A 110,752-nucleotide genomic window follows, 5' to 3' on the forward strand; every position below is an offset into this window, starting at 1 on the left:
CGACTTCGCTTCTGCGATGGAGATGAGCAACAGTGGTCGCAGGTGTGACGTTTTCGACGTAGATGCGAACCATTTTCCACATAAGCGGATTCCTTGGACTTAAGTGAAATCCGCACCTGTGAGGGTTTTTCCGCAGGTGCGGCATCGCAGAAGCAGCACAAAGGCGCGTAGATGCATGGATCGCTGGGCAGAAATATGAGATTCGATGATTTTGATTCAAAATTCATTTTGAGACTTAAAGAGCTCGTTTGAGGTGAAATTTCAGAGGGATTTTCAGAGATAAATTTAGGGTAAGGAATTCCAACTCGTTTTTGATTAATTCACATGAATCTATTGATAATTTATTCATTTAATTAATGCTTTGGAGTTGAAAATTAGGGGGAAATGGTATAAACCCCTTAGGCTAAATTTTCGAGTTTTGAAAGGCGAATTGAGGTCGGATTTGAGTAATTCTTCTACTGTTCGACTCGATATCGAATGAGTATTCGGATTTTGTAATTTTGGTCAGGTTACGAGATGCGGGCCCGAGTTGACTTTTAGGGTATTTTTTAGTTCTTTGCAAAGATCGTAATTTTATTATTTAAATTAGCTTCCTATAGTTATATTTATAGTATGTAATTGCTTTGCCTAGATTCGAGCTGTTCAGAGTTGGAAAATCGAGGGAAAGACCTTTTAGTTGATTGATTTAGCGTGGTTTGGGATAAGTGACTTGTCTAACCATAGGGGGAGGGGGGGAATTATCCCTTAGGATTTGGTAATGTTGTGATAATTGTGATATGTGAAAGCCGTGTACGCAAGGCAACGAGTATGTACACGGGTTAAATATTAAAACTTTCATTTTTTTAGCTATGTAGATTCCTTTCATGCTTTAATTGAGTTACTTTAACATATTATAGTTATCATATTTAGTCTAATTTCACACTCTACTTGTCCTATCTCTTACTTGCTAATTGCTCTACTTGTTTAGTTGAAATTATTGTTTCCTTATTCCGTATTCACTATTTAACTGTTGATTTCTTACTTGAAATTGCTACTCCTTGGAATATCTTATTGTTGAATTGGTATTGAGTTGCAAAGGTCGTGATTCCTGTTGAGGTAAAGTGTTAAGTTGTGAAATATCATTCTATTGAGTTATTCTTCCGATTTTTATTGTTGAAACTTTGTGTACATTGTGTTTGAGTCGTAGGGCTCCTTATTGTGAAATTCTGTTATTGTTTGGTTTCCTTGACAAATTGTGATATTGGGTGATTGAAGTGCAATTTGTGACACATTGTGATATTGATATGCATGCGATGGTATAAGGTCTGGATGTTGAAACGCATGCGGTGAGATAAGGTGGGTTTGATAGCATGGCTAGTAGGAGAACTACTAGAAGTCATGCAATGTGATAAGGTGGGCTAAAATGCGAGATGCTATGTCGGGAGAAATGATTTTCAAAACTAAATGTAAAGGCTCCCATGGTGATATAAGGAAAGAGTATAATTTATTTTTTTCATGATTTGAGACTACGAGGTGGTACCTCGGTATTGACTCTTGCTAACATTTCCGTGTTCTTTGTGCTTGTCTTTGATTGTTGTTTCCTTAGCATATTATTTTTTGTCTTTCTTCGTGCTGTATTATTTGCTTAGCTTTGTGTATTAAATCTTGTTAAGCTATTTGTCGTTTCAATTTCATTACTGTTTTTATCACACTGTCTACAATTGTTCAGTCTTTTATTTATTTTCAGTAGGGCCCTGACCTGACCTCGTCACTACTCTGTCTAGGTTAGTTTTGGCACTTACTGAGTACCGTTGTGGTGTACTAATGCTACTCTTCTGCACATCTTTTTGTGCAGATATAAGTACTTCTTACCAGCCCACGCATTAGTCGGGATTTTACTGTAGAGACTTCAAAGTATACCTGCCGGCTTAGGCAGGCCTCGGAGTCTCATTCTCTCTAGATCTCTTATTTCATTATCCTTTATATATATAGACGCGATGTATATGATTATCCAGTATTTATACTTAGAGCTTGTGACTTGTATTTTCACCGGGTCTTGGGATTTGTATATGATGAGTTGAAGCGTTGTTTTATATATAGTTATTGAGTTTGAGGATTTCATTTATTATTATTTCAATTATTCTACATATTGTCAGATTTACCTTGTGTTAGAAATTATGTGCCGTCACGACATCCTATAAAGCGAAATTGGAATCGTGACAACTATAATCATTACTATTGACTAAAATTAATTGGAAGATATACTCTAGAAATTTGTAATACTTGAGAAAACCAACGTCCTTAGTTCTCGTAGATTTTCCTCGGTGCTAAAGCGCCTTAACTTTTTCAAAGGTGCTGCCGTCAAATCCCTAAGGCTAAAACATGCTCTTTATATTTTTTTTTTTGTTTTCCTCTTGGCGAACCAAGTTTTTTTTTTTTTTTTTGCTTATTTATTCTAGTGCCCTAATGCTCTCCTAACGTGATCAGCAATTGGAATGGGGCCTAGTTTCTTATTTTTATTAGCTAAAGCACATAATTATCCATCTATCAGATGTAATGTGAATTGAGGTAAGTTCACGGTTAACCACTAATTAGAGATGTCTTTATTCTTTAGCTACTGTTTAAAATGTATTTATTTTTTAGTAAGTGCTTAATAATTTTTTACCCGTCCGAACGAAAATATCCCTGTGCTAGACATGGGTGGTGTATAAATATTAAGAACATGGTGTCTTTAACTTCATGAACGTTGTGTAAATATTAAGGACAAAGTGTCTCGTATTTGCACTTTTCATTGTTAAACTTTAGGACATCATGTCCTTAATTTCATATGTGCAGTGTAAATATTAAGGACATGACCTTCTTAACTTTATGTGTGCAGTGTAAATGTTAAGGACATAATGTCCTTAACTTGTATTTGCACCGTCTGTTGTTAAACTTTATGACCTCATGTCCTTAACTTCATATGTGCAGTGTAAATGTTAAGGACATTGTATCCTTTGCTTCATGTGTCCCGTGTAAATATCAAGGACATAGTGTCCTTAACTTTATGAGTGTTGTGTAAATATTAAGGACATGATGTCCTTAATTTCATGAATGCTCTGTAAATATTAAGGACATATTGTCCTGTATTTGCACCTTCAATTGTTAAACTTTAGGATATCGTGTCATTAACTTCATATGTGCAGTGTAAATGTTAAGGATATGTCGTCTTTAACTTCATGGGTGTAGTGTAAATGTTAAAAATATCATGCCCTTAATATTTACACAACACTCATGAAAAAAGAGTAAGAATATATTCTCTTATTAATTTTAATAGAGTAGTGACTATTTTTGCTCAGCATTAAAAATACTGAATAAAAATTAAATACCATATTAAAAAGTAGCTATCCCACGCCATTTCTACGTGAATTGGCCTACTAGCAAATTAACTATTATGCTATCTTATATTTATAATTAATCTCTTTTACTAGCTCAGTAATTAACCCAATATCTATAAACTAAATTAATTCTCCAATCCCGTACTTAATAAATGTATAAAATATTTTGGATTATTACACTCTTTTCATTTATGTTTGCAACTTACGACCGGTGGACCTTTTATACTATGATCTAAAGATTCTCTATGAGTAAACTAAAAATCTTATAAGAAATCGTTTGGCCACAGTCTAAAATATTGTAACGTTAGGCCACAATCTAATTTTTATAAGTTTATTGCAAATATTAGTCCACATACTAATATTTTGTGAGCAAACTGAAAATTATACGAGCAAATAGTAGACTCAATTTAATACCACTCCATTCACTTTTACTTATTTACTAACTAAAAATATATTTTCACTTTTACTTATTTATTTTTGCAAATCAAGAGAATTTATTTTTATTGATTACCATTATCATTAACTCATCATTTTCAAGACTTTTTGGAATGCTATTATTATGAGTATTATAATAATATAGATGATTCATTTATTATTTTTTAAGGAGTATAAAGTTTATTGTGAATAAGTAAAAGTGAAGGAAAAAATTATTATCCAAACGAAGTAATTTCTCAACGTATATATACATAACTATTTTATCCAATATAAATAATAGCCTAAAAAAGATATTCTTGCTTAAGTCATTGTCAGTCAGTCCACCTATAGAAGGTGCAAATAAAAAGTATTACACAATTATAGTACATTGGTTCAAATTGGATAAGTTACATATTTGATTGATCGGACAAAAATAATTATATATATTCGTTAAATATACCAAAAAATATAACATATGTATATATATATATATATATATATATATATATATATATATATATATATATATATATATATATATATATATATGTACTCCGGGGGAGGGCTATTATCCTTCAAATTTCAAACGAATGGTGGGCCATGGTAAATGATGCAACGCGATTAAGCAACCGTCGTGTCTAGACCGCCGTATTATAAGCGAAAATATCAACCTAACAGCAAGCCTTTAAATCCCGGTCAAAGTCCAAGATTCTTGACAAGGTCCCTTTTGACGAATCAAAACGGCAGAAACAGAGCGTCGGCATAGTCTTAACCACAGGTGATTACTATCTACATGGTAAAGGCTGAGAGTTTTAAGAAAATTCCGACGACGCGTTAGCTAGAAAAGGTTAGAAAAAGCTGAGAGAAGAAAATGAAAAAACAAAACCTGACATATTCACCGATTCTTTTCAATTCATAGATCTGACGTTTGAATTGAATTTGAACTAACATTAGGGTTCTACAAAGATAAGTTGATTGGTTCCTTCACGTAGAGCCCTAGGGTTTTGGTTCCTTTATTTTTTTGAGGATGGCGAGGGTTTACGATAATTGGGAGAGGCTGGTGCGAGCTACGCTGCGGAGGGAGCAGCTCCGGCAGACCGGTCCTGGACACGCGAGGAAACCCAGTGGCATCGCAGGTTCCGTTCCCGATTCTCTTCAGCGGACTACCAACATTAATGCGATTCTTCAAGCTGCTGATGAGATACAGGATGAAGATCCCAATGTGGCCAGAATTTGTAAGTTATACGTGCATTTCAGCGGATTTATTGTGTGTGTCCTATTATTTCCTAGCATGTCTGCTTATCTTAAGCTTTCCATTATTATTTTTCTCTTCCTTTGACTTGTTGTAGTTACTTATTTGTATTTTGAAAGTTCCTAATTTTCTCTTGACTCTAAAATTAGAGTACTTTGTTTCCTAGATGTCCGATGTCAATTACATAGTAGTCCTAAAAGGTACAGCAGGTTCTTTGTTTTGTATAAGTAATGATATTTTATAAAACACACTAAGAGCCCGTTTGGACATAAGAATTTTTTCAACTTTTTTCGAAAAAAAATCATTTTTTTTCAAAATCAGTGTTTGGCCTAAAAATTTCTAATTTTCCCTTGAGGATAGAATTTTGTAATTTTTCGAAAATTTGAAAAACTCTAAAAAATTATTTTTCAAAATTTTCACTATCACTCACGAAACTTCAAAAACAACCCAAATTATATTTATGTCCAAACACAACTCTAATTTTCAAATACCATTTTCGATGAAAATTTTTTTAAACTTTTTTTTGGAAAATTTACAATTCTTATGTCCAAACGCCCACTAAGACTATGCGTTAAAAATTGCAAAGTGTGTCATACTTGATCATATCTAACATGGAATCTACATCATCTACAAAGACCATGTTGCACCAAAAAGCTAGCAAAGAAATACATTTGTGTTTAAGGCTATGTAAGTTGCTAAGTTTGCCTTAAAAAATTCTATTGTTTATTTCATTCTGAATTGTCCACCAAATGACCATGGGAATAGTGTTCCAAAGCTTGTGTGTCTTCCTATTGAGACCATCTCATCTCCAGCTACGTAAGAAATCCAGAATGCAGTGAGACATTGTCCAGGATATGCCCAAAATAGCCAAAAAAAAAGCTCCAAATCTAATAAGTTATCTTCCAGTGTAGTATCTTACTTGATCATATCTAACATGGAATCTACATCATCTACAAAGGCCATGTTGCACCAAAAAGCTAGCAAAGAAATATATTTGTGTTTAAGGCTATGTAAGTTGCTAAGTTTGCCTTCAAAAATTCTGTTGTTTATTTCATTCTGAATTGTCCACCAAATGACCATGGGAATAGTGTTCCAAAGCTTGTGTGTCTTCCTATTGAGACCATCTCATCTCCAGCTTCGTAAGAAATCCAGAATGCAGTGAGGCATTGTCCAGGATATGCCCAAAATAGCAAAAACAAAAGCTCCAAATCTAATAAGTTATCTTCCAGTGTAGTAAAAGATGACGAGTATCTTCAGGGATCTCTTCACGGAGGGGACACCTGCTGCATAATGGCATTCCTCTTCTCTGAAGATTGGATTGAGTGAGGCATGCTTCCTTTGCCACAAGCCAAGAAAAACAAGAAACCTTTTATGGTGCTTTGTTGAGCCAAATCTTCCTCCAAGGCCAAAAATCAGTGTTGGAAGAGGTCAATGACATGTAACAAGATTTAACAGCGATGATTCCACCTGAATATTTCCTCCATATAATAGAATCCTCCTTGTGTTGAACCAGGACAACAGTACCAAAGGACTGTAATAGAGAAAAAAATCTTGCAATTTCTCAATCCTTTAAATTCCTTCTTAGAAACAGATTCCATCCTTGAGCTACAGAAAAATCAGCTATAGGGGCACTATGAAGTGAGGAAATGCTGTGATTGTCTTGAAAATATCTTTCAGAGGTGAATGTCCAATCCATGCATCTTCCCAGATCTAATCTTTCTACCACCCCCAACTGAGAAACCAACATTTGATTCAAACATGCTCCAGAATGATAGTTTGTGTTTCCAAACTCCAAAACCATGAGAAGCATTTGAGACCTCGATGTGCAGGGACAATCCATAGTGAGCTTATCATCTAAAAGTCTCCTCCAAAGAGAATTTACCTCCTTATTGATCCCCAATGCCATTTCATCGAAAGATTTTAATTATGACCTTTGAGGTTCTTTATGCCATGACCTCCGCATTGTTTTCCCCGTAATGACAGTTTTCCAATTAACAAGACAAAAGACTTTGATTGTGCGTTTCCCTGCCAAGACACAACGGGTTCTTTACTTTTTGGTTGCTAGTATTTTTTATTTCCGAACTAGGTGAAATGTCATCTCTTTCTAGTTTGATGCATATAGATGTAGTTATGCATCATTGGTAGTTTATGTTGTTTTTTATTACTTCCCCCGTCTTAATTTATATGGCACTCTTTCCTTTTTAGTCAGTCCCCAAAAAGAATGTCAATTTTCCTTATTAAGAAACAATTTATCTTTAGAATTGGTACTTTACCTCTAATGAATTGATTTACAGCCACACAAATATCTAATTTGTTTTAGATCACGAGTTTCAAAAGTCTGTCTTTCTTGATTGATTGATTGAACTCCGTGCCGAGTCAAACACCGCCTCATAAAGTGGGATGAGTGGGACGGATGGAGGAACTCTTAGGGATTGTTTGGTTGGTGAACAAGTTATACCGGAACAATTATAATACGAGGATTAAATATTGATGGAGTTACTCAGTGGATATACTTTTATTGGTAGTTCTTTGGTTCATTGGACTAAAAATGGGATATACAGGGTATAATATAAAACATGTAGTTGGTTAATTGGTTTTACACTAGGTAAGTTTGGATAAGTTCTTATTTTCATTTTTACCTCAAGACTTTTTAGGACTTTAGGGGAAGAGCCTTGGAGAAAGGCATCTTGGTAATTTTGGAGTTTTATCTGAGATTGGTGATCGTGAGATTATTATCCCGCAATGAAGAATGGTATTAAAATAATACCACAATTGTTGTATTATTAATCCCGGAATAATCCAACCAAATGCAGGATGAAATAATCCATTATTTTACCCCGAATTATCATCCCTTATCCCACAAACAAATTGTAGAAGATATAATCTCCTTATAAATGCCAACATTAGTGTATACAATGTTTGGATGGGATTAGAGAACTAATCTCCACATAAAATTCAAAATTAACTAATACAATTTTTTTTATGCTTTCTTCAAAGAATTTATGCATAAGTTATGCGAGAATCTATTTTATTTTATATGGAGTAGAATGTGAAAGAAAAATGCGTATATTAGTAATACATGGGTTAAAAGTGCTAAAATGACCAAACTAACACTCATAATGGCAAGGTTTGGGTTGAGAGACATGGAAGGTAGGGTGTATCCACAAGTATGCTAGAAGAAGAAGCTATAGGGTCAAAACTCAAAGGTCGTGAGAATAATAGGCTAAGGGCTGCTCTCCATTTCTTCCTTCGGTGAAATCTGAGTTACCGAGAGAGAAGAACAGGTCATGAAACCTTCACCACCACCATGAATCATGAATCCTAGGACATCACCACCACCATCCGAGAGCCAACCCTGTCGCGACACTACCCCAGAAAGAATCGCCGGAATCTGACACCCCACGCGCCGTCACGCGCGGCAGATCTCCGACCATCTCTAACATACGCGCCGGCGCGTGACGCCTTTCCAGGCCAGATCTCAACTTTTTTTCTTCAGACACCCTCTTCGCGAGGCTGTTCCGACCCTACCCATCCATCAACCTCCAACTTCCGACCACTTTTGCTATTTTCCGGCGACGGAGATGGCTTTTTCCGACCAGATTTCACTCCCTCTCACTTTCTCTTCTTCAGTCAGTCTTCTAGCGAGGCTTTTGGTTTAGCTATGATGGACTCTACAGAGAGAAGCTCCTACTTCTCCCTAGAATCTAGAAAATTGAAAAACATGTCTTTCAGCAAAGCTGCATCTTGGCCAGCCCTTGAACTTGTGGGAAGATGCCAGCGAAAGCTTGACGTAGGGCAGGAGCCGCACTTCTCGCTATCCGAGGAGCACACTCTCAGGCGTAAAGGTTTCTTGGATTCTTTTTTGATTGGGTCTTTCTTCAAATGGGTTGGTTCTCCAGAGGCTGTTAGGAACTGGGCAGCAGAGGCATGGAACGTCAAGGACGGGCTGAAAATATCGCAACTGGGGGACACGCAATATCTCTTTCGATTTGTCGACGAGTCTCAAGCTTCAGTAATTCTTGCCAGAGAAAACATGTGGTTCGATGGAAATTTCTTAAAGATAGACAGATGGGTGGAGCACGATGGGTGTCTCGACCCTTGTTTCACTGGCGAAACATTGGTGGTCAACATGGTGGGTCTCCCGGTGCATCTCTGGTGTCTTGACCTATTCAAGAAGGTTGGGGAAATCTGTGGGGGTTTCATTGATGTCACTTGCAGCTTACACGATCTCTCGCGAGTAAGGATTGTGGTGAGGAAACGGGGCAGAATTCCTGTCTCCACATTGGTGGAAGATGGCTACTTGAGTTACAGGGTTTGGTTGAGCCCTGAATTTCGCCCTATCTTTATGCCTGTGATATTGGCGGAAGAAAAGGAAAGGTCAAATAGAAGAGAGGGAAGGGGAAATCAGTCTCTGAGGGGAGGGGATGGCTCACCGGATCAGTGGACTAAGCTGGAATCAGATGGTCGATCGAGAAGTGACAGGAGGTTTGAATTTGGGAGAAGAAGACAAAATTTTAACAGGAGAAAAAGATGTGAATGGGTTAGTGATGCGGGCTGGAAAGGCAGAATGGGTCGGTCCTCTTTTAACTATCATAGGGTCGGGCAAGATTTCAGCAAGTATAGGCCTGGGCCTCCACACATGGGCCCAGCAACTTTTCCCAATTCTATTAGAATTGATCCAAAGGGGCCCAGATTATATCAAGCTGCGTCCGATAAGGCTCCTAAACATATGGGAGCAGTCACTCCTCCTCCTTCTGCCAATGATGCCTCACACAGTGGTATTTCTTCACCAAGCACTAGTAACCTGCGCCCCTCTTCGGCCACTGCTCCAGGGGCAGCACCAGCTAAAGCTGGCGGTGTTATTCCACGGGCCCCCGCCTCTGATGGATCCAACTCCATCGCCCCCTCATCTCCCCCAGTGCTTAGCTGTGCTGAGGTTACAATACGATCTCCTTCCAGAGAGGCATTAATTTCAGAGGTTGGTGCCTCTCAAAGAAATGGTGAAATCCTTCCGGCACCTAAAGTTCCTATTGCTAGCAATGCTATGGTTTTGTATTCTTCCGGTAGAAGCAAGAAAATGGTACATATAGAAGACGCATGTCCAATTTCGTCACGGATTGGAGAAGGGGATATGTCCTTTTGGATGGAGGATAAACTATTAAACTTTGGGAAGTTTTTAGGTATTTCTTTTGAAGGGAAGGAAGATATGGTGTTAGAACTGTTAGAACTGTTGAGGGAGATTGAGCAACACTCTTTTCATGATGATGTAGGGAGGGAGTTGAGTCAAGGTGATAAGCAAAATGATTTAGGGGATGTAGTGGTGTACCAGAGAAGGGGTTGGGTGTGTGACAGAGAGGAAGGGAGCTCGGCTGGGGGGTGGGGAAAAGGGGGATATTGTTATTATGGAAGTTAAGATCCTTTCATGGAATGTCAGGGGGATGAATGCCCCAAACAAAAGGGCCATCATCAAAGTGGGAGTTAGGGAGGGGTGCCAACCTAGTTTGTTTTCAGGAGACCAATATGGAAGTTTTGTCGGATGCGATCGTGAGAAGTGTTTGGGGAGATAGTTGGGTGAAATATGACTGGATCCCTGCAGCGGGAAGTGCCGGGGGCATTCTACTTATGTGGGATGATAGAAGCTTGGAGGTAAAGGAGATTAGGAAGGGAGTTTTTTCCTTAGCAGCTCTCGTCAAAGATAAAATGACCGGGGTGGAGTGGGGTTTTGGGGGAGTGTACGGGCGGGTAGGGGAAGGGTCCAAGGTGTCTTTCTGGGAGGAACTGGCCAATATTATGGGGGAATGGGACATTCCATGGGTTCTAGGGGGAGATTTTAACACTATTAGATTCCCGGAGGAGAGATTAGGGTGCAATTTGATTTCGAGGGCCATGGAGGAGTTTTCTGACTTCATCAATGATCACTTTCTCATTGATCTTCCTCTGTCAGGGGAAAGGTTTACTTGGGCCAGGGCGGAGGATTCCAACTCAAGGTCTAGACTCGATAGATTTCTGATATCGTCCTCCTGGGACGAGCTGGTGCCGAATGTGTTGCAGATCCCTTTACCTAGGCTGACTTCGGATCACTTGCCTATCTTGGTAGATGGATGCAGAGGGAGGGGGATGCGTGCTCCCTTCCGGTTCGAGAACATGTGGTTGAAAGTGCCAGGATTTTGTGACAAAGTGAAAGAATGGTGGACCAGCTACGGGGTATCAGGGTCACCCTCATTCCGTCTGTCTAAGAAACTCAAATTGCTCAAGGGAGATATTATTAGGTGGAATAAGGAGGTCTTCAGGAGGGTGGAGGTAAAAATGAGGGAGCTTATGTATGAATTGGCGGAATTAGAGAGAGGGGAAGGGGCGGGGGAGCTAGATGAATCTGAGAAAGTGAGATTGGGGGAGGTTAAGAGTGAAATAGTCGAGTTAACAATAGCTCAGGAGACTAGTTGGCGACAAAAATCAAGGGCGCTCTGGTTAAAGGAGGGGGATTCGAATACCAAGTTTTTCCACAGGGTTGCGGTTGCAAATCGAAGGAGAAACTTCATAGAGTCCTTAGTTGTAGATAGGGTGAGAATTGAGGGAGAGGAGGAGGTAAAAGGGGCGATAGTGGGGTTTTATGAGAACTTATACAAAGAGGAAGTTAGTTGAAGGCCTTCTTTGGGGGAATAAAGTTCAATCACATAGGGGAGGGAGACAGTGAGTGGCTAGAAAGAGCTTTCGAGGAGGAGGAGGTGCACGATGCTGTGTCGAGTTGTGCTGGTGATAAGGCCCCCGGGCCTGATGGTTTCTCCTTGGCCTTCTTCCAGCTCTGTTGGGACACCATTAAGGGGGAGTTGATGGAAGCCATCGAATATTTCCACGTGAATGGCGCTTTCGAGAGAAGCATCAATGCTTCTTTTATTACCATTGTGCCTAAGAAAGAAGGCGCATCTTGTATTAGAGACTATAAGCCTATCAGTCTAGTGGGGAGCATTTACAAGATTATTTCTAAAGTGCTCTCCAACAGATTCAAGAAGGTTCTTGACGTGTCTGTTTCGTCCTCCCAGAATGCGTTTGTGGAAGGTAGGCAGATCCTGGATGCTACTCTGGTGGCAAATGAACTTGTAGACTCTAGAAGGAAAAATAGAGAACCCGGCTTACTGTGCAAGTTGGACCTTGAGAAGGCTTTCGATCATGTCAATTGGGAGTTTCTGGACTTCATTATGAAGCGGATGGGATTTGGGGAAAGATGGAGGGGATGGATCAAGTTCTGCATTTTCTCAGTCAGATTCTCTGTCCTGGTTAATGGTAGCCCATGTGGTTTCTTTGGCAACTCCAGGGGGCTCAGGCAAGGTGATCCCCTATCCCCCATGCTATTCATTTTAATGATGGATGCTCTGAGTAAAATGATGGATCGTGCGGCGAGTGGAGGCTTCTTGAGAGGATTCTCAGATCAAATCGGGGTGCTTAGTGCCCGAAGGGTCTCTCATTTGCTTTTTGCGGATGACACCCTGGTTTTCTGTGATGCCGATATGGATCAGTTGACCTGCCTGAAGCAGGTACTACAGTGGTTTCAGATAGTATCAGGACTCAAAATCAACCTCGGCAAGTGTGAGATTTTCCCGGTGGGTGAGGTCGCTAACATTGATGCTTTATCTCATGTTCTCGGATGCAAGTTGGGCTCTCTTCCCACTACTTACCTGGGTCTACCATTGGGCGCTTTGCAAAAAGATACTACGGTTTGGAATCCAATCATTGAAAGGGTTGAAAAACGATTAGTAGGCTGGCAGAAACGGTATTTGTCAAAAGGCGGTAAGGAAGTGCTTATCAAAAGCACTTTGTCGAGTATCCCTACCTATTACTTATCCCTGTATCAAGCACCTGTGAGCATCACAGAAAAAGTGGAGCGGCTTCAAAGGAATTTTCTTTGGGATGCGGCAGATGGAACTAGAAAGCTTCATCTAGTGAATTGGCAGACAGTCACTTCCCCAAAGAAGTGGGGTGGACTTGGAGTAAAAGATCTCAGGGTATTCAACAGAGCTTTGCTGGGGAAGTGGCTGTGGAGATTCGGGGTAGAAGAGCATGCTCTATGGAGGGAGGTCATAGCAGAAAAGTACGATTCCACGGGAGGGGGTTGGAGGACCAAGGCTATCATAGCACCGTTCGGGTGTGGCAAGTGGAGGAACATCATGAAGAACTGGGAAGCTTTCTATGGCAACATCACTTACAAGGTGGGAGATGGAAGGAGAATCAGATTTTGGAATCACAGGTGGTGTGGAGAGGCTACTCTGAGGGTCTCTTTCCCCCACGTCTTCAGAGTTTCAGAAGGAATTGATGGTCCAACAAATTCGCAAGGAGCATGAATGGGGGATAGTATGAGACCTCTCTTTTAGAAGGAACATGCAAGATTGGGAGATTGCGGAGCTCCAAAATTTGTTGGCACTACTATACGGGCAAGACATGCCCCATCCATCTTATGATTCTTGGAGATGGGGGTTGCGTGGCGATGGCTTGTTCACCGTTAAGTCCTTTTATCAGAGTATGTTGGTGAGAGAGGAGGCTAGTTTCCCATACTCATCGATCTGGATTCCTAAGGCGCCCACGAAGGTGTGCTTCTTTGCATGGCTAGCAGCGAGGGGAGTGATCTTGACATCTGAAAATCTGCGAAAGAGAGTGAATTACACATGTTAGTTGGTGCTACATGTGCAAAAGCTCAGGGGAAGAAGTTGATCATCTTATGCTGCATTGCCCTGTGTCCTGGGGTTTGTGGAGGGCAATCCTGAATCTTTTTGGTGTTCAATGGGTGATGCCAAACACTGTAAAAGAAATGCTATATAGCTGGGCCGGTTTCCGTAGAAGAAGCAAGCAAAAGGCGTGGATGTTCGTCCCGTTAGCTCTCATGTGGTTAGTCTAGGGAGAGAGAAATAGGAGAGTTTTCGAGGGGATTGAGTCTCCGTTTTCACATCTTAAGAATAGTTTTTTTATCTTTGATCGCTTTTTGGTGCACACATATATCCCCTACTTGTGTAGAAGATTGGGCGTCATTTGTAGAGAATAATGTTCTGATGTAAATTCTCTACTTCTTTGTATACTTCTTGTATGCAGAAGTTTTTTTCTCCCTTTTGATTAATACAATTTACCTTATATAAAAAAACACTCATAATAGTAAGAAAAAATTATTTTCCTTAAAACAATAAACAAATACTTTATATTATACATTGTATACTAATTGATAACATATCAAACTAATCGTTTAACAAGAAATAATCTCTACATTCTTAATCTCCAGATTACAATCCCTTTGGTACTATCCCTACATAACTTGTATCAAAACCAAACCACCCAATAGGCTATTATTTTTCATGCTCTGATCATTGATGTCAAAGGCAAAAAGCATTAAAAAACGGTCCAAGTCTATTGGGGCTTTAAGCACAAAACACAATTAAACTGTGGGCTTTAGTTATAAAGATAATATGTAATCCAAGAAAAAATAACAATTTCATTCGTAATGATTTCCTCAACAAGTAATATATCTTTTTGCCGATCATATTTATTGTTTTGTACTGCTTTATTCAAGATGGAACTTATAGGCAATGAGGCGCACCTTAGTGCCTTGCCTACACTAAAGCGCAACCTAAGTGAAGGGAAGCCAATACCCTGAGCTATTTTGAGCTTCAAGGCTTAAGCGCACCTCAAATAAGCCTTTGACAACACTGACTCTGCTTGTTTAAATAACTTATCATTTGCTAGCATTTCTTGGTTTATGGCGTTCAAAAGTTTAGCCGGTCGGAGCAGTTGAAATTGTTGCTTGAGCTGTATGCTCCACCAAGTGAATAGAATGATGAGATATAGGCCTGTCGCAACCCAAACTAGGAATCATGATCAGCACCCAACGGGATATGCACCCACCGAGCTAACCCTTAACCTATGTTGTGTGAACTATCCAAAATTTTGCCGCATCCGTGTCTGATCTTCCAAAAATACACTACTTTTGGAGGATCCGGCGTGCACCCGATGATATTTTTGGAGATTCCGAGCAACGTAGCCCTTAACCATGGACATGTTTGGATGTATCAAACATTCTACTGAAGATTTGAGGAGTTTCGATAAATAAATATCCGATAGTGGAGGTTGGTTAGGTAATAAAGTTTTAGTAAAGTTCGGTTGTATTGTGAATTATAAAGTTAGGATTTTTTTTTTCAAAATAAAAAATGTCCACCGGTTAAAATTTCATAGAAATGTAGCCTTAAACCTATTACTTCAAAAATATACTATTTCTTGTAGAAGTTGAAATACCTAGCAAAAATGATGTCCAACCATTAGATTGATCTTAATTGAAAAATTTAGATACAAATGAATCATGTGGTAACCCAGGACCCCCGGTTGGATTCAGGCGTAGTCAACTGATTGATATATGAATTGGTATGGTGTGGAAATGTTTACAGGATCAAGTGTGATGTGTTTAACTTGAGGGACAATGCTAGAAAATCCCGAGATCCAGTCTTTATCTTCACTGTCTTTAGTTGTTTGTGTGTCCTTTTTGTGAGATGCTCTAACAGGTTTGATGTGCTTTCAACAGATACTAATGATAACGTAGAGAACTATCCCCAATTTCAAGATCTTAAATTTGTTCTTGAATAAACTTAAAAACATTTCAATATTTTGACTGTAGTCTAAATATTTTTCCCTATTACTGCAATTAGTATAACTTAGTAAAAGATTTCTAAGTTATCACAGTAAATGAGACAAAACCTCTTCCTTTTTTCCTTCTTTTTTGCACAAGGACCTATGTTCCTTCTTGTTCTGCTTTCTCAACACTTAACTTAAAGCATCTCTACAAATTAAAGATCCCATGCTGAGATCAACACGGGGAGTGATTTTTACAGTCACCAAGTTAAAATAGAAATTCTATGTTGAATTTGTAGTTTGATTCTTTAATATAAGTTATAACAGGATGATGCATGTGGTTTATGCATTCCTTGTTGCTGTTACACACTTCTGCACGAGATTTGTTATTTGGTTAGGTTAGCATAAGTCTTTGTGATAATTCATGTGAGCTTCTAATGGCAATTTTCATTTTTAAAGTTCTTTTGGTTCTGGATGTGATCTATGTCTGAGATTGGTTGTTTTGCTGAAGTATGTGAGCAGGCATATTCAATGGCGCAAAGTTTGGATCCCAACAGCGATGGTCGAGGCGTTCTTCAGTTTAAAACTGGATTAATGTCTGTTATTAAGGTATTTCTCAAGTTAAAACTGCTAGTTATGGACCATCTTAATCTTAAGGCGATTAGCTAAAATGCCGCAGAGTTGAAGAAAGTTATTCTGACATATTGATTTCTTGTTCATGGCGATAGATATATGCTCATTTGATCATTTGGGCGATGTGGTAGTGATTGTGTTAAAAATTTACTGTACAATTTAACAAAATCTAAGAAATGATAGACTGTATATGATTTTCAGATTCTCTTTTGGATAGATTCAGAAAAAAAGAACCTTTTGCAGATTTTCTACTTTTTGGTATACCTCTTTTACATGAGAGCTTTCCCATTATTATCAAAAAAATATTACAGTACTTTTTTTTTTTAGAAGGGAAAAAAAATATTACTTGATAAAAAAAGTGAGATCAAAGAAACTCTCAGGATTGATCACTAACTAGATACCAATACCAAATTCTAGTATCTCCTTTGAAAACATGGTTCTCACCACTGAGAATCACTCCTTTATTAGATCGGTCAATTAAGGTTCACCATGATTAACAGTAGTTCTCACATTTTAGACTGCCCGTTCTCCAAAGATTCACATGACTATCTAACAGTCTTTGGTTGAACGAATTTATTTTTCCCTCCGTCCTATTTTATGTGATGCACTTTTACTGGGCTCAAAGTTTAAGAAAGAAAGGACTTTTGAAACTTTTGGTCTAAAACAAGCAATAGATATTTGTGCACCTATAGAATATCTCATTATAGGGTAAAATAAGAAGTTTAAAGTTAAATTTTTCTAAAATGATATCATTCTTTTTGGGATAGACTAAAAAGGAAAGTGCATTACATAAATTGGGAAAGTGAGAGTAATTAAAAAGTTGGATGCAGACTCCCAAAGAGAGAAGCCCAACAAATGTCAGTTAGTTACTAGTTGGTATACCAATAAGGCTTGGGATCAAAGGGTTTGGATTTTTAAGTTGCTTGCTTTTACTTTTGGGTTCTAGTTGCAAGATAATGTGGTGAATTTATCACTTCACTTTGCCACCTGTATGTTGTCACTTGTTGGATTTATAAAACATGCGCTTGCTTCACTAGTAGAATATATGAATGCAAGATTATTCTCACAAAGATTTGATACCCAAATATCTAGCAAGTTCAAATGTTGGGTCAACCTAATTCTGTGAAAACAACGAATCGATAAACTTAGAAAAATCTGGATGCACACTTAAATGAAGCTAGGGTCACATGTTTCTTGATATATCATTTTGGAATATATTACCTTCCTATATGTTTAATGGCATGCGGGGTTGTAGAATTAACAATTACTTTTTTTGAAAAAGGAAATAACAATTATTCAAATGCTTATCCTATGCCAAATGAACCTAATTTAATAAACCAATACCCTTTATTCCCATGGATTGTAACTTATAAGTAAGATGCTCTAATAACCAACTCTGATTTGAATGCTTGTGGTTTGCAAGTATCCATTCTGCAAACAAATCAAATCAATCATCTCAAGCAAACAATATTCAAAATAAACTATTCAATTCAAGGCGTGAATCAACAACAACATACCCAGTAAAATCCCACTAGTGGGGTCTGGGGAGAGTAGAGTGTACGCAGACCTTATCCCTACCCCGAAAAGGGTAAAGAGGCTGTTTCCGGGAGACTCTCGGCTCAACAGAAGAGACAATAATATCAGAAGAGAAACAAAAGAAAAGGCCTGTAACAACAAAAGATGCGAGAAAGATAATAACAACAACGAATAAGTGAAAGGACAATAACACAAAACTATGCAAAACAACAATATGAACACAACATAGACCGCTAACAAACCTAAACAAAACTCTATCAGACTACCCGGTACAAAGAGGGAAGAACTCTCGACTACCTCCTAGCCTACCACCTTAATGCTCGATCTCCAGATGTTCCTATCAAGAGCCATGTCCTCGGAAATCTGAAGTCGCGCCATGTCCTACCTGATCACCTCGCCCCAATACTTCTTAGGCCGCCCTCTGCCTCTTCTCGTCCCTGCCAAAGCCAACCGCTCACACCTCCTAACCGGGGCATCTATGGTTCTCCTCCGCACGTGCCCGAACCACCTAAGCCTCGCTTCCCGCATCTTGTCGTCCACGGGGGCAATGCCCACCCTCTCTCGAATATCTTCATTCCTTATCTTATCCAGTTTAGTATGCCCGCACATCCATCTCAACATCCTCATTTCAGCTACTTTCATTTTATGTATATGTGAATTCTTCACTGGCCAATTTAGTGAAAGGCGTGAATCAAGAGCCTTTAAATTACCAATCAATATAATTGGTGGCCGAGCAATTAGAATTGTTAAAAAAACAAAATTGAACAAATAATCCAATATCCAGTGCATTAATACTAAGTGAGAAAAAGTATTTAAGAATCCAAATTACAGACCAACATGAAAAAGTAAGTACATCATCAATAAAGGATCTTTTTATTTTCAATGAACAAAGGAAATCATTACAAAGATTTTGAACTTGAAAATAATAAAGAAATAAGAAAATGGTGAAGGCAAAAAGAAAGAAGAAGTGAGTGGTGACGGATACATCTCCTACGGATAGCTACCCAAGCCCCTTTTCCTTTAAAACATGCTTGTCCATCGAATTTTCCTTAAAAACGACAGCCCTTAAGAGTTCTCCTTAGATTTAATTTAAAGATTCCGTTGACCGGGTACTGAGGTGTCAGAAGTTTGCTGCTCGGGGTTGGCAAGGGACTGATTGTTTAGGCGGAAGGACTCTCCACCTGCCACCTTGAGGCTGGGTTAGGTCACCAAGAAAGCAATCTGGGAAAAGGTCACTTATGAGCGGGCCCGGGGATTTTGGGGGGGGGGTGAGTTCTACCATATAAAAATAGTTGTTGCTCAGAGTCGCCTGCCCGTGCTTAGGCACCCAATACCAGAGCCTAGATGTTGAAATTTTTGAACCTTAGCTGGAATTTCTCTTCAGCTGGCTTCAGGTGCTTGAGTCACCATTTGATTAAGCTCAAAAGTCTCCACTAAACTCGAATAAATACAAGTGACATACAAAGAATTATAAATCCACACAAACTGTGAAATAATGTAAATTCTGAACAAACTAATGAAAATTCATCAATAATAAAAATGCAAGTTATCAAGTAAATCTATTTTTACAGATTTATGACATTGCCGTTTTTTGCTTGATATAAGCTCAAGTTATTGTACAATAGTCTTGGACTCTCAGTAGATGCAGCTGATTATAATCTTATGTCTAGCTACATTTGACTGCTGCATTATCCTTTCACTAAAAAATATTAAACCATGATGTATGTTAAGGTAGTGAGTAATGACCATGCCTGTGCTGAAAATCTAATTTCACTCTAAAATTCGGCCATCAATCTGATGAAGCATACAAGCGATGCGAGGGACATGTTTCTTTCCATACTCCTTTGTACTGCGAAACCTGTAAATACTTAAATCCCGTATTATTACGTGTTCTGATAATCCCCATTTTGCCATTATAATCCCACATAATCTTATATCTGTAGCGCTTGACTAGCATTTCTTGATTCCATACCCTTTGAGTGTGATGAAGTTTGATTGGGAGTTCAATATGTGCAGCAAAAACTTGCCAAGAAGGAAGGGGCTAGGATAGACCGTAATCGTGACATTGAACGCTTATGGGAATTTTATCAGCAATACAAAAGGCGGCACAAAGTTGATGATATTCAAAGAGAGGAGCAAAAATGGCGTGAATCAGGAGCAGTTAGTGCTAATTTAGGAGAGTATGTTTCTGTTACTTTTCTTGTTTCTTTGTGTTACTTAGCGCAATTCCTATTCTCCTTTGGTGTATCTTGCACTAAGGAGTGATAGCTTTATTGCATCTATTGCTCAAGGTTATGCTTGTCTGACAGATGGAACATATCTTCTTTTTAAAATTAAAATGGGCTGTGAGAATCTTGTCTAACTTTTCATGATAACGATGCTAATTTAAGGCTTGAAATGTTTGATATTGAAACTTTTGATTGCAGCATTACTCATCATAGGAGGGATTTTCTGTCAGCCATCAGGAATTTGTTGTTAATCATTATAGTATTCACTACTAAGTGATCCTGAGTGTAACAGTAAATATGTCATTAAATCTTCGTACCCGCTTAAATTGTCGTTTATAGCCTTGAAGATATTTATGCAATTTCGTGTGACATTCTGTAGCATTCAAGCTGAGATACTTGTCATTGTTTGCCTTTGTGTCTTTTCAGTGGGCTTGTTGGTTAATGTTGAGGGATCATAGTAAAAGTAGCTTGGTTTGCTTGACTTGATTAATATTTATTTTGTTTCTGTCATCTGTAGTGTGTAGATCTAAATTGTTCATTCACTTGAAATTCCTATTTTTTATATTTCGGGGTGTGGGGCTGATCTTCTTGACCTTTTAGCTTAAGCCTTGAGGTGTCTTTTCTGGCTATCTTCTATTTGCTGCAGTGCTTTTACTTTGATAGCATATTCACTTTTGGCGTATAAGCTGTTTCATGATGATGATGGCGATAGTATTGAATTTTTATTGTTGAATTGTAGTTTTATTATCTCAGAAGTTGAGGACTGATCTTACTCTTCTGTTGATCCTTGCTTGCTCTTTTTGTTAACGAAAAAGTTTCACCCATTAATTTTGTTCTTTTATTCTTTTCTCAGGTTGGGGCTTAGATTTTCAGAAATGAGAAAGGTATTCGCTACCTTGAGGGCTGTGGTTGAAGTGATGGAGTCTCTGAGCAAAGATGCCGCTCCTGATGGTGTGGGAAGGCTTATTATGGAGGAGGTAATATTTCCTTTCACTTCTTTGTATTTCTGTGTGAGTATAGTCTGAGACTAATTCCCCTACTTGTGACTTCTTCTCTCATTGTTTGTTCAGTTGAGAAGGATCAAGAAATCTGATGCAACTTTATCGGGGGAACTTGCACCATACAATATTGTTCCTCTAGAGGCACCATTGTTGACAAATGCTATTGGGTTTTTTCCAGAGGTAAGAATGTTGATTTTTCCTGTTATTTATGACAACTCTGCAGTAAGATTTCCCCCTTATGTGCTTTAATCATTATTACCACTTAGAAAGCGTCATCATTTTACTCCTTGCGTTCCAATTTGTTTGATTCTTTACCTTAGACAACAATATCTTACTGTCTTCCATCGTATTCAAAATGCAAAATAGTTTTACCTTGATGAGCCATCTACTCAACAAATTAACCACTTTTACTCACCTCAACTATAATATAAAGCATATATCTAGCTAACTCCTATATATTCATTTTGAACTTTCTTAGTTTCTATGAGTCGTCTGCTTTTTTACTTTTATCTTGAGGCAGGGGTCTATCGGAAACAACCTCTCTACCTTCACAAGGTAGGGGTAAGCCTCCCCCCCCCCCGACCCTACTTTGTGAGATTACACACCCTGACCCTACTTTGTGGGATTACATTGGTTTTTTTTGTTGTTGTTGTTGTTGTTGTTTAATTTCTACGAGTCAAATCAGAAAAGGGTTATTGTTATGTAGATATTACGTGCAAATTGCAGGCAGACTAGGATGTTGTAGTATGTATTTGTTTAGTTGTCAATAATATTTATTTGTCAAATTTATCAATCCTCTAATCATTCCCCTGTATCACTTCACTTTAGCTCTAAATTTATTGCCTGTTAATTATGGCCTTATTTGTTTTGCTTGTATGACCTTATTTTATTTCCTGTCTCTCTTGAGTGAAAATTCCTGACAAGAGTTTTGTGAATACCGGTGTTTTCTTCCGTTGCTTAAATCCTATTTAACGTAAGAAGAATTTGGGCTTGAGTGCCTGACACCATTGAAACTGCAAAGGAAAAATTGCATGTAATGCTTGTTGCCTGCCTGTACAGCCTGGATTCTGCTTAATTTAAACTAGTTTCTGAACTTGAGGATTGTGAGTGTTAGGTTTCCTTTTATTTTGGGGCCTACACTTCTTTGCTGCAGTGGAGGATCATCTGTTCTTCAATATTATATCTGCTTCACTGCATGTGAAGAATCATCTATTCTTTAATATTTCTACATATGCGTTATATATATTCATGCAATGTATCAGAGAGAAAATATTAGTGGGAAATATGTGCAGGTTCGGGGTGCCATATCAGCACTGAAGTACACTGAGCAGTTCCCTCAGCTACCCGCTGATTTTAAGATTCCTGGACAACGGGATATGGATATGTTTGATCTTCTAGAATACGTCTTTGGCTTTCAGGTTGGTGCTTAATAACATTTCGATATGCTGTTTGTATCAGTGGAACGATACACCTGAGCTTTGACCGTCGAGAGAACTTCCTTAGCTGTAAAAAATGTTCTTATAGGAAGAGTCAGTGATTTCTATTTCCATAGTGGCCAGGAATTCATGGTTTTATTGAGTTAGGATGTTGTTCCTGTGGGCACACCGTTCTTGCCAAAGCAATCTCACTGGAACTGCGTGGGATTGTATTCTGTCTACCTCTATATGAAGGTGGCAGATGGAAATGAACAACAATAGGATAGGGAAAATCATTAGTCATATGTAAATTTGACCTTTAGCTCTAGCGTTTCCTCATGTCCTATAATTCGTTCTAACCTGCTACTATGTTAAATTGTGTCACTATTCTTGCTGATCTAGGTTGCTCTTATGTGCAGAAAGACAATATAAGTAACCAGCGCGAAAATGTCATCCTCATTGTTGCAAATGCCCAGTCACGACTTGAGATACGTGTTGAGCCTGATCCAGTGAGTTATTAATTGATTATTAGAGTGCTCAGTTATCTGTTTGGTTTACTGGTGTCATTGCATAAATGACACTACCCTCCCCAGACCCCACTCGTGGCACTACATTGGGTATGTTGTTGTTGTTGTTGTTATTGCATAAATGAGTGCTTGAATTTTCAATAATTATTTTTGATAAATATGTCATTAATTAATTGAAGGGGTAAAAGCCTGTGTAGAATTTATGTACAAAATTGCCCATAGGACTATTGTCTAGTGGTAAGAGCACAACAGGTGATGTGTTGATTAGGCGGACGTTATAGGTTCGAACCCTGCTGCAAACAAAAGAATTTATTTACAAAATAAGAGTTACATCGAAAGGTTTTGGAGATGTGCTGGCTAGTCAGATGGTGAATTTGGTAATAGTGTGAAAGTGAGAATATTTAACGGTGCTGTCTCTCCAGGTCATGTAAAACCTTTGTGGTTCAAGGAAGTAGTTTTATATCAAGATTAGATATCCCATAGTTGACTGAGTTATAGCAAGAGGGCGAAGTGAGTTTTTTTATACAATATCACTTTTAAAAAACTTTTCCTCTTTTATCATATCCTATTATAGCTTGTTTGGCCAAGCTTCCAAAATATGCTTATTTTAAAAAGTGTTTTTTGTCAGAAGTGCTTCTTTACTTGAGAAGCAATTTTATTTAGCTAATCAATCTGAAATACATTTGCCAATATTAGAGGAGCAATTTGTGCTTGACCAAGGTTCTAAAAGTGCTTTGGGGGAAAAGCTACTCTTTTCAGCTTTCGAAAAACAACTTCTACTACTACTCAAAAGCTCTTTTATCTTCTAAAAGCTTGGCCAAACACCTTAACTCTCTAAAATAAGTACTTTTGGCTTCCCAGAAGCTTTGCCGAATATTGATAATTTCTTGTGTGTGTATGTATATATATTAATTTCAAGGCAGAATACATAGTTTACCCCCTGATTTGAGACCAAATCCCTGTGACACACCCCTCGAACACGGGCAACCTTTTACAGAACCAACCTTTTCAGAGTGTCTACACACCACTCTCGTGCTTGGCCACTTCTTGGAGATTGTAGGAAGAGATGCGGAGGAATTTAGGTTGGAAGGTTATTTCGTGGCTGATCAGTGGTGGTGATTTTAATCGAGAGAAAGGGGATGGATGATTTCTTGGTGGCTTCAGGTTACGTCCATGGCAGCATGAATCGAGAGAAGGGACAGCTGGTGATGGGTTTAGGTGTGAATCTAGTTTTTGCTGCTATGGTTTCATGATGGTTGGCTGGTGGTGGAAGGTGGTTTCATTGGTGGAGGTCCGGTGGTGCTTTTGAGGTATATATGTGTAGCTGTGTGTTAATGGAGAATATGGGTGCTTAGGTGGGGAAGATGAGGGAGAGTGTATTAATGGAGAATATGAGTGCTTAGGTGGGGAAGACGAGGGAGAGTGAATGGGACCAAATAAAAAAAAGAAAATTATAAATTTTGACATCTTGCAGTTAAATAAGGAATTGGCCATAATGTACAAGGTTAACACGCCATTCTTTTGGTTAAGCGCGCGCTCGCCGGGTAAGCAAACAGGTATCTTAGATCCACTTTGGAAAGGTTGGGTGTGTAAAAAGTTGCCCGTGTTCGACGGGTGTGTCACATGTATTTGGTGTCAAGGTCCGGGGTAACTTTAAAGCAGAATTTGTGACATCAACCCTCTAACTACAACTTTAAAGCCGCCTTAGGCTCTTTTTATTTTATCTTTGAATAAGCATTTGTGACATTATTCTAATGACGACTGAGATGTCACATGTAGCATTATCATATAAACTTTTAGTGGATGCATTTGGGCATATTTCCATTTCAAATGTAGCTAGCAGAATTGTTATGTCACAGACTTGAGATGAGTATCCATCGTCATTAACTCACTACTAGTTTCTCTTTTTTGTTGTATATGCATCAACCTTCATGATTACATTGATATCTCGTCTTACTTAAATATTTGAATAATTGTTGTGAGCTTTTTGGTTGAAAAAGTTCTGGAGAGGATCTGATAAAGGATTACTTGCGAGTCAAAGTTCATTCTGATGGTGGAGTGCACTATCTGTTATACAAGCCATGTTTTGCCTTGATGACTAAGTGGAATCTTAAGCTGATACTTTCAAATGGTCAATGTAGTTGAAAGTGGCATACAATTTATATAGCAATCATAGATGTGTTGCTTCATTTACAGGAAAAAAGTTAATGTTTCATATTATGGTTTTTTCTGTGGCAGAAAATAGATGAGAAGGTTATCACTGAGGTTTTTCTGAAGGTTTTGGATAATTACATCAAGTGGTGTAGATACTTGCGCATTCGGCTTGTGTGGAATAAGTTAGTTCTGCAACTTTTGTTGTATATAGTTGCTAATGTAATTCTCAACTGATTCTCATTTCAATCATTTCAACAGATTAGAAGCCATTAACAGGGACAGGAAGCTTTTTCTTGTTTCACTCTACTTTTGCATATGGGGTGAAGCTGCAAATGTCCGTTTTCTTCCTGAATGCATCTGCTATATATTCCATCATGTAAGTCAGTCTGTGTTTTCTATTTCTTTTGCTATTTGGTTAGCGGTTGAACTGGAGCTATTTGCTGTTTGATCTGCGGTTTTGCAGGAGGTAGTTTCCCTGTTTGGGAATTTGTGGCCCTCTCTTCTAGTGATGATTTGCTAAATAGATTATTGACATATTTAGTCCCAACATTAATGCGTTAAATCAAAGATAATAGATATATTTTCCAAAATTCAAGTATTACATTGTACACAAGCTGACTCAAATATCATAATACTCATTTGATTGCAACTCTCTGATATTCTATTACTATGTGTAATAGCTCAAAACTGTGGTTCCAAAACCTTGTAATTTTTTTTTTTGATGAAGCAAGTAGAAGCAAAAAGCAAAAAAACAACCTGTTAGCTTCACTACAGAGATGCTCCAAAACCTTGTATATCTTGTCTTAGTTGATTAACTATTTAAGTGAGCTGAACCTATGTTTTGTTTAGTTTTAGTTGTTGAACTGTTTAAGTGAGCTGAACCTATGATTTCTAACCCAGACTGTTTTAATGAACCTGAAGCATGCCACGCGTATGAGTCATTTCAAAATATAAGTAATGTTAATGCTGCCATTCATTGTAAGACACAGGATATGGGTTGACAGCTGGAGTGACTATACTATCTAGCCAGTTTGGAACTTAAATGTTATGTAGTAATCGTGGTCAAGGTTCTAAAGTTTTGTCCAGCGTTCTTTGGTTTATTTTTGATGAAGTAAGGCGTTCCTTGGTTTAGCTAGGATCTAAATTTCTTTTGGTATTCCTGACAGTAAAAAGATGATGCTGTGTGTCTTTTATTTTCCCACTTTCTATTCTGTACCACCCCTAGACACTTACTGGATGCACTTCTTCTAGCATGTAGGAAGCTACCTCTCGTTGTGCCGGGCTTGGTGAGCTAGACTGACGTTGTGAAATCTTTAGTCTGTCCAGTTTTTGTGTCCTAATGGACAGTTTTGGCGAACACGAGTGAAAATATGATGTTTAGTGTTCTTTTTTTTTGGGATCCTGTAACTCTGGTTTCTCTTAGCACAGTCGTTGCGCTAAGGACTACTTTTAATTGTTAATAAAATACCTATTATCTTGTTAAAAAAATATGATGTTGAGTGCATGATCATATTAGATTTGCAGTACCTACTGAGCTGAAATCACATTTAAGCAGAACATAATGGTGCTTAATTGTCCAAAGATAGTTTATGCAGGCTATGAAGTATTCCTTTTTGCTTTTTGTCATTGTGGGGGTCAGTTTGATATTATTTTAAGAAAAATGTTAGATGAGATCATTATAAGGATGTTATAGTAGTTTTTTCGTGAAGCATTGTCCAGCACTAGTTATTGCTCTGTCTGCATAATGTGTGGCCTCCAAATTGGGGCCACAGGAAAAATTTGTATGTTTGTCCTGATAGGTTCACATGTTATTTTGAATTATGCAGATGGCTAGAGAACTAGATGCAATTTTGGATCATGGAGAAGCCAGTCCTGCCCCGAGTTGTGTGGGCGAGAACCAGTCTGTGTCCTTTCTGGAACAAATTATTCGTCCTATATACAATACGATAGTAGATGTGAGCCCATTTATCACATTTTATCCCGTTATTCCATAAACTTTAATCCACTTCTGAACTTACAACTACTGCTTGAGTTATGAATAATACTTGATGAAGTAAACATTCAAAAAAATAACACTTGATGTTGATGGAGTAAGCACTGTGATTCTGCGCCATAAAGATGAAATGCATCTTGGTTTTCTTGCAAAATCAAATTTGGAGCGCTATAAACTAAATGAACTCAGTGAAGTTTGAATAGCCTGGTTATACTATGAAAAGTAGTAACCTACTAACCTGTGCTTAACTACTTATAAAAAAAATGTAACCTGTGCTTAACTGATTTGTTCCCCAGTCCGTGGTAGGAAAATGCTTGTGTGTTCCATTGTGAGGACTTGCCATATTTTGCTTCCATATCCCTTATAAAAAAATTTAAAATTATGCTTCCATATTGTGAAGGATCTTCAATGCAAATGAATGATGTTGGCTTCTTGTAAATTTCTGACTTCTTTATGGTATCCTTCAATATCTGCTCCTATGGGTCAACCGTCTATTCTTATCCAATATCAACCATATTAAGGATTATCTGACGCTCTTTGTGACTCTATTTTAACTTCAATGGTTTATCTTTTAGCATAGTCAAGCTTTATGGTTTGTGGATAGTGGCAAGTTTAGCTACATTCCCCAGTAATGGCTAAAATCTTTTTCAGAGGGTGGTGAATCCTTATTAGGCAGTGCATGATGTTTAGAAGCAGTGCTTTTTGTGTATGTGGTGTGCAGCTTATTGCGTCTTCTCAAATTATTTATTGTCATTGGAGGTCTTTCACAAATTAGTAGAGGAATGTGTTAGTTTGTTGTGTACTGGTGTCTACTCTTCATAAAATGTTTAGAATGTTTTTTCCTTCATCTAAAATATTGTTTACAAAGTTACCTTGAGATCTTGTAATATTTCGTTAATTTTTGTGTGTGTTCTGGGAGTTGTTTACTTTAACCTATTTATTAGTAATTATTTTTTTTCAAAACTGCAGGAAGCTGCGAGAAACAATAATGGGAAAGCTGCACACTCAAAGTGGCGGAATTATGATGACTTTAATGAATATTTCTGGTACATTCCTTTTTCTATTTGCAAAATGAATTTAGCCCCATGGAATTGGATATCATTCTCGGTCACTGATGCTTTTGCAGGTCACCTGCTTGCTTTGAGTTGGGTTGGCCTCTTAAGAAGGATTCCTCATTCTTGCGGAAGCCAGCTAAGAAAGGCAAAAGGGTTGGTTTTATTGGCTACTAAAGTTTCTTTTGAATTATGAGTTGGTTAATTAGATGCTGCATATGCAAAATCTGCAGTAGAAATATTTTTTTCACGTGTCCTGATGAAGCTTGACATAGTATTCTGGTTTCCGGTGTGTCTGTATGGGTATTTTTTAGTCTTCCCTTTTGTGTCTTGAATTGGTTTCTATTTGTGCAACGTAATGAAAATGGTTAGAATGTGAAGAGTAACGACATGTCATCAGATAATAAATGCATGATGGACTGTCTCACATGTTAGAATGTTGCTTTAGGTGGAGTTGATTTTTGATGACAAACTGAAATATGCTCTTTGATTCTCTAGATTGGATTCTCTAGATTCGTTATGTATCTAACAATTTCGATCTGGTTTTCTAATCTGCTCATGGTGAGGAAAGATGTTTCTTAAGGTTGTGTTAGGACCGTTTTTGGCTTGTGATTGAAGTTGGTGAAAGGATGAGTCCTGAAAGGGTCTTCTAGAGGCATGAATATTTGTCTTTCAGGAATCTGGTTTTGAGTTTTCGGTTAAACTCTGGTTTTGTTTGTCACATTTTCCGATAGAAGATAATCGTATTTTTATTTGAGGTGTATTAACTGTGATGGTTCTCATACCGTTCCTTTTCTTTTACTGTGCCGTTTGATCATTTTGACCTTCATCATGCTTTGTTTTACTGTTCCCCCTGGTATTTATCCCTATTTCCTCAATATTAACTGTACTATGGTGTTGTTAATTTTTTTTTTTATTTTAATCTTGTTCCTTTTTTTGCTTATTCTGAACTGGCAGACTGGAAAAAGCACATTTGTTGAGCATCGGACATTCCTTCACTTGTACCGGAGTTTTCATCGTTTGTGGATCTTTTTGGTTGTCATGTTTCAGGTTATATTCATTCTTTTCATGCTGCTCACCCACTATTTTTTTTTTTTTTTTAATAGTTTGGACTTATCCACTAAGTTTGCTTTATAGCATAAAAGGGTTTGTATCATCTTCTTCCTCTACTGTTCAGGCATTGACAATCATAGCCTTCAGCCATAATAAAATCAATCTGGACACTTTCAAGAAACTGCTTAGTGTTGCCCCGACATTTGCCGTTATGAATTTCATAGAGAGTGAGTTGACATCTGTGCTGCTCTGATTTATTTATTAGTCTTTTCTTTTCTTCTGCTTCCATCCCTGTTTACTGTGTCATCTTGCTTCTTCTCTAGGTTGCTTAGATGTGCTCCTTATGTTTGGGGCCTACAGTACCGCAAGAGGCATGGCTATATCAAGGATTGTTATCAGGTTTTTCTGGACTGGTGTGAGCTCGGCATTTGCGATATATGTCTATCTGTAAGTCTTTTTTCCTAGGAGTTATTTCCTCTTGTTTTATATTCTCATTAAAGATTGGTATCTGATGTAATCCTAATACAGGAAACTTTTAGAAGAAAGGAATACAAACAAAGACCCCTTTTATTTTCGCCTTTATATCCTGGTTCTGGGTGTTTATGCTGGCATACGAATTGTTTTTGCGCTCCTGACAAAGTTACCTGCCTGTCACACACTATCAGAAATGTCTGATCAATCTTTCTTCCAATTTTTTAAGTGGATCTATCAGGTATTCTTCTATACATTGTAAGACTCCTTTGCCACTAAGCGTCGCTCATATTTTTAACATATTGATTATATTTCCAGGAGAGATACTTTGTTGGCCGTGGTCTTGTTGAGAAAACAACTGACTATCTACGGTTTGTTCTTCGTTCTTTTAATGTTTTAGCTTTTGAATTGTGTAAGAGTAGTATTGATTCTCGTTTATCAAGAGTGAAATTATTTGTTAATGGGTGATTTGATCCATGGTTTTCAATTACTTCAGTCTCCCATGGTGCACAACAAGAAAATACAAGTATAAAAACACACTGGAGTTGACTATGGTTGTTGTTGTAGTATTTATCTCCATCTTTCATGTAATCCCTGTCTGGGGTTCCACAAATTACTTGATAACAATCTTGATTTAGTACTTTCCACGACTAACAATTTTTGTTTTTCTTGGTTCTTTTTTCTATGACATTATATTTCCTCTACTTTTTTGTGTATCGTAGTTAAGTTGTCTTATCCTATAAAGTGCAGCTCCACTGTAGTCAATTTATGCCAGTATACCTTATGGTGTTGTTGCTGTTTTCTTTCCAGGCCATATCTTCGTTCTAGTACTGTTGTTTGTAATTGAGAAAAGTTATTTTCGAGAAATAATGAGAGAAGTTATATGCTTTTTATTATTGAATATCTTGATTTTTAGCCATGGGTAGTTGCTTGTAATATGGATTTTTGTCACAAATTATTTGCGTTGTTTCTCATTTACTCATGGAGTACTAATTTTGGGTTTCTGTCAAATGTGCACAGATTTTAATATCTTCATGTGTGTTAAATGTTGCAGATATTTGCTCTATTGGTTGGTGATATTTGCTTGCAAGTTCACCTTTGCCTACTTTCTTCAGGCAAGCGATGGTGCTTAGATTTTGAATTATCATTCTTTTTTATCAATATTACCTTTTACAAGTTTTTACAGTACAATTTAGTTTCACTATGTTGAGACCATGTGTTGGCTATGATAACAATTGCAGATCAAACCGCTAGTTGGACCTACTCAGATCATACTCGATCTTCCTTCCCTGCAGTACTCCTGGCATGATTTTATATCAAAGAGTAAGTCAACATTTCTTATTGGTTTCCATGTGGTCCAAAATTAACTCCATTTAGGATTGTTATTTACCACCACAGTCTGCTTCAGTTCTGGTGATATTACTTTTAAAAAATATTCTGTCTTTGCAGTAAGTTAAAAACATCAGTTACGAATGATTACACCGTCTTCCAACTTAGTAAGGGAATGAATAATGGATGTGGAAGGGAACTTGAGATCTTCCTCTTTTTTTGATAAGGAAAATTGTATTAATCAAAAGGAAGAAAAAACTCCCGTATACAAGAAGTATACCAAAAAGTAGAGAAATTATATCAAAACATGATTCTCTACAAAAGACGCCCAATCTTCTAAACAAGTAGGGGCTATATGAGTGCACCAAAAAGCGATCAAAGATATAAGACTATTCTTAAGATGTGAAAAAATGAGACTCAATCCCATCAAAAGCTCTCCTATTTCTCTCCCGCCAAACTATCCACATGAGAGCTAACAAGGCGAACTTCCACGCCTTTTACTTTCTTCTTCTACGGGAACCGGCCCAGCTATATAACATTTCCTTTACAGTGCTTGGCATCACTCATTGAACACCAAAAAGATTCAGGATTGCCCTCCCCAAACCCGAGGACACAAGGCAATGCAACAAAAGATGATCAACTTCTTCCCCTGAGCTTTTACACATGTAGCACCAACTAAGAAGTGTAATTCCTCGCTTTCGCAGATTTTCAGCAGTCAAGATCACTTCCCTCGCCACTAACCATGCAAAAAAGCACACCTTCGTGGGCGCCTTAGGAATCCAGATCGAGGAGTATGGAAAAGTGGCCTCCTCTCTCACCAACATACTCTGGTAAAAGGACTTTACGGTGAACAAAACCATTGCCACGCAACCCCCATCTCTGAGAATCACAAGGAGGCCGGGGCCTGTCTTGCACATATAGCAGTGCCAACAAATCTTGGAGCTCCGCAATCACCCAATCTTGCATGTTCCTTCTAAATGAGAGGTCCCATACTACCCCCTTCATGCTCCTTGCGAATCTGTTGGACCATCAATTCCTTCTGGTTTGAAACTCTGAAGACGTGGGGAAAGAGACCCTCAGAGTATCCTCTCCACACCACATGCGATTCCAAAAGGTGATTCTCCTTCCATATCCCACCCTGTAAGTGATGTTGCCATTAAAGGCTTCCCAATTCTTCATGATGCTCCTCCACATGCCACATCCGAAAGGTGTTGTGATTGCCTTGGTCCTCCAACCCCCTTCCGTGGAATCGTACTTTTTTACTATGACCTCCCTCCATAAAGCATGCTCTTCTATCCCGAATCTCCATAGCCACTTCCCCAACAAAGCTCTGTTGAATATCCTAAGATCCTTTACTCCAAGTCCATCCCACTTCTTAGGGGAAGTGATTGTCTGCCAATTCACTAGATGAAACTTTCTAGTTCCATCCGCCGCATCCCAAAAGAAATTCCTTTGAAGCCGCTCCAGTTTTTCTGTGATGCTTACAGGAGCTTGCAACAGGGACAGGTAATAGGTGGGCATACTCGATAAAGTGCTTTTAATAAGCACTTCCTTGCCGCCTTTTGACAAGTACCGTTTCTGCCTGCCTACTAATCTTTTTTCAACCCTTTCGATCACTGGATTCCAAACCGTAGTATCTATATGCAGTGCCCAATGGGAGACCTAGGTAAGCTGTGGGAAGAGAGCCCATCTTACATCTGAGAACATAAGACAAAGCATCAATGTTAGTAACCTCACCCACCGGGAAAATCTCACACTTGCCGAGGTTGATTTTGAGCCCTGATACTATAGGTTGATTTTGAGCCCTGATACTATCTGAAACCACTGCAGGACCTGCTTCAAGTAGGTCAACTGATCCATATCGGCATCACAGAAAACTAGGTTGTCATCCGCAAATAGCAAATGAGAGACTCTTCGGGCAATGAGCACCCCGATTGGAGCTGCGAATCCTTTCAAGAAGCCTCCTCCCGCCGCACGATACATCATTTTACTCAGAGCATCTATCACTAGAATGAATAGCATGGGGGATAGGGGGTCAACTTGCCTGAGACACCTGGAGTTGCCAAAGACACCACACGTGCTACCATTAACCAGGACAGAGAATCTTACTGAGGAAATGCAGAACTTGATCCATCATCTCCATCTTACCCCAGACCCCATCCACATCATAATGAAATCCAGGAACTCTCAATTTACATGGTCGAAAGCCTTCTCAAGGTCCAACTTGCATAGTTAGCCGGGTTCTCTATTTTTCCTTCTGGAGTCTACCAGTTCATTTGCCACCAAAGCAGCGTCCAGGATTTGCCTACCTTCCACAAATGCATTATGGGAGGACGAAACAGACACGTCAAGAACCTTCTTGAGTCTATTGGAGAGCACTTTAGAAATGATCTTGTAAATGCTCCTCACGAGACTAATAGGCGTGTAGTCTCTGATACAAGATGCATCTTCTTTCTTAGTCACAATAGTAATAAAAGAAGCATTGATACTTCTCTCGAAAATACCATTCACGTGGAAGTATTCAATGGCTTCCATCAACTCTCCCTTAATGGTGTCCCAACAGAGCTGGAAGAAGGCCAAGGAGAAACCATCAGGCCCGGGGGCCTTATCACCAGCACATCTCGACACAGCCTCGTGCACCTCCTCCTCCTCGAAAGCCTTTCTAGCCACTCACTGTCTCCCTCCTCTATGTGGTTGAACTCTATTCCCTCCAAAGTAGGCCTCCAACTAGCTTCCTCTTTGTATAAGTTCTCATAAAACCCCACTATCGCCCCTTTTACCTCCTCTTCTCCCTCAATCCTCTAATTCCCCCAATTCATGCATAAGCTCCCTCATTTTAACCTCTACCCTGCCAAAAACCTCCTTATTCCACCTAATAATATCTCCCTTGAGCAATTTAAGTTTCTTCGAAAGACGGAATGAAGGTGTCCCTGATACCCCGTAGCTTGTCCACCATTCTTTCACTGTCACCAAATCTTGGCACTTTCAACCACATGTTCTCGAATCGGAAAGGAGCACACACCGCCTCCCTTGAGCAATTTAAGTTTCTTCGAAAGACGGAATGAAGGTGTCCCTGATACCCCGTAGCTTGTCCACCATTCTTTCACTGTCACCAAATCCTGGCACTTTCAACCACATGTTCTCGAATCGGAAAGGAGCACACACCGCCTCCCTCTGCATCTATCTAGCAAGATAGGCAAATGATCCGAAGTCAGCCTAGGTAAAGGAATCTGCAGCAAATTCGGCACCAGCTAATCCAAGGAGGACGATATCAGTAATCTATCAAGTCTAGACCTTGAGTTGGAATCCTCCGCCCTGGCCCAAGTAAACCTTTCCCCTGACAGAGGAAGATCAATGGGAAAGTGATCATTGATGAAGTCAGAAAACTCCATGGCCCTCGAAATCAGACTACACCCTAATCTCTCCTCCGGGAATCTAATAGTGTTAAAGTCTCCCCCTGGAACCCATGGAATGTCCCATTCCCCCATAACATTGGCCAGTTCCTCCCAGAAAGACACCTTGGACCCTTCTCCTACCGGTCCGTACACTCCCCCAAATCCCCACTCCACCCCACTCATTCTATCTTTGATAAGAGCTGCTAAAGAAAAAACTCCCTTCTTAATCTCTTTTACCTCCAAGGTTCTATCATCCCACATAAGAAGAATGCTCGCGACACTTCCTGCTGCAGGGACCCGGTCATATTTCACCCAACTACCCCCCAGACACTCCTCACAATCGCATCCGACAGAACTTCCATTTTGGTCTCCTGAAAACAAACTAGGTTGGCACCCCACTCTCTAACTCCCACTTTGATGATGGCCCTTTTGTTTGGATCATTCATCCCCTCACATTCCATGAAAGAATCTTAACTTCCATAATAACAATATCCCCCTTTTCCCCACCCCCCCTAGCCGAGCTCCCTTCCTCCCTGTCACACACCCAACCCCTTCTCTGGTACACCACTACATCCCCTAAATTATTTTGCTTATCACCTTGACTCAACAACCTCCCTGCATCATCATGAAAAGAGTGTTGCTCAATCTCCCTCAACAGTTCTAACACCCTATCTTCCTTCCCTTCAAAAGAAACACCTAAAAACTTCCCAAAGTTTAATAGTTTATCCTCCATCCAAAAGGACATATCCCCTTCTCCAATCCGTGACGAAATTGGACATGCGCCTTCTATATGTACCCTTTCCTTGCTCCTACCGGAAGAATACAGGACCATAACATTGCTAGCAATAGGAACTTTAGGTGCCGAAAGGATTTCACCATTTCCTTGTGAGGCACCAACCTCTGAAATTAACACCCCGCTGCTATAGGAATGGCCAGAAACGCCAGCAGGGTAACGGGGAGGAAGAGAACATGGAACCCTTGGCGGCATATTTACTGGAATTATTGTTCCGACACTAACATCAATTGAGGCAGGCGCAACAATCTCCCCAGAAGAAGAAGTAGCTTGAAGTGTAACCTCAGCACAGCTAAGCACAGGAGAAGATGAGGGGGCGATGGAGCTGGGTCCATCAGAGGCGGGAGGCCGAGGAATAACACCACCAGCTTTAGCCGGTGCTGCCCCTGAAGCACCGGCCGTCGAAGAGGGGCGCATGTCACTAGAGTTTGGTGAAGAAATACAACTATGTGAAGCACCATTGGTAGAAGAAGAAGGAGCGACTGTTCCCATATGCTTAGGAGCCTTATCAGACGCAACTTGAAATAATCTGGGCCCCTTAGGATCAATTCTAATAGAATTGGGAAAAGTTGTTGGGCCCATGTGTGGAGGCCCCGGCCTATACTTGCTGAAAACTTGGCCGGCCCTATGATAATTAAAAGAGGATCGGCCCATTCTGCCTTTCCAGCCCGCATCACTAATCCAGTGGCATTCATGTCTTTTCCTCCTGATAAAATTTTGTCTTCTTTTCCCAAATTCAAACCCCCCGTCTCTTCTCGATCTAACGTCTGATTCTGGCTTAGTCCACTGATCCGGTGAGTCCTCCCCTCCCTTCAGAGACTGATTTACCCTCCCCTTCCTTCTATTTGACCTTCCCTTTTCTTCCGCCACTACCACATGCTTAAAGATAGAGCGAAATTCAGGGTTCAACCAAACCCTATAACTCAAGTAGTCATCTTCCACCACAGTGGAGACATGGATTCTGCCCCCTTTCCTTACCACAATTCTCACTCGCGAGAGATCATGTAGGCTGCAAGTGACATCAATAAAACCCCCACAGATTTCCCCAATCTTCTTGAATAGGTCAAGACACCAAAGATGCACCGGGAGACCCACCATGTTGACCACCAATGTTTCGTCGGAGAAACGAGGGTCGAGACACCCATCGTGCTCCACCCATCTGTCTAGCTTTAAGAAGTTCCCATCGAACCACATGTTTCCTCTGACAAGAATTTCTGAAGCTTGAGACTCGTCGACAAATCGAAAGAGATATTGCGTGTCCCCCAGTTGCGATATTTTCAGCTCGTCCTTGACGTTACATACCTCTGCTGCCCAGTTCCTAACGGCCACGGGAGAACCAACTCATTTGGAGAAAGACCCAATCAGACAGGATTCCAAGAAACCCTTGCGCCTGAGAGTGTGCTCCTCAGACAATGAGAAATGCGACTCCTGCCCTACGTCGAGCTTTCGATGGCATCTTCCCCCAAAGTTCTAGGGCTGGCCAAGAGGCAGCTTTGGTGAAAGACATGTTTTCCAGCTTTCTAGATTCTAGAGAGAAGTAGGATCTCTCTCTAGAATCCATCATATCTAAATTCGGCTGTACCAAACTACTATCTATAGCTCTGGTGTTGCACGATGCCGGAAAAATCATTGAATGTCGTCGAAATCTGAAGATTTTCGCCGGAAAATAGAAAAACTCTTCTGATTTAGGAGGAACTGGGATGGGTAGGCTTGGAAAAGCCTCGCGAAGAGGCTGACTGAAGAAGTAGTGAGATCTGCTCGAAAAAAGCCTCACCCGTCGCCGGAAAATAGTGAAAGTCGTCGGATTTTGGAGATTCTTGGATGGGTAGGCTCGGAACAGCCTCGCGATGACGCTGTCTGAAGAAGAAAAAGTGAGATCTGGCCGGGATAAGCCTCACGCGCCGGCGCGTGGCTGAGAGGTCGCCGGAACTGGGCCGCGCGTGAGGGCGCGTGGGTGGTCGTACGCCGGAGATTTTAACTGTGTTTTGGTCGTGATAGGCTTGTCTCTTGGAGGGTGGTGATACAATCCTAGGATTCATAAAAGAGAAATGTCTCGGGGAAAGTGCCTGAGAGCATTTTTCCTTACCCAAGTCAGCATACTTGCACAAAGTTTGGGAATAACTTGAGATCTTCCTCTTTGCTGGGTGATTGTAGAATTTGATCTTTTTCCTCTTGCGTTTCCAATAGTTCATTCCTTTTCAGTTGAAGGAAGACCGTTTAGTATTACATGGTTGTAATGTCTGCCAAAGAGTTTACTAAATAAATTCTGCCATTCATTTATAAAATTGATTACTGTATCAAAAAATGTCTGTCAAAGAGTTTGTTGTGATAGTAAGATTTTGCTGTCTTGATATTGTATGTCTCACTTGCAAGTTCTTTTAGATTCGCTATATGTAATTTCTTCAGGATGTGTGCATGAGTGTAGACCTTTATATATAGGATAGCTGACCAACAACTTCACCTCAATCCCTAGTCATAAATGAACTATTTGCGTCCATAATATTTCAGAACTCCATAGTCCTATGTTGCTCGGATCCTTCAAATCCCTGGTGTACCCGTATCCGTCCGACAAGATTTGGTTGTGGGTTTGGGATTTAAATAGATTTGGTCCACCTAACTTGGGTGCTTTGAGTGCAGCTATGTCCGAGAAGTATAGGTTGATTGGGTGTTTGGTTTGATTTTGGGTTTGACACACACACACACACACATGTATATATATAGTAGTAACTTTACTATTATACAAGATAACTTATGAATAAGATATTAAGTATTTACAAAGAAAGCACCCAAGGGTGTGTCCTAGTGGTCAATGAATTTGGTTGAGAACCATGAGGTATTAGGTTCAAATCCCAGGGTGGCAAAAAAAGTTAGGTGGTTTCTTCCCATCTGACCAAGCCTTTGGTGGACAGAGTTACCCAATACTTATGCTTGTTGGAGGTAGCAATCATCCCGTGAAATTAGTCGAGGTGCATTCAAGCTGGCCCCTACCAGGAGCTATAGTATGACTTTACCGAAAAAAAAGATTTCAAAGTTTTTATCTACCAGTAATCTGCCATGCTGCCTGGAAAAGTGAGGTTATGTACTGCAGAATGATCCAAGGAATAACCAATTTTTCAAAATGACTTCACTTCCCAGCTGAAACTAACCTTTAAAATTATATTGTCTGCCTGTGTTTGGTGGTCTCTAATTTGGTTCAGTGTTTGTGAAAGTTTATTGTTCTGCTAGTCTAAGATGTTCATTTTTTGGGATGAATTCCTCCTCCTCGCTCCTGATCTGTAATTAATCCTGGAATGCATTTACTTTGTAGGTTTATAAGAGTTTAAGTTTTGTGCATTGATCTGGTCATAGAATGAGGAAACCCAAGTTTAAATGAACAACATGGCTTGTTCATGATTTGTTTTCTATTGCTGGGCATTAGTTAGATGGTCTTCTCCTACTCTTCATCCCTTCCCCACTTAAGAGATGAAAAGAAGCCCTCTGCTAACTTTGTTCAGATACATGTTTATGCATGCAATATTTTCCGTGCGCATGCTTTGGTTGCACATGCTTTTATATGCCTTTTCTGATCTTTTTCTGGATGAATCTTAAAATTACGTATTTGGCTTATAGATAGTTATTGAACGTCTAGTGTTCTTTTTCCAACGAGAGTGATAAGATTCTTTTGTCAAGATGGGAAATTTGATCTCTTATATCTGTTGTGTTTCTTTTGGCAGAGAACAATAATGTATTGACAATTGTTAGCTTGTGGGCTCCTGTTATAGCTGTAAGTATTCATTATTGATTTCACTAACATAGTTTAGGTTTTGGAGATGGCTTTCTGAAATGTTTTTAAGCTAATTCTGATAATGGAGCAACACTATGCTTCAGTTATTCTCCTTTTGCACCTTGTATTCTGACATGTTTATTTAACTCTGTGATCTGAGGAAGATTCTCTGCAGAATCTTGGTTCTCTCCTCCTTAATATATGTAAAAGCTTATATATGTAGTTAAAGCAGTTGACTCTTACCAGCTCAACTCCATTCAAGAAAATGTTACGTTCAAATCTAGCTAGCTTCATAAGAGATTTACTAAGTTTGCTGCCATTGTTATGATAAAGTGCAAAAAGGGTAGTGGAAAGGGAGGAAATAGTCATCAGATTTGCAACTATTAAACTATTTTAATCCACCCAGGGATTATTATAGCTAGGAACATTCTTGTTCGTATTTGAGTTTCATACTTTACAAACTCCAACTGCTGCTAGTAATAATGGTCATTCCCTTTTGAGATTGCTGGTAATATTCCCTTTACAAATTTTGTTATGGCTTTTTAGGTGATGGCCGTGTATCATAAACTAAAGTTCTTGTTGGCTTTTGTATTCCTTTGTCTATATTGGTTTGGTGTTGATTCCTCTCTTAAATACCCTTCATTTCCAGATTTATCTCATGGATATTCACATATGGTACACTTTATTATCTGCTATTGTTGGCGGTGTAATGGGAGCGCGGGCTCGCTTAGGGGAGGTATAGTTTCAAATTTTAATTCTCTTAATTTTCCTGGAGAAAAATGATGCTTGTGAAAAAAGAAAAAAAATGATGCTTCTTGTGCATCTTCTTGCCAATTTAGTTGCATGCTTTTCATCTTTTATAGGCAACTGTATCCTGAAGTTAGATTTTCTTCTAAAATATTGAATTTCTCAGATACGCTCAATCGAGATGGTGCATAAACGTTTTGAGAGCTTTCCTGAAGCCTTTGTCAAGAACCTTGTGTCACCTCAGACAAAAAGGTGATGGCCCTCAAGAAAGTCAATTGTGATGACCTATTTTGTTGCTTATAATTATAATTTTTTTTACATTTGGTCTGATTTATTTCTCTCTTATGTGATGGATAGTCAGCACAGCTGTGTTCTAACCAATTTATATAAACCGTGTACTTTTTGAAATCCTCTTCTGATACTGCATTCCTGTAACGTGTCTACTTTTATGCTTTTACAGGATACCTATTGACAGTCAATCATCACAGGTGAGTCTCATCTTGATTCTGTCTTCTTCGGAGTTGCTTTTCGTGTAGCTCGCTTAATTGAAATTATCAGGGCCAGGGAACTACTGTTTTTGTTCATTGCTAAGATAATCAATATTTTATTTTAAAATGTGATTAAATGTGGGTTGATCCATCATGATTTCATTTTTGTAGCTAGAGGTATCCTTTATGGCTGAAATCCTCACGATAAAATCCACTGAAGCTCCTTTTTATTACTTTTAGCTGTGTGAATATTGTGTATATCTATCACTCTTTTATTGGTTCTCATTGAGCTGTACCACATTGTTTGGGTGATATATGCAGAGCAGCATGGATCAATTTTGGTATCAAATGTTGACCTTCCATGGCTGAATAACTATTCTTGTGAAAATTTGAATAGCAACCAGAGATTAATATGAGGGTCTTTATCGTCCTTTTCTGGTATGGATGAAAGAGTACTTACCACTCCACCACAACCTTTGGTGGTAACCTGATCTTCTTATATTAATAGATAACCTTCAACATCCTTATCCAAATTTTTTAATAAATAACCTTAAATAGCTGTATGAAGCAATAGTGGCCATACCACTTTAAAACACATAGTTTCAAGAACCAAGTCTCCTCTTTGTTACTTTGGGAGTATATTTCAACTAGGCCACTTCTTGTGACTGTGAGTAGCTCCGATAGACAAGCAAATAGCATCTTAAGTTCTAAAATATCTTTTCGTGAGCTAGTGTCTTGATCAATTTTTTTCTTCTTCTTCATTTTGTTACCCCTGTACTTTTAGGGCTCGTTTTATATGTATTGTGAGGATGAGAATGGATGGTTAATTTATCCATTTCGTGCTTGGTATGTAATTGGATAGGGGAAGTTATCCAGAGAACCCTCACACTTTTGTCGTGGGGGGGAGGGGGGGGGGGGGTAGTTTTTTGGGGTATGAAATGCTTAAATAGTCTTCTAATATAATGAAAATTTTCCGAGTTTTTTCCCAATGAGGTTATGTAAGATTGAGTGACTGACTGAGGTCATATTTGAAAGGAAGAATTAATCTGGATGATTATACCATATGTAATGCTTCATATCAAACATGAGATAATTTTAATCTGCATTTTATTCTCCTCATACAGTTAAAGTCAAAGGGATTGGAATTCCTCCTATCAAGTCACTCATCCAAATGAACCCTTGACAAGGAAATGGATAGAAGTACTTTATTTGATGTATAACTGGACTTGTTGACATCCAGGGGTTTGGTCTAGTGCAAGAGCTCAGATGGTGATGTGTGGGTTAGGCACACGTCATGCGTTCGAACCTTGCCGTAGACAAAACCCTAGTTTTTAAATGGAGAAGGGTAGAGGGACTGACCCATTATCCATGGAGTTTCGAAGTGTGCCATTGGCCCCTGGCGATTCCTTGGATATAAACTATGTTGCTTGGACTCTCCGAAAATTTCGCCCGGTGCGTGTCGGATCCTCCAAAAGTAGTGTATTTTTGGAGGATCCGACAGGGGCGCGACAACATAGCTTATAAATGAAGGACTTTTTTACTTTGCATAAGTGAGAAATTTACGATTCAACTCTGGATAATGTGGGACAGCTTGGCGGTGAACTGCCTGCAGTGGATTGTGGTAGTTGAGATATTGTCAAGGGCTTCCAGTTGAGAAGTAGAATAACTTGATTTCAAGTAAGACATGCTGTAAAAGTGTTAGGATGGCAACATGGTGTGAATGTTTATGCTGTACTGTAAGCTTTATTCCGCAAATACTTTTGTTGTCAGTATATTTGGGAGTTAGTTAAATGACAAAAAAAGATATAGATAATTAAAGATGTCCGTGAAGTCTCTCTCTCACGACATGGTTTCTGTGTCCATTCAAACTTATAAGGTATGTGCTTGAATGTTCATTCTGATCCTTGAGGATTATCAATATACTAGTTTTGTTGTGGTTCCGTTTGTCCTTCGGTGCTTTTCCTTGATATGGCTATCATGACTGTTTCTTAGACCAACACTGCGAGGTAGTGTTTTCTGTATGTCTATAGTTAATATGTTCTTCCATTTTAAAAGTATATTCTTCCATTTTTACGTCTATGGTTAATATTGTTTTCAATTTTGCAGACTTCTCAAGATAACAACAAAACAGATGCAGCTCTCTTTTCACCATTTTGGAATGAGATTATCAAAAGTTTGCGTGAAGAGGATTACGTCAGTAACAGGTAATTGGGTGATTCTTATGACCCATTTTGGCACTGGTCCATTTCTGTATTCAAATCTTCTGCTTTTCATTCTCAAATCTTTACTTTAATTTTTCAATGCACTGATTTCCCCTAGGGAGATGGATTTACTTTCAATGCCGAGTAACACGGGAAGTCTACGACTTGTACAATGGCCTCTGTTTCTCCTCTGCAGTAAGGTGCTCCCGGCAGAATATTTGCCTATAAATTTTTACGGCAGAATATTTACCTATAAATTTTTATGTTGGAAAGCATACACATTGTTAGTAAATGGAACAACTTTTACAGATCTTGTTGGCTATTGATTTGGCTTTGGATTGCAAAGATACACAAGGAGATCTTTGGACCAGAATATGCAGGGATGAGTACATGGCCTATGCTGTCCAGGAGTGCTATTACAGTATTGAAAAGATCTTATACTCTCTGGTTGATGGAGAGGGAAGACTTTGGTATGCCTTTTTACCCCTGACAAACAAGAGTCTAGCTTGTTTTTCTTGTTCCATATAGTTTGTTTTGAGCATTCTTGCTCTGAAGTGGTCAATGTTCATGTTTCTCTTGATGTTAGGGTTGAAAGAATATATCGAGAGATCAACAATAGCATAATGGAGGGTTCACTAGTCATGACCTTATCACTGAAGAAACTTCCAGTTGTGCTATCAAGATTTACAGCATTGACTGGACTTTTGGTAACATTCTGCCGTATTCTATTTTTTTTTTTGATAAAGAAAAGAAATTATAGAGATGATAACAATGTAACCCAGAAAACTCTGCCTTGCTCTATCGTTAGTGTTGAGATTGTTAAGTAGTCCACTTGGTAACTCAACTACCTATGTGTATTACTACATCTGTTTACTGCAATAATTGAATCTTGTATTCATGAAGTGGATGGACGGTTTGAATCTTCCTGTTGTAGGGGTAGAGATCCTAATATTTTCTAGATCACTCTTATATTATTGAAAGTTAGAACAGACTTTTGTTCTGTGTTTGGGAATTAGCCAATGCCGGTTAAAGTAATGGTATGCATGTTTTGTTTCACAGTGATTTTTTCATACCAAATACAGTGCAATTTGAAACATCTAGTGCCTGTGGCTTGAATTAGGGGTGTTAATGAGCTGAGCCGTGGGAACTTTGCATGACTCAACTGATTTCTATCCAAGCTTGGCCTGATTAAACAAATTAACTTTCTTAGCCTGAGGTCAAGTCAATGTGACAAGCAAGAGGCTTGAGCTTGCTCTCGAAGTCAGTGGATATAGCAGCTACAAAATTTAACAATCACAGTAACTTAAGAATTATCTTTAGATTGATATACCTGTAAACTCGTTCACTTTTCCAATCTGTCATTCTGAAGCAATCTTGGTTCATATAATTATTCTCACCACTGGCATTTCTACAACATTATTTAAAAATGTGGTCCTGCATGTTTTTCAGCAAATAGTAAACAGCTCATGTTTTTATTTGCTCTCGTAGTAATTGTACCGAACCAAAAGTGGGCTACCAATTGGGTCAGAGGGAACATGTTTCAGGGAATATAGCATTCAATGAAATCCCATATCGGGATTATAAATGAGAGAAAGAGAAAATTAGCCTGGACAAGTCTGAAATGTTGAAATCAACTAAATCTTATGGAGCACATCTAGCGGGTTTCCAAGTCACAGGCTTCCCTTAAAGTTTGTTTCTAGTGTTTCACTGACTGCATCACACAGATGATCTATGTTTAACACCTGCTCTGTGTTTTTATCTCACTACAGTTTATTTACTAAGTTTGATTCTCTTGCTGGATCATGTTGTTTGTCTCTGAGATTGTTTTTAATAAATTATGTATTAGGCTGCCCACTAGTTATGGAACGGGAAGTGTGGCTGGATTCACAAGCCATCCCTAGGAGGGGGAGTTTTAAGTACCTTGGGTCTATTATACAAGGGATGGGGAGAATGGGGAGATTGATGAAGATGTCACACATTGTATTGGGGCGGCATGGATAAAATGGAGACTTGCTTCCGGTGTTTTGTGTGACAAGAAGGTACTACCAAAACTTAAAGGTATGTTTTATAGAGCGGTGGTCAGACCGGCTATGTTGTATGAGGGCTGACTGTTGGCCAATCAAGAGCTCTCACGTCCAAAAGATGAAGGTAGCAGAGATGAGGATGTTGAGATGGATGTGCGGGCACACCAGATTAGATAGGATTCAGAATGAAGTTATTCGGGACGAGGTGGGTGTGGCTCCTATTAAGGACAAGATGCGGGAAGCACTACTTAGATGGTTTGGACATGTGAGGAGGAGAAGCACAGACGCTCCGGTAAGGAGGTGTGAGAGGTTGACATTGGAGGGCCTTAGGAGAGGTAGAGGTAGACCGAAGAAGAGATGGGGCGAGGTGATTAGGCATGACATGGCGCAACTACAGTTGATCGAGAACATGGCCCGTGATTGGAAGGATTGGAGGTCTAAGATTAGGATAGTAGGTTAGGTAGTCTAGATTATTCATACCGGTAGTGTTAGTACGTACTCTCGCATTTGGTTGGTAGTAGGCTTATTTGAATACTTTTTTATTTTTTCCTCTGCTTCTACATGGTTTTTCGGTGTTGTCCCGTATTGTTTCTTGTTATTATTTTGGTACCTATGCTTGCCTAAGCCGAGGGTCTATTGGAAACAGCCTCTCTACCTCCACAAAGGTAGGGGTAAGGTCTGCGTACACACTGCCCTCTCCAAACCCCACTATGTGAGATTATACTGCGTATGTTGTTGTTGTTTGTTATTAGGCTGCCCGCTCTTAGGATTTCATGTTATTTGTCTTAGTACTTATTTTCAATACATCTTGTGCTTTTATGATATCGTGTCACTCATGTCTCTTGTATTTTGTACCATTGCAGATTCGCAATGAAACTCCTGAACTTTCAAGGGGTGCGGCAAAAGCTTTGTATGATCTGTATGAGGTTGTTACCCATGATCTGTTGTCATCTGATTTAAGGTGAATCCTTTGCATGATTATTTTGCTCAAACTTCAATTGGTTCTTTGCTTGGGTTGTTTTGAGAGTTAACAATGTTCTTTATCTGGGCAGGGAGCAGCTTGATACTTGGAATATATTGGCAAGGGCAAGGAATGAGGGGCGACTCTTTTCTAGGGTGGAGTGGCCTAGAGATCCTGAAATTGTACGAGTCCTGTACTTTTATATTGATTTTTTGCTGATCTGTCATGCTATTTTACAGAATCTTTCCTTACCCCTTATTTTTCTCTCTCTCGTCTCCTTTGTTGATATGCTAAACTGATAAATCTCTTGTGCTTCTTACAGAAGGAGCAGGTGAAAAGGCTGCATTTACTTCTTACTGTGAAGGATTCGGCTGCTAACATTCCTAAGAATCTCGAAGCAAGAAGAAGATTGGAGTTCTTTACAAATTCTTTGTTTATGGACATGCCACCAGCAAAGCCAGTTAGTGAGATGATGTCATTCTGGTATTTTGCTGCTGTCACCTAGTCTTTTAGTTGAATTTTTTGACATAAGAACAAAATCTGGATTTTTCCTAATATGCGTATATGTTGGCAACAGTGTCTTCACCCCTTACTATAGTGAGACAGTGCTATATAGTTCCTCTGATCTGCGAGTGGAAAATGAAGATGGCATATCTACACTGTTCTATCTTCAGAAAATATTTCCAGGCACTGCTATATGGGCAAGACAGGCCCCAACCATCTTGTGACTCTTGGAGATGGGGCTTGCGTGGCGATGGTTTGTTCACCGTAAAGTCCTTTTACCAGAGTATGTTGGTGAGAGAGGAGACCACTTTTCCATACTCCTCGATCTGGATTCCTAGGGCGCCCACGAAGGTGTGCTTTTTTGCATGGCTAGCGGCAAGGGGAGTGATCTTGACTGCTGAAAATCTCCGAAAGAGGGGAATTACACTTGTTAGTTGGTGCTACATGTGTAAAAGCTCTGGGGAAGAAGTTGATCACCTTATGTTGCATTGCCCTGTGTCCTCTGCATTGTGGAGGTCAATCCTGAATCTTTTTGGTGTTCAATGGGTGATGCCAAGCACTGTAAAGGAAATGTTATATAGCTGGGGCGGTTTTCGTAGAAGAAGAAAGCAAAAGGCGTGGAAATTCGCCCCGTTAGCTCTCATGTGGGTAGTATGGGGGGAGAGAAATAGGAGAGCTTTTGAGGAGATTGAGTCTCCTTTTTCACATCTCAAGAATAGTCTTTTATCTTTGATCGCTTTTTGGTGCACTCATTTAGCCCCTACTTGTATAGAAGATTGGGCGTCTTTTGTAGAGAATCATGTTCGGATGTAAATTCTCTACGTCTTGGGTATACTTCGTGTACACGGGAGTTCTCTCCCTTTTGATTAATACAATTTACCTTATCAAAAAAAAAAAAAGCAGTATAACAAAAAAAGAGAACCTACAAATAGACTAGCATTTTCAACTTCCTTTCAAGACGGAAAGATGGTGTACCTATGACATCGTACCTATTCCACCACTCATTTACTCTATATTCGAATTTTGTCGCCTTAAGCCACGTATTCTCGAATCTGAAAGGATCGCGCAAATTCCTCCTACCATCTAGCATAAAAGGCGAGTGTCCGAAGTCAATTTGTGCAATGGAACTTGCATCACATCTGGCACCAGCTCCTCCCAATTAGTAGACACCAAGAATCTATCCTGTTTAGATTTGGCATTAGAATCCTCAGCTCTATACCATGCGAACCTTGCTCTTGTCAGTGGAAAATCTATAAGACAGTGATCATTAATGAACTCTGAAAACTTTTTCATTGCCCTAGACACCACCCCCTCCTCCGGAATCTAATTGTGTTAAAATCCCCTCCTATCTCCGCCTGAAGCCGCATTCTTCACCACCCCAAAATTTTTTATCCATATTGCTATGATGAACTCTCCCTTACTTTACCTCCTGCACTCCCTAGTGCTGGTAACCATCATACTTCACCCACTGTCCTCACTGGATGAATGGCTTCCATCAACTCTCCCTTGATGAATGATGTATACCCACTGGCTTCCACCATTCTCACTTAGTGCTGGTAACCATCATACTTCCCATACATCATTCATCAAGGGAGAGTTGATGGAAGCCATTGAATACTTCCATGCGAATGGTGTTTTCGAGAGAAGTATCAATGCTTCCTTTATTACTATTGTGCTTAAGAAAGAAGGTGCATCTTGTATCAGAGACTACAGGCCTATTAGTCTCGTGGGGAGCATTTACATGATTATTTCTAAAGTGCTTTCCAACAGACTTAAGAAGGTTCTTGACATGACTGTTTCGTCCTCCCAGAATGCGTTTGTGGAAGATAGGCAGATCCTGGATGCTGCCTTGGTGGCAAATGAACTTGTAGACTCCAGAAGGAAAAATAGAGAACCCGGCTTACTATGCAAGTTAGATCTTGAGAAGGCTTTCGACCATGTCAATTGGGAGTTCCTGGACTTCATTATGATGCGGATGGGGTTTGGGGAAAGATGGAGGGGATGGATAAAGTTTTGCATTTCCTCAGTCAGATTCTCTGTCCTGGTTAATGGTAGCCCGTGTGGTTTCTTTGGCAGCTCCAGGGGTCTCAGGCAAGGTGACCCCTTATCCCCCATGTTATTCATTCTAGTGATGGATGCTCTGAGCAAAATGATGGATCGTGCGGCTGGCGGAGGCTTCTTGAGAGGATTCTCAGCTCCGATTGGGGTTCTCAGTGCCCGAAAAGTCTCACATTTGCTTTTTGCGGATGACACACTGGTTTTCTGTGATGCCGATATGGATCAGTTGACCTACCTGAAGCAGGTCCTGCAGTGGTTTCAGTTAGTATCAGGACTCAAAATCAACATCGGCAAGTGTGAGATTTTCCCGGTAGGTGAGGTTACTAATTTTGATGCCTTGTCTGGTGTTCTCAGATGCAAGGTGGGCTCCCTTCCCACTACTTACCTGGGCCTCCCTTTGGGCGCTTCATATAAGGATACTACGGTTTGGAATCCAGTGATCGAGTGGGTTGAAAAAAGATTAGCAGGGTGGAAGAAACGATATTTGTCAAAAGGAGGTAAGGAAGTGCTTATCAAAAGCACTTTATCGAGTATGCCAACCTATTACTTATCCCTGTTGCAAGCACCGGTGAGCATCACAGAAAAACTGGAGCGACTCCAAAGGAACTTTCTATGGGATGCGGCGGATGGAACTAGAAAGTTTCATCTAGTGAATTGGCAAACAGTCACTTCCCCAAAGAAGTGGGGTGGACTTGGAGTGAAAGATCTACGGGTATTTAACAGAGCTTTAATGGGAAAGTGGTTGTGGAGATTCGGGGTAGAAGAGCATGCTCTATGGAGGGAGGTCATAGTAGAAAAGTATGATTCAACGGGAGGGGTTGGAGGACCAAGGCGATCACAACACCTTTCGGGTGTGGCATGTGGAGGAGTATCATGAAGAATTGGGAAGCATTCAGTGGCAACATCACTTACAAGGTGGGGGATGGAAGGAGAATCAGCTTTTGGAATCATAGGTGGTGTGGAGAGGATCCTTTGAGGGTCTCCTTCCCCACGTCTTCAGAGTTTCAAACCAGAAGGAACTGATGGTCCAACAGATTCGCAAGGAGCATGAAGGAGGGGTAGTATGGGACCTCTCATTCAGGAGGAACATGCAAGATTGGGAGATTGCGGAGCTTCAAGTTTTGTTGGCACTGCTGTACGGGCAAGACATGCTCCAGCCATCCTGTGACTCTTGGAGATGGGGCTTGCGTGGCGATGGTTTGTTCACCGTAAAGTCATTTTACCAGAGTATGTTGGTGAGAGAGGAGACCACTTTTCCATACTCCTCGATCTGGATTCCTAGGGCGCCCACGAAGGTGTGCTTTTTTGCATGGCTAGCTGCAAGGGGAGTGATTTTGACTGCTGAAAATCTCCGAAAGAGGGGAATTACACTTGTTAGTTGGTGCTACATGTGTAAAAGCTCAGGAGAAGAAGTTGATCACCTTATGTTGCATTACCCTGTGTCCTCAGCTTTGTGGAGGGCAATCCTGAATCTCTTTGGTGTTCAGTGGGTGATGCCAAGCACTGTAAAGGAAATGTTATATAGCTGGGGCGGTTTCCGTAGAAGAAGAAAGCAAAAGGCGTGGAAATTCGCTCCGTTAGCTCTCATGTGGGTAGTATGGGGGGAGAGAAATAGGAGAGCTTTTGAGGAGATTGAGTCTCCTTTTTCACATCTTAAGAATAGCCTTTTATCTTTGATCGCTTTTTGGTGCACTCACTTAGCCCCTACTTGTATAGAAGATTGGGCGTCTTTTGTAGAGAATCATGTTCTGATGTAAATTCTCTACGTCTTTGGTATACTTTGTGTACACGGGAGTTCTCTCCCTTTTGATTAATACAATTTTACCTTATCAAAAAAAAAGAGAGAGAAGAAAGAGCTTCTCTCTGTGGGATCCATCATATTCTAAATGCGGCTGTCCCAAAAAAGAGGAAGTGAGATATGGCCGGAAAAAGCCTCAAAGGCTAGAATATCAGTAATCACAGTGGGTGAAAACAGTATATAGGAAGGCAGGAAAGTTTTCTGGTACTGAACAAAGGAAACAGTCGCCGGAATCTGGGGTTTAATGGCCGGAAAAAGAAAAAGTCGTCGGATTTTGGTGAAACTGAAACGGGAAGGATCGGAAAAGCCTTGAGAAGAGGTTGTCTGAAGAAAAATGTTTGAAAAGTCGCCGGAAAAAGCCACACGCGCCGGCGCGTGGCTGAGATCTCGCCGGAAAAGCAGGCGAGTTGACCGCGCGTGAGGGCTCGGTTCCCGGAGAACTTCACTGGGGTTTGGACGCGGGAAGCTTGGCTCTTGATGGGGTTGGTGGAGACTTAGGAAGAAGAAGAGAGAGAAGAGTGTCGGCCATGAAGAGATCAAAACAATTCTTAAATACACTGGTATTCGTTGAGGTATGTTTCCAAGGGCTCCTCCACTCCAGTTGTTACATGTTTGCAATGGTAAGTTAGCAAATAACACTTACCTTCCGAAACAGACAACATAAACAACGGATAATGGCAACAGGGTCACACTCTTAAAGCTCTTGTATTACTATTAAGTCTACCTCATTTGAAAAGGAAGTAAATGCTTAATGTATCAGTTATAAGAGAACTGTCGGCGGAGGTTTTTAAGGAACTGCGTCCTAATTAACCGAAATTCAATTAAGGAAATACAAAAAAAGGGGAGTGATGTGTATGTAACTTTGTATGACTTTTCTCTTCTATTTTATTGCATTTTCTCTCTTTCCTTTTCTATTTGTACTTAATAATCATTGCTTCCATTGAGTTCCGTGTTCTATAACGACAAAAGCTCTTATTTCATTAATTCGCAAAATCTAAAATTCAGGCATTTCCTTCAATTGGCTAATCTTGACTCTCAGCCTTCAGATTAACTATCTGCCATTTAATTTAATGTTTTAAATTCTGGTTGGTATATACGAAAATTTGTTATTTGTAACAAATATTTTTTTGTTTAGGTTCTCTAGTTCACTTCTAGAGTGGGCGTGATCGAGCAAATCAATAATATATTAAGTCATTAATCTTAAAATATATAATACTTTAAAATTTCATGTTGGAATCACATTTAAAGTATCCTCCAGTGTTTTAAAAGCGAAAAATGCAATAAACCCAGAAGGTCTATGGGGCTCGAAACAAAAAAAGCAACAATTGAAGCACATGCTTTTTTGAAGTGCGGCCCACTGTTTACCGAATTAAAAAATTACCTTACATAAATGTAGATTAGTACTTATGAGTATCAAATTTCAATTTAAATTACTAAATCAACATCCAATATACAATAATGATGATCCTAGTCGCTATTACTGTAAACTGGGCGTTCACATGATATTAATTGCGTATTAAGAAATGACAATGTGTCCTGCTGAAAAATTAATGATATTAAGCCAACTTCTCAGATAAACATCATTAGAGAACATCTCATCAAGGTCATTGAAATATGTGGTGGCTGTTGCCGAAAAACAGGGAAGACTTGAAGTGAGAGAACATCTCAACAAGGTCATTGAAATATGTGGTGGCTGTTACCGAAATACAGGGAAGACTTAAAGTGAGAGACCTTAGGATCTTCCACAAAACTCTACTTGAAAAATGGTTAAGGAGATTTGGAATGGAGGAGCAGTCATTATGGACGGGGTGATAACAGAAAAGTACAAGAAAAAGATGGGGAATGACGAGTAAAATCACACTTCTTTCGGGTTCGGTTTATGGAGAAACATCATGAAAGTCTGGGAGGGGATTTCAGCGGCCAAATAACTTTCAGAAAGGTGGTGGTAGCAGGATTTGTTTTGGGGGCCACCGATGGTGCTGAGAGCACATGCTGAGGCATAATTTCCCTAATATATATTGAATTTCTAGCCAGAAAGAGATGACAATGCAACAGATCTGAAAGGTACTAGAAGTGTAGTTCTATGAGATCTAAGATTTTTAAGTAACTTATAGCATAGGGAGATGGGGGAATTCCATAGTCTAGTGGAACTACTTTACAAGCAGAGCATGTCACACTTTTTGCAAGATTCACGGGGATGGGGCACAAGGAGAGACACAGGATGTTCTCGAGTAAAGCTTACTACCAAAAATTGTTGGTGAGAGAGGTGGTGACTTTTTTGCATTTTTTATGAAGATTCCTAGGGTGCCTAAGAAGTGTTTTTTATTTATTTATTTATTTATTTTTAATGTGAGGATTTTATTGATGTATGCCAGAAAAATGCTGGAGTAAGTACATCCTGAAGAGAGATATTTACAGGGCATGTCTTTTGGTGTGGCTAGTAGCTAGGAAGCCATCCTGATAGCCTGAGGAAGAATGTTTTGTGTACCAGATGTTCGGGAGAATATGTAAATCACCTCATGTTGCATTGTCATGAGGCAATTACTCTATGGTGGATGGTTTTGGATTTGCTCAAAGTATAGTGGGTGATGCCCAGTATAATAACGGGAGCAGCTGGGTTTTAGAAAAAGGAAGAGAAGTCTTGAGGGCATGGGATAATGCCCCTCTAGCCCTTATATGGGTTATTTGGAAAGAGATGAATATGAGAGCATTTGAAGCTGTTGAGATTGATATTGTAAACTTGAGGAACACTCTCATATTTTATGTTTCTTTTTGGTGCACCCCTGAGGTTCCTACTTGTATTATAGATTGATCAGGTGACTATCGTAGACGTAGAGAACCATATTTTAGTGTATTTTCTCTATTTCTAATATACTACTTGTACACAAGAGTTTGTTTTCTCACAACATCAACCTAATTATTTACTTTATCAAAATAACAACGGGGTCATTGAAAGATAATGCAGATCACAAATTTTACTTTACCATTTCCAATTAACTATTAAGAAGAATTAGATAGCAGCATTCAGTTTCTTCTTTGATTACATTGTCATTGACTTAGACAGTGGAAGGGATGAGAAAGGGAGAAGCATGAAACCAAAAGTAGTAAAAAAATATCTGAATACCAGATGAAACGGAAAGAGTCATTTGTTTGAAGGGGAAAAAAGGAAGAGGAGGAAGAAAATGTGAGTAGAAGACACCATCACTCATGTGGGTTCTTTTGGGAAAGAGGAATTACAGAGCTTATGAATAGGTGGAAAATTACTTTCTCTATTTTCCTAGTAGCCACCTGTTTTTGTTTAATTTTTTGTGCACACACAATGTGCCTGCTTGTATAGATGATTGTCTTTTGTAGTGATTTATATTTTTGTGTAGTTCTCTACTTTTTGGTTTGTTACCCTTTCTCAAAAAAAAAGTTCTCTACTTTTGGGTATACTGCTTATTTACGGGAGTATTATAAATTTTTATCTTGTTGTTCACCTCGTTGGATAAGATAATGCCTCTACTATCAATCACTGTCTTATGTATTGTCTTCCCTTACTGTTGTATGGTCTTAATCTTTGTCACTTTGTATGACCCATATTAGATGAGTGGGAGAATTTTTTGGAGCGAATTGGTCGAGGTGATAGTGGTGATAACGACATTCAGGAAGGCTCCAGTGACGCCTTGGAGCTTCGGTTTTGGGCATCTTACCGGGGCCAAACTCTAGCTAGGACAGGTTTGATTGTTCTCATGGTAATTAGGTTTCTATATTTGGCGGTCTAGTATCTTGTGTGTATTTAACAATGCTAGTTATATTTTAATGTGGTTTTGTATACAGTGCGTGGTATGATGTATTACAGAAGGGCATTAATGCTACAAAGTTATTTGGAAAGGAGATCGCTAGGAGGTTGGTAATTTTTTTTATTTGATCTTATGTCAAATGAAAAGCCTGAATGTCCTGATGTAGTTTTTTACTTTTGTTTTTTTATAAGGAGTGGATGGTCATTCTCAGACAAGCTCTCTCACAAGTCAAGGGTTTGAATTATCACGAGAAGCACGAGCTCAAGCTGATTTGAAGTTTACTTATGTGATTTCATGCCAAATTTATGGGCAGCAAAAACAGCGAAAGGCTCCAGAGGCTACTGATATTGGTCTTTTATTGCGAAGGTCTGAATTAATATGATCTTCTGAATCACCATTTCATCGATTCCATTTTTATCAGTCAGGATTTTTGTTCTTACATAATTCTGCAAAATATTTTCAACTAACTTGAGGCCTAGTAGTTTTTGTGGACTCTAGATAATCTTTTTTGGCAAATTGCAATGGAGTCCCCAATATTATTATTTCAAGTTTGAGTCTTCTGGTCCCTCCCCCTCCCCCTCTTGTTTCCTTGTCTTAAATTCTGACTTCGCTTGATTTCTCCTTGGCCTTCTTCCAACTCTGTTGGGACACCATTAAGGGAGATTTGATGGAAGCCATTGAATACTTCCACGTGAATGGTGTTTTCGAGAGAAGTATCAATGCTTCTTTTATTACTATTGTGACTAAGAAAGAAGGTGCATCTCGTATCAGAGACTACAGCCTATTAGTCTCGTGGGGAGCATTTACAAGATCATTTTTAAAGTGCTCTCCAATAGACTCAAGAAAGTTCTTGACGTGTCTGTTTCGTCCTCCCAAAATACGTTTGTGGAAGGTAGGCAAATCCTGGACGCTGCTTTGGTGGCAAATGAACTTGTAGACTCCAGAAGGAAAAATAGAGAACCCGGCTTACTATGCAAGTTGGACCTTGAGAAGGCTTTCGACCATGTAAATTGACAGTTCCTGAATTTCATTATGATGTGGATGGGGTCTGGGATAAGATGGAGGGGATGGATCCAGTTCTGCATTTCCTCAGTCAGATTCTCTGTCCTGGTTAATGGTAGCCCGTGTGGTTTCTTTGGCAGCTCCAGGTGTCTCAGGCAAGTTGACCCCCTATCCCCCTTGCTATTCATTCTAGTGATGGATGCTCTGAGTAAAATGATGTATCGTGCGGCGGGCGGAGGCTTCTTGAGAGGATTCGCAGCTTCGATCGGGGTGCTCATTGCCCGAAGAGTCTCATTTGCTATCTGCGGATGACACCCTAGTTTTCTGTGATGCCGATATGGATCAGTTGACCTACCTGAAGCAGGTCCTGCAGTGGTTTCAGATAGTATCAGGGCTCAAAATCAACCTCGGCAAGTGTGAGATTTTTCCGATGGGTGAGGTTGCTAACATTGATGCTTTGTCTTATGTTCTCAGATGTAAGACGGGTTCTCTTCCCACTACTTACCTGGATCTCCCAGTGGGCGCTTCGCATATAGATACTACGGTTTGGAATCCAGTGATCGAAAGGGTTGAAAAAAGATTAGCAGGCAGGCAGAAACGGTACTTGTCAAAAGACGGCAAGGAAGTGCTTATTAAAAGCACTTTATCGAGTATGCCCACCTATTACCTGTCCTTGTTGCAAGCTCCTGTGAACATCACAGAAAAACTGGAGCGGCTTCAAAGGAATTTCCTTTGGGATGCGGCGGATGGAACTAGAAAGTTTCATCTAGTAAATTGGCAGACAATCACTTCCCCTAAGAAGTAGGGTGGACTTGGAGTAAAGGATCTTAGGATATTCAGCAGAGCTTTGTTGGGGAAGTGGCTATGGAGATTCGGGATAGAAGAGCATGCTTTATGGAGGGAGGTCATAGTAGAAAAGTACGATTCCACGGGAGGGGGTTGGAGGACCAAGGCAATCACAACACCTTTCGGGTGTGGCATGTGGAGGAGCATCATGAAGAATTGGGAAGCCTTTAATGGCAACATCACTTACAGGGTGGGAGATGGAAGGAGAATCAGCTTTTGGAATCACATGTGGTGTGGAGAGGATACTCTGAGGGTCTCTTTCCCCACGTCTTCAGAGTTTCAAACCAGAAGGAATTGATGGTCAAACAGATTCGTAAGGAGCATGAAGGGGGTAGTATGGGACCTCTCATTTAGAAGGAACATGCAAGATTGGTAGATTACGGAGCTTCAAGATTTGTTGGCACTGCTATATGTGCAAGACATGCCCTAGCCATCTTGTGATTCTTGGAGATGGGAGTTGCGTGGCGATGGTTTGGTCACCGCAAAGTCCTTTTACCAGAGTATGTTGGTGAGAGAGGAGGCTACCTTTCCATACTCCTCGATCTGGATTCCTAAGGCGCCCACGAAGGTGTGCTTTTTTGCATGGCTAGCGGCGAGGGGAGTGATCTTGACTGCTGAGAATCTGCGAAAGAGAGAAATTACACTTGTTAGTTGGTGCTCCATTTTTAAAAGCTCAGGGGAAGAAGTTGATCATCTTTTGTTGCATTGCCCTGTGTTCTCGGGTTCGTGGAAGGTAATCTTGAATCTTTTTGGTGTTCAATGGGTGATGCCAAGCACCGTAAAGGAAATGTTACATAGTTGGGCCGGTTTCCGTAGAAGAAGAAAGCAAAAGGCGTGGAAGTTCGCCCCGTTAGCTCTCATGTGGATAGTTTGGGGGAGAGAAATAGGAGAGCTTTTGAGGGGATTGAGTCTCCTTTTTCACATCTTAAGAATAGTCTTTTATCTTTGATCGCTTTTTGGTGCACTCATATAGCCCCTACTTGTGTAGAAGATTGGGCGTCTTTTGTAGAGAATCATGTTTTGATGTAAAATCTCTACTTTTTGGTATACTTCTTGTATACGGGAGTTTTTTCTCCCTTTTGATTAATACAATTTACCTTATCAAAAAAAAGTAAGTAAACACCCTAAAATAGCAAGCATATGCGTGATAGTTGAGCAACAACTGAAAAATAATTCTGTTTCCATCTCTCGTTGCCTCTATGTGTTTTGTCGAAAGGATCTAATAAACAGTTGTTCATTGAATGGTGCACTACTTGAGTGTTTTTGTCCACATTTATCATTTGACGATGCCTTACTTCGTGTTTCTTATGTTTTATGCAAGGAATGAAGCACTTCGTGTTGCTTTCATACATGTTGAGGAAATTGCTGGGGACGATGGGAAAGTTTCAAAGGAATTTTATTCAAAGCTTGTCAAAGCTGATGCACATGGGAAAGATCAGGTATGGTATATTATCAATTAACTCTAAGCGTTAAGATTTTGTGAATGATTTTGATATGTTATGGTATCTTTGGAAGATTTCTGAAATTTTAAATCCTGATAAGCCTTATTGATTTGGGACACAAACACTCTCTCTGGATTTAGGACGTATTTTGGTAATAATTGTATTTGATGGAACCACTTAGATGGAATTGGCTTTCTGTCGTTTATTTTCTAAAGGATTGTTTTACATGCAGGAAATATATTCAGTCAAGCTTCCTGGAGATCCAAAACTTGGTGAAGGCAAACCAGAAAACCAAAACCATGCAATAATATTTACCCGTGGGGAAGCGGTTCAAACAATTGATATGAATCAGGTAATTAGTTTTCCCTCTTAATTCTTTTCTTATTAGGTAAACATTGTTTTTCTGTCCAGAGTTTAGTTTCTATATCCTGAGCGTGCAATTAGGAATTCTTTATTCTTTTCTCATAAAAATGCACACTGATTCATTGTATGCCTTCATATTAGGCATGTGAAAACAACAAAAAATCCAATGTAATCCCACAAAGTGGGGTCTGGAGAGGGTAGAGTGTACGCAGACCTTACCCCTATCTTGAGAAGGTAAAGAGGTTGTTTCCAATAGACTCTCAGCTCGTGGAAAAATGAAAAAGAAGCAGAAACAACAAGAAAAGGTGACCAAGTCATTGAATAATCGAAGAGAAGGAAACATCATATAGTAAAAGAAATTTGTGAATAAGAAGATACGAAAATACGAGACTAATATTATTGCTAACGGCATGTAAAGGAGACATGCCCGCCTATCTACTAACCTTTTACCCTAATTCCCAACCTCCACACCCTACTATCAAGGCTCATGTATTCGATAAGCTGAAGTTGCACCATGTCATGCGTAATCACCTCTCCCCAATACTTCTTAGGCTTACCTCTACCTCTCCTCGGCCCCTCCATGGACAACCTTTTACACCTCCTCACCGGGGCATCTATGCACCTCCTCTTCACAGTTCACATGCCCGTACCATCTCAGCGTTGCTTCCCGCATCTTGTCCTCCACGGAGGCCACTCCCACACATCTATCTACATTCCTAACCACCACTTTGTAGAACTTATCTATTCTAATCTTATCTATTCCGAATATGCCCACACATCTATATCAGCATCCTCATATCTGCTACTTTCATCTTCTGGACATGTGTGTTTTTGACATGCCAACACTCTGCCTCATACAACATAGTTGGTCTAACTACCACTCTGTAGAGCTTACATTTAAGTCTTGGTATCACACAAAACTCGGAAGCGAGCCTCTATTTAATCCATTCTGCTCCAATTTGATGTGTGACATCCTCGTCAATCTCACCATTACCTTGAATTATAGATCCGAGGTACTTGAAACTCCCTTTCTTGGGGATGACTTGTGAATCCAACCTCACTTCTACGTCTGTTTCATGAGTCACGTCGCTGAACTTGCATTCCAAGTACTCTATTTTATAGCCTGTTTGCCCAAGCTGCAAAAATCAGCTTATTTTGAGAAGTGCTTTTTTCAAAAGTACTTTTGGTGAGAAGCAGTTTGTGTTCGGCTAATTAATTGGAAAAGCACTTCTGAGCAGCAATTAATATTTGGCCAAGCTTTTAAAAAATGCTTCTAAGTGTATTATTCTCAAAAGTACTTTTGGAGAGAAGCTACTTTTTTTTGCTTCTGCTTCTCCTCAAAGCACCTTTTTTTCTTTTAAAAGTTTGGCCAAACACTTCAACTTTGAAAAAAAAAAAACATGTTTTTTGAAAAAAAAAAATAAAGTGCTTTTGACTTTGGAGAAGTTTGGCTAAACAGGCTATTAGTCCTGCTCAACTTGAAACCTTTTGATTTTAGGGTCTGTCTTCAAACCTCCAGCCTCGCGTTAACACCGTCTCACGTCTCGTCAATTAGTATTATGTCATCCGCAAATAATATGTACCATGGCACCTCCCCTTAAATGCGCCGCATCAGAACATCCATCGCCAAGGCAAATAAAAACGGACTAAGCGTGGATCCCTGATTCAATCCTATCATGACTGAAAAGTGTTCCGAGTCTCCCCTCACCGTCCTAACCCGGGTCTTAACGCCATCATACATATCCTGGATCACCCTTGTATATGCTATTGGCGCACCTCTAACCTCCAAGCATTTCCAAAGAACCTCCTTCGTGACTATCGTAAGCTTTCTCTAGGTCAATGAACACCATGTGCAAGTCCCGATTTATCTAGGTCAATGAATACCACGTGAAACAACAACATCAGTGTAATCCCACATGTGAGGTCTTGGACGGTAGGATGTACGCAGCCTTACCCCTGCCCTGGAAAGACAGAGAGATTGTTTCCGATAGATCCTCGGCTAAAGAAGATGGAAGAAGCACTGATTGACTGATAGCAAGTAATAGCAAGAGAATATATTTAGAAAACTAAATCGAAGATAGCAAAAGAGATTATGAAAGAAGTACTGATAGCAAACTAAGGAAGTATTGATGCAAGTACTAACAGAACAAGATATGCGATAATAGCAAACTAATAAAAGGGGTACCATACTAACACAATACTATCGAACTAGTGAAGACAAAGGGAAACGCACGACTACCTCCTAACCTTCTACCCTAATGAACACCACGTGAAACAACTCTTCTAATTATTGCTTTCAGAATATCTTTATGGTGTCAGTTTGTGGAAGTCAATTAGGAATTTGTGGCCAAAGATGATTAAGAAATCCAGATTCAAAGTAGGAAATGGTATGAAGATTTCCTTGTGGGATGACAATTGGCTAGGCCAAGGTCCGTTGAAGCTACTTTTTTCAGACATATATACTTTAAATCAACAACAAGAAGCAACGCTAGATAAGGCATGGACTAGTCAAGGTTGGAATCTTACCTTCAGAAGACTTCTAAATGATTGGGAGATTGACAGAGTAATAGAGTTTTACAATACTTTGGAGCTATTCGGTGGAATCAACTCTAATCAAGATCTCATCATATGGCAAGGGAATAGGCAGGGGGAGTTTTCTGTTAAGTCTACTTATAAGGAATTCAACCTGTCTAATAACCAGATTGGATGTTGGCCATGGAAGATGATATGGAAAGTAAAAATCCCTTACAAGGTTGCTTGCTTTACATGGTTACTAGCAAAAGAAGCGGTTCTAACACAAGATAATCTAATTAAGAGAGGTTTTCACTTGTTCTCTATATGTTACTTATGTGGAGAGGAGGCGGAGACAATCAGTCATCTCTTTTTGCATTGCAAATTCACTGTTCAAATATGGAAGATTTTTATCAGTTTAAGGGGAATTTTATGGGCAATGCCGGGAAGAATTCTTAATGCTCTAGCTTGCTGGAATAAAGAGGGCTGCCTTTCTAGTTATAAAGAGAGATGTATAATTGTCCCAGCGTGCATATGGTGGATAATTTGGGAAGAGAAAAATCAGAGATGTTTTGAAGACAAATCCAGAAACATCCAGAAGACGAAGTTGAAATGTCTAGCTCTCTTCTTTTTTTGGTGTAAAGGAAAGTTTTTGGAGGATTATGAATCCATTTTTGATGTGCTAGATTCCTTGTGAGAAGAACATGGATTATAAGTGTTTTAATTTCCTTTTTTGGGCACTCATTTTGTAATTATGGGTGACTTCACAAATTTAGTGAAGTCTATATATTAATATACAAATATGTTACCATCTCAAAAAAAAAAGAATATTTTTCTCCTCCAAAGATTTGCTTGTCTGTGTTTCCACATCATTAATATAATGCGATTTACAGTGGTCTTTATTTGGTGTAAAGTTCCTATATTTTTTAAGTCCTATTCTTGTCTTTTCATAGGATGATATAGTTTTTTTTTGATAAGGTAAGTTGTATTAAATTCTCTACTTTTTGGTATACTTCTTGTATACGGGAGTTGTTTTCTCCCTTTTGATTAATATAACTTACCTTATCAAAAAAAAACTATTCTGTATAACTTTTCCTTTCCGTTTCTCCTGGGATAGACACATTGTCATGTCATTTAACTCTGAAGTGTAAGTACAAACAAATGGAGGTTCTTTTCCAATTTCACCTTCTCCTGATCTTAAATTAATTTGTGTCTCTCTAATGCAGGATAACTACCTTGAGGAAGCAATGAAAGTCAGAAATCTTCTCGAGGAATTCCACGGTAAACATGGGCTCCGACCACCCACTATTCTTGGTGTTAGGGAGCATGTTTTTACTGGAAGGTGAGTTTCTGTTGAATCTGGGTCGAACTATCTTTCCTCCAATGTTGTTGCTAAGCTACTTTGTATTGTTTTTCAACTCTGCAGTGTCTCTTCGCTCGCTTGGTTTATGTCCAACCAGGAAACCAGTTTTGTCACCTTGGGCCAACGTGTTTTAGCAAAGCCTCTCAAGTTAGTATCTTTTGACCTAGATCGATCTTGTTGTGTAAAATGGTATTATTTTCTTAGAACTCATTATCAAACATGTTTATTACTGGTTGATTCATGCTTCGGTCATTTCTAGTTTCGTTTTTTCCTCGCATTTCAGTATCTAATATTAATTCAGCTGTTAGTAACATGCTGACATAGTACCATTCACAAATATAAATAGAAAGCTTTTGGAAATAGTGGGACCTGTTTCTGCTCTACTTTCTATTTATATGTGTCTGTCTTAGCACTCTTACATTCCTCAATCTTTTGGCTAAGATCGAGTATAGTATCTGTTCTTGTCATATTCGTCTACCGAGGCTGCAATTTTGGGTCCTAACAGATACCTTGAAACTTTTTTGTGTGTACCGGTTACAATGCAGCTAAGCTGACGTGGCTAATTTTAGAATCATAAACTTTTGTTTTTTGTCGGAAGCAGTTTTGGCAGTTTTGTGTCTTGGCTGCAGCCCCACTTTTATGTTTTTGATCTTTCTGTTTTTTTTCCTTCTTTCCCTAGTTAAGGTTAGTAGTATTTCGGTCTGTTTGGATATGTGGTGATAGAGAAGCTCCATTGTCTTTTGAAACTTACTTTGTCACGCTCTTTTCACTCTTTGGTTTTCACTTTTTCTTTATCAAAATCTGCAATGAAATAGTGACAGTTCCTTGGCTACGAACTCATGTATGTGAGTGGATGTGGTAGATACATGGGAATTCAAGGGATGTACTGGGTTTCTGTGAAGTCATTCTTTCGTATCTCCTCCTTATATACATATATACACTTTTGTTTTATCTCTTAATCAGATATAAAAAAAAAAAAATATCAGTGTGGCTTCCTTATTAAAAAAAAAAAAATATCAGTGTGGCTTCTGTGTGACTATTATTTTTTTTTTTAAAATCTATATATTTCTATCTGTTTGTATTTTGGTGGTTGTAGGATTGGCTGGGTTTACCCGTTGCTATGTTTCTCTTCAACTGCAAAGATGTGTTTAGGCATCTTAGATTCGGTTAAACAAGTTTAGCCTGTGCCCTTCCTGCATTCTTTTGCATCTGGCAGAGCTTTGTTTCCCTTCTTCCTCTTTTCCTCCTCCATTAAAAAAAATGAAACATGTATGTGAAATAAAATTGGAAAAAGACCAGAACTCTTGTACTATCTGTGCTGCTGTTGCAAGGTGTTACTCATGCACTGGTTTTACAATTAAACTGCCTAAATTCATTAAGAAGCATGTGGTATGAATCTCTGGTTTATTTCCATTTCCCGTGCACTTTTTTTTTTGACTGCTAATAAATTGTTGGAGTTAACATTTATCAAAATATATTGTTAAAGTAAATAACTGTGCCCTCCACGAGTAACCTTCTCTTGAATAAACTTGCTTCTTTGAAAACATCTGTTGGAAAAGTTTTTCATTTTCACAAGTGGCTTGCAGAGTTCGCATGCACTATGGACATCCTGATATCTTTGATCGAATCTTTCATATCACGCGGGGTGGCATTAGTAAAGCATCACGTGTTATCAACATTAGTGAAGACATCTATGCCGGTAAGTTTGAGAGACTTGATATACTCATAGTAATTCCTATTTTCCACCTTTCTCCTAATTGCTTCCTGGCTAGTTCCCATCGTTTGAGATATCTATAATCTGGATTGCAAGCACGTAGTGTTCGGTTGACATTTTTAGATCATGAAAACAAATAGAGCTACTTCACAATTTTCTCTTTTTTCCTATTGTTATTTGGTTAATTTGACTATTTCCAAGTTTGAAATTGTTATGTTCTTTCTTTTGTCTTTCCTTTTGTGAAAGCTAAAGTTAGTTACATTGCTAAGAAGGGGAAATCCCACAAGTAAAAAGTACACAAAGCACATGATACTGTACAGATGATGGCTTTCCATGAAGTTCAGCCAATAGTCTCATCGAATAGCAGTGTTTCTTTAAGCTGACAGTTCTATGCCTGTAAATGTTATGGTGTTTTTTCGTTTTTCTGAAGCATATGCTTGTCTAGCATTATATCTATGGTTTCTACCATTCTTTGCAGGTTTTAATTCCACTTTAAGGCAGGGAAATATTACCCACCATGAGTATATTCAGGTTGGTGTAGCGCTTGCTTGTGTGCTTTTGATTAGACTATTTCTTTTTATTGTCTCTAAGGCTGTGATGATGAATGTAGGTTGGAAAGGGAAGAGATGTTGGGTTAAATCAAATTGCTTTATTTGAAGGCAAGGTAGCTGGTGGAAATGGAGAGCAAGTTCTGAGCAGGGATGTGTACAGGCTTGGCCAACTTTTTGATTTCTTTAGGATGCTCTCGTTCTTCTTCACAACAGTTGGTTATTATGTTTGTACAATGGTATCAAATTTCTCTCTTTTATTCTATTATTCCTTGTTTCCCTAATTGCTTGATCCATCATACCTTCCAGGCTAGTTCATATAATTGGAGAGAAAAGTATGTATCTTTTTCCTGTTTATTGACTCTAGCTTTTTGTCATAATATTTTTTCTTTATTGCAGATGACAGTCCTTACTGTGTATATTTTCTTATACGGAAGAGCATATCTGGTAAAATGTCTCAAACTTGTTTCTTTTTCTGGTTTTCTCATAGTCTTAGTAGTTTGTCTTTGTGTATAAAACGAATTGTCTGGAGAGATGGTCAACACTGTTGTATGTTTGTGGAGTGATGTACATCGCTTTCTTGAGATGTTTAACACGATTAATCTTGCCTCTTGTTGCACTGTCCCTAGTTTTCTAACTTGATCTATTGGATCTATTTCAAGCACACATAAATCATGATAAGGCACATTTAGGGAAAAAGGATGAACTTGACAACTACTTATCACCAAGAGAGAGTTCTTTGTCTTTTCCTCTTTTTATTTTGATGGGATAAGAAACTTGCAAACAAGGTTTGGTTTGGGATGTTTGAGTTCAGGCTTCACTGTCTGATGCTGTTATATTGCTAGGAACACATAAATCTTACAAAAGATATCATTGAGAAAAAAGGATGAATAAAAGTATAAAACTGCTGTAACTTCTTGTCTTCTTCAACTTTATTCTCTTAGGAAGGTTGAGGAACTTAATACACATGTTTAGCATTTAAACCAAAACTGCAAACTGTTCAACATTATTTTATCCTTCAAATGGAATGGGTTGCCGACAGTTCTTGATTGGTCCTTCCTACCATTATGTAAGTCTCAGCAATTCTTTTATTTCAAGCAGGCTTTCTCTGGACTTGATGAAGGAATATCAAAGAGAGCTAAACTTTTGGGTAACACGGCACTAGATGCTGCTTTGAATGCTCAATTTTTTGTTCAAATAGGGATTTTCACTGCAGTTCCCATGATTATGGGTTTCATTCTTGAACTTGGGTTACTAAAGGTATGGATTCTATCTGGTGTTATCTTTATATATAATGTTGGATTTTGTCATTTTGTGTTGCTTAAATTGGTGTTTCTATTTTTTTGCTTTGCATTCACATGCACTAATTTTGCAGGCCGTCTTCAGCTTTATTACAATGCAGCTTCAGTTTTGTTCTGTCTTCTTTACCTTTTCGCTTGGGACTAGGACTCACTATTTTGGGCGCACCATCCTCCATGGTGGTGCAAAGGTATGTAGATCTTATGAACTTCACTCTGAAGGAAGTTATAATAGGCACCGGAAATAACCCATCATGTTACTTTTAAAACAGTACCGGGCGACTGGACGAGGTTTTGTTGTTCGTCACATCAAGTTTGCGGAAAACTATAGGCTTTACTCTAGAAGTCATTTTGTTAAAGCGTGAGTCCTACATCCCATTAATTTGATTTGTGGATTTTTGTCTGTTCCTAGAACTGTCATTTGATACTCTTTAATCCACAGGTTGGAAGTGGCTTTGCTTCTTATAGTATACTTGGCGTATGGTTACAGTAATGGAAGAACTACTTCATTCATCTTACTAACTCTCAGCAGTTGGTTCCTTGTTATTTCATGGCTATTTGCTCCTTACATCTTCAATCCCTCTGGATTTGAATGGCAAAAGTATGTTTGCTGTTTCTCGTATTTACTGTTCTTTATGGAGACTTCTTCTGTATGATTGCTCTCCACTGCATTCATTTTACACAACCACCATGTTAACTGTACCATGTAACTTTTCAATCTGCTTTCTGTCAAAAGAGCGGTGTTTTTGGCATCATAATAGTTATACTCCCTTCACCAACAAGGGTTGTGATGGAGTGGTAAGTACTCCTTCATCCTTAACCAGAGATCTCGGATTCGAGTCCCTGGGTATGGAGTCGCCTTTGTTAGGGAGCGTTTACTCCCAATGTGGGACTTTCCGGCGTAAATCCGGATTTAATCGGGCCCCAATGTGGGTACTGGACACCGGCTGGGAAACCTACAACAACATACCCATTATTATCCCACACCGTGGGGTAGTACTGATTAACCCATTTAGCTCTTTACATAATTTTGGTGAAGGTAGTCTGGAATGAATTATTAAATTTGAGTTGGTAAAGAGATGGTAAATTAAAATAAGATGAGTCACGTTATATTCAAAATAAGATTGTTTGTACTTTGATAATATTATCTAGTAATTTGATTTTTTGGGATTGTTTGTACTTTTCACTTTAGGAAAGAGTTTATTTCTAGGATTGACTATAATATCAAGTAAATTAAAGAGAACGGAATGAGGGAGTAGTGACCAATATGTAATTATGGCAGTAATTCATTGAAACATCATGGCTGTCGTCGTTGCTTTCTGAATTCTTTTGTTCACATGTCATCCTCAAAACACAATTTGCGATGGTGTTAGTTGCTAAAAATTCCATGCTTCCCTCAATACTTCATGATTTTACAGGACTGTTGAGGACTTTGATGATTGGACCAACTGGCTGCTGTACAAGGGCGGAGTAGGTGTCAAGGGAGACGACAGCTGGGAGTCCTGGTGGGATGAAGAACAGGTCTTTTTATATATCCTTTTAAACGTGGATTTGTAACTCAAGTTATAACTTCATGAGCTCTCTTTTCGTTGTAAATTGCATTCTGGCCAGTTAAACCGTATCACCTATTTACTTGTCTCATCTGTTGATGCAGACATTAGACATTTTTAAGTTTAGATATTCCTTTCCGTCTTCGCCTTTCTCTGTAGTCCCTCTGCCTAAAAATAAAATATGAGGAAGTTTTAGTTCACCTTATCATTTCCAAGGAAGTTAAATCATTCAATTAGGAGATGTAAATATAAATAAAAAAATCTTCTCTAGAGATTACACACACCCCCCCCCCCCCAAACCCAAAAAAAAATTCCAAAAGAAACTGAAAGGGAGTTCTGGAAAATGCTCTAACACTAAGATTTTTATATTGCAGATTCATATCCAGACTTTGAGAGGACGGATACTAGAAACAATATTGAGTCTCAGATTTTTTGTCTTCCAGTATGGCATTGTCTATAAACTCCATTTGACTGGAAAGGACACCTCTCTTGCGGTATGTTTTCTGCATTATTTGCATAGTGAGACGGACATTAGTATTCTTTTTGTGGAAAGAGCCAATTTCTTTGTAGCACAACAGTAGGTATTACTTAATGTTAACAGCAGAATGTTGCTTATAATTGGGCTTACTTTTGTTGTTTTTTATGTGAATAAATTCAGTGTATAGCCTTGGAAAATAAAGCACATAGTTCATGGTAAACGATCTTTCTTATGCAAAAGTAATTCTAGTATTGAACTTGTATATTGTCTCGGTGCGAAAAATCCAAAGGTTGTGTGCGCTTGGGCGTGCAATTGGCTTTGTCAAATTTGTTTGTTTCCTGGATCACTTCATTTTGTTTTTGTTTCCTTTGGGGCAAAGAATAAATACTTGTATTAGGTTATCTGACTATTGAAATAGTAGGTAATGGGAGCTACCATGCTTGGAATCGTTCTCTTAATTTTAACTTTCTCTTCATCTATTTTTTACATTTCATGAGTGATAGTGAAGAACAGAAGGTATTCTACTAATTCCTTGTTCAGTTTGTCAGATAGATGGGAAACGTATAAACGAGTTTTCTATAACGGTTTGATGAATAAGTGAAAGAACTTGATATCAGTGAAAGAAGATGTAAGAACTGACCTGAGAAACTGAATTTATATGCCAAAATATTTCAGCAGGAATACTGCTTTTGACTGATATATGATGCGAGAAAACAATACTATGATACAGGAGAATGTAGCATTCCGTCGAGTTTTACCAATTTTTGAATGTTTAATATTGTTCTCGGATTTAGTGATGCTATGGTGTTACTTTGTGTTTGGATGTTGAGTTCTACTGTATGTGTTGTGTTGATTTTGTTCTCTTCTAAAGACCACACTAATTGAAATCCTTTGTTCTACTAGATATATGGCTTTTCTTGGATTGTACTGGTGGGAATTGTTATGATTTTCAAGGTATGCATCTGTCTTTGATGTTATTGGCTTACTTATGGAGTCTAATGTAACTGCAATCCCCCTTAGTTTTTTAATAATCTTGGAGTTTGTCAAATTGCAGATCTTTACCTTCAGTCCTAAAAAGTCCACCAACATCCATCTCATGCTGCGATTTTTTCAAGGAGTTACAGCTTTGGGACTTGTTGCAGCTCTTTGCCTCGTTGTGGCTCTTACTGACCTTTCTGTTCCTGATTTGTTTGCTAGTGTGCTCGCCTTTGTTGCTACTGGTTGGGCCGTCCTTTGTGTAAGTTTGCTAGCTCATGGTTGCTTTTGAATTCTTTGTGCTGTTTGAAAAGCTTTTTGATTTTCTTGCGACTATTTGCACAATTTACTGCGGAGAGGATTCCTTCTTATCTTTATTTGTTTCTGTATGGTGTTAAAAAGTATCTTCTTTAGTTACTATTGGCAGGTCGGAATAGTTTGTGTCAAAATTGTTGTAGCATGCTTGAACTCATATCTGCAGTTGGGAATTCCCACTATCATACTTTTGGAATGTAAAACCATGTCTTTCGTTGCATCTGATGGCCCTTTTTAAGACTTTTCCTAGTGTATATTCGCATATGCATGTCATGGAGGTTGTAATTTCAGTTTTTGGCAGTTGCATCATACGTGAATTCATATTTCAGTCATTGCAATGCCTGGTTCCACCCCCTACCCGCCACTCTCCGTTTTTTTATCTCAAGTGTTGCCATCTTTCTATATGCTAAATTTCTTGTATACTGGCGAGGAAGTAAAACTAAACATATCCTTTGTGATTGTGACTATTTTGTAGGATAATACGCGAGTATGTTTTACATTTACAGATTCTCTTTTTGTTCCTAAAGTTGCAAATTGTAATTTTCCTTGCAGCTGGCAATCACATGGAGGAGGGTAGTGTGGAGTTTGGGTCTGTGGGAATCTGTAAAGGAATTTGCTAGAATGTATGATGCTGGGATGGGCATCATTATCTTTGCTCCAGTGGCAATATTATCGTGGTTCCCATTTGTCTCTACCTTCCAGTCTCGTATTCTCTTCAACCAAGCATTCAGTCGTGGTCTGGAGATCTCTCTCATTCTTGCTGGAAACAAGGCAAATGTTGAGCCCTCGGCGTTCTAGTTCTTATGAGAAGCTCTATAACCATGTAGAATTTGTATAGTTGAGCAGCAAATTTTAGATTGTATCATATGCCTTTTGTCTAATTCTTTCATAGTTAGGGTACTCTAAAATTGTCAGTACATTAACTAGTGTAGATATTACTTTGGCATCTGAAGGTTCCATCTGTAGTTTTGATGTGACATTTTGGCCGTTTAGCCTTGAAAATGTTATACCTGAAGATGGATCGTCATTTCCGCTGGTTTTAGTTGTTGGATTATGGAAGTCGATCTGGTTTTAGTCGTGGACTGGTAACTGAATTTATTTTGCACATGGTGAGGATGATGGCATTTTTGCTCCTTTTTTGGATTCTGACGGGGCATCCAGTAACGCCCTATCCTTCCTAGACTTCACCTGTGGGATTATACCGGGTATGTTGTTTTTAATAGTCAGCAGCTCACATTATTATAGAAAAGCTATACAGAAAGTTACTCAATGCTAATAATGTCCATACGTGTTTACTTAAACATGTCAATTTAGAAAAATAAAAGAATTGATTCTTTTTTCCAATTTTAGCTTTATTATAATAAGTGTGAAAAGAGATTAATGTAGTGAAAATAAATCGTAATAAATTAAGATCACAGAATAAATAAGTGTAATCTAATCAGATGGTAACATTTGTTATTTACTTGTTATTTTGTTGTGGAAAGTAATAAATAATTATCTACGAAATATATAAGTAGTTTGAAATATTCTCTACGCTGGTAAATATTACATGTCCCGTTTACTTTCAAACAATTTGAAATGAGCTTCAATTATATTTTAGCCCAGAATATCCTACTCTCAAAGTTCCTTAAATATTTTGAGGTAAATGAGAAAAGAAAGGAAACCTGTGGGCACGTAACTCCCAGGGAAAAGATATCTGAAAAAATCAACACGAAAATCTGCTCTATTCAAAGGGGAAAACATGCTAAATAACCCGATCATCCCCTTTGTTGAAATCGCAAACATCCTAGTAATAGCTATAATAGGCAGGCAGCATCAGTACCCAAATATCTTCATTTAATCTAAAACAAAACGCCCTATAAATAATTTACAGTATCCTATTTTGCTTGCGCTTGAAACATGAGAGATTATCGTGCTGTCCTTTAAGCAGATCAGAGAACTTATACTCATGTTGATGGAGTTTCAAGTCTCAAAAGATCAACCATTGACATATGGTTTGAATTCTAAACTCTAGATGAAACTGGATCCCAAAATTACTTATAAATACTGCTGTATCAGTGATCCACATCCAGTTCCCGTCCTTGCCATCCTAGAGATATCTGTGATTGCTGAGGCTGATCAAAGCCACACTCGGTAGATGAAGCAGATCCAACATAATTTTCTGGATGATCAAACTTACAAGCAGGGCCAAACTTGCATATCCCATAACGGCTGTAGAATGAGCAGACAGTTTGATCCTATAATTTTTTTTTAAAATAAAAAAGCATATGAGAAACCAAAGTATAAGCAGCATACAATGAGTAATGCACAATATACAAATAAGAGACAGCATACAGCTCAACTAGGAGGTAATTGAATCACTTATAGAGCAAGTTATTGACCTAAATGTCAAAAGCTAAAAATTCTAAGAAGAAACATTAAATAAGTTTAAGATCCAGACAGAAGAAAAACGTACAGGTCTTAGCGGCAGGCCCTTCTCATTAAGAATACTTGAGTTTGCTTTTGGTACTCGAGACTTTGGATGGTGAAATTTGCAGTTAAATTTGTATTTACAGTCTCCAGTTTTAATGAAGTAACTGCAATCAAGTTGACCGGGACGTTCAGGATATTCTTCAACCAGCAGTGGCTGTAGAGGCCGTGGATAATAATTGGTCTTGGTTGCTGGATTGTTCATAGCAAATGCTGGAGGAGTAGGTAGTCTCTTCTCTGCTGTCGGATAGACCGGGGCCTCAATCAGCAAAAACATAGAAACAAGTAAGTGCAGGCAGTAAAGGTGTCTTGCTACAAAGTCAGCAGTCAAAGCCATAGAGCTTAATAAACAATACGGAAGACCCCAAAAGTTAAGAATGTACTGTATACTTATCTATTTTATTTAGCATTTATCATACTGCCCAATAACCAGCAACTTCCTATGAGTGCCATGACATATAAACTTAAACAAGTATAGTTCTCACATGATAAGGCTAAAATATACCGGTAAATTTCCATCTCTATCTACATAAGTAGACATTAAAACCATATTATTACTAGCATGGATTGAAGTACCTGCTTCAGATGACTCCAAAAGGAGGTCAAAAGGACTAAGATGCACTAGCGACCTGATAACTCCAATTTTCAGAACACATCATTTTTTGACAAGGTAATAAAATTTTATTAAAGGCCAACAAGCACCCGCATACCAATAGTATACCAAAAAGCAGAAAACCTTACAAAACAGAGCACGCATCATAAATAACATACAACAGATATTAAGCTTCGTTATGGACTACCTGATACCCATTCCATTCGGTATTTGGAGAAGGAATGCCTTGGGTTGGCGGGTACATCATTGGTACGTAAGGAGCTGTGTCATTCAATGCTCTTGGCGAAGACCAAGAAGATGCAGCTGGATGGGAGGAAGCTTGTACGGGAACAGCTCCACCGTTGTTATATCCAGAAGAACGATCAGCTCCAGCCACAGTGGTAGGATCAGGATGATGAAACCTACAGTTGGACCCATACTTGCAAGAGCCAGTACGCATATAGTAAGGGCACTCCTTCTCCCCCTGAAATGTAGATTAGCATATATGATCCCTCAAGAGAAAAATTCTCAGATTCACAAACTTCTAAAACAGTGGAAAGAAGTAATACTGGTCGAATAGGCAGGCCAAGAAAGTTGAACTCCGCAATAGGTGAGATGGAACCCTTTTCCCTACTATGATTGAATTTACAAGCTTTTCCATACTTGCAACCCCCTGATGTCAGGTAATACTGCACAGAACAAAAAATGGAATGCAAGACATAGGTAATTAAAAGATCGAAGTTATTCGGGTATTGTACACAAACATTAATTACTTACTACACAACTAAAAATCGACAAAAAGAAATGAAGACAATTATTTAAAGCAACATTACCAACGCTTAAAAGTCATAACTAAAGCAGTATATCATTCAGAAAATAACAAAGAAAAAGAATAATTATACCAACAACTTAATACTTTAACAGCCAGTGTTCTCATCATTGTTTCTGATAAAGCTGTTCTCATCATTGTTCTTGATAAAGTTCTTCTCGTTATTGTTAACCAATGAATCATCAATTAAAAGTCAATTTCAATCACATCATGAGGCAAAGGCTTCATATGTAGACACATCTAGATAGTCAAGGTTTTACTGGTAGCTTCTACATGACATATGGTCACATTTCCTTATACAAAAAAAAGATATACAGTCATGTTTCACTCCCATCTCAAGATATAGCCAAGACGAAATTTAAGAACAGTGCATAGAACGAAATATTAAGTTCCTGCACTTAAAAAAATTGCAGCAAAGAGAAGAATTGAGCAATATTTTTTGATTTTACGTGTATCAATTATTGCTCAGCAAAAGTACTACAATCTGAATGTTGGAATTTAAATGTTCCTCATAAAAGAAGCATTCACTCCACCATATAGTACCTTTGATTGGATATTCCTAAATATTACCTACTTAAGCAATCACTACTCTGGCAAACTTAAATAAGAATTTTTTTCCCTGTATTGAGCAAAAGCAAAAGAAACTTCATAATCGGCTCACTGCCCTGGCCATATCTACTAGCAGTGAGAAATAGGCGAGGTTAAAAATACAAAGAATATCAACAAATTCCCCTAACAAAAGAAAAGGGAATAACAAACCTCTCCAACTAAGGACAAAGGCAGGAATCTTCCTCTTAGCGTTCCAACTAAAAGACGCAGTTACAGATGGCAAAAAGTAGAAATCAACATGTTGCTTTTTAAATTTATGCTAAAGTAGATTTTGTTACTAGTTATTGATATCATGTAGCCTCTCTACCCCTCCGGAGTAGGGGTAAGGTTTGCGTACACTCTACCCTCTCCAGACCCCACTAGTGGGATTCTACTGGGTTGTTATTATTGTTATCATGTAATCCACTAACTCACTAGCAATTCTGACATCCCACAATTCTCGACGAGTTGTTGGCCAAGAAAATCATTGACCTAACAAAGTCAACGCGACCTAATGAAGCCAACAACAACAACAACAAAAAATCAAGTAATTTCCCACAACTGGGGTCTGGGGAAGGTAAGATGTACGCAGCCTTACCCCTTCCGGCAGAGAGGTTTCTGATAGACCCTCGGTTGGAGAACGAATGAAAAAAGTAATGATAACAAGCAGGAATAACAAGATAAAAATAAGATCGAAGCCAAGAAAGGAGTTAAACTCTAGATAGTAATAGCAATCTATAAAAAGATATCATACTAACACTAATGCAAGCGAACTGAGTAAGACAGAGAAACGTTCTCGACCACCTACTAGTCTTCTACCCTAATTTTCGGCCTTCACACCCTCCTATCTAGGGTCATGTCCTCAGTCAGCTCCATCCACTCCATATCCCGCCTAATCACCTCTGCCAAGACTTCTTAGGCCTGCCTCTATGCCTCCTGATACCCGCTTAGGCTAACCTCTCGCACCTTCTAACTGGGGCTTCTGTGCTTCTCCTCTAACATGCCCGAACCATCTCAACCTCGCCTCCCGCATCTTATCCTCCACAAGGCCACTCCCATCTTATCCCGAATAGCTTTATTCCTAATCTTATCTAACCTGGTATGCTCACACATCCACCTTAACATCCTCATCTCAGCTATTTTTATCTTCTGGACATGAAAGTTCTTGACGGGCCAACACTCTGCTTCATACATCATAGTCCGTCTAACTACTACCTTGTAGAACTAACCTTTAAGTCTCAGCGGCACATTCTTATCACACAAGGCACCGAAAGCGAGCCTCCACTTCATCCATCCTACTCCGATACGGTGCGTGACATCCTCATCAATCTCCCGGTTAACTTGTATTACATATCCAAGGCACTTAAAACTTTTTCTCCTTGGGATGACCTGTGTATCAAGCCTTACACCCATGTCCGCTTCCTGGGTAACTTCACTAACTTGCACTCCAAGTACTCCGTCTTGGTCCTGCTCAGCTTGAAACCTTTAGACTCAAGAGTCTGTCTCCAAACCTCCGGTCTGTCGTCAACACCGCCTCGAGTCTCGTCAATTATAACTATATCATCCGCAAATAACATACACCACAACACCTCCCCTTGAAGCCAACAAAGTCAATTATCCCAAGTGCTAATAATCACATCGTCAGTCACCCTATAGCATGACACTAAGTAGAAGATCATGACATTACTAAGTTATGAAAAGATCATGTTGATGCTAATGACACAACGGAAGCGGGAAGTGAACCACACTAGTACTAAAATCAATCACAAGGGAAAGGCATTTTCAGATGAGATATCTTGGCCTCTAGTACTTCCTCAAGTTTAAAGGAAGTGCCTTCTTTGAAAAAGCTTATAGTCTTCCATTGGACTTTCTTTCTGGATATTTACCAGAATAGAGGACTACACACATTTAATAGTCTTCCATCGGACTCATAGGTCTAGAACCCTTGACAATCGGTCTTCTTCAATTGATCACGATAATGGACTCATTGAGACTCCTCTCGAGTTTGTAGATAGGATATAATTTAGTTTAGCTCATTGACAATGTTCCCATTCATTCTGTTATAAAATACATAAAAGAATGTTGTTGTGAAGCCATCCCCACATGAGGCTTTGTCTCCCACACAACTTATGACTGCCTGACAGTCTCCCATAATCTTCGACCAAAACTTCGTCCCCAACCACATCTCTTCCTACGTCACTAAAATCAATCCCATGTAATCTTTCCCTCCAAACCACATCATCCTTCCCTTAATAGCCCCTCCTACCTCCCCTTGAACTCTTATCCTTCCCCCGCCCCCCAAAAACCCCTCTCCCCCATTGTATTCACAAATTTACCATCCAGTCAACAATAGCAAACTGGTGAAAGAATTCTGTTATTATCTTCTTTTTCAACAGTAACACCCTTGATTCTTGTCTGCAACTGATCACTTGAGTAATCATCATATTAGCAAGTTCTCCTTGCCCCTCTACTTCTCTCCTTACAAACTCTTCCTTTTCTTTTTAACTCTCCAATTCTGTTCATCAACTCCCGCAACTTCACTTTTAACTCTTTCAAACACCTCTCTAGACCAAATTCTTAAATAGTTCTCAAGTAGCTTAAAGGAGGAAGGAATCTCTTGGACATGGCATTCTGTTCTCCAATTCCAGCTAGCTCCCTGAAGTTGTTTGCAACTCCATGTTTTAATCTCATTACTCTGCTAGAACCTATCAAGTATCAATATAGAATTCCACAAGAAGTGGAACTTGGATAACACAAAGGAACATTTTTCCAAACAATTGAATATCAGAAATGTGTCAACTTTCAATGTTAATCTTCACTCACCAAATATTCACTGAGTGAACATTGGTCTCAGATTCCTTTGTTTTCCAATTAATTGAATTAAGGATAAAATGGCAAGTATTCAACCTTTATGATTAACGGCATTGTGCCCCTTGATTGTTTTTGCATAACAATGTTGTTTGGACCAAATCAACTGGACCTCGACTAATCCTTTGGGAAACCCATTAAAACCCACAAACATCCATGTAGTGTAAGCATACCCACCAAAACTAGAATAGAATGATTCACAAGAGTGTAGTAGTTGGGATTCGAGGTTCGGATCCCATGTTATTACTCCTATGCCTCAACCATTACATACAACCATCCATACATCTTGCACTATATTATCTCCCTCTTTTTGTTAAGTTAAATTATCCCCCTCTTATGTGTTGCTACATCATTTTCGCCACAAAAAAAGTTCTTGAATACTTTAACCAAGTTTCAAAACAATGGAAAGGAAACCACAAAGAAGGAGAAGCTATGAATCAATTCTAATAAACAAACAGAGAGAACTTCACTAGAGTCATTCTCCATTTGATACCATAATGCTAATTAATTAAATATTTCGTGCTGTAATATACATTGTTATCTAAAGCAATTGCATTGCACTTATACAATTTAACTAGATTTGGCATCATTAAAGTGAGGCTTTGAATTTATATATGTTAACCCTAATCATGGGGTATGCACTATAGCTGATCTAAGCCAAAATATTTTACTAACTCAACTATGGACAGGACAGGTCATATAAGTCATGCTGCCAAATATCAAAAGTAACAGCAGGACCATGCCGACTACCCAGGTCTAGTGTTTAAATTTATGGTATGTGCCCTCAATCAAATCAAATTATTCATAAAAGAGCAAGCACAGTATAACCAAAGATTTGCCTTTTCTGGCCTGATTGCTAGCAAAGATAAATTCCACAACCTTGCATTCAATCTGCCCTGGCCTTTCCTGGCTTTCTTCCCTTTGCTTTCCCTTCTCCTTTGTCCCCTGCTGAAGAATTGACAAAAGAGGCTAACATAGTAAACATCAGCAAAATTTTACTTTAGAACCAAATATACAAACAACAAATGCAATAAAGACCACACCAGGATTCAAGCAACCTCCTTAAAACCGATGAATTACAATCCTAATCATTCATTAGCAAAAATGTCAACATAAAAGCATTACTTTGATCAGCAAGTGTCAGTAATATAGTAAAACCTAGCAATCAGTTAACTCCTACCTCCAAAACAACAAAGATATATTATACCATTATGCACGGGCACTAAGATTCATCCACACCATACCCCTTACAATTGCAAACAATCAATAAATTCACTCGATCAACCAAAAAATGAATGAGCGTAGCAAATTACTTGTAAATATTTTTTTTAAAAAAGTAGTATCAACTCCGAATCCATCAAAAAATTTACCTGGTATTTTCTTCTGGAAGGGTGATTAAACTTGCAATTGGATCCAAATTTACACACGCCTGTTTTCATAAAATAAGGACAAACCTGAGCATCAGGTCTTAAAGGGTAACTACACTTCCTCTTAATCCTATTATTTGCATTAAACCCTCCTCCTTCCTTAGAATCCCCTTCATAGCCATTCTCTTTTTCCCCATCATTCTCATTGTCATTCCCATTAACACTTCCGCTCCTATTTTCGTCATCATAATGATAATCACCATATTCGCCAACATCTCCCCATCCCTCATCATTCCCTTCAACATTTTCAACCTCGTTTTCATTGATTTTTCCATTTTCTTCAGGATCAAGGTGGTGAAGATCTTCTTTTTCTCTCTCTTTATCTAAGGCCTGGTTCAAAACCAGATCACGAAGCTCTTCGCATATGATTTGCATCGCCATCTCATCCTCATCGTCATTTTCGTTTGGTTGATTTTCATTAGGGTTTTCGATATTGAGATCGGAAGGTAACAACGACGTTTGGGGAGTTTGGGACTCAAACCCTAACTCCTCTTGAGTGTGTTTTGGGGATTGATTTTGATTTTGAAATTGTTGTTGTTCAATTGCTTCTTCCATTGTAGTTTCCTCTACATCTCAATCAGTAAAAACCCTAATTTGAGCAAATTCAGTAAAGTGATGTGTGCTGAAGGGGACAATGAGTCAAAATAAATAGCGATTGGGACCACTGCCATTAGTACTTCACGCATTTATACTCTTTTCGTTTTCTTTTTTCAGTTTTTTATACCTTTTTTCCTTTTCTTTCTTCTTCTTTTTCCCTTTTACATTTCCTTTTTGCATGGTTGGAATAGAAATGTTAAAAGAAAATATTTTATGCCTGAATCATATAGTTTTTTTTGTTACGATGATGGTGTTCGAGACAGTTTATTGCATGTTGATTATTATACTAAGTAACTGTTAATTTCCGATTGTTAGGTATTAACTAACTCTAATTACAAAAATTTTGGCGACGAATATTCGAATTATATACTTATTATACCGAGTACCTATTAACTTTAATATATATTTCTCATTGGAATTTATCGGTTAAAATCCACCGTCTATTTTCTTACATAAATAAATGCTACTATACTAGTATTAAAAGTTCTTTTTAAGAAGAAAAGAAAAAAGGAACATAGGCTTTTCTTATTTTTTGATAAAGAAAAGAGTTTGGCTTTTTAATTTAAAAAAACTATTTTTCAGTGTCTTAAAGCTCTTCTAATTTTTGTTCACTTGTAATAATAGCAATTTGTTCTTTCACTTCTAATCTTTCCTCCACTTTATTAGAGTTTAAATTTTAAAATACAGGCTGATATGGATTTTAAGTTACGAATTCAACAGAACCAAGCAACATTGCTAATACATTTTATATATATATATATATATATATATATATATATATATTAAAAATTTATTAAATATATATAAAAATTAAATTCACAATTCAATTGTATATATAAAAACTTATATTATATATATATATATATATATATATATATTAAAAATTCACTAAATATATATATAAAAATTAAATTCACGATTCAATTGCTAATATTCAAACTTATATAGGTCAAATCTCGAATCCTTTAAATATTTGTGACGGTATTAGTTAAATAAAGATATAGGTAACAATATGAGAAGATGTAATTGTAAAGTGTTTGTTTAATGAGCACTTTACCAATCCCTTATTGAAGAACTTTAACGCATTTATTGTGTGTACAGAAGTTTGTCAAAAGAAATTGAGCGTTCATTCATTGCACTTATACTGTTCTTTTCGTTGGGTTAAAAAGTTTGAGCCTTTTTTACATTCTAAGATTCAATGAGACGGCTCAACTTATTTTGCACTCACGTGAATTTTGTACAAATGTATGTTAAAATAATTTCGGATATATATATTGCACTTATCCATATTTTTGTTAGGAGGAAAAAATACAAGACTTTTTTTAGTGAACTTTTTTTATATATATTTTGTAAAATTCAATGAAACGTCTAATACTTGGACTTATTTGACGTGTCAAATTTTCATTTGCTAGCGACCAATTTCTTCTGTCGAAAATTTTACTCAATTGACATCCAGAGTTTTTTATTCTATGTTTGCTTATTCCATGTTTACTGTAGCTCAGAAATGTTGTCCTCATTCTGCATACTAAAGAAACTATTTATATTGCTGGAAAAAAAATGTAATTATTCGTGTTCATTGGTATATTAAAGACCAAAGTACACCTACCATTTGGGACCATTTGGATTTTTTCTCGCGTATAAAAAGTCAAAGATACTTTTTCATCTATTATAAGTAGTTAAGAACATTTTTTAGAATTTCCTCATCTTAAATGATACCAAATGATTGAAAGAAATTTCTCTTTGAGAAGGTTTACTCCGACTATTCAGGGAAATTTCAATTTCACCATGTCCATGTCGAAGATAACGTTGCAATCGTTACACACATTTATGTATATCGGTACTTAAGATATCATTTTTAATGCTCGACACCGATCTTTATATTAGAGTAATATGAAATTTTACATGAAAATCAATAAGTTTTAAGTTTCTCAAATAAGTGATAATTTTTCTTTTGAGAAACAGGATTCTTATAGTAATACTAACTTGGTTCCAAAATATTACACACCATTGAAATGTTCCGTAGGACATTTTAATTTCCATTAGTACCAACTTTTTCTTGTTGTTGTTATTGTATAGTAGCTAGCATATTACAAACACTAAAAGAAAGATACTTAACAAAGTGATAGCTTAAGTTGTCTAAATCTCTTCCTTATCTGCTGCTTTGTAAAATCTTACCACACCTCTCTCTCTCTCTCTCTCTCTCTCTCTCTCTCTATATATATATATATATATATATATATATATATATATATATATATATATATATATATATATATATATATATATATTAAAGGAATAAAGTTACCATATATATTTGGCATTGTGGTTAAGCCAAGTGGCAAGCTAATAAATGCTAATAGTATATGGTAACTTTATTCTATATTTGACTATGTTAGTCAAATAGAAATACAAGATTGCGTGTGTGTGTATATATATAAAATGAATTTGAATTAAAGGATAATTTTGAATTTATAGATAAAGTTTTTAAATTTGAATTAAAATAAAAAAAAATTATCTTTTGTTGTCATGTTATTATACTTAATTCGGTTAATGATCATATACAATCATGTTAGGAACTTTTGTTATCTTTTTTAATTATTTAAATACTATTTCGCCTCTGGCAAAATAGAAAAAAAAACTACTCCATATAACTAGTAAAACTCTTTCACATTTAAAACCTTATACTTATAGTTCTTTAAAATACTATAGCTAGATTTGAATAAAGCGAATTTCTTTTAAAATAAATGTAATATATAAGGTACGCGTCTATGTTTATCCACATAACAAAAAAATGGTTTAAAAATCGAATTAAAGTTTATTTACATATATAATGAAGTAAACTTACATGGTGGAGAAAGAAACAACACAAAAATCAGTAAATATTCAAAAAAAAGTTTTTTTTTTCTTTTTGAAGAATGTCTGTTTGAAGAGTCAATTTATATAAATGAACATCAAACAAATAACAAAACTTTGGCTATACAATTGCTATCATTAATTTTAATTTAGCACCTTTTAGGAATTGAAAGGTTTAAGCTGAAACGGCCTCTTCATTTAACTGCAGTCAAGCTAACATTGCAAGGGTATAATATTTTTTTCGTTGAAGAATATTAGTTTTGAATCATTAGATTATGTGAAAGTTTTTTTTCTCAAGGTCAACAAGAGGGATATTGGTTTATAATTGATAGTTTCTATAGCGATTTTCAAGTGTAATAAAAAGTATAGTTTAAAAAAAATTGGCATGACATGATATTTTTTTTAAAAATGCAAACAAATTATTTTGAAATGGGATTATTTTTTAGAATATAATGTAATTTTAAAAATAAAAAGATAAGATATTTTTGAATTTTAGTAGAGAGTTTTTAAAATTATTATAATAGAAGTCATATCATGGATAAAATCAAGAAACCGAAATCTTATGGAATATTTACATAAATATCCGGCCAGATTTATTGTTTACTTTTTATAGCTAATATACATAGATGATATACCGACAACACGCGATTATACTTATATTATATATAAAATTACACATCCTTTATTTTTTTTTAATTTAAGTGGTTGTATGAGCACTTATTTAGGTTGATTAGATAAGGCCAAATGAAAAATATGAAAGAATTTCAACCAAAGACTAAGAATATAAATAAAGTTCTTATGTAGACAATTTCAATCAAAACTCATCCTTTTATAGCGAAATAAATTAACTTTTTGCAAACAAAGAAAGAAAGACATAAAAAATAAGATAAAAGAAAATAAATATAGAAAACAAATGTATGAAAAATTTAGAAACCAGAAATAAGAGATGACAGCGAATTTCTTCTTCTATTTCACCTTTGTTGAGCATACAAAATTTGGAAGCTGATCTCATTGATTTTAAATATTTTTTTCAACTCAAATACATAGATTATAAGATAAGGATATCTTAGAATATTTTTTTTAATTTACATGATGTGTCATTATTAAAAAATCACTATTACTAACAAACTGATATGATATTCGAATCTGAATTTAAATGCAATTTGAGTAGTTTGCATTGAGGTTAAGCTAAGTATGGTGTCGAAAAAAAAATACTTGGCATTTTTAAAATAATATATGCAATGTTATATAATAACAATCAACTAATTTAACATTTAATGATTCAAAGAACAAAAAATCTGTATATATAGGGTATTCAAAATTTAATATCTGTGGCTAGAGATATCGATAAACTCAAAATGGAGTCATACTGAAATAAAGTTTCACTGACTAAAGAATCATTTAAATTTTTAGATAACTGTTTAAAGTAAATTTTAAATTAAGGATAATACTTTACTTGCATCATTATAAAGATAATCATTATTGAAATATATATAAAGTTTTAGAAAGTGGAATTTCAAAATATAAATATTTTTTAAAAGATAACAACATACCAAATAAGAGTTTAAGTCATAGTAAAAGTACCAAAGAATCATTCATATTGTGTCAACCTTTGTGCTTTGCCATAAATAGGAGTTATTATTTCGCTTTGTGGCAATTTTTAGGTTCCAATGACACTAATGAGAATGACGCAAAAATAAAATTGTTACTACGAGATTTGAAAAAATATTTGTCTTTTTTCATATAATGTTTCTTAATTAATATCTAAGGGTTATCTATAATTATCTAGAAAGTTTAAATTTTAAGGTTATTTATATATAATTCAAATAACTCAGATATTTAACATGGTTAATATCAAATATCAAAATGGAGTCATACTGAAAAAAAAATGCACTGGCTAAAGAATTTTTAAAATTTTTAGATAGCCGACTAAAATGAGTTTTGAATTAAGGATAATATTTTCACTTATATTATTATAAAAAGAATTATTATTGAAAAATAAAATTTTAGAAATTAAAATTTTAAAATAGAAATATTTTTTGAAAGATATCAACACACCAAATAAGAGTTCAAGTGGTAGTAAAAGTGTCAAGTCATATCCAATGAGTCCTTCATAGTCTCAACCTTTGATTGTTTTGCCATAAATATAAGTTATTATTTTGCTTCTTGACTATTTTTAGGATCCAATGACACCGACGAGAATTGTACCAAAAAAAAAATAGAATTATAACTAGGAGATTTGAGAAATGATTAATCTTTTTAATGTAGTGTTGCTTAATTAATATCCAATGATTATCTATATTTATCGAAAAAATTTAAATTTTAAGATTATTTACATATAATCCAAATAATTCAAATATTTGACATGGTTAGTGTCCGCGCATCCACGCGGGTACTAATACAAGTTAAACTAAAAAGCGATAGCGAATCTAAAATAAATTTTAGGAGTTTCCTAGATAGAAAGTTCGAAGCTCTAGCAAAAAAAAACTATTTTTTCGGAAGTAACATAATATTACATTAAGACATAATACAATAATGGATTTTATTTTCAATAATAATATAATCTACAAAAAGTTTTACAATGCTATCCATCCCCTAGGCCTAGGTGCATCAGTGACCGCATTCCACCATTCGAAGCAAGACGAATAGAAATATGAGAAGAGATTTGATAGTAGCACAAAGTGCAAAAAGTTGTTTTGTGGCACTCTTCACATGATATGAAATTTCCTCGAAGAAAAAAAAATTCTTCAACAACTTTATGGGGTCGTTTGGATCTTAAAAAAAAAAAGTTTTGTTGGGATTAGTTATGCTGGAAATAAATTATATTAGAATTAATTATGCTGAGATTAGCTATCCGGATATTATTTCTTATTGACTGTTTGATATACTGTATTAATCGGAGATTGTCAATTTTACTGCTTTATCCTGGGATTACTATTCCATGATCTAGCGGGTATAAGTTATCCCAATATTATTTTTATAGCATGTTTGGCCAAACTTCTAAAATCAGTTTATTTTGAGATGTGTTTTTTCTCAAAAGTGATTTTCTTAAAAATACTTTTGGTGAAAAGCAGTTTGTGTTTGACTAATTAATTTGAAAAGCACTTCTAAGCAAAAATTCCTATTTGGCCAAGTTTTTAAAAAGTATTTTTAAGTATACTTTTCTCAAAAATACTTTTCAAAAAAGTACTTCCGAGAAGAAGTTATTTTTTCTTGCTTCGTACTCAAAAACACTTTTTTCTTCTAAAAGCTTGGCCAACACTTCAACTTTGAAAAGAAAAAAAAGCTTGCAGAAGCTTAGCCAAAACTTATCCCGGGATTAGTAACCAAACAAGGATAAGGCGGTACTAAATTTTTATCTCACGAGTATTTTTGCTTATCCGTCATACCAAAAGAAAAACTACTTTTAGAGAGGTAACCCGCAAGAAAAGCATTCTTGCACATATTGCACCGCTTATTTTTTTTTTTTTTTAAGTGTTATATATATGAGTATACATATACATACGATATACTTACACATACCTTAAACACATAACATATACATAAACATATACATATACATACTGTGTTGTGACCCAAACAGTCCTCTATTTGTAACACCACAGAGTAAACTCACATACAATAAGAACATAACAAGAGTCCAATGCTGCAGCAACTGAACAAGTAAAAATGGGAAAAAATAAGAATCCACTTCCGGATTTCAATTTCAAATGTTAAATTCCTTGATTTTGGAGATAATTCTTACAAGATTGAAGCAATTGAACTACTTCAAATCAATGAATGGAACCAATGAAGTACCCCTGATTGAGGAGAATTATCTGGTTCCAAGAGAGAATTACAAAAGGAGACTTTGATTCTAGACCTACTCCTATGTCTGTTAATTGAACAACAGTTCCATCAGTCATGTCAAATTACAATTTCCGTTTTTGGTCAACCTCTTCCCTTCTTCGAAATGTGACCTGTCTTCCGCTTGTGACGACTGAAATCTGACACAAAACGAAATGTCTGACCACAGCCGGTCTCAGTACAAACATAAGGACGTGCACCTGTATGAACTCTTATGTGTTCCGTTCGAGCCCATGCCCACTTAAACGTCATCTTGCAGCCTTTCCAAGGGCATTTCAGAGGACGGTCGTCCATATGAACACGTCGATGCTGTACCAAATACTTGTGTGAGAAGAACTTCTTTTTGCACCCTTCGACTGGACATACGTTCTTTTTATGCAATGAAAGCTCCTGCTTTGTGCTAAAACTCATACTGCACCCTTCCAAGTCACAATGATATTCTCCTTCCTTATCCTTCATCTTTTTACTAGTATTAGCCTTCATTACTGGATCTTTCTTCGAATTGCTATTAGAGGAAGGGATTTTGACCTTAGAACCTTTCTCTGCTTTCTTGCTTTCATTCTGCTGCTTTATTGGAGCTGGTTTGGGCTTAACCAATGACTCTTTGCTCGGTTTTGGCATCCTTTTCCTCAGACGGGTGCTAGGCCCACCATCCGGATCATCATTAATGGGTGAGCCAAATCTCTTCTTCTTATCAACATCCTCCTCTTTAGGTTCAGGAGTCTCATATTTAATCCTCTTACTCCTAAGATTAGTTTTTCGTTGCTGCTGAGGGACATTACTAACTGAAGAATCATCTGCTATTAGTAATTTAGAATTCCTTTTATTTTCTACTCTACTCTTCCTCTTTTTACCAGTTCTGGCGACAATTTTAACAGTCGGAGTCATTTCACATGGCCTCTCAGACTTCACCTCAGGCTTAACCCGGGCAGAGATGCTATTGTTGTTCTGTTGTTGTTCTTCATCAGTATCCCTCCTCTCAGCAAGCAGAGGATGAACCTGACTAGACATCCAAACTTTCCCACACCATTTCCCAGCAACAACTGCTCTCCTCTGCTTCCCTGACCCCCTGCCAGTCCCAGTATACTCTGATTTTTCATCTGGAGAACTACGTCCAAATGCATTGTAGATAATGAAGTTACAAGGCATCTGTTTACTGTAGAGTGGAGAGCGGCTTAGGTTGGCACTGTAGAAGAGGTTGATGTCTAATTTCACAGTCCAGTCTCCATTGCCATGTATGGCCTCTTCAACTTCCAAAGCTGATTGTATCATTTCCTCATCTTCTTTAGTTGCCTCGCGGAATGAAATCTCTCTCCAGAAATGATCTCTCCCCAACTCTTCAGCCACTTTTTTAGCTTGAGCTTCTAGCTTGGGATAGTCTGCTAATATTTCAACATGTGTCAAGGGTATGCAAAAGAACCATAAGTGACTGAACCACAAGATCAGAATAACTGGGTGACGCCAACACTATAGCTACATGAGTACATAAAGAACTGTTTTAACTTCCAATCTTACCTTTTATCGTGCCAGTGTACAATGATATACCACTTAAAAAACATCAATAAAATCACATATTCTCTTATGTTTCTTAAATACCCAAAATAAAGTTTATCTGTAACCTTTTCTTTCCTAGAGAATAGTAGCAGTTTCACTTCATCTTTGACATCTTGACGGAAAAAGCTAATGCAAATCAGTTATCTGATATAACAGATTACTATTAATAAGTAAACACTCAGGTGCAACTTCCAATGGAGATTAAATTAAAATGAAGAAACTAGGATCAAAGCTTTTCTCCTAAATGAACTATGATAGCCTTGCTTTAGATCAACACCCTTATCAAAAAAAGTTTGAAAGAGATAAAGCAATTGAAAGAGGGCTTTAAATAATAGTGAAGAGAAGACATGTAAGAGCTTGTCGCGGCAAGAGTACCAAAAAAAAAAAAGAAAAAAAAAAATTTAGAGCTCACCTGGATGACAAAGAAGAGAAATATGTACTCCACCAACTTGTCGGAGCTGTTCTTCTACTTGTACAGCATGCTGGAGGCAGAATACATGTATTCTGAAAGAGTCTTCATCAGATGTTGAAGTAAATTGCATAGGCCCATTATCAAATGGAGCAACACCATCGCTATTTGCTATTTCCCCTCTATGGGCAAACGGGATACAATTTGCACCAACTTGATGGGATCTTAGCTGATGCCTCGACCTATCTGGCAAAGTATTTGACTCCCCCGACGGGAGATTTCCACTCTCCAAGTGAACGGAATTATCAAGACTTTGACAGTTTCTACCACCAGATACAGCTCTTCTTTGTCTGTGGTTTGCATAAGGATCAATAACTCGTAGAGAAACCTCATCCTCAAAATCCATTTGTCTGCTTTCACAAGCTTCAACAGGAATATTTGCTTCAACCTCATCTTCATCAGAGTCTGAAGAATTAGCATAATTTAAAGCCAACAGGCCGAGGGAAGAAGTTTCTTTGCGTGCTTTGGTACTTGAAAGCACTCCTACGCTTTCATTATTCAATTTCCGAATTCGATCAGATGACTCTATCGGGACATTAATCAAGCCACCTGGAGCCCTTTTAACTAACCATCCTGCAATCAACATATAAAGTTCAACTATAACTTGCCCCGCAAACCAAATATGCGAGTAAAAAGAAAAAGACAGAATTTAAAACATTACATATTGCACAGATCATTTCATGAAGAGGATACCTGAACTGGAATCTGATTCTGCAGCATTTGCGTCCCTACTGTTAGCAGTTACGCCACCTACATTTCCTGTCCAGTCATTGAAGTTGCGATAATCAGATGACATCAAGTGATGGGCAGCTGCTTCTGTTGGTTGAATTATGGCCACACACGTATAACATAGGATCCCACAAGTTACACAAGAAAAAAGTCCATGCTCTGACAGCGTATCACATCTGTAAGTCATTCCTCTTTCAGGGTCCAGATTCTCCCTTTCGGTCTCTGGAGAGGATTCAGCCTCATCTCTGCCAGATTCTGGAAGTCTGTTACCAGTATGCCAAGACGAGTGCTTTCCCTTCTCCAAAGAGACACTTGCCAATTGTTTCATCCGCTGTTTCCTGCCTAGCATTAGAGCATCAGATGCGGAATCTGTTTTACTCTTCACCTCATGATCTGGACTGGATAAGCTGGGGAACCTGGAGTTTACCTTTAACTGGGACCCAGCTACTGAATTGGAGCCAATAGAAATCCCTGAATAGTGTCGAGGGAGAAGTACAACAGGTGATCCTTCTCCAAGAATATGAAGAAGATAATTGTTACAGTTCAAATCCTCAACAAACAGTTCTTTGACCAACATATCTCCTTCACTCTTCTTCTTGTCCTTTAGGCGAGAACTCCTTGGTTCTATTCTAATGTTCTTTGGTACTCTGCAGTAGAAGATTAAAGAAGCTAAAGAAACCAACAGAGAGACCATTACCTAACATAGAGGATGCTCTAAATAGATTGTTAACCATATTCAATAGTTTTAAACCCACCATACAAGCATGCAAAGAAGCAGTTCAATCAAAGATATATAATCAGTCTGTGTGACTCTCTTCAGTTACAGGGATGCAAAATTTACTATCTATCCACTTCAATCTAAGACTGTATATACAAAGATGAATTATCAGGAAGGATGCAGTCTATTCATGGTTCCCTCCTCCAAGCTATAGGAGATTATACAACAGAAAGAACTAGCAGCAATCACAAGAAATGTAATCCACTAAGAGTGGGAGAACACGCTTAAATCTGGTAACTTCAGAAAGAATCTGAATGTAAGAATTAAGATGCAGTCACTTCTGCACAAAACCTGAAACTATCACTGTGTTGGCTATTCAAGATCTTAACCACTGTCATTTGCTAAAACAGAAAACAAGGATCAGTGAATGATCAAAGCTGTATTTGTCAGCTTCGCTACATGGGTCCAATTTCCTTGCCGATGTTAGGAACAATTAATATATGGTCTCATAGAATAAACATGGCGATACAATGTCACAGTTAAAACTAAGGAAATAAAAGGTCAAAACCATAAAATATTGCAATCAATTCCTAATCTTTCATGATGGTCTAACAAGCATTAAAAGGTCAAACACATTTTAACAAGAATAGTCAAGACACATCCATAGTGAAACTACTACAATTGAAATTTTGAGTTCGTACAGAATTCAGGAGGAAACATCCTTCTTCGCAAACAGATCATGGAGAGAGGAAACAGAAGGGATGATAAAGCAGGCTTCAGGTAGCTAGAACCCACGTGCTTAAGCAAACAATCTCCAGCAAAGACTTGATGCATGAATGAATGGAACTATATTGATAAAAGAAATGCTCGTTTATCAGACACTACACATCCTATGAGTTTACAGGAATAATACTTCCCTGCATCTTGAAGTGTAGATCGTATTGTATATACTGATACATCTTATACAGCAGATGCAATAAGGAAAATTCAGCTCCACGACTTCTCAAATATGGCGATAGAGTAGTTCAAAAGGCTTGATAAATGGGATGTCTTTATACTAGTAATCTGTTTTTCTCTTTGCGTTTTCAATAGGCAGTCTAATACAATTTACCCTAAGATTTCAATAATCTAGGAATGGTAAAAAAAAAAAAAAATTTACCTATAGCAAGAGAACAAACCTTGAACAGAGTGAAAGTGCTAGATCATAAAGCAACTGGAAATGTGACACCATTGGAGGACAATTAATTGATGCTCTACGGATTGCAGCGTCTTTTGCAACTATCAACCACCCAGGAGTAGCAATATTAGAAGCCTCCCCGCAATTAAATCCTAAATTTTAAAATTGTAGAAAGCCCAAGAATTGTCATTCTTCTTCCTTCAACAATTACTGAGCAACAAATAGATCCAAAGACATAATTACATCTAACCAAAAAACTGCTTACCGTGACTAAACCCTGAGTGATAGGCTCGTGGAAAGGTAATAACAAAATCTCCGGCATTTTGCACCAACCTGAATTCAAATAGGATAGTCAGGACTAGAAATGGTGAGTTGCCACCAGAGGTATATTATCATGCATTAACCACAGAAACGATGTGTCTCTAGGTTCATCTAATAACATTTACTGTGAAAACAATCAGAAGGCTTTAAAGCAATCCTTAATATGTCAATCTAACACAGCTATAGCCCCTCCATGGTTGAAATACTATCGATCAATTTCCCCCAATACCAGGTCAATTAATGGTTCACTGATAGATGTCTTTTTTTTTATAAGATTTTCTATTATAAGGGTTCACAGATAGATGTCTTCTCCAGCAGAAAAGACAACAATTGCCTTCCTCTTATTCCACTTTAGTTCTCTGCATGATCCACTTCAGCCTAAAAGCTTACAAAATATATCCTCCAAGTATAAAAACAAGAAGCGATTAAAACTCCAGAGGTCATGCAAGCAAGTTTAATTTGTAGACCCACCAATAACACAAACAGAGAATGCAAACATCAGTATTTCACCTGCAGCATGGAATACCAGCACTAAGCAGTACTTCAGGTGACATGACTGTGGTCTTCTCCCCAAGTGTAGCAAAGGTAACTGAAAGAAAATGCAAAATTATGGAGTTCAAGCTCACTGAGTATACTGGTTAAAAATGTGTTTGTGCTCAAAACAAAGCCTGTAATCAAATTCAAGTGTCAAAGAAAATAATCTCAATCTTCCCTATGCAGCCAATTAAAGTGAGAGAAAGCAATGGTTTCAGATATTAAGACCAGAGTTTCAACACGAATAAAAAAAGAGAAGCGATATGACCAAAGTTTGGTGGCCACTAGCACATATTATCTTGGAAAACAACAGAATACAGAGTATATTCTCTTCTTTTTTTTAAATAATTACGGGTAAAGAAAACAGTCATATATACAGCAGAATATCTTCATGATGTGTTGTAATTCATTGTAAAGCTTATGCGTATAGTCTAAAAATGTCATATCTCTGTAAGCTTGCAGCAACAAGGATGAATTGATGCCAGAAGGGATAAAAAGACAGAAAGTGGATCTTATTACTTGTTGTCAGCTTTAACATAACACACAGAAGCCCAATCTTGCCAAAAGCTCTCAAGAACTTTAGCCACAGTAATTGAGGGCATGGACACAAATAACATAAAGTATTTTTTTTTCTTTAACAACAACAATAACAACCCAGTAAAATCCCACTAATGGGGTCTGGAGAGGGTAGTGTGTACGCAGACCTTACCCCTACCCCGAAGGAGTAGAGAGGCTGTTTCCGAAAGACCCTCGGCTCAAAAAAAACAAAAAGACAAAAGGACAAAAAGGGAGACAATATTAGTATCACAACAACACTCATAGGATAAATAGGAACACCATGAAATCCAGAAGAAAGATGCAAAGCAAAGGGAGACAATATTAGTAAATATTAGTATCGCCACAACAATCATAAGAAAAATAGGAACACCGTGAAATCTAGAGGAAAGATGCAAAACAAAAGCGATAGCTAGTAAATAGGACATGCACTAAAAAGCGAAATAGTAAGCCACAACATTGCCACTAGCTATCTTAGACAAAAACCCTAAATTGCTAGTCCCACAATGGTACGAAGTAAGACACGACTCAACTACCTCCTAACCTACAACCCTAATACTCGACCTCCACATCTTCCTATCAAGTGTCATGTCCTCAGAAATCTGAAGCCTCGCCATATCCTGCCTGATCACCTCTCCCCAATACTTCTTAGGCCGCCCTCTACTTCTTCTCGTGCCCTCCGCAACCAGCTGCTCACACCTCCGTACCGGAGCATTTGGGCTTCTCCTCTGAACATGTCCGAACCATCTAAACCTCGCTTCCCGCATCTTGTCATCAATGGGAGCCACATGCACCTTCTCCCGAATATCATCATTCCTAATCTTATCTATCCTAGTGTGCCCGCACATCCACCGCAACATCCTCATTTCTCCTACTTTCATCTTCTGGATATGTGAGTTCTTAACGGGCCAACACTCAACCCCATACATCATGGCCGGTCTAACCACCGCTTTATAAAGCTTACCTTTGATTATCGGTGGCACTCTCTTGTCACACAAGACTCCAGATGCTAACCTCCACTTCATCCATCCTACCCCAATACAGTGTGTGACATCCTCGTCGATCTCCCCTTCCCCTTATCCTTGATAACCGAACCAAGGTACTTGAAGCTGCCTCTACTCGGGATGACCTGCGAATCAAGCCTCACACCCACGCCCACTTCCCCTGGCTCAGCGCTGAACTTACACTACAGGTATTCCGTCTTCGTCCTGCTCGGCTTGAAACCCTTAGACTCAAGTGCCTGTCTCCAAACCTCCAGCCTCTCGTTAACACCGACTCGCGACTCATCAATCAGAACTATGTCATCGGCGAATAGCATGCACCATGGCACATCCCCTTGAATATGGTTTGTTAACGCGTCCATCACCAGGGCGAATAAGAACGGACTGAGCGCAGAACCTTGGTGTAACCCCATTACAACCGGAAAATGCTCAGGGTCACCTCCTACTGTCCTAACCCGAGTCTTAGCCCCATCATACATGTCCTTAATCGCCATAATGTAGGGAACCGACACATCTTTTGCCTCCAGGCATCTCCAAAGAATTTCTCTAGGAACCTTGTCATACGCTTTCTCTAGGTCAATAAACACCATGTGCAGATCCGTCTTCCTCTCTCTGTATAGTTCCACCAACCTTCTAACAAGGTGTATAGCTTCTGTAGTCGAACGACCCGGCATGAACCCGAACTGGTTGTCGGATACAGACACTGTCATCCTCACCATCTCCCACACTTTCATGGTATGACTCAGTAATTTGATACTCCTATAATTGTTACAACTTTGGATATCACCTTTGTTCTTATACAATGGAACCACCGTACTCCACCTCCACTCATCCGGCATCCTCTTCCCCTTAAAAATAATATTAAACAACCTAGTCAACCACTCCAAACCTGCTCTCCCCACACACTTCCAAATTCCACCGGAATCTCGTCTGGACCGGTCGCTCTGGCCCTACTCATCTTACGCATAGCTCCCACGACCTCCTCAACCTCGATACGCCTGCAATACCCAAAGTCACGGTGACTCTCGGAATGCTCCAATTCGCCTAGCACAATATCCCGATCCCCTTCTTCATTCAGAAGTTTATGAAAGTAAGTCTGTCATCTCCTCTTAATCTGGGCATCTTCCATCAATACTCTACCATCTTCGTCCTTGATGCATCTCACTTGGTCCAAATCCCGAGCCTTCCTCTCTCTCAACTTGGCCAGCCGGAATAACTTCTTCTCTCCACCTTTTTTCCCCAATTCCTCGTACATTTTTTTTTCTTTAAGGTGTTCTAAAAAGACAAGAAATATGTTTTCAAAAAAACAGGGATGGTAGAAAAAATGTGCTTCCGCCTCTGCAGTGTATATAGCTTAGAGATTAAAAGTGCCTTGTCTGCCTCTCGGTTGTTTCGCTCAAAGGTCAGAGGTAGCATACTCCCTTCTCAAACTTCATGCAATTCATTTCCTACTTTGCAACTTTTTAGAATTGCATTGACACTTTGTGCAGTAACTAAACTATGAAGTTCTATGACTTAAAAGTCAAATCAAGAATTAGATGGGATGAGGAAAAATATAGAGGAAAGAAGGCAGGTTAACTTCTACCAAACAAGGAAGAAGTATCATTAAAGAGACATAATCCTCTAAGCACCTTAACTTCCTGCCCTGAAGTAGTTATCTTTAGTAGGTACTGTTACCTAATTCATGTAACTGTGAGACTCTTTACAGTTTAACCATTTTCCATGTGACTCAGTTCCATATATGCCAACAAAGCCAAAATATCAAGAACATCAAGCTAAAGAGACACAGCAGAAGATTTGGCGGGATAAATGTCCAGAATATGAAAGAGTCCAACATATTTCCACAGTCTGAAGCAGAGATACATCTAAGACAGCTCTACTTTACATGCAACATCACAATAACAACCACATTATTACACATGTTAATGACAAAATCAGTGAGACCCAACTACATTAATGCAGACAACCAAGAAGCTCCAAGTGGCAAGAATTTCCTCTCAAAATGATTACAGTAATTTCCCTTAGAAAGCATAGCACTGTCTCAAAACTGTACACCATCAGCATTTGTGGGGTGATTCACTAGGAGTTACGTACAGGTTAATACCAGCTGCCGCCAACTCTCTAAGTTCCAATTTTCACTCAAGTTAGGCTTCTCATATTTTTATATATTCCTCAATTTTAGAACCATGAGCCACTTCTGAAATCACAAAGAAAAAGGGCAGCCTGGTGGACAAAGTATCCTGCGTTCACGCAGGATACATGGAAGGATGCACCTAAAGGAGGCATGATATAGGCAGCCTACCCTGATGCAAGCATCAATGGCTGATTCTACGGCTCGAACCTGTGACCTATAAGTCACACGGAGACAACTTTACCATTGCTCCAAGGCTGCCCTTCATTTTCAAAATCACAAGGAGATCAATATATAACTAGAGTCTAGAATTAATCTAACATCAACAGAGGTCCTTCATTAAAAAAAGAAACAAAGTGATCAAACCTATTGCAGAATACTACACTTGGGTAAAGGCAAATTATATATATCAACACCTGTGATTATCCAACAACATACAAACACATACTTGTACAATATCCCTGAACAGTGTAACACAGAGCTTTAAATTTTTTTGGGACGGAGTTGAGCATATCTGTTTGCTTCATAGAATAATAGAGGGGCCCATATTTAGTTCAATGTTGCACAATTCACTGCTTGCAAACAACTAAACAAAATAAGGGTAATGACTTATGCTGGTTTCCCATAATTTAAGCAGGAAACAGGACAAAACCACTTGAGCAATATCAATAGTAAGACTCACCAAGAGGATTAGTTTCTCCAGCATAACCATGGACCCTGATCACCTCCTCAAAAGCCACAGCTGCATCCCTGGGCACACCGTACCACGTCTTCCCGGCACCCATATGCAGGTAATTCAAGCTATGCAAGTCATGATCCTCCACATGCCAAGCAAACCAACTAAACATCATGGCTAAATACACCATAGGTGAAGTTACCCCTGGGATCTCCTCTTTCATGAACTTGAGTAATGACCCTTTTGCCCTTGACACCCCTCTCATATTCCACTCTGTGTCAGCCAAGGTAGTAACTACATTTCCCACCTTCTTAGGGGCAAATGCAGAACCCGGCATGTCATTTGCATACTCAACCGAGAAGGGTTTATCCACAGTGGCTTTCCAAAAAAGGGTTTCAATTTCAAGGGGTGAGGTTAAAGCCTTCTTGAAATTCTTTTTCAAGTAATTCTTCTCAAAGGCTTTAGCTTTAGCCTGAAATTCCTGAACAGTATAGTTTTCTCCGCTCTGCCAAACGGGTTTCTTAACGGGTCGGTGCTTCCTTGGGCAAAACCCGATCTGCTGCTGCCTAGTGGTGAATGTTGGACCCCCATTTGAACCGGACCGAGCTGAAAGTGACCGGTTTAGATAAGCAAGAGCGGTCTTTTTGGGAGGTGCAGGTACTGGGGGTACAATTTTGCAAATTCCATACTTTGAAGCTTCCTTTTCGATTTTGAAAATGTAAGCAATGGGATCTTGAAATTCCTCTAGGGTTGGGTGATACTCTGGTGCTACTGGTAGGGTTTTTAGCCATGGAAATACCTCTATGTTACCACTTGCCTCTGCCATTAATCAAATTTTTCTTTTTCTTTTTTTGCTATATTCAAAGCACATATATAAGATCTATAGAAACATTGTGGTAAGAGAGATAAAAGAGAGAGGAGAGAGAAACAGCTGTTGAGATTCTCTATTCTCTAATTTTTTCTCTCTTTGGTATTTATAGCAGAAGAGGAAGTAATTTTTACAGTAGCAGTTAGCTGTGTGTTAGTAGTGAGTATTTTAGTTTATGTCCTCTGTTCTTTGTGCCGAAAAAGAAAAACAGAGGATAGAAAATGGGCAGAGCAGGGGAGTTGTAAAACATGTGTGGGGTTTTACCCGGGTTTGGAGCTCACTCTTGAAAATGACACCCTGTTTTTACTGTATTCACTCTTTTGCCGATCATAATTTCTGTAATTTTTTTTAAGAGATCACTAATTTTATATCCAAATAACACCCTAATTTTACTAATCCAAATTAGGTTCATTTATTCCTTAAATAGCTTCTTATCAGTATTTTTTTTATTTTCAAAATGGAATCGAGTCTTCTAATTAAGTCGATTAGAGTGTAATTTTTAAAAATGCTACTATGGCACAAACTAACCACAATATGGTAAGTGAGGCAAACTGGCATACTGCCTTTTACAGAAGCTTGTTTTACTATACATTTTTGGGGGGAAAAGACAGGAGAGGTTCCACTAGGATTTTTTCACTGAATTTTGTTGTATTATAACTACATAATAATACATTTTGTTGGCAAACAGTATAAATAAACTTCCGTCATGGAACTTTTAAAAGGTCAAACTTTAGGAATTGAACACGACCTTTTGAGTTGGCAGGGTGAAACATTTTTAAACTCAATCTGAATATATATATATATATATATATATATATATATTTTTCGTAAGTCTACTTATATTATCTTGTTTACATATCATAAAAATTTAAATAAACTATAATTCTTTCATGACAAAGATGCCCTGGTTTCAGTTGAAATGGCAACATCTCTACCACTTAATGCAGTCAACTCACTTGCTCAAACAAATAGATAACCAATTTAAATTCTATACACCAATAACAATGTAATGAATTTTTTACATTATTTATATAATTTAACATATTATAGTAAGTTGTTTATCATCTATTCTAGTTAATTAATATTACTGGTATTGAATAAAGTTATTTGCAATTACCTAAGTTATTTGATTATGTAAATATTTTTACTTCGTTAGTACAAATAACTTAAACTAATTGGAGAAGTGGGCCTCAGCTTATATGCTTATTTTGGTGGCCAGCAGAGCAAATTAATCGGTTCTTTGAATCAATGTATATATTCTCCTCCAGAGGAAATTTTCGCCAAAAACGTCTAGTTTGTCCAATTAAATACTAAATGAGATTTGAAGTACGAATTAATGTCTAAACATTTCAGGCATGTCAAAAGCAGTAAATCACCTGAAAATTGTGATAACAATCTATCAAATTTCCACTTCTGTTATTCACTTGATTTCTTTTGGATATTCAAGTTGGAGTTGCCTGAACTTTTGCCAATCTTAACCAATTACTTTAAGTGCACATCCAAAATAATCAAAAAAGAAACGAAACTTTGGGTAAATTGTTTTCTTGATTTTTTTGGGCTTTTTTCACTTGTAGCACACCATAGCAACTATTTATATTTGGTAGCCGAAAAAGTATATACAATTTATATAATTTTTGTATATAACATACAAAAAATATATATATATATATATATATATATATATATATATATATATATATATATATATATATATATATATATATAAAATACATTCTTCGGCTATTATTTTGAGAACAACTATACAATATCAATTTTTCTTCTTTTTTTCACTGTCCATACAAATACGGTAATGAATGAAAGCTTTAAAACAACGGTAAAGTTGTCTCCATATAACCTATAGGTCACAGGTTCGAGCTATTGAATCAACCGTTGATACTTGCAGCTAGGGGTGTGCAAATGAAACCGACAAACCGCACTAACCGGATAATAACCGAAAAAAATAACCCGACTATAATTTGGTTTGATTGGTTTGGTGTTGGAAAAAAAATCCCTAACGATATTTGGTTTGGTTTGGTTTTAACTAAAAAAAGTCAAACCGAAACCAAACCAACCCGACATTATATGTATAGAAAATTTAAATATATTTAATACATGAAAATATTTATTGTAGTGTAGTTTATAAATATTTCTTAAGTTTTTTCATAATTTTATTTTTTAACGTATTATTTCAAGCTTGGATTTATAATTTTTGGATGTTCCAGTAAGTTTTATAATCCATAAATGTTAGTAACTCAAATAAATGCTAAACCAAAATCAAATCAATACTAATGAGAATAAAAGACATTCAATTCAATTGTACTATGAATGAAAATAGTGTTGGATTTCTATTTTTTAGTTTTTTCATGGTTTAGATAAAATGCATAACTTATTTTTCTTTTAATGTTTAGTCATTATGGCTTATTAATAATATTTATTTTATGCGATTTTCTTATCTTTATTGTTGAATATTTTAGTACAATGCCATGAATCATCTCACATTTATGTTATTTTATTAAAAAAATATCTTATATAGTTCTGCCTTACTAGGACTAAAGAAATATTTGGAGCACAAATTCTATGTTGTGTGCTATGAAGACTTTATGAAAAAAAAATCGAAACAACCCGAAAACCCGAGATTTAAAAAACCCGAATTTTATTGGTTTGGTCTTTAGATTTAATAACTCGATATAATTGATTTGGTTTGGTAATTAAAAAATTCGAACAAATCCGACCTATGTACATCCCTACTTGCAGCAGAGTAGGCTGCCTACATGTGTTAATTTCACTGATGGTCATTGAACTATCTTTCAATTTCACTAAAGTCGTATAACTATTTTTTGTCACTTAAAAGTAACTAAACTTTATCATTGTCACTTAAAAGTCATTTTGCCTCAAACCCCTACCATAAATATGACATGGCATTAAATTTTGTGATAAAAATCCAAAAATAAATGCCACATAAGCTAATATGGGTCATACCCATTTTAGATCCATTTATCCTTTAATGTGATTTGATCCATAATCCAAATGAGTTTCGATAAAAGAAATATTAATTCCACATTAGTTTAAAATGATTATGCTATATTACAAAGTTTTGCCTTTTTTTGTCACAGCACATTCATATTTATTCTATACTAAAACAATCTATGCTAGAAAATTCTTATTTTATTTGTACGCTCCATCAGAGTCATTCATAATTATTCTATACTAAAATAATCTATGCTAGAAAATTCTTATTTTGTTTGTATGCCCCATATAAGTGTATTCAAATTCATTACATTGAGTTATAAAATGACTCAGATGGGGCATACAAACAAGATAAGAATTTTCTAGCATAGATTATTTTAGTATAGAATAATTATGAATGTGTTGTGACAGAAAAGACAAAACTTTGTAGTATAGGATAATCATTTTAAACTAATGTAGAATTAATATATTTTTTTTTTTATCAAAACTCATTTGAATTATGGATCAAATCACATTAAAGGATAAATAGATCTAAAATGGGTATGACCCATATTAGCTTATGTGGCATTTATTTTTGGATTTTTATCATAAAATTTAATGTCATGTCATATTTATGGTAGGGGTTTGAGGCAAAATGACTTTTAAGTGACAATGATAAAGTTTAATTATTTTTAAGTGACAAAAAATAGTTATATGACTTTAGTGAAATTGAAAAATAGTCCAATGACCATTAGTGAAATTAACCCTTGCCTACATCATACCCCTTGGGGTGCGGCCTTCCTCGGACCCTATATGAATACGGAATACTTTGAGTATCGAACTGCCCTTGATACAAGTACTTTAATACAAGTACGATAATCTTGAATGATTGTTCAAGTTAAGGCATATGGAATTTATCATAGTACGATAATTTACTAGCAGTTGACCCCTTTTGATCTGATTTGTTTCCCTTTTCTCCTACGCGACCCAAAACACTGTAAACTAGTTACAAGGTTACCCTCAAAATCACTTGTTAAATATGTCTATGTTAGAAAGCTAGAAAAGACAATAATGAGGTTGTCTAGTCATCAAAATTTGGTTAACATATTGTCTCCAATCATCAGTGGTGTCTTACACTTGATTAATTTATCATAACTAGGACCTCCACTGGAATAAAATAAAAATAATGAATAAATTAACTAAACTAGGATACGACTCAGAAAAGAAAAGAAAAGAAAAGAAAAGAACTGAGAATAAAAACTAGGAATTTTGTGTTACCAAAAGAAAAGAAAAGAGAAAAAAAGACACACACAGGAAAAGAGAAATGGAAAAGAAACAAGAGGAAACTAATGCTCTCTATTTCATTTTAAATGATATTATAAATAAAAACTTAAACGTTTTCTCCCTACCGTTTTTCAGACATTTTCTAAAAATATCTTTAATTATAAAAGTTGCAATTTAAGAATAACTTTTGTAAAGTTTTTAATCTGTGTAAATTTGGAAGAAAAAAGAAAACTAAGAAATTTTCACACTAAAATTAAAGGAGACCATTCACCAATAGTGCTCCGAAGCTCGTCATTCGTTCATAAACCAAGAAGTGAGCAATTGGTCTGAAACAATTAGCCTAATAGCCCTAATGTAAGGCACACAATTTAGCCTAATTAGATCAGCAAGTACTGTAAAGCATGAAATAGTACTGAGCACTTGATCTTAAAACATAAACATTTCAAACTCGTTTGGTATCTGCATCCTCAGAAAGTTCAAGGGATACCGGGCAATGGTCACTCCCATAGAAACCTATCATTGGAACAAGATATTAACCTTTAGATACTCAGGATAAAGCGCGGCAAAATAACATGCATGAAGAAGAAAAAACACAGTTTATGACAATAAAGCGAGCTGCACGTAAGATTTTAATACATGTTTCTGATACATTAAAGACGCTGATGTTATTGAGTCTTAAATTCCATTCCTACCAGATCATAGGTATGTATCGCACAAGTTAAACTCCAAACAAAAGCTACTGGTTTAGAGCAGGAAGGATGAGATCCTACTATTCATTTCAGTTTCTGGATTAGACCTAAACATGAAGAAGTAAAATCTACTTAAATGATATACTTATGACGATCATAGGATATTAAATGTTTTGAGGTCACAAATTAACTTCTTTTTGGCAATTTCTTGGTAGCCATTAGGTTCATGTATTGTTCATTTTGAGATTAACTTACCATCCAATTCGATCCCTCGTCCATGCATCTCGCATGAAACGATCCTATCTTTCAATTTCTCAGAGACAATAAAGTAATCTATTCTCATCCTTTTCCCACGATACCTGCAAGTAACAATAACATTATCATCAGGACCATCAGTCTCAACAACGGACAAAAAGCAAGAACAAATAACAGGAAGTGGTAGAACAAACTAATCCTTTTACTTGAGCATGTTTCCACGGAAATCACTTACAAGTACAGTACTCTAAAATAACTTACTTCCCAACAGGATTTCCCGACCACGAGAAGCCACATTCCATGTCCTTGTCCTTGTGAAGAAATCTATATGCATCCACTAGCTTTCCTCTGAGAAATAGGAATATCAGATAACAGTACACAACCAGTCAATGGAATGACAATACACTACAGTTTTTATCCAACGGAAGATTAACTTGAAAGAAATAGATTCATGAGACTAAATATCTGCATCTTACGAGTTCAAATTCCATATAATCTACTTCAGCGTATTTCTCACTATCAAGTGGTTTTGTCTTCTGCAACAAGTTTAAGTTTTTCCCAAGTGATCACTTCTTCTGAATTAATCTTGCATCAGCTTCATCACATAGTGACACAAGATATTGAACAACGTTATGCAATCATGAGAGCTTCAGACATGCTTCTATCACTAACCATCATTTAAATTTGATTCAGATCAGCGGTTAGATTATAAATTCGTAAACAACACATCTAAAAGTTCAATATCTGCAATAGACAGAGGAAGGTGAGCCACAAAGAACACCAACAAGGAAAACAAAGGGTGACCAGAGAGCTAATGCAGACTTCCTTATCTAAGACAGGGTACTTAATTCGCTTGCTTCTAAATATAAAAGCTGAACAAATTGAGATTTTAGACCATATAGCCAGATCTACTTCCTTGCCAAGGAAAAAGTACTCAATTTGCTTGCATATTCTTTCAATTACAAAAACTCAAAGCTCCACCAATTTCTGAACTCATTCTCACCATGTTGCTTAACGTAATAAAATTACTCTTTCCAGCAAGTTATTTATTGCAAGGCATCCAATAGGCTCCTAATTTGTTATCAAAACCATTCTTTGTTTAACATCTTCCTGGTAGAACCTCAAAAAGTATATTAAGTGGTTCGCAGATCCCTATTGCAACTTTTTCTACAAACTTCAACGAAAAATGAACCGGAGATAGGCGTACAGAGAGTGTACAGCACATGGTTCACAAATTCCTATTGCGAGGGTATTATAAAATTTGCACAAAAAAATGAAAGTAAGAGAAAGGGGCAGGTGAAAATGATTCCAATAAATAGCAGCTTCCGACAAATTGGAAAATGTGGCGCAATGGAGTTCTGTATTCTGTCCAACTGGGTCCAACGGAAACCTCAAAGGCATTAGTTTGTTTCTTTCCTGTAATGTTCTTTTCTTATTGTCTTTTTCCTAATAGACTTCCACCAAATTCATCAGTCTCCCCCCCCCCCACCCCAATCCTGAATTGTATAGTTTTGAAATGTGAACAATCTAAAGGTATCTGATGCCCTTGACCTTAATTTCAGCTAAGATGAAAAATTTCAAAATATTTCTTAATGGAATGGTGACATTTGTTACACGGGTAATACTAAAAGAAGCATTAGTGATGTATAGCATTAGCAAAGAGCGAAGAGGAGAAAAAAAATAGCAGATATAGTATTGCAGTGTTACAAATATACCAACATAAAGTGAATATATAATCCCTAAAGAGTGATAACCGCTTTCCATTATCGAATAAGTGGATTGATTGTATCACAACAATCATAACTGACAACAAATCATTAACTCATGTGGCACAATCATATCTGACTTCTTTAAGCAATTCAGGAGTATGAATTGAATTACGTACTCTTTTAATATGGCACCAAACCTCCTCCTCTCAGACAGGGTAAATCCAGGTTGACCACAATCCTGTATGATAAGTTAAAGTCAGAATGTTAGACATAAGCACAAGATGACTGATGAATGCAACTTAAATTTTCTAAGTCCTGCTTCAATCTCATCCAGGAGTTACTGGATTCTGTTTCCAACATACCCTGTAAAATTTAGCATAACAGGAGGAACAGCAAAGTAGGAAAGCAAATTCAACAACATAAGTACATGTTGCCAAGCACCATCAGATTGCTTTTCTTCTTATAGAAAAACCCTTTTGGAGGGTCTGTTGTTTTTTCAGTAAGACATCTATCTCGCAAACATGCTATCCATCCAAAATCATGGGCTATTCATACCGAAGATTACAGCTTATATTTCTAGTTGTAATATTTTTTATACAGACAACTGAAAAGTATCAAATACTAGACAAACAAGAAATTATATTTTAGTGGAACTTCTATTGATTATATTTCCGAGAAGAGCAAATGGTTTTTAACTAGTCATTTTTCTTGAGTGTAAATGTTTTTACAGAAAATGTTTTGCCTGCCAGAGATTACTACAGGTCCGGCTTGATTCAACAACTGGATTATTGGTATAATCGGGTTTATTAGTGAGAGCACCCCTACTCCCGAAGTTACGGGATCATTTTGCCGAGTTCCTTTGACCTGATTCTCTCAAGCGCCTAGCTTAACAATTCAGGAGCAAGGATTTACAACCAAACGGTGGGAAAGAAAAAGAATTCTAGTCAGTCTTCGCGAGGAAAGGGGATATAGAAGCAAATGATGAAGTCATTGTAGTATTCATTAATTAATATATACATTGTTGATTGACAATAGGAAAATATTGACGTCACGATAGCATTTACCTCTTTATTTGGTGGAATATAACCATTGAGCTTGGCCGCACTGAAAAATTCTGGATGACTTACATCAATATCTTCATGACTGCAGGGGAGACATTAAAGAAAAAGGATGAGTATCAGAGAAATTTGCTGAACAAATTATGGAAGTATGATTTAGTGTCATTTTTACAGTAAAAAGTAAAAAAGTAATGAAACTGCAAGTGATCAGAAGCATTATAACTTGACAGCTTTGTGGATATATAACATCAAGAAACAACTCATCCTTTTGACTAAGACTATAAGAATATTGATGAAATTTGTTAGCAAATCCAACAATCCTCACTTCTTCAAAGATAAAATAAAGGGAAAAAAGAATGGGAAAAGAAAAAAATAAGGTAAAAGAAAAAGAATTATGTAATCAAGTACGACAAGTACATAAATAACACATACTAAATTAAAAATATATAAATTCTAAACAGAATTGTACCTTACATTAAGATCACCACACCAAATAAGGGGTTTATCTGAAGTTGCGAGAACAAATTCGAGCATTCTTTTATCCCATTTTCTTCTCCTCTGAAATGAAGATTCCTCTTCTTTCCACCCATTGTTTGGCACATATGTGTTTAATATTCGGAATGTCTCAAATTCAGCCAAAATAACTCGACCATCTGGTTCATGCTTAGAACCTAAGAATACAAACACTTGTCAAGCTTATTATTGGCTTTAGCCAGTTGGATCAAGCACATTATATCGCAAATAGGGAAGAGAAGGGGCAAGGGGGGAGACAGAGAGAGAAGCACTACAAGTCAAATTGCTGTAAGTGTCTCACTATGTTTAGAAATAACTGAAAGATTTAGCTTATAGCTGCATGATTCCTGTTGGCCACACATTTTCAAGACTGGAGCTTATTATAAGTTAAGATGTCAGATTTGTAACACGCAAAAAGTGATCGAAATCTTCTTTACTTTTAAGTACTATTTCCAGACATAAACATGATAATAATCCTATATAGAAAGCCTACTAGTAAAATGTTACTTGTGTCTCCTGAATTATTGTAATTACAACAACAACGATACCTCAGTCACTAACCTGCAATATTGTAATTATTTATTTGATTCTTTTTTTTTTTCCGTGTGTGTGTGTGTGTTGGGGGGGGCAATGAAAAAGAAAGTTATTATCACAAATACAGTATTGCAAGAAGTTGGCAAAGACGTCCTCGAAGCACATGAATATTATGCCTAATTACATAATGCCTTTCATTTCTTTGAAGATCCACTTAAGCTACCAAGTTCACCATGTGCGCGGCGACTAGGAACAGGCTTCTAAAGCAAATTCCAATGAGACCTACACTGGATAAGCATACATCTTTTTATTAGCTATATGGGTAAAATCATATCAAGCAGCTGCACAATACAGTGCCATCAACCTTTAGCAGAAGGCAACCAAAGACATTTCAATCTCTATAATTTTCAGCTCGTTTAGAAAAAAGGAAAACTGAATAAAGTAAAAGGGTAATCCTCATCGCACCAATTTAGCAAGGAAAAGAGGTGGACTTGAAATTGCCTGGTTGAAAGTACTGTCCAACTAGAGAAACAAATTGCTAGTGCTTCCAAGTTTCTTTTCTTTTTCCTCTAAACCAGATGAACATCATAGACCGAAGGACTTCCGCAGAATATGATAGAATATCCCATTGTCAATTCGATGCGATAGAGGACTGGATGGGTTATCCAATTCGTCACTCTCCAATAGTGCACCGAAACGGGGCCGGAGAGACCTCTTTAACCAACAGTTAGCAAGCCGATCTCATTTAAGCAGCAATTGATTGATATAAATTATTTTACTCCTCCACTGGTAATTTCCACTCAATTGTCAGGACTATAAAGGGTTCTTTTCATAAAGAAAAAAAGCTTCACCATTGTGTGAATCTCCTGGGGAACCAAGAGCTGTTTCATTGTATTTAATGTAAAAATTAAAAATGCTTTGTAATCTTCATCATGATTTTCCATTTTAAAAAGTAATCATTTCAAAAAATAATTATCTACTAATGGGCACCTGTTGCATCAAGTGAAAAGGAAACCTTCTTTGGTTGAAAACACTTTTTGATGAATAATGCAGTTCCAGCATATTTTGAGTCCGAAAGCGACCACCAAACATTATAATTTTTAAACGGTGGACTTGATAAGGCTCGTGTGACCACCTGCATGATGGGAAAATAAAACCCAGTGAAGAAGTACCATTACCTTGTTATCACACAAGAAGAAGTGAACGACAAATAGTTTTCTCAATATCGACTAATGGTATCCTGTCTTCCACCTAAGTCACAGTAAACAAGTTGAAATGAAATTTTTAAGGAAACCAAAAAATAAGCATCGAATTTAGGACCATTTGAGATAGTGTAAGAGATATGTGTGCTGCATCCAATTTACTTTACTAAAATGAACACCAACAGTTACCAGTTTTTCTTCACGTGAAGAGCTGGTATCATCTTTTAACTCTCTTGGGTTTTTAGGTGCGCCTTTGGAACCAGCTGCTGGCATTCTTACTTCCTACCACCAACAAGCGGTTAGATTGGCATTCCTACCAATTATAAATAATACAAAATAACTTCCTACAAGAATCAAATACCGAATTCAGAACAAAGGTTCAAATGTATATCTCAATAAATAAAAGAGAAGAAGCAATAAACAAAGAGAGTGAAAACAAAAGAAGCTACCTGGTCAGCAGCTAACCTTAACCACAAATATGTATTGTAACATGAAACAAGGATGCAATAATCAAAATAAGAGCACAACTACTAACTTCATTTAATCTGTCAAAAGAAGATACCCACAGTTTGAGATCATATAAGTTTTTTTTCTTTGGTCATCAAGCTCTTGTTTCCAGTTTGCAACACTTACTCTAATATCTTTCCTATCGTTTTTTCACTGTTGGACTGCTTTTTGGTAAAGGAATTATTCCGTTTTATTGCAAATTAGGCATTGAAATAACTCATTAACTAACAGAATTTTCTTTCATCATATGCATAATCTTACATTTTTGAGTTATAATCGACCTTATTCACTATTACCATGTTATTATGTATATTAGCACCCTCTTTACCCAGCTTGATGACAAAAAATATCCTAAATTTCTCGGCTTCCTTGGTGTATCAACAATAAATTGTCCAAAAATAAAATACCTTTTTTTCTAAATGAAGATTCATGGACAAGCGCAACATAGATAATCACAATGGCAAAGCAATTAGACATTAATAAACACTTAGCAGCACAAAAATAAAGGCAAAATTGTAGAACCTGTATGGCAATGACATCAGGATCAAGACTCTCAATGAACTTGGTGAACTCGGTCCAGTTATTCTTGATACGAAGAAGAAAGCTATTGGCATTCCAAGTCAAGAATTTTGTTGGCTCTTTCTTGTTCTCAGCAGCAGCACTCTCAGAAATCGTTTCTGTTGTTTGTTCGCTGACAGAAGAAAGAGTGGGCTTTTTGAAAGACCCGTCTTTTTCAATTGGTTGGAAAAATCTTTTCATCTTTTGTTGTGCTCTTCTTGAGAGACACTGAGCAGTGAACTCTGATTCTTGTTGTCCCGTTTCTTAGAAGAGGAACGAGTGCTTATAAAGGAGAGCTCGCAATGACAGTTCTGCCCTTCGGGCTAAAAACGTTCGCGGGGAGCTACAAATCAATTAAATTTAGAAATTCAATAAGCGTCTTGCCACTTTTTTATTTGAACATTTAAACTCGTTTTCTGTTAATTAATAATCATATTTGACCATTGATCATGTCCACGTGGCGTCATTTGGTCCTAATCAGCCTGTTCCCAACGCCCAATAGTGCAAAATGAATTATATTTAAGTGGGTTCTTAGTCATTCCTTGTAAAATATATTATTCCTCCATTATATGAAGCTCCATTCCTTCATTTTCTAAAATTCGAAGCTCCATTTATATTTTTTTTGTTTTCCAGACTGTAAAAATGATGAAAAGTCCTATATTTTGTCATTGTGGAGTTGAAGTTAAGTTTTGCATCACTTGGAGGCCAACAAATCCAGGAAGAAGGTTTTATGGGTGCTCAAATTATGGTCGAAACAATTCTTGCAATTTTTTAGGTGGTTTGACCCACCTCTTCCAGATCACTACAAACAAGTGATTTCAGGGCGGTTATCAATAATTAGAGAGAGAGATCGACTGCAATGTGGGAAGAGGGTGAAGATCATTGTAACTTCACTTGTTGTATTAGCACTAATCATTATGATTTCCTTCTTAATCTAGTTAGTTATTAATGTATATTGTATGTTTCTTCATAACCCTATCTACAATGAAAATGACAAAATGTATGTTAAAATTTTGTGGAATTAAAAGTAATATTTGACATAAACAAACAGACATATATAAACAACCAAGTTCGATCAGCCATCTTGATTGACAAAATTAGCTACTGAAAGTTGTCTAGTAGCAGACACAGTTTAAATATTGTGCTAAAATAAAAGCCATACTTAAACATCCATAGATACCCTACAAATTAAGTTCTACAACTAACAGACTTAAGTTATCACAAAAATAAAATATTAAGCAGATCATTCGGGTTGAGAGTGGTTGATGTTTTGTTGAGATTGGTTCAAGTTGGGACATGGAGACTAGTTTGGTTGAGCTGAGGAATGGACTTAACATTGGCTAAGGCTTGCTTAAGTTCGTCGTCTCCTCAACTGTTGTTGAAGTTGTCTTTGTGCTATTGCATTTCTTCCTTGCCACCTTAGTCCAGGTGCACTGTATTCAAAATTAATATTGGTCTTCCCAGCATCCATTGTTTTTGTAAGAGCAGAAAGTACCCTATCTCTTGATCCACACTGCATAGAAAGTCAAATTAGCACCCAAACTACTAATCTCTAAATAAAACTCCAAATTCAAATCACTAAACAAGATACCAAATCCAGCAGTTCTTGGTCTTCCTCGAAGTCCAGTAACTTTTGGCCTTCCTCTAACACTAGATAGAATATCCTTAGAAGTCCTTGATCTCATATTCTCAGTATCCTGATATAGGATAAAGTACTATCTAATAATGTAAAAAATGATGGGTGAGTTACAACTTAACTAAAAAAAAAAATGAATACTTACATATGCACTTGCAACAACTAATGGGTGAGTATTTCTGGTACCAACAGTTCTAGATCCACTTGCAATAGCTGATGGTTGAGTTGGTCCTTGAGCAGCCTGAGATGGTTGAGTATTTCTGGTATCAGCAGTTCTAGATCCACTTGCAGCAGTTGATGGTTGAGTTGTTCCTTGAGCAGCATGTACCACCAGTTCCAGATCCACTTGCAGCAGTTGATGGTTAGTTGTTCCTTGAGTAGCATTAGCATTTCTGGTACCAGCAGTTCCAGATCCTTGTCCTTTCTGAAATTTCCAAAAAAAAATATGAGTTAAACAAATAAACAAAATACAAGTCACAATCACAAAACATATGAATGCAATATCTGATCATTTACCAGGATAGGATACCCCTTCTTGTTATGGCCTACTGTCTTACAATGAGAGTATGTCATTATTGTCCCTTTCCTTGATCTCTAACCAAAGTTCTTTTTAGGTTAATCTTGAGCTTTTCTTCTATTTTTCTTAGGTCTACCAGGCATCTTGGTAATTACAGAAGGCTTAACAGTGGGATTCTGAGTTGATGTCTACATCTCCATGTTGGTTAATGGCTGTTTGTAACAACCGAAAGCCTTCAGGTATGTTTCTTTTCTGTACCAATGAACAACATAGTCAACATGCTCAAATCTCCTAAAAACATTGCACATATTGCATGGGAGCACGATATTCCTTTGAGCTGCCATGATCTACATGTGCATTGTCTTTGACAAAGTCACCAATATGTTTATATATCTCATGTTGTATCTCATACCCAATGTCCCCATTCCATTTAAATTCAAGTCTAACTGCATATTGAGATTGTTCTTCTATGTACCACATTGCCATATGAGATACATAAAAAATTCACCTTGTTGCAAATTCTCTCATGGTAGTCATCTTCTCCATAACCATCACTCTAATCTCTTCTAACATGGTTATGATAGACTTGTGCCTAGCCGACAAGATCCAACTGTTGAAAGTCTCACACATGTTGTTCTCCACAGAATCACATTTACTCCAATATTTAAATAATGCTCTACACAAATATTGTTTGGGGTATCTCAGTAAATCCTCATTTATCTTATTGTCACTTGTGATGACCCAAAAATGTCATCTTTAATTTAAACGTTCATTTTTGTGTTCTATGAAGATGTTGAGAGCTTACGTGCTATGAGTTATGTATCACCTGAATAGTTGATGTTAATGACGTTCTTTTTCTAGTAATATATTGCTTATAGTGCCACTATTAGTATTGCTTTCATGTTGTGTTACACTGATTGGATTATGTATGTGTTGTTAGGATTGGTTTATGGGATTCTCTGGCAGGTGGATAGGCCCAGTTACAAAGGAAACTCTGGCGAAATTTCTGAAAAAATTTGGGAGTTAGTCAAATTTGGGAGTCTGAGATATGTGAGAGAAGAGATGTGTTATGTTAGGTGTTTGGGGCATACTCTAATTATCATTCAAGGACGAATGATCCTAAGCGGGGGAGAATGTAATGCCCCGTAAACTTTGGCCAACAAATTTAAGGTCTCGTGGTGCCAAGATAGGCTAATGTATTGTATTTTCGGACGTATTGGGTTGAATAGTGCGTTAAGGAGTTGAATCATTTCGACCTCGCGAAGCCAGGTCTGTAGCGCGCTAGACTGTGCTATATCCCTCACGAAGCCAGGTCTGTAGCGTGCTAGACCGTGCTATATCCCTCGCGAAGCCTGGTATTTAGCTCGCTACAGAGCTCGCGAAGCCTGGTCTGTAGCTCGCTATAGAGCGTGCCTAGCCTAGTCTGTAGCCCGGTCTGAAATTTGAAGAGTTTTTATAACCCGACCCCCATTTCATTTAACTCGTTTAGGGGTTCATATTTTGGGTATTTTCCGGTGTTTTAGAGAGAGGGGAGAGCGATTCTAGAGAGAGGAAATGAAGGACTAAGGATTTCACTACTCTACCTTGAATCAAACCTTGAAATCGCATCAAAGGGTTGCTAGAGCTACCTTGTTCGGATTTTGTGAATTTTTTTGGGATTCGAGATGTAGGTCCCACTATCGATTTTTTAGATGAATTTCAGATTTTAATCCGAAAAATTAATAAATCCATATGGAATTAATTTCTACAATTTGTATTGAGTATATTGAATTATTTATGACTAGATTTGAGGATTTCGGACACGAATTCGCGAGGCAAAGGTTTATTGAAATCTTGAATTTGGTTGCAAAGCGAGGTAAATGTCGTGGTTAACCTTGACTTGAGGGAATAGAACCCTTGAATTATTTGCTACGTGAATTTCATGTGTAACGATGTATAGGTAAGGTGACGAGTACATATACTTTGTCAAATTAATTATTTGCATAATTATTTAAAAATCAAAAATTATTTTAAGACACGAATAAATTGTTATAATAATTATTTCTCTCATATTCCTTATCAATTATTAATTCTTGAATTCATGCAATAACTGTTACATGCTTATTTGATTTATGTGTCTTAATTGGTACTTGACATTTATCATATTAAATATGAAATTGCCTACTTTCTCCCTGATTTTCCATAATTAATTGCTACTTGTCATTACTTGTTTCCTGAATAAATTGTAATCATTGTATGCTTTGTTGCCTAATAATTTTTTATTGAATATGGTATTTATTGGAGTATTTTTATTACAATCAAGAGTTATTAATTTTATATTGTTGGAGCGGGTTGCACGCCGTAACGGAAATAAAAATGAATATATATTGGGGGGATCGGATTGCACGCCGCAACGGATTTTATTTTAAGTTTATATTGTTGGAGCGGATTGCACGCCGCGACAAAAATTTATTGAAGAATTATATTATTGGAGCGGTTTGCACGCCGCAACGGAAATTGATTGAAATAATAATTGGTTTTGACTGCCGAGTTGGTTTCAACGGTTGAAATGAGTTACATATTTTATTTCTATTACTTTTGTTATTACTATTATTGCCTACAAGTTAATAT

General features: G+C 37.6%; 4 protein-coding genes across 8 annotated transcripts; 1 reads left to right on the plus strand and 3 right to left on the minus strand.

Annotated features, from left to right (window-relative positions):
* The first annotated feature begins 4,532 nt into the window (after nucleotides 1–4,532).
* On the plus strand, nucleotides 4,533–68,966 carry LOC107763099 (callose synthase 10-like). 2 transcript variants are annotated; one of them, XM_075251746.1, is made up of 51 exons: nucleotides 4,533–5,005; nucleotides 16,133–16,230; nucleotides 19,807–19,970; nucleotides 20,872–20,995; nucleotides 21,089–21,199; nucleotides 22,312–22,437; nucleotides 22,854–22,943; nucleotides 25,200–25,297; nucleotides 25,374–25,491; nucleotides 26,942–27,070; nucleotides 28,078–28,154; nucleotides 28,235–28,316; nucleotides 29,118–29,210; nucleotides 29,338–29,440; nucleotides 29,537–29,660; nucleotides 29,742–29,925; nucleotides 30,003–30,055; nucleotides 30,739–30,799; nucleotides 30,926–31,007; nucleotides 38,915–38,964; nucleotides 39,614–39,700; nucleotides 39,878–39,963; nucleotides 40,172–40,199; nucleotides 42,306–42,403; nucleotides 42,519–42,600; nucleotides 42,710–42,870; nucleotides 42,987–43,107; nucleotides 45,288–45,385; nucleotides 45,477–45,567; nucleotides 45,708–45,868; nucleotides 45,963–46,072; nucleotides 53,331–53,462; nucleotides 53,565–53,633; nucleotides 53,719–53,893; nucleotides 56,697–56,814; nucleotides 57,050–57,169; nucleotides 60,918–61,033; nucleotides 61,118–61,201; nucleotides 62,641–62,753; nucleotides 63,247–63,299; nucleotides 63,379–63,555; nucleotides 63,716–63,763; nucleotides 64,418–64,576; nucleotides 64,692–64,805; nucleotides 64,887–64,975; nucleotides 65,057–65,215; nucleotides 66,033–66,135; nucleotides 66,539–66,658; nucleotides 67,546–67,596; nucleotides 67,697–67,879; nucleotides 68,485–68,966. In XM_075251746.1, exons 1-51 carry the CDS (start codon nucleotides 4,798–4,800, stop codon nucleotides 68,728–68,730), a joined length of 5,727 nt encoding a protein of 1,908 aa, XP_075107847.1. In that variant the 5' UTR covers nucleotides 4,533–4,797; the 3' UTR covers nucleotides 68,731–68,966. The 2 variants fall into 2 exon arrangements, 1 of the variants encoding a protein (XP_075107847.1); XR_012708645.1 differs by lacking the exon at nucleotides 67,546–67,596 and having other exon boundaries at nucleotides 66,539–66,683; nucleotides 67,663–67,879.
* A 663-nt stretch (nucleotides 68,967–69,629) lies between these two features.
* On the minus strand, nucleotides 69,630–77,360 carry LOC107826232 (zinc finger CCCH domain-containing protein 67-like). 3 transcript variants are annotated; one of them, XM_016653207.2, is made up of 6 exons: nucleotides 76,649–77,360; nucleotides 76,158–76,223; nucleotides 71,563–71,682; nucleotides 71,202–71,477; nucleotides 70,388–70,660; nucleotides 69,630–70,169 (listed from the first exon to the last, which is right to left on the minus strand). In XM_016653207.2, exons 1-6 carry the CDS (start codon nucleotides 77,258–77,260, stop codon nucleotides 69,987–69,989), a joined length of 1,530 nt encoding a protein of 509 aa, XP_016508693.1. In that variant the 5' UTR covers nucleotides 77,261–77,360; the 3' UTR covers nucleotides 69,630–69,986. The 3 variants fall into 3 exon arrangements, with proteins under 3 accessions (XP_016508693.1, XP_016508679.2, XP_016508686.1); XM_016653193.2 differs by having other exon boundaries at nucleotides 76,158–76,247; XM_016653200.2 differs by having other exon boundaries at nucleotides 76,158–76,226; nucleotides 76,649–77,359.
* A 6,465-nt stretch (nucleotides 77,361–83,825) lies between these two features.
* On the minus strand, nucleotides 83,826–94,925 carry LOC107761881 (lysine-specific demethylase JMJ705). Of its 2 annotated transcripts, none has more exons than XM_016580171.2 (7): nucleotides 93,873–94,925; nucleotides 89,480–89,558; nucleotides 88,914–88,981; nucleotides 88,650–88,800; nucleotides 86,718–87,400; nucleotides 85,968–86,597; nucleotides 83,826–85,380 (listed from the first exon to the last, which is right to left on the minus strand). In XM_016580171.2, exons 1-7 carry the CDS (start codon nucleotides 94,690–94,692, stop codon nucleotides 84,086–84,088), a joined length of 3,726 nt encoding a protein of 1,241 aa, XP_016435657.1. In that variant the 5' UTR covers nucleotides 94,693–94,925; the 3' UTR covers nucleotides 83,826–84,085. The 2 variants fall into 2 exon arrangements, with proteins under 2 accessions (XP_016435657.1, XP_016435656.1); XM_016580170.2 differs by having other exon boundaries at nucleotides 83,826–85,383.
* A 4,319-nt stretch (nucleotides 94,926–99,244) lies between these two features.
* Nucleotides 99,245–106,261, minus strand: LOC107760922 (DNA-(apurinic or apyrimidinic site) endonuclease). Its single transcript, XM_016579057.2, has 9 exons — nucleotides 105,954–106,261; nucleotides 105,114–105,206; nucleotides 104,713–104,857; nucleotides 103,145–103,346; nucleotides 102,682–102,760; nucleotides 101,794–101,855; nucleotides 100,170–100,256; nucleotides 99,909–100,012; nucleotides 99,245–99,477 (listed from the first exon to the last, which is right to left on the minus strand). The coding sequence occupies exons 1-9, from the start codon at nucleotides 106,188–106,190 to the stop codon at nucleotides 99,407–99,409; spliced, it is 1,080 nt and encodes a 359-aa protein (XP_016434543.1). The 5' UTR covers nucleotides 106,191–106,261; the 3' UTR covers nucleotides 99,245–99,406.
* Nucleotides 106,262–110,752: the final 4,491 nt, after the last annotated feature.

This window comes from Nicotiana tabacum, chromosome 4 (genome assembly GCF_000715075.1).
Source record: "Nicotiana tabacum cultivar K326 chromosome 4, ASM71507v2, whole genome shotgun sequence".
NCBI lineage: Eukaryota > Viridiplantae > Streptophyta > Magnoliopsida > Solanales > Solanaceae > Nicotiana > Nicotiana tabacum.

Excerpts from the sequence above, each read along its gene's own strand:
- LOC107763099 (XM_075251746.1), top strand. The coding sequence starts at position 4,798 with ATGGCGAGGGTTTACGATAATTGGGAGAGGCTGGTGCGAGCTACGCTG. Across the intron at positions 29,661-29,741 it reads TTTGCGATATATGTCTATCT|GAAACTTTTAGAAGAAAGGA; the intron begins GTAAGTCTTTTT and ends ATCCTAATACAG. Across the intron at positions 31,008-38,914 it reads GCATGATTTTATATCAAAGA|AGAACAATAATGTATTGACA; the intron begins GTAAGTCAACAT and ends TTCTTTTGGCAG.
- LOC107826232 (XM_016653193.2), bottom strand. The coding sequence starts at position 77,260 with ATGGAAGAAGCAATTGAACAACAACAATTTCAAAATCAAAATCAATCC. Across the intron at positions 76,248-76,648 it reads CTTCCAGAAGAAAATACCAG|CCTCTTTTGTCAATTCTTCA; the intron begins GTAAATTTTTTG and ends TTACTATGTTAG. Across the intron at positions 70,661-71,201 it reads CCGAATGGAATGGGTATCAG|GCCCCGGTCTATCCGACAGC; the intron begins GTAGTCCATAAC and ends TTGCTGATTGAG.
- LOC107761881 (XM_016580170.2), bottom strand. The coding sequence starts at position 94,692 with ATGGCAGAGGCAAGTGGTAACATAGAGGTATTTCCATGGCTAAAAACC. Across the intron at positions 88,801-88,913 it reads TCACTCAGGGTTTAGTCACG|GATTTAATTGCGGGGAGGCT; the intron begins GTAAGCAGTTTT and ends TTTAAAATTTAG. Across the intron at positions 85,384-85,967 it reads TTCTCTTCTTTGTCATCCAG|CAGACTATCCCAAGCTAGAA; the intron begins GTGAGCTCTAAA and ends TTGAAATATTAG.
- LOC107760922 (XM_016579057.2), bottom strand. The coding sequence starts at position 106,190 with ATGAAAAGATTTTTCCAACCAATTGAAAAAGACGGGTCTTTCAAAAAG. Across the intron at positions 104,858-105,113 it reads CTTCACGTGAAGAAAAACTG|GTGGTCACACGAGCCTTATC; the intron begins GTAACTGTTGGT and ends CCCATCATGCAG. Across the intron at positions 100,013-100,169 it reads TCGGGAAATCCTGTTGGGAA|GTATCGTGGGAAAAGGATGA; the intron begins GTAAGTTATTTT and ends TGTTACTTGCAG.